The sequence below is a fragment of the Babylonia areolata genome, chromosome 4 (assembly GCF_041734735.1).
Source record: "Babylonia areolata isolate BAREFJ2019XMU chromosome 4, ASM4173473v1, whole genome shotgun sequence".
Lineage (NCBI taxonomy): Eukaryota > Metazoa > Mollusca > Gastropoda > Neogastropoda > Buccinidae > Babylonia > Babylonia areolata.
This window is the reverse complement of record NC_134879.1, coordinates 19,356,236-19,496,235: the sequence shown is the minus strand read 5'-3', so window position 1 is coordinate 19,496,235 and position 140,000 is coordinate 19,356,236. Positions and strand designations below refer to the sequence as shown.

Below are 140,000 nucleotides of genomic sequence, written 5' to 3'. Positions count from 1 at the left end.
TGCTTCATTTGTCTCCCCTGCCTCTGCCACCGCTGAAAAAAAAACAACACCCACACTCAATAAAACAGTAGAAGTCGTTGTAGTAGCGGTGGTAGCAATAGTGGTAGTAGCATCACAAGTGATGCAATTCCGAATAGCGAGGTAACAGAAAAGAAATATTCTTTTTTTTTTTTACAAAATAGGTATGCCTGAACACACACACACACATACACGCACACAGAGAGAGAGAGAGAGAGAGAGAGAGAGAGAGAGAAGACGTGGATACAGCGGCTGCAGTAAACAAAGGTAGGCAAAGCACACAGACCAAATCAATACGTTGGCGTTGATTGGCTCTGACATTTCATTCGACGCTTCGTCTCCCAAAGTCCTACTTAATACCCTGTAGACAATACATCTTGCCATGCTTTGAGTCGCCTCTCTTTTAGATAAAGGGCAGACCACAATTAGTGCTCATTTCCTTTCGAAATGGGCCATGCATGCACTATGAGCTGGTACCTTAAGCGTACATAGGCTACTACATGCAGACTATATTTTCGACAGCGAAAATACACGAAGCGTTGAAAATGATGTAATATTTGTATTTGTATTTGCATTTCTTTTTATCACAACAGATTTCTCTGTGTGAAATTCGGGCTGCTTTCCCCAGGGAGAGCGCGTCGCTATAATACAGCGCCACCCATTTTTTTGTATTTTTTCCTGCGTGCAGTTTTATTTGTTTTTCCTATCGAAGTAGCTTTTTTCTACAGAATTTTGCCAGGAACAACCCTTTTGTTGCCGTGGGTTCTTTTATGTGCGCTAAATGCATGCTGCACACGGGACCTCGGTTTATCGTCTCATCCCAATGACTAGCGTCCAGACTACCACTCAAGGTCTAGTGGAGGGGGAGAAAATATCGGCGGCTGAGCAGTGATTCGAACCAGCGCGCTCAGATTCTCTTGCTTCCTAGGCGGACGCGTTACCTCTAGGCCATCACTCCCATACCATGGTTTCTGTTTGAAGTGTATGAGGTATAACAGTAGCATGCAACAATATAGTGTAGCACACTGGAGTGGAATGCAGTTCAATCTAAACAAAAGTTGGCTTTGTATATGCAGGCTTGATCATGTTTTCTCAAATGTTCCGTAGAGTTTTGACAATAAATAACAGTGTCTTTCGTTTTCTTCCGAGTCTTTGCTTGATGTGCAAATCAGATTACTGTCAGTGATGTTGTGTATAACTGATGGACCGCTGGCGTTATATATTTACATGTCTTTCCATATTTTGTATCAAGTATGGTTTCAAGTCAGAGACATTGCGGAAATTCCCATAAAAAGTGTGATTCAATCTTTCACTATCTTGAATATGATCAGATCACTTCTCGCCTACAATCAATTAACCGTTAGCGAAAAACACAAAGACACATATAAATGCTGTCAACACTTTAGTTTATCCAGACAAATAAAATAAAAAACCCACACTCGAAAAAAGTGTAGTGTATATTAGTCGAGTACCCAAACTAATCTGCCTCTAGCATTTAGATCATACAGTAGAGAGACAGACAGACAGACAGACAAAGAGAGACAGCGAGACAGAGACAGAGAGACTCAGACTCAAATGATTTGTTCATTGAGGCCACAATCCCTTATAAAGAAAGGGTCACAACAAAATTTGCAAATGTCACCATAGCTGTTAATGACTAAGACAGACACACAGACAGACAGACAGAGCGAGCGCAAAGACAAAAACCTGCGTGCCTGAATCCCCAGGTTCGCGCTGAAAGTCCGACCCCTTGATTGCAGGGTTCGATCCTGCACACCCCCAATCACCACTTCAACCACCACCACCACTACCCACCCACCCCACTCCCAAACTCCCCCCCCCCCCCCACCCCCCCTTTCATTCCCACCCTCTCCTATTTCTGTCGCGCCTCTGTGGTGCATTGATTATTCGGTCGGAAAGCCGTTTCTCAAATTTTGGTATTGACGGTGTTGCGACTGGCATCAATACCCAAAGATTTTCCTGTCTTTCATTCTTTCTTTCTTTTTCTTATCGATGGGAGATCGTGTTTACCAATCCGTCTCTCTCTCTCTCTCTCTCTTTGTCTGTCTGTCTGTCTGTCTGTCTCTGTCTCTGTCTCTGTCTCTCTCTCTCTCTCTCTCTCTCTCTCTATCTATCTATCTATCTATCTATCTCCCGTTAATGTTTGCGGCTGATTTGTCTTTTTAGCGAGAGTTGTGCATATCCTTCCTGTATGCTCAACGCGTGACAGGTTGTTGTCAATTAGACGTGAGACGTTGTCCCGTCATGGGACAAAGCATGATGCTCCTCCCGGTACTCCACACCGCTCTGTGTCACACACACACACACACACACACACACACACACACACACACACACACACACACACACAATCCAAACAACAAACCAACCAACAAACAAACAAAATGCATGCACTGATAAGTGTTTATAAGATATGTGATATGTTTGTCCAAAAATAGCACCATCAGCTCCAGGGTGAAACAGCCTGAGTGCATTCACAGAAGTGACATCCGACGAAATGTAATAACAATAAGAACACACACACACACACACACACACACACACACACACACACACACACACACACACACACACAGATAGAGAGAGAGCAACTGAGTACATAGGCGCACTGTGAATAGCCGAATCAGGATCAGCAAATCAGAAATTGGCGAATCGGGATGACAGTGTGCTCATCATCAGCTTTACTGTTCAGCTTCTCGCTGCCAGCTTCTGACAGTGTCTGTCCGGCTGGCAGGCAGCAGGTGAGAGCAACAACCCTGACCAGCACTACACACCACGAAACCACTAACACGAGTTGTTCGTGTACTTCCGTGCTGCATTGATTTCGTCGGCCAGCCACTAATTTATCAAATCGATAATCTTCGTATATTTTCTGAATAATGAAAAGGGTACCTTTTTTTCTTAATACCTGGGTAGGCTACTTACTAATAGGGTGTGCTTAGCTGGGTTGTGCTCACCTATTTCTCTACCCCCTGCACGCATGGCTGCACACCAAACGGGGTGTGCTGATTGTGGGCATTAGTGCATGGAGGGTGGAGAGAGGGAAAGACACTTTAACCACTTTGGTGTTAGCTGGCTGGTGGACGTCCTTAGCTGAGGTCTGTGTTTTTATGCGTCAGTCCGCCCCGGTCCATTCTTCTTTCTTTCTGTGGGTGAGTGAGTGTGTGGGTGAGTGTGTGTGTGTGTGTGTGTGTGTGTGTGTGTGTGTGTGTGTGTGTGTGTGTGTGTGTGTGTGTGTGATATCTTTTGCATGTGTAAACACACGAAGGGAGGGTAAGCCACAACAGGTCCGCACGTTTGTTGATCTGAAAGAAAGAAAGAAAGAAAGAAGAACAAGATCCCAATATCCACCTAATAGGCGCAACATCCGGAACTTGAACCCGAGACTCCCCAAATAACCAAAAGAAGAAAAGAAGAGAGAAAAAAAAAAAGCCAAACGCTCTAACCACTCGTCTACAGCGCCCGTCGTTCCTGATGACATCAACAATGACAGCAGCAGCAGCAGTGTGATGTGATGATGGCTGCTGCTGCAGCAACTGCCGTGGCAACCGCCATCATGACAGACCTACGTTTTTGCTTTCTTTGTTTAACAGCTCTGTGCAGTCCTTCGCCACATCCTGCAAGGCTGGCAGTGGTAAGTATAGACTTCAGAAAATGTTAAGCGCCTCTTCGTAACAAAAGGTGTCGATTCACAAACTGTGTGTATGCTTTTGTTTGTTTCTTTTTTTGTGGGTTTTTGTTGTTGTTGTTGTTGTTGTTTTTATCTAGAGATTAAATTAGGCAGGCTGTGCAAGGTCTGTCACTGTCCTTTCATTGAACACACAACAAGGGCTGTTTCAGGCAACAGAGGCACTACGAACAGCTTGAAAAATCGATGTTTCGCCCTAATTAATTTTGTTTCAGCTATTCAGTGCTTTATAACGGTAGTTGTGGCTTTTTTATGTACACACACACACACACACACACACACACACACACACATATGTACATATATATATGTGCACATGTGCACACACACACACACACACACACACACACACACACACACACATATGTACATATATATATATATATGTACATATATACATATATGTAGAATGAAATTGCGTGTGTATTATAGCACCTATGAGGTTATGAGTGGTGCTCATTACAAGTTCCTTTGTGGTCCTTAAATGTTCGTGAACCCTATATAACAAATCGCGGCTGCTGGTGGGTTGTTTTTGTTTTTGTTTTTTGTTTGTTTTTTCTTTCTTTCTTTCTTTCTTTCCTTCTTTCTTTCTTCCACAACCCATTAATGATGCTAACCCCACCCACCCACCCACACACACACACACACCTCAACCCCCCACCCCCGCCCACAGGATCGATCCACAAAAACAAATCCCCCTCTCCAACTGTCTGACTGCGGGATCCAGATCCATCCAGACACCGTGCAGTAGTTGTTTGCGCATCGCATTGTCGTTCTCTCCTCCTTCATCAGGCTGAGTTCTACAGTCGTACGTGCCATAATCCGGCCCGGACCCCCCCGCGACAGAGGAACTAATGAGTACAGTGAGTGACGAGCTCTCTACGTCTGCCCTTCCCCTCCGGGCCTGGCCGCGTGGCTGGGTGATGTAAGACTGGAGGGAGGGACGGAGGGAGGGAGGGAGAATGCAATCGGGTTCTTCGGTAGTGACAGGATTCTAGGTGGGGAGGTGGAGGGGGGGGGGCGTGGGGGAACGGGTTACGTGGGGAAGGGGGAAGGAACCAGTCATTTTTGTTTGTAAGAAGAAGGAATAATGAGTCGCTCTGCTGGATATGATTGTATCAAAACAATGATAATTATCATGTTTTCCGGTCCGTGAGGTATATCACAAATACGGTTTTGACTTGTGCGTCTGTCCACGTCCACCCAGCATCTCTCTCTACCACACACACACACACACACACACACACACACGCACGCGCGCACACACACACACACACACACACACACACACACACACACACGCATACACACACACACGCGCGCGCGCGCGCGCGCGCACGCACAAAAGAAGAAAAATAAAAAATCGGTACGGACTCTGCAGACAGTAACAACAACAACAACAACAGCAAAAGTTAAACACAAAACATAAAAAGTACACGGAATATAACAGTCACATATACACGCGCGCGCGCACATACGCACACATACGCACCAGTTTACGCACGCATGCATTCACGGGCTGATATACACTAATACTCTGAGCTCTTTTCTCTGTTCATACATTTTCAGAGAGCAAACGAAAAATGTTATTGTGTAGAAGCTCTCACTAGAAACTCAAACAAAACATAGCGTACAAGAATTGTTTATAATTGTTCCATTAGATATTTTTGGTGAGCGACGATAGCGCGGCTTTGACAATTAGGGGTTGGGGACATTCGGCACTGGATACTACACCGACATGAAGGCCAAACCCCACCGACCACAGCAGGAAACCGCCTCGATCAATCATCACGCGGTAGACACAGCAACAGAGAACAGTTGGTTGTTATTGTCGTCGTTGTTTCCCGTTGTTTTTGTACATTGAGTGTTAGCTTATTTATCGTATTTTCTGCTGTGGCTGCCTTCCGACAAGACTAGGATTTGACATGGCTGTAAACCAGATGCCTTCACGTTTACCTGAAGGGGACTGAGGTTGACATGTAGTGCTATTCCGTGAGGGTCTGGGTTCGAATCCCGCTCTCGCCCATTCTCCCAAGTGTGACTGGAAAATCGAACTGAGTGTCTAGTCGTTCGGACGAGACGATAAATCGAAGTCCCGTGTGCAGCACGCACTTGGCGCACTGAAAAAAAAAAAAACAACAACATGGCAACGAGAGTGTTGTCCTCTGGCAAAATTCTGTAGAAGAAATCCACTCTGATAGGTAGACAAGCAAATATGCATGCACTCAAGGCCTGACTAAGCGCATTGGGTTATGCTGCTGGTCAGGCATCTGCCCAGCAGATGTGGTGTAGCGTATATGGATTTGTCCGAATGCATCGACGCCTCCTTGAGAAACTGAAAACGAAACTGCTTTTTCAATCTGGGTTTGAAGGGGGCGTGAAAACGTGCGGATTGACAATGTGGTTCCACCTAAACAGAGTGCTTGCAGTATGACAGAAGGCAAAATATCCCCACAATCCACTACTTGGTGAAGTTATTATCAGCAGTGTTCATGGTATGTAACTATGCACTGGTGACAAAAACAAGCAAGGAAACTCCACCACCAAGTAGAATAGTGAAAACATAAATAAACCAGACGGGTCTCTCCTTTCTTTCTATAGTGTAGTGACCTGAGACGGATCACACTGAAAAGCACCTAGATTTTGGTAATTTACATTTGTTCTCCATACAGATAGCTACATCCAGTGGGATGCTGCCGAAGCAAACACCGATGTTTTCATTGCGCTGACAACCTCAGCGAGCAGGGAAATCCCGCTCTCAAAACGGAATATGTACAAAACAACGGGTTGCATCCGCAGACTACTCGACCTCTACGTCATGACACAGAGCTATGGACCAAGACAAACAGAGCCCCTGGGCCATCTTTCTGTACGGGAAAGAGATGGAATATTTGTCTGTGGTTTGCTTTTTTTTCGGTGAGACCGAAAAACACATTGCACATTTATAAAACGGGCGTGGAATCGCCTTATATAATATATTGTAAGGAAATAAGCACAGGTAAACAGCCCTTGGACTGGCAAAAAGGTGCTTCTAAAAAATACAAAAAAAGGTAAAATGAGAAATGGGGACTTGATAACGGAAATGTCAGCCCCTTCCATGGCAACATCTAAAAACCTCTGTTTTAGCTGACGTGATGGAAGTTTCCTGTTTGGAGGAAATTCGTTAACCGTTTCATTATGTGCAGCACCCGCCACTCCACCCCATACCCACACTGCAACTGACCTACATTGTCCCTGACTGACAAAGAGGTTACCGTTTACAATTCAGTGGCATTCCCATTCTCGAAGGGTGGAAAATCACAGTCCAGTAACCTATCCAAGCCGCCAGGAAGGGCGATATTAGAATCAGGCAAAAACTTTCTTTTAAAAGAAAAAAAAAGAAATGTATCCCCTCCCAACAAAAAAAAACGTAAGTAAAATTCTCCAATGCAAAATAAATGATTAAATCTTATGTTTAGGGATATGATCTAGAAGGACTCATGGAATGTTAAGATATGTGCTTACTCTGCCTCTGTAACGTTCTCCAAGTTAATCATTAATTTTGTTGACTTTTTATTTTTCAAATCAGTGGACTATTTTTCTACGCTGCTACATGCTTTCCCGACTTCCTGCGCTGCGAGGAAATTACTCCGCAAACACAATTTCCTTATTGTCCCCCCAGCAGTCTGTTAATTGAACCAATTATGTGCTGTGCTGCCGCGTGTACTCAGTTCCCTGCCTCACTCACTCGTTCCAGCTGAACTGGGAAAATGCCAACCCAACCCCCCACACCTCTCTCTCTCTCTCTCTCTCTCTCTCTCTCTCATTTTTTTAAGGGGGGAGATGCCCAATGGGTTTGAACAAATACAGGTGCAGGTAAACAACCAGTCTTACAACCGGGTTGATATGTTAAAAAAATAAATAAATAAATAACAGGAGAAAGGAAGCCGTGGGTTTAGAAATAACCAGTCAAGATTTACACGTGAAACGCATCAGCAAAATGAAGGACTTAGCTCTGTATTTGATTTTCATTGCTACAGTATCTGGATGACATGACGTTTGGCGCAATGGATACTGCGATTCATTATGTTGCTCGCGCTGTGCTGCATTGCCTTTTGATGTGGAACGCTGCTGTGTGTGTGTGTGTGTGTGTGTGTGTGTGTGTGTGTGTGTGTGTGTAACCGTTTGTTTGGTAGTTTGTTTTTGCGTTGCACTGCAATGTGTGTATCACAGTGTGGGCTACTAAACGTGTGCTGTGCTGTACCGTAATGTGTTCTGCTTCGTTGCATCGCACTTCATGGAACTGATTTGTATGGAATCGTATTGTAATCATATCCTATCCTCTCCTAACGTATTGCATCGTCCAAGTTGCGATGTAGATCCTACTTTGTGCTGTTTGATCAAACGCCCCCTCACCCCCACCACACACACACACACACACACACACACACACACACACACACACACACACACACACACACACACACATCGTCTTTTCTGTGGCAGAATTGATGTATATGTTGTTAGCGACACGGTGGAAAAATAATGGTCAATTAAAATCATATTAACGATGATAATGATAACAACATTAATATAAATTGACGCTCATACCTTTCAGGCAAGGAGCTCGTGTCGTTTACAGTAGAGCTATGCATACATTAACATACATGCATCTAGTACACCAAACAGAAATAATCGTGCACACACACACACACACACACACACACACACACACACACACACACACACACAAACAAACACACACACGCACGCACGCAAGCACGCACGCAAACCCGCCCACGCACACGCACACACACACCCAATCCCATTGCCGTTGTATCTCCAGAGAGGTCTGATGATAAGATCATCACATCAAGTTCATCGCGCTTCCGAAACCCGCGGGAATAGGGAACAGCGCATGTTCTGATATGGATCGATATACATTGAGGTTGCTGTTCATTCTAGCAAGTGATCCATCGGTGTTTTTCGTTCATTCGTTCGTTTGTTCGTTTGTTCGATCCTTCATTCAAACATTCATTCATTCATTCATTTATTCATTCATTTATCCTTTCTTTTTTCTCGTTCGTTTACTCTTTCGTTGGGTTGTTTGTTTGTTTGTTTTCGATCGTTCGGCCTTTCATTTATTCGTTCGTTCATTTATTCAATCATACTTTCCTTTTTTTTCGTTCGTTCACTCTTCCGTTCGTTTGTTTGTTGTTGTTTGTTTTCGATCGTTCAGCCTTTCGTTTATTCATTCATTTATTCATTCATTCACCCATTGCTTTGTATTCGTTCATTTATTCCAATTGCTTTCCGTCCAACCGACAGCAGGGGCCTTTAAATGGAAAAAAATTCGGTAAACTGCAACCTACATCAGTGGGCCCGCAGCAAGGCTGGCGATGAAGTCCGTGCTGATGTGACAATCCCTGTGGAAATTGTGTCATGTAACTGAGAGTGGATCCAACGCCTTTATTTTCTTCTTTGCAAAAAAATATGAGCAATAAAATATTTCTGGATTTACAGTTTTGGGGGTGCGGTGGGTAATCTTGCTGGTTACTACCCATACATACATACATACATATGAGATGTATGTATAATATCTGTATATATTGCATACATAATCATATTCTTTTTTTTTCTTTTTTTTGTTTTGTTTTGTTTTAATTCTAACCTTCAAGCCGTTGTTGTTTGTGTTGTTGTTGATGATGATGATGATGGTGGTGGTGGTGGTGGTGGCTTTTCAGTTTTGACATGGTGGTGTCTTGACGTTTCTTTCGCAATTTAGTCATACCGGTTATACGTATGGAGAGAGAGACAGACAGACAGAAGCAGAAAGAGAATAAGAGACAGACAGAGACAGAAAAGAGACACAGAGAGAGAGACAGACAGAGAGACAGACACACAGACACAGACACAGAAAGAGACAGAGAGTGACATAGACGGAGAAAGAGACAGACAGATAGAAGTTCATCGTGTCTTGGACAAATGCAGGTTGGATATATATTCGTTTCGATATATATTCCCTCAGACATAGATTCCAATTGACATATATCCCTCAGACATATAGTCCTAAAGACATACTCCCTCGGACGTATAGTCCAATAGACATCTGCTATATTCCCATAGACATATATTCCCTTGGACACGCAGTTCCCTGGACAAACATTCCCTCGAACGCATCCGTGGAGCACACAGTTCATTTTAATAAATGAACCTGATTTGTGTATTTGAAATGTCCACGCGTAGGTCATATGTACACAACGCCACCAACACACAAACACACAGAGACAAAAACAACAAGAAAATAATCAATTGTCTGCATAGCATGCACGCATGCACGCACGCACGCACGCACGCAAGCACGCACTTTGCTCTTTAAAAAAAAAAAAGTAATGAAAACAGCAAATCCCCGCGTGGATTTATCTGATTGCTTAATTCCCTGCAGTGCCCCATGACGTTATTTCATAAAGAACTAAAAACAGAGACATGTTTCGTTTTATCTAATCAAGGTAAACCAACAATGTACAGACTTGTTTCGACAGCAGTTAATCACTCGAAGAAAAGACCGTCCGTATATTTCAGGGTCTTTGTTTAAGTCACAGCCTGAAGCAAAATCTATTGTATCCAAATGCTTCAAAAGAATTCAATATAAAAAATATAAATATTATTTAAAAAAAATAAATAAAATAAAACAAAAAAACGAAACACCGCAATGTCAACATTAACAGTCTGGTGAAACAAAAAGAACAATTTGACGAGGACAGTACGAGTATTTGTTGTACCGGTTAGAGGAGGGGACGGGATGGGTGGGGGTGGGGGTTGGGGAGGGCCTTTGTTTACTGGTATTGTGACTGGCAGGTACAGAGTAGGTATACCTGTGTGCACAGAAGCACGTGGTACAATATGGTGCTGTAAACACAATCAGATGATTGATATAATTGCACGTGTGATTAATAGGTCATCCGAGTGCACATAACCGCAGTCCAAGGTTTATTGGTCGCAGAACACACACACACACACACACACACACACACACACACACACACACACACACACACTTAACTTAACAGAGAAGGGGACTGGAACAGATGGGCAGACAGACAGAAACGAGACTCAGACGAAGACAGACAGACAGACAGACACAGCACAGCACAGCACAGCACAACACAAGGCAGAAAAAAGCAGCACAGAGGGAAATCCAATTATTCAAAGTGAGCTTTTGTCAGCAGGAAAATGTTTTCCACTCATCGTGCTTCATTTTTATCGTCCGTCATTTTTATAAACCCCTTCATTTAAACCGTCCTCCGGCATGGCGCTGACAGACGGAACACATGAGCAATTTGCAGCGGATACAAAACAACGTGAAAAAGAAATCATCCTCAACAACAACAACAACAACAGCAGCAGCAGTGTCAGAAGTCGTAAGAAAACATTCGTTACAGCCCCCCACCCCACCCCCCCACACCCCCACCCCGCCCCCTCCTCCCCTCCTATCAACAGCTATGCAGTCGGCAATAAAAAAAATCCTGACGACTGTGTTGTATCATTGTAATAAATGTTGACACTGCATTGAACGTTATGGTACGCTCGCTCTCTCTCTCTCTCTCTCTCTCTCCCTCTCTCTCTCTCTCTCTCTCTCTCTCAATCTTGAGCTCTTCGGCTGAATGCAAACAAAACATGGTTTACTGGAAAAAGAATGACAGTTCGTGTCAAAAGTGTCTCCAGAATTTTGACAATCATATACATTTTGTTTTCCATTCCAATGAATATTGTGATATTCAAAATGGTTGTAAATTAGTTTCATATCCGAGTGCAACTAGACATTCTCTAGTATTTGTATTTGTATTTCTTTTATCACAACAGATTTTTCTGTGTGAAATTCGGGCTGCTCTCCCTAGGAAGAGCGCGTCACTATACTACAGCGCCACCCATTTTTGGTATTTTTTCCTGCATGCAGTTTTATTTGTTTTTCCTATCGAAGTGGATTTTCCTTCAGAATTTTGCCAGGAACAACCCTTTTGTTGCCGTGGGTTCTTTTACGTGCTCTAAGTGCATGCTGCACACGGGACCTCGATTTATCGTCTCATCCGAATGACTAGCGCCCAGACCACCACTCAAGGTGTAGTGGAGGGCGAGAAAATATCGGCGGCTGAGCTGTGATTCGAACCAGCGCGCTCAGATTCTCTCGCTTCCTAGGCGGACGCGTTATCTCTAGACCATCACTCCACTGTAATAGCTGTCCTCACACCTGAAAATGAAGACATGATAAGGTCACTCGCTAAATATACTGCTGGGGCATATGATATCAGAAACCTCTCGATACTGTCAGCTTCACAGAAGTATGATCAACATGTCCGCATTGATTAATGTCAGTCAACCAATAAATACACACGAGTAGTCTCTTCCTTGTCTTTAGTTTCTCCAGTTTTAGAGTCATGCATGCGTGTGAATGACTGGTGCGAAAGCGCTTTGATTTGTCTCTGCACAAGATTCAGCGCTATAATAAATACCATTATTATTATTATCATTATTAAATACATATTAATGGAGATGTGCGTGAAGGTTTACGTACTTGCGTGTATGAATGTTGGCTTGTTATTCCCCCTTATTCTTGTCTTTTCATTTTTGACTCACTTGTGTAAACAAAGTGAGTCTATGTTTTAACCCGGTGTTCGGTTGTGTGTGTGTGTGTGTGTGTGTGTGTGTGTGTGTGTGTGTGTGTGTGTGTGTGTGTGTGTGTGTGTGTGTGTGTGTGTCCGTGGTAAACTTTAACATTGACATTTTCTCTGCAACTACATTGTCAGTTGACACCAAATTTGGCATAAAAATAGGAAAAATTCAGTTCTTTCCAGTCATCTTGTTTAAAACAATACTGCACCTCTGGGATGGGCACAAAAAAATAAAGAATGAAGCCTAATTATATGCAAACTGCATTTACTGTTATATTTATATTTTTTGTATTCTCTAAACTTGGCACTTTGATCTGATATTCTGACCCAACAGCTAGAGCAGTCATTATTATCATTTTGTGTTCAAACAGGAACTTCTTCTGCTAAGCATGGAAGTTTTATTTATTTTGCAAACGTTTTGGTGCAGTTGGTAAGAAAGGGAAATTACTCTATAATGCTAGTGGAGTTAATTTGCTTTAAACTGATCTTTCTCATCTTAAACATTACATTTTGAAATTATACTCAATATATAAAAAGCTTGGATTTTTTTTTTAAAGTGTATCACAAGTGAGTCTTGAAGGCCTTGCCTCTCTTGTGTTACTTGCATTTGATGACTTATTCTCTTGGCATTAAATGTGTAAAAACAATAACAAAACCTATTTCCCAGTAAAATCTCTATCACACACAAACACGCACGCGCGCGCTCTGATCCTCCAAAAAATGACAATGATCATATATAAATACATATTTGTAGTATACGTACATACACACACACTTACATACACCCCCGAAAACGCAGTATGGTTGCCTACAAGGAGGGGATAAAAACGGTCATACACGTAAAAAGCCCACTCGTGTGCACACGAGTGAATGTGGGAGTTGTACATACATACATACATACATACATAAATACATATAATCATGCACGCATTCATACATAATGAAAACAGCTAAGACATGGGAACTACTCCCTCCGCTGAAATTTAAGCTTCGATCGAAAAAAAACAACCATAAAGAAACGTGGAGGACTAACATCGCGGTAGATGACAGACAGGTAGACAGACAACTGACCAACTGACTGGCCGACCGACCGACCGACCGACAGACAGACAGACAAAGCGAACCCTGTACCCTCTCTCACACAGAGAGGTGCGTGATCAACTGAGCACCGTGTACAAAGGAATCCCATCGCGGCCTCTCATTGTTCCGTCTCCGCTGTGCCCTCCGCTGTCCCAACAGTCGTTGATACACAAACACTCCAGAGTATTATCTCCATGACTGCTTCACTGACATAGCTGTACTCTTTCAATGACGGTCAGGTCGATTTGTTTTCCACCTCTGTGTATCACAACTGTAATGGGACAGGGGGGAGGAGGGGGGGGGGGGAGATGTGAGAGGGACGGGGGAAGCAACTAAATATTAATCTCCAGTTGTAAGTAAATTGTTTGTGTTACAGAGAGGTTGTTTTTTGTTGTTGTTGTTGTTGTTGTTGTTGTTTTTAACCTGTGTATCATACCTGATTCCTGTGTATCTAGAAGCTTTGATGTGATACGGGGAGTGGAGGGGGGCCCGGGGGGGGGGGGGTAAAATTTTTGTATTTTTGTATTTCTTTTTATCACAACAGATTTCTCTGTGTGAAATTCGGGCTGCTCTCCCCAGGAGGAGCGCGTCGCTATACTACAGCGCCACCCATTTCGATCTACTCACAGACTGAGAATTTTTCTCTCAACGAATGAAGAACGGGATGTAAAAGAGCGTTCTCTCTCTCTCTCTCTCTCTCTCTCTCTCTCCCTCCTTCCCTCCCTCCCTCCCCCCTCTGTATGTGTGTGTGTGTGTGTGTGTGCGCGAGAGAGAGAGAGAGAGAGAGAGAGAGAGTCAATGAGAACCTGAAACAGCTCATGAACCACACGCACTAAAAGCTCAAACGGATATGATCAGGGCACACAATCGATCTTCAACTGATTGTGTTTCTGTCCAGCACCACTGCCTTGCTCCAGGCTAGGTGTGTGGTTTAGACAGTGTGACTGACAACCTAGTCCTGTAAAAAAAAATAATAATAATAAAAAATAAAAATAAAAAAAAACCTTTGTGATATGATACAGAAACCACACAAATTTTGTGACCCTGTCTTTGTCCATGAGCTTTTTTTTCTTTTTCTTTTTAACAGATCACCAGTGCCCTCCCCCTTACACTTCACGTCGTTTACATGTCCATTGTTGTGTTCACTTCTGATGGTTAATGGTTAGAGTTACAACAGTCTATTCACGGCCATCGGGGTATTGAACTCATATCCATCGTGTCCACAGCTCGGCATAGGGAGGCAGGGCCTAGTCCTCTCCATTATAAACCTTCCCCATCTGCCAGGTCAGTTATCCATCCACTTGGTGTGGGGTGAGGAAAATCAGAATGGAGTGCCTTTCCCAAGGACATAACACCATGCCGGAACAGGGCCTCCAACTCCTATCACTTTACTGGACGTGAAAGAAAAGCTTGCTGTCCACGACCCCACCCCCCCCCCCCACCCCCAGAAAAAGGTTTTTGCAGAGTGCTGTGATATGTAATGGTTGGGCGATTGTGTGTGTGTGTGTGTGTGTGTGTGTGTGTGTGTGTGTGTGTGTGTGTGTGTGTCTTTAAGGGGGATAACTGACACTGCGCTGAGCACAGCGCTGAACTGGTCCAGCTGCTCTGCCCTGCAGCCAGACGAAACCGAAAAGCTGACAGCATCTATAGAATGAATTCCCTCCAGGATATGTCCTGTTTCTATCTGTCCACCTACTACCCCTCCACCCACGGTCCCTCCACCCCCACCCACCCCCACACATACTCCTCCCCCCCCCCTCCCCACCCCACACACACACACACTTAGCAGAGAAAGAGAGAGAGAGAAACAGGCAGAGAGAGAGAGACAGACACAGAGAGACATGCTGAGAGACAGACAATTTCAGTTTTTTAAGGAGGCGTCATTGTGTTCGGACAAATCCACATAGACAGATAGATAGACAGATATATACGATACACCACACCTGCTAGACAGATGCCTGACCAGCAGCCAAACCCAACGCGCTCAGTAACGCCCTTAGTGCGTCCATTTCCATCAGTGTCCCTATCAGAGTGGATTTCTGCTACAGAATTCTGCCAGAGGACAGCACTTCTGTTGCCATGGATTCTGTTTCAGTGAGCCAGGTGCATACTGCACACGGAACCTAAGTTTGTTTGAGTGACCTGCCCATGGATAACGTCAAGCAGCAGGAACAAACAGCTCTGCCATAAAATAATATCTTTTATCTGTTATTGTTTTCTTTTTATTATCATGAGATTCGTTTCCCCATTCATCTGTTTTTTGGTGACGTGAAATCGGAGTTTTTGTGATCGGAGAGAGTGCTACAAGGTCCATTTGTGCGTCGACCTGTGTTCGTGGCTGTACTTCAGCCATTGTACCGGCGGCCTCTTTAGAAGCGGTGCTCTTCTACCAGAATATTACACGCCACGATTAACACGAAGCCGAAATCAGTATTTACTTTGTTCTTTGTGTGTTAACCTTTTCTTTTTTCTTCTTCTTTTTTCCCCAAACCCTTTTGGGTTTGTTATCGCAATTTTTTTTTTTTACCTGAATATGATTTAGAGGGGTTTTTTGTTGTTTGTTTGTTTGTTTGTTTTGTTTTTCTTCCAAATTTCACCCACATTTTTACCCTCATTTGCCCAGTTTCCCCCAACCCTCCATTCATCCACATCTCCCACCCCTTCTAACCGATAATACTCAGATGTATTCATAAATACTTTAACAAAATGTCTTCCATCACCGATATGTGTGACGGGACATTAAACAAAAAATCCCATTCCATTGTTTCATCCGAATGACTGGGCGCGCAGCTTGACTTTCCAGTCAGAAGCGGTAGAAAGGGTGACCGTGTTTCGAACCCGGACCCTCACAGACACTGTATTGGCAGATGAGCGTCTTAACCATTCTGCCACCTTCCTGCTGAGACAGACAGACAGACAGGCACAGAGAGGCAAACAGAGAAGAGACAGAGAGGGAGGAAGAGACCACACGGACAGAGAGACTGTTAGAGGCACAAAATAAATTGTAAAATAGCGAGGGGTGATGGTTGGAAACCTTAAGACAGGCCAGACTTGCTGTGTTGTTAAGACATTCTTCATTGTTGGTCTTCATTCATCAAGCTAAAACATCAAGTGTGTGGTCCTGTGGACTGTGGAGCGCCTTGACTGCCTCATGCGTCCAATGACCCGAGAACGTTTAGTTATTTTCGGATTTAGCCTGACGTCGACACCCCACCTCTGCTGATGTGTTCGACGGGCATAACCATCCCTGGGAACTGGGGGAAGTGAACCTGTCCAACACTACATTGACACCATCAGGGGTGATATTCAAGAGACCATCGTACCTGCGGGTAAACTGTAGATTTACCCGCAGGTACACCTGTACCCTCAGGTATGGTGGTCTCTTGAAATACCACCCCAGAAGGACAACACGTAAACATGGGCAGCGAAAATGCCAAGGTTTATGTTGAGGGGTCTGTGATTCGAACAATGGACGCGGCGCGTGCACCGACAGAGATACCCAGGTACCCACAGCGAGGCCTTTCCAATATCGTCTTCTTTGCGTCTTCTTCGCATCTGTTTTCTATCGTCCACCTGCCTGTCCGTGTGGCTGGCTGTGTCTTCCTCTCGGACTCGTTGCCCTTTACACTGTCAAGAGCCTACCTCAATCTTTGTCTGTTTCCCCAAGAAACATTAGTGTTATCTTCTGATGAGTGTGTTTCTTATTCTGTTGTTGTTGTTTTGTTGTGTTGTTCGTGTTGTTTATGCTTTTATCATTTCGTATTATGTAGTGCTGATCCCACTTAGGGCAATGACTGGGTCTAAAAAACATACGAGTGCTTACGTATCATTCTCGAAAATAATGATTTTTTTTTTTTTTGGTCTTGTCTAGTCTTATTTCTCTATATGGTCTTTTATAGCCATCGTTTGTGTACCAGATTTCTTTTAAAAGCTGGGAGTGGTGATTTAAATGGAATGGTTAGCGCCTCCAGTATGGCTAGATTAGTGTGTCAAAATAAGGAAAGTACTTGAGTGTTTCTTTGATTGCAGATTGCAGTTATGTTTTGATGGTTGTGCGGGGTTAGTTCCGTGGCGCAAAACTCTCTGGTACCCCCTCGACTTTCAGCAAACTTGACAGGCTTTTAAAGTGTTTCTGGTCCGATACACTGAAGAAAGCCTACTTTTGTGTTGCGTCATGCTCCATTTTGTTTTGCTTTGCTTCTCTGTCTCTCTCTCTGTCTCTCTCTCTCTCTGTTTCTCTCTCTCTCTCTCTGATACACTAAAGAAAGCCTACTTTTGTGTTATGTCATGCTCCACTTTGTTTTGCTTTGCCTCTGTGTCTCTGTGTATGTGTGTGTGTGTGTGTGTGTGTGTATGTGTGTGTGTGTGTATGTGCGTGCGTGTGTGTGTGTGTGTGTGTGCGTGTGTGTGTGTTCTGCTTTCATCTGAATGGTCGGGCTTAATCTGGCTACATGTTTAATGTAAAGTGGTTTGCTTTTTGCTTGACTTGATTTTGTTTTAGCTGGCTTGGCACGACTGTGTTCGATTTAGCATGACTTTTTTTTCACTTGTATTGTGTTGTGTTGTGTTGTGTTGTGTTGCATTGTATTGTATTGCTTTTTGTTACAACAGATTTCTCTGTGTGAAATTCTGTTGTTGGTGGTTTTTGTTTTGTTTTTCTTTTTTTCAGTCCAGAAGTGTATTTGTTTTACTATCAAAAGCGGATTTTTTTTTTCCTTCGGAATCTTACCAGGGATTACCGTTTTGTTGCCGTGGGTGTTGTTCTAACGCGCGTGCTGCACACGGGACCTCGCTGTTTCAACTCTTCCGAATGACTAGCACCCAGCCCCACACTCAGGGTCTAGTGGAGTATCAGTATCAACATCAGTATCAGTAGCTCAAGGAGGCGTCACTGCGTTTGGTCAATTCCATATACGCTACACCACATCTGCCAAGCAGATGCCTGACCAGCAGCGTAACGCAACGCGCTTAGTCATCAGGCCGTCTGTTGAAATGTTCTGTTGTTGGTTTTCTTTTTCTTTTCCTTTTTTTTTCTTTCAGAATAACATATGGAGACAGACTGACATAAACACAGAGAGACAGACAGACAGACAGACATAGAGAAAGAGTCAAACTGACAAAGAGAGACAAGGAGAAAAAAATATACAACAGAAAAATGAAGAAAAAGAATCCCGAATAACCTGACGCGATATTTTAGGTATATCAATTTAATGCCAGCCACTTGTTTTACTCCTCCATCACCACACCCCTACCCCCCCTCCCCCTCTCTCTCTCTCTCTCTCTCTCTCTCTCTCTCTCAAAACACACAAGCGCGCGCATGTGCACAGGTACCTACAAATGCACACACACGAACACACACACACACACACATATATATATATACATATATATATATATATATATATATATATATATATATACCACACCCACACCCACCCACGACCTCACCCCACGCCCCCAACCCCACCCGAACACACACTTAATTAAGATACAGAGCGAACAACCACGTTTACATAAAATCCCGACATCAACAACAAAAGTAACGCTGAAAAAAAAGATACATATATACTTCAATGGGGTCGTCACTATACTTACAAAGCCCACCCCCCACCCCTCACACCCCCTTCCCCTCACACCCCCTTCCCCCCGCGCCCCCACCCCTCACCCCACACCCCACACCCCACACACACACACACGCACACACACACACATACCCTCCCATCCCCCCAAAACGGAGTATAACTGCCTACATGGCGGGGGGTAAGAACAGTCATACACGTAAAAGCCCACTATCTATCTATCTATCTATCTATCTATCTATATATATATATATATATACACGAGTGAACGTAGGAGTCGCAGGCCAAAAACGAAGAAAAAAAAGCTACTTACCAAGTGTAATGTGATACGTTCCTGTGACACGGAGAGGCAGGAGAGACCCCACCAGCAGAACAATCACCGCTGCACACCGTTTCCCGGACCAGCCAGTCATCGTTGTGTTGTCCATTGCTGTCATCCACATCATTCTGACAACAGCGCCTCTACCCCTGCCTTCCCCCCAATGTCAACCCGTAAGCCCGCAGTCAGCCTCGCCAAATGTTACGTCCCGCTGGATGAAGGTGAATCCTGAAATCCCCTCATCAGAAGAGAAAAGCATTCCTCAACAAACGAGACTACCGCCTTGGAGTGTGATCAATGATACACAAGCACAACCAGGACTTTCCGCACGGGCCACGTCACTACCACCAGCCAATGATGTAGTGTACTAACTCGTTCCCACTCTGGTAAATAAAAGGCACAAGGCTTTGAGCCAGTCATGTTTTTGTTGTTGTTGTCGTTGTTTGCGTTGTAACCCGTCCAGCTGCCGTAGCGTGTTCTGCTGTTAGTTAAAACTGAATCAGTGAAGCTTGTCCGCATTAACTTCCACACAGGTAGATAAAAGGTCCACAGTACAAGCCAGTGATGCTAGCGATTACTACTCAAAGGCCCCTTCTCAGCCACAATGAAAAACACAAGAATGAATCCAAATATTCTGTTGTTGTTGTTGTTTTTTGTTGTTGTTGTTTTTCTCTAGAAGGTTCAGTGTGGAGGCTGACCATTGCTGGCTCAGAACAGCAGTCTCTGATTCTCGAGACAAAATCAGAAAACGGTACTCGTTTGGTGCAGGGTTGATCCAATAAGTTGATTTTTTTGTCTTTCGGCTTTTTTTTTTCTTCACAGTCAGAATAATAAAGCGCACTATGCAGCACTACGTCTCACTGAAATCACTTTTTGTAAAAGTATGAAATGAGTAACGAAAGGACTGAATAATAAGATAAATAAATCACCGCTGCCGTACTGCACTGTGTTTGCGTGTGTTAGGTTGCTCTGGCTTTAATTTCAACTTTCCACGCGTCCGCAGCTGAACGGGCAAGCACGCCGCAGGCTGTTCTCTTTCACCACCACAGCCCGCAGTTCAACACACTCACGAAAAGTCACTTCTTTTCTTCTGTTTTTTTTTTGTTTTGTTTTTTTACAATAACAAGTAAATCTCGTCTGAAAAAAAAGAAATAGAACATGGGGTTGTGATATAATGTAGCCTTGTACACACCGGGTTTGATCTATTAACTTTTCATCCCGAAAATTTGTCGCCAGGTCTGTCAGGGGCGAGAGGGAAAATCGATGGGAGGAATGGAATAGAGGTGTGGTATTGTCCCGTCGACCGTAGCAGCAGCCACGGTGGTGACGTTTGCCCGTGGAGGGAAGGATGCATAATGCATCGTGACAACTCGCCTGGGAAAGACAGGTCTGCAACACACAGCACCACATTACTCTTCATTATGCACACTTACTCTGTCCGCTTCAACTACAACTAACAGCAAGGTTGGTTCAATGTAAACCTACCGGACACTGTTGGTTGTGCAACCAGTCCCATCTTTAAGACGGAAAGGGGCTTTACAGTCTATTCAGGCATAAAGTGTACAAACCGGTTTGAACTAAACTGACTTGTGTTGAATTGAATGAACGTATCTGGACTGAAACAAATCGAAAATTTAACAGTGCACACCAACGCCCAATGAGAAAAGCAGTTTTCCACTGGTACGTACTGGGTGCACTTGTACCAAAATTCTATGCAGTTTCACCACCACGTAAACGACATGATGTTTTCTTGAGATTCCAAGAAGAAAGAAGTGTGGACATAAATAATAGTGACGTGGCACTGCGAAAACAAGGTGGCAGTTTCCTTAGTTTCATTTGACAGTCTTCCAGTTGTTTAGGTGGCCGCCATGGCCGAATCGGTTAGGCGCTGGACTTCCGATCCAGTGTTCACCAGTGATCAGGGTTCGAGGCCCCCGTTTTGGCAGGTGTGAAGATGTACCTGACTTAGGTTGGGGAAGCTCAAAACGGCGGAAGGAGAGGATTGAGACCCACCTTCCTTTGCGGAACTCTAGACACAGAGGATATGAACTCTACAGGACCTGTTGTTGTTGTTTTTTTTAAACTGTGTTGTATTGCTTTATACACATTGAAGAAGTGAGTTGCTTAGTTGACAGTTTGTTTGGGGTCGTATTTTGTTGTTGTTGTTGTTGTTTGGTTTTTTTGTATGCTTTTTAATGTATATAAATGTATGTATTATTTTTATTTGTTAATGTTCGGGTTGGATTTGTTATCCTTTGTGAAAACTTTATGTAACTGTCAGTGTTAGAGGCATTTCCACGGTTTATGTGGATGACTCCGTTTGTGCCTTAGGGGACCGTTTGTCACATGAGTGCATCCTCGTTGTGTGGTAAAAGAAGAATATGAATATACCCTCAGTTCGTGCATATTCACGGAATTACGAAATTATAGACAGGAAACGGAAAGAACGAAAGAAAGGGGGGAAGAAAGAATAAATGAATGAGGAATGGATTGGTGAATGATTCAATGAAAGATGTGATTAATCAATAAATTAATGAATGAACGAAAAAAGGGAAGAAAATCAGAAGAGGATGGTCCAGCTTTTGTTGTTGATGTTACTTTGTTATTGTCGTCTTTGTTTTATTCTTTGTTTGCTTGTTTTCTGTCGGTTTCTTGTTTGTTTGTTTTTGTTGTTTGTTTTTGGTGTGGTTTTTTTGTTGTTGTTTGTTTGTTTGTTGTTCTTGTTGGTTTTGGGGGGTTTTGGTGTTTTTTGGTTGTTGTTTGTTTGTTTTTGTTGTTGGTTTTTGTTTTTGTTTTTTTTGGGGGGGTTGTTGTTGTTTGTTTATTAGGTGTTTTTTGGTTGTTGTTTGTTTTGTTGTTGGTTTTAGGGGGGGGGGGGTTGGTGTTTTTTGGTTGTTGTTTGTTTGTTTGTTTTTGTTCTTGGTTGTGTGTGTGTGTGTGTTGGTTGTTTGTTTGTTTTTGTTCTTGGTTTTTGTTTTTTGGTGATTTTTGGTTGTTGTTTGTTTGTTTCTCGGGGGCGGGGGTTACCAAAGTGGTCTTTTTTGTTCGTAAAATTTTTCGTTCGTCTGGTGTACTCGTGTAGGCTACGCACAGAATATCTACATTTCTGTCGAGGTTTCGATCTTTGTTGAAAATCACAAGGGCGGCACATGTCCTCACTGACAATGACAATAACAATCCCACCTTCTCGCCTTCCTGATGTCAGAAATCATGACACACCATTGACCATGGCACTTTCCAAACGAACATGATGATACAAATTACAATAATATTTTGTTGTCCCAAAAGAGAATTTGTTTGGCATGTCTGTTGATAACTATACGGGAAACTGAGGCCACGTTTCTTGATGAAAAGGTGACATATTAGAAAAGCATAGGCATTACCTCCACAGAGCAACAAAAAGTTTAATCATGCTGCCACGGTTCAATGGGAACATCCGTTCATAATACAATGTCCGCACAAATTTTAGGACCATTTTGGGAACTTGCACAGTAACTGCTTTTGTTTTTTTTCGTCTGTTTTGTTTTTGTTTTGTTTTTTTATTGTTTGGTTGTTTGTTTTGTTGTTGTTGTTGTCGTTTTGGGGGAGCATGGGAACAGGACGTTGATTTTTTTGGCAAACAGTGGTATATACAACCAGTGTAAGTGAGCACCACTTATCACCATAGGCTGTTTCTTGCATGAGCACTTCCTTTTTTTTCTTTTTTCTTTTTTTCTTTTTTTTTTACAATAAAAAACCCACAGCTATCAGTTTTTATGAAGCTGTCCTTAACTTTTTGTCTGTGTGAATCCTGTCAATAAACACACCCTTAACGTGCGCAGTATTGGATGACGATGAGTTATGAATGAAGCATTTAGATTGGAGTAATTAAAGAAGCAGTTAGCTTGAGTTAGCTAGTTTTGACCAAAAACAGCCGTGACTCTCTCTCTCTCTCTGTGTGCATTGACCAATGTCACGGTGACCCCAGATGACTCAGGCCAAATGAAGCGATCAGCAGCTGAGAAAAGCGCGCTGAGAAAGTGAGAACGGCACGCCTTTAGTTATTCTGTTTGTCGGTATCGCTTCTTAATTCTCTGCTGCTACTGACTGGTCTGTTTCGTGACAGCGTTAAATAATAAATGGTTTCATTATGGACAGTTTGGGAGTGAACGGATTGCTGGTGCAATAGAGAAAGAGACAGAGAAGGAATGGTGGTGTGGTGGTGCGGAGCGGTGAGAGGGTGGGAGAGAGACAGAAAGCTACGATTTGAACCACTGAATAACTGGTCTTGGCTCTTCAAAACCAGTTGCTGACCACATGAATATGCTGACTGAAAATGTATCATCAAAGAAATTACCATTTCTGTAATTATGATTTTTTTTTTTTTAAACAAGAAGCTTGTATGTGTTTGCGTGTGAGTGTGCCTCTGTGTGTGTGTGTGTGTGTGTGTGTGTGTGTGTGTGTGTGAGAGAGAGAGAGAGAGAGAGACAGTAATGACTGCTACGTATAAGTACATGTCTACGCTAACTCCCCTCTCTCTCTCTCTCTCTCTCTCTCTCTCTCTTCAGTTTTTTTAAACGCATTGAACACCAAAACCGTTTTAAGAACACACTGCAAGAGCAGACAAACAACACCTTACATAAAAGACTGCAAGCTGAATTATTTTGTAGTTCAATTAACCTGAAGGCCTGTTGTAGTTGCACAAGCTCATTCTTCTTCTTTCTTCTTCTTCTTCTTTCCGTTACACGACCAACATCGACTTGCCGATGATTCTGTCGTGGTTGATGCTTGCTGGGTATTTTCGTGTCTCCATAACCCACCGAACACTGACATGGATTACAGGATCTTTAACGTGCGTTTTGATTTTCCGCGTGCGTATACACACGAAGGGGGATCAGCACTAGCAGGTCTGCACATAATTATGTTGACCTGGGAGATCGGAAAAATCTCCACCCTTTACCCACCAGGCGCCGTTACCAAGATTCGAACCCGGGACCCTCAGATTGAAAGTCCTACGCTTATAACCACTCGGCTATTGCGCCCGTCAATGAAGATCAAACAGACAAGTACACAGAAACCTTAAAAAAGATCAATTGACACTGACGCTTGTGTGGTCATTCCATGGCAGCAGGAGGTTTAACATAAACAAGAGCGGCTGTGCCAAAATTATGTCCCGGAAAATATTTATCTAAAAAACGCAAACACAGAAAGAAAGAAAGACTTTAAACATCAATGATGGAAGGACGGGAAACCAAAAACAAAGAAAAAAATCCCCAAAAAATCTAGAGCAACAATTCCCACTATAGACGAACACAACAACACACAAAAACAAAACGTTTTTTGTTGTTGTTGTTGTATTTTTTGGGGGGGTACCCACTTTTTTTTCACAGTAAAGCCACAGCTCACCTGCAAACATCCCTTTTCGCCCACCTGATGTCAGCAATGCCGCCCCACTCTCATCCTTCCATCAACACTGAAACACAAGCTGGCCACTTCTGTCACCAGCCAGCGTTGTCCCCCAGTGTCCGTTGACAACAAAACAAAGTCATGTGAAAATTGACTCGCAATCAAGTAAGCTTGGACCCCCAGTCAACTGACAGCTGTCAACAACACAGCAAGTGACCGGTAAACACGTCAGCATAATGGTCACACCTTCCCACGTCTCGCCTGGGTCGCTATTCTCGGGTGCTCTGTGACCTTTGTGGACCACTGATGTGATTGTTGCCTGCTGAGTTTCTGAACAAACAGACAGAAGCTGGTGAAAGAAGTGGCCAGCTTGTGTTTCAGTAGATTGAGAGTCAGTCTTGACAGGGCTCTAAGTTTTCTTGTGTTGCTGTTGGTGGAGGCCTTGTGTTTTGTTGGCGGTGGTGGTGTCTGTTGGTTTGTTTTAAATGAATAAGTGGTCAATTGTTTAGGAGTCGTTTGTTAAAAAGCAGCCAGTTTGTCGATGGTCAATCATATGATTTTGTAGTTTCTTAAAAAGCGGTCAGCTGTATGGGAGTCACAGGAATTTGGTTTGCTAAGAAGTGACCAATCAGTTGGGCGAGCAATGTTTGTTGTTATTGTTTTCGAAAATCTCAGTTTGTTTAATGCGGTCAATTAATTAACAGAAGCCGTTTTTCAAAGAAATTTGTGTTCTGTTAGAAGTGCACCTTGCGTGTGTGAGAGGGAACCAACCAGTCTGGTTCTGCGTAGGCAGAGAGGGGAGTTTTGTCAGCCAGAGGGGACTTGGGGGATTCTGGCTGCTGCATTGTAGCACAAGCAGACCCCTCCAGTTTCTACTGATTGTTAGTCCCGCTGGTGGACCGTCCGAATCAATAATGTATTAGAACTGAGGGGAATCGATATGTACCTCCCCCCGCCCTCTCCCGGGGACGGGGCAGGGGATAGGTGTTGTGAGGAGAGAAGAGACGAAAATCATTGGCTCCACGTAACAACATCACACCCCTGTTCCAAAAAGGAAAATTTGCATGTGAATGTGAGGATGATTATCTCGTGGTGACAGTGTTGTTGCTCGCAATTACCAACCCATTGTCTCCTCACTCCATCTCCGATTTTCACACACACACACACACACACACACACACACACACTTCCACATTTCCATTAGTACTCAGCCTGGCTCGCTTATTTTTCATTTCCATGTTTCTGTCAGTCGTGCTGGCACAAATAATGGCAGATCAGACCTCATAACCTGTGCTTCATTATTCGGTGTTCATCCTTGCTGATCTCTCCTTCACACTGAGGTCAGTTTCGGAGCAATTGCGCCCACAGTGAATACGGCTAACCTTTTGATTCCAGCAGTTATTTCTATAAAAAAAAAAAAAAAAGTGTTTTGAATAATGACCAAAAAAACACACACAAAAATCAACAATCAAGAGCATGCTTTCCAATAAAGGTATGTCCAGAAAGGATAATGAATGGAGAAACCAGTCACAATCATCTTAATGTGACCAAGGTGATTTCCAACATGGGGAGGGCCAGTGGATTAGCGTCAACATTAATTTCTATGAAGAAATAAAAAGGGAGAAGATCAATTCATACAATACATTAAAAAAAAAAAAATCCTGATATAAAAATAAGGTGCGCAATAGGAATGCTTTCAAATGACAGCAATGTATTTGTAGTGACTAAATTCATGGAAAAGTACTTAAGTATGAACCGATGTTAATTCATTGGGAACAGAGACTGGGGCATCCAAAGGCAATATTGTGTGATTTCCTGGTGGGTCTTCGTCCACTGGATAATCGCGAAATATATTCATGAAATATGTCGTCTGCTAGGTAATGCTGAACTGCGTCTCGCCGTTCTGTATTCCATTTATTTGGCTAACTTATTTCGTTGCTTGGGTGTCAATGGATATCACTTAGACCTTACTATCTATCGACTTGGGCTTTTACGTGTATGACCGTTTCTACCCCGCCATGTAGGCAGCCATACTCCGTTTTCGAGAGGGGGGGGGTGCATGCTGGGTATATTCTTGTTTTCATGACCCACCGAACGCTGACATGGATTACATGATCTTTAACGCGCATATTTGATCTCCTGCTTGCATATACACACGAAGGGGGTTCAGGCACAAGCAGGTCTGCATATATGTTGACCTGGGAGATCGGAAAAAATCTCCACCTTTTAACCACCAGGCGCCAATACCAAGATTCGAACCCGGAACCCTCAGATTGAAAGTCCAACACTTTAACCATTCGGCTATTGCGCCCGTCGGCCTCTCTTTCTCTTCCGTTGGGAGTTCCAAGTCAGGGCCTGCCTGGTGCTATGTACCGATGATGATGTTCCTGGTCAGAGAAAAGGGGATGTGTCTTCCGGCTTTCATCACAAGAAGACAGAGGCTCTTCCTCTTCCAGGGTGAGGTTCCTGGGTCTTCTCTTGTTGTTCATGGGGATTCAGTTATGATAAGAAGAAGAAAAAGAAGAAGATGATGAAGAAGATGAAGAAGAATAGTAATCATCATCATCATCATCATCTAAGGTGTTAAACGCAGTAGCCCTTCCAAGACGTGGGCGCACCGTGTTATAAGTGTAAGCGAAGTAGGTACAATAGATAAATATAAAGATTATGTAATTCACCCTCAACACACACACACACACACACACACACACACACACACACACACACACACACACACACACACACGTTTCAAGTTTCAAGTTTTAATTATCCTTTCACTCCTATTGGAGTATGGAGGATTACTGCAAAATAATCTTTTCATGCCCAGAACAAACATTTCCAAATACACAACAATGTCACATAAAAGTTGAGAAAACACAAATGTCTTTTAACTCCAAAAGTATTTCTAGGCAACATTTGCAAATCTAATCATCTTACTTACAGCTAAAATGACTTTTTTGCCTCCTCTGAGCATATTACAAAAATCAAAAACCGATTTTAGAGACAAATATTTTTTTAGGAACATATCTATTTCGTAACTGATCATAATTGGGACATTCCATTATAAAATGAAACTCATCACCAATCACAGACATGTTACAAACCTTACAAAGCCGTAACTCTCGTGGAATGCCGTTGTGTCTCCCTGTTTCTATTTCCAGCTAATGATTACTACTTCGAAATCTGAAGAAACTGATAACGTAATTATCAGGCATTTGACATATATTTTCGATAAAACAAACATTTACTACTCGCCTCTAGAGCATGTCTCCATAGATTTTGAAAACTATCTCTCAAAGCAATGTTGACATTCTTGCAGAAAGATTCCCTCTCCAAGAATAATTGAGCATCCCAAACACAGTCATACCCTGCTTCTTTTAGAATTTGTCTGACACAACTCATCCATTTTGAAGAATAAATACCATTTCGATATAAGTCAAGTAATATCAAATATATTTTCCCAGATTATTTTTTTGTGTTTTATATCACTAAGCTGGTCCAAAATCGAACTAATCTCATTTTCACTAACACACTAATTGGATAAATACCAGTTTCTCCATAAACAGTTTGGGTCATAGTATTTCTGTTCAATTTGAACAAGCGTTTCAAAAAATTCACACACACACACACACACACACACACACACACACACACACACCAGAAATACAGGGTTATTACATTGACTCACATTGTTTACACAGGTTAGCCAAAAATTGAAGAAATAACAACAGCAGCAGCAACAACAACAACAACGACGACGACGACGACGACTACAACAACAATATTTTAGCCCAAAGCAAACCAGCTACTGCTGGATCATTGCCGCGACAGCTTCTGTGATGCCAAGTTGCGGAGCAGGGTGTTTGAGAGATTACGACAGTGCTTCTTACCTATGTACCAACAATCATCGTAACAAATCGACGTCAGTGTTGCCACTGGTTGCTGCCAATTTACTGTGTGTCTCTCAGTCTCTCATTCTCATATCAGCCAAGAAACCGTCCTATTCACTGTTTCACTGTGCAGTGGACCATGAAGACATAACAGGCTGCGAAACGAGTTTGACACAACACGGCATACGGTATTTAATTTTTCAGTAGTTCTGCACACACACACACACACACACACACACACACACACACACACCATACCCTTCTAGACATGATATCTAACCTGTTTCCCCAACTCACCGTTCAACTCCCCTCACTCTTCACCTGCATTTAATTAAACGAAAACATTCCAATGTGAAAATTAATACTTGACCAAAATGTCTTCAGTCACCACTGAGTATGAGCGACGGGACATTAGACAAAATTCCTCCTCCTCCTAAACACACACACACACACACACACACACACACACACACACACACACACTAACACTAACACACCTAACACACTAACTAAACCTACACACATACTTAAACACATTCACATCAAACACGAAAACGGGAAGGGAAGAGTACAACTGCAACAGAAACCTCTGGCGCCATTATAACACAAGAAAATAATTAATCAACCTCAACACACACAGCAATTTTCGCTTTTCCTCGATAACCACACGCACGCATGCAGGCACGCACGCACGCATCCACACACACACACTGGCACACACACACACCACCCCCTTCTGCTAGTTTCTCCCAGTCCTGTCTGTCTTTTCCACTTCCTTTCTCCACCCTTCCCCTACACTTTTGCCTTCTCCCTCTCTCTCTCTCTCTCTCTCTCTCTCTCAGGTGCGGTAGATGCTGGAGCGCTGGATTCTCGCCCGAGTTTCCCCGAGTTCGATCCCTGTCGCACCTGGTGGGAAAAGGGTGGACCTGTATCTGTTAAGTACATCGCTGTCGCCAAGATTATGGCATTATCGCGACGGGGGGGGGGGGGGGGGGGGAGGGGGGGATGCGCAGCTTAGCAGGTTCACTGTTGAGATGTTAATTTTTTTTTTTTTTTTTTAAGATCTCAGGAGTTGGTGCTCTATGTTTTCTCCCAGGAGTTTCCAGTCTCTTACTATGCTAACAAATATGACTGTTTGTATTGCTCTGTCTGACATCTGCTGACTTGGAATGTTCTTGTGTTGTTTCTTATGTGCTCAGAGATCGCACAGGTGGTATCGTGCTGATCGCCAGATGTTTGTGGCCCGATGTTCGTCATGGCCAGATGTTCCCATGTGGTCAAGATATGCACAGACCTGCTTGTGCCTGATACCCCATCGTATGTATGCCCACGCAGAAAATCAAATGCACACGTTAAAGATGCTGTGGTCCATGTCAGTTATTGTCTCGTTCGTCATTTATCAGATGGATTTCCCTGTCTCCTCGACGAAGGCGGCAGTACGTCGCAGGTCCTCCAGTCCTCCGTAGAGCTTCCGAGCCGCTGAGATTTGGGTCGGGCGTCCATGTCAGTGTTCTGTGGGTTTTGGCAACAAGAACATACCCAGTATGCAGACTCCCGTCCCGGCCGAAAAACGGAGTATGGCTGCCTTCATGGCGGAGTAAATATACAAAACGGTCATGCACGTAAAATGTAACGCGCGCTCTCCCTCTCTGTCTGTGGCTCTCTCTGTCTTTATGTCTGTCGGTCTCTTTAACTGAGCATTATATTAGCAATGTTCAAGTTGCATCTTATCTGACTGCATAATCAGTTTAATCAACTTTTGTTTTAATTTTACTTTGTCAATTTTATAATAAAAATAACAATAATAATAATAATAATAATAGTAATATATTGTCAGCTTTTTCTCCTTCATTGGGAATTTGGCAATCTGGTTAATTAGCATTAGCCTACTGTGGAATCTTGTGCTGTGTGAAATATTTGTTTAAGAATTTGTTTATTTAGTGATCAAACTTTGTTGTATTGTCGATGGACTGCCTTTTCTTTTTCGCCATTTTAATAGCAAAAATCTGATTGTAAAGTATTCTTGTATCTTGTATTTCTCTCCCCCCATGTTTCTGTCTTTCTGTTCTTCCCCGCCCCCAGCCCACACCCCCACCCCCTGGCCCCTCTCTCTCTCTCTCTCTCCCTCTCTCTCATTCCACATTTCTCCCACCATGTCCCTCTCTTTATCATCCTTCCTCCACCTCTCTCTCCCTTTACAATGTACATTCTGCCAATGAAATTGAAATTCACATTTTAGAAAGCAGTCTTCCTGTTCAAAATATTGTCTGGGTGTGATCAATGATCAATTACAAGCACATTTCATACTGATTTTCATTGCCATGCTCATAAAATAATGCTGGTGGGGTTTTTTTTTACAATAGATCTTTTAAAATCCAACATACCTGAAAAAAATCTGCTGACTTAATATGTGTATGTGTCTGAATCCATTTACATATACAGGGCCAATAGGTTTCTTTACTTTAAAAGTGTATATTTTTCATGATGCATTTCTTCATAATACATGAAATGTTACTATTGTATACATGTGCATGGATATGTATCCATTTGAATGTGTCCAAATGTCCTGTCTGTATTTCAATAACACTATTTTTTGTTGATTACCTTTATTTCATTTTTCCCTGCCACCCAAGAGCTGGATATAAAAAAATAAAAAGCATATATGCATTCTTATGCCAATCCTCTCAGGGAAAAAAAAAAAAAAAAAAAAAAACCTGTTCCCCCACCCTCCACTATGTTTGCCCTGGACCTGCTACTGGGTGTACATTTGTCTTGTAGCTCTGCACACAGAGTGTTCATGCACCTCCACAGAAAATATAAAAGAAGAAACCGAGGATCTTGCGGGTTACTGGTACACGTCAACAAACCAAAGCAAACCAACCATCGCCTAACTGAATATCTGCCTTTCGATTCTTGTAACTATTTCCTAAAGCCATTTTTTGTTTGTTTTGAAAACAAAGGATGGAAGTTTCACAGGCTGTTCCCGATCTGGATCGTGTCACTGCATTTGTTCAACGTTGGGTTTTTTTGGAAACTGTGGTAGTTTGAACAGAAAATATCAGCACACATGCACATATATACATATGCACACATTTTGGCATGTCTGCAAATATGCATGTGCACAGACACAGACACACACACACACATGCACACACAGACAGGCAGAAAGTCATATGGCAGTGAAAACTGATTGTTGCACAGAAATACATACTGTTGGACACCTGCATACACACATTACACACATACATGCATGCACACACAGACAGTCACACATACACTTAGTATTTAAGACTGCTGCATTCATTCATTCACACACACACACACACACACACACACACATGCACGCACACACGCACACACGCACATGCACACACACACACACACACACAAACCAAATACATGAATATACAGTGTTTTATATTGTGCACAATGGTATCCTAAAAAAAACTACAAAAGTAGGAACATATGAAAACAAGTAGGATGTGACATTCCATACAGTGTGATGGTCAAAGAATTTAACACACATCATCTCCATCATCATCACAAACTGTTTGTCAGATTCCTTTTGAACTGTACTATCACCTCACGTATACACAATTCAGGAGATCATTTGAGATACCACCAAATAAATAACTGAAACATATGAAATGCTCCAAACACTGGAATGTCCGGATATTCAACACATTATCAAAAAGAAAAAGCTTCAACAGGCAAAGTTGTCCCTTGACTCATGCTCATCACAGTGAAAAAACTTTAAAAGGTACCACCAAACATAAACTACAAACTGAGCAGGAATAATTCAATTCTCTTTTTCATTATTCCTACAATATTGCTTTCATAATTCCATACATCCCCTCTGGATGTTACGAAATCCACACAGATTTCATATATATCACATTCCAATCATCTAGCTATGAGAAGGAAATCAATAATGGCAGAATAAAACATAATCAACTGGTTGTATTCATGATCATTACTGTTAAACATTGCAGTTTATAAACATGGTATGGTTACACATACATCCTACGGATGCCCATTATTATTTATTTATTTATGTATGTACGCTTATAGTTGACTTCATCAAGTTTTTGCGCCTTATACATATCATTAGTAGTGGTAGTAGTTATTTTTTATGTATTTATCTATTATTTATTCACCCCTTTTTTTCTCTTTTTTTCTTTTTTTCTCAAGGCCTGACTAAGCGCGTTGGGTTACGCTGCTGGTCAGGCATCTGCTTGGCAGATGTGGTGTAGCGTATATGGATTTGTCTGAACGCAGTGACGCCTCCTTGAGCTACTGAAACTGAAACTGTCCGTTTGTCTATGCCAAACTTAACGTCACTGAAACACACATTCTGCCTATATACATGCATGTTCAAAATACAGTGTAGACAGGATAACCAGATTATGATTCATTTTGCACTCCTTTTTTGTTCTACACCTTTGTGGGGCACTCACAGGAAATTTTAAATGTCTTTCATGTTTGCAAATGTAATCACTTTTAAAATGTCCAAAACATGTATATAACCTCTGAACAACTGAACCTGCAAAATGTCTTCCACACAGTTTGATCACAATCACTGGTTCATTGGAAGTCAAACTTATAATTTGAAATCCACAACCAAAATGACTGCGTCAGAAACAATAATACTGCAGTAAGAAATCGGGCTGCTCTGTCTTAACACAAATTCACATTTACAAAGAAATTCCTGAGATCAGCTACAACCCATTTGAATGTAATCAGCACAATTTTGGTTAAACAAAACAGTACATTTTCAAATGATCATAGTTATATAAAATAATAAAATAAAAAACACCAACAGAAACAAAAACAGCATCAATAACAACACATACAATATTTACATATAAACTGTAAACACACAAGCAGATATGAATGATCCAATGCTAACAATAAACCAAAAATACAAAAATGGTTGAGGACAATGGATTAACAAGAATGTTATCTTAATTAACTTTAAACACGGACTAATGTTCATTTGCCTTAAGTTCTTGTCCCCATCTTTTTGACATAATTTCAGTTTGGTGGATGGCACACTGGGTTCTAGACATAGAACTAGACCATGTTGTCCAAAACATCCACTGTTAGCAGAGTTGCCACAGACAGCAGCACAATTCTCACAGCCTCACTACAGAAACGATACATGTTTATTTCTCTGTGTGTGTGTGTGTGTGTGTGTGCATGCCTCCTCTTCCATCATGACCATGTCTGAAACTGTCATTATCTTCAGACATATATATCAAATTTGTTTGTTTTTTATCTGGTTACTGTCTCAAATATGTATGTTTATAAATATATATATATATATATATATATATATATATATATATATACATATATATATACATGAACTTATGGTACTACACACACCCCTGCATGTGCATGCACACGCGCACATACACACGCACACACACACACACACACAAATGTATATGGTGAATAACCTGAAAGGCAAAGTACTGTTAGGATAAAAGAAAGGAAAAATAGCACCAGTTGGTAGACTTAGAATGAAAATATATGCTTTAAACAAGACATGATAATGTAAATTCATTAATATGAAATAAATCAAAATAAATGGGGCATACTTGTGAACAAATCAGATTTGTCTTTAGTTCTTGTTATGTAAAGTTTTCTTGCCCGATCCATAATAAGTTGCTTTTTTGGGCATATGAATAGTTTGCATTTTTCATTAAGCAGGTCAAATTACACGGTTGTCATTTTCTCAACAGCTAAAAAATAATCTATCTCTCTCTCTCCTATTTGGCTGGATGATTTGTCAAGTGAGGGTCAACTCCCTTCTCTGTTTATTATATATCTATGACGATTTTTGGTTCTTAATTCAAGGGGGGGATGGGGGGGGGGTTCTGATATAACAAACTCATGTAGTGTGCCTTGATCTTCACTGTTTCAATGGAAGATGCAGTATCTCAGTTTTAAAACTGTAATTATTCTCTGAGTTGCCCCATTCTGTCTTTCTGGCTCTTTCATTACCACATTCCCTACCTTGCTTTGCAATTGTCGTCGAGTATTAACTGACATTTCAGATGACTTTCAATGGAGAAAGGCATGGCAGTGAAAATACCAGTGGTGAAAAAAAAACACTAAAAATATGAAAGCTTGATCAAGGCAACAGGCACAACTTGGCAAGTGAATCCAATGAAATAGGTAAGTACTAATTTGCTTGTTTTTAAAAAACGCACTGTCCTTAGCTTTCCTGTGGATATTGTGCTATTAACCTTAATGGTGATTGTTACTTCTGACTGATTCTGTCAACAAATTTTGACTGATGGAAAAAAGGCAGGGGAGGGGGAGGGGAGTGTTTGTTTTTTTTAAACATGTAGAAAATAACCATGACAAGGTCAGTTGCCTATCCACTGTATCGAGTTGTTTTTCTTCTTTTTATCATCCATCCAAAAGCAATGGAACGCAGGTTCGTTAATCGTTATTATCATTAACTTAATCTGTCAAAGATGCCTAGGCTGCTGGAAGATGGTGGTAAAATGAACTGAAACTAATGAGAAGAAGAAATGTGAAAAGATCGCTGATCCACCTCATGTATTAGCTAATAACTATCTCCTTTTCATCAAAGGCCATTCAGATCTTGAATTATGAGCTTATTCATGAAACAACTGACAGTTTCAGCTGTTGTGGGAGATAAAGCTCCTTTTCAAAGTAAATAAAATGGACAGGGTTTCAGCTAAAATGATATTCAGGCACACAACTTAGGCTTATGATGCTGTGTACTTCACATCAACCTGTCCAGTTTAATGGAACATACAGAGGAACAAATCCAAAATAGACTTACTTAAAAAAATAAAATGGGGGTGTTATTCCTGAATCTCTTCAAACTTACTCTTAAAAAATGGGGGTGTGGGATATTTCTGGACCTCTTCCTTTGAACCATTCATTTTCTTGTGTGCAAACTGAAGGAAGTTATCAAATATCATGTCCAAATGTTATGTACCCTTGTCTTCCTTCGGATTTTGATTGGTTAGAAATGGGTCGAGTTCCACATTTCTTGAAAATGACATGAATGGTAATAATTTGGAAAGGAGAAGCAAGGTCTGGTGAAGTTTCACTTATTACAACAGAATATGGGACAACAAATAGCAGTAGTGTGTGAAAACACCCACACAAACTGACAAAAATCATTTGCAGAATGAATACACAAAACACTCTTTGCTATGGGCACCACTGTCAGCGAGGATGGAAAATCGCCAACTACAGTTAGGTGGTGAATGCATTTCCAAGAAGTACATTCGACTGTCTGGATCTTCATCGGTCACCTGCATGAACGAACCTCCCTTCTTCAGCACCCTTTCTGCTTCTTTCAGCATCATTCTGGCACGGTCAGCTCCATTCACAGGGTCTTTCAGAAGGGCATCCATTGTCCCTTTATCAGTCACAACATGGAAACGTTCAGACAGATAGGGGAGACGAGAGACACAGGCGCATACACCAAAAGCATAACTGCTCGGATGACCCGCTGGCGTTGACCCGAGATTCTTCAGCTGGAAATCTACAGCTTCAGGAACATAATCCAGACAGTGAATGGCTATAGGGAAAGGTGTCCACTCGTAAAAATACAGCGGAAGTGCTGATTTCCCACACCCCAAGTCCAGGACATTCACTGGCAGCACTCTCTGGAACATGTGTTTGGAGTTTTCATGGAAGTTCCTTTTGGACGCCAAGTTGAGAAGGGTGTAGCAGACAAAACTGGAAACAGCTTCCTCTGACACGAACCAGTCAAAAGAGGATTCCTGATCTTGGTACTTGCTCTTCCAGTACTGCCGTTCACTCAGCTTTTCAAGTGTTTTGTCTGTAAGAGGAGAAACAACACACGCACACACACACACACACACACACACACACACACAAATCAGTCAACTTGCTGAACAATACAGAAGTTGATTAAATGCTTTTTATTGCATCTTCCATGAAACAAAGTCTCCTATCACTCTTTTTCTTTTATAAAGCTCTCTCTCTCTCTCTCTCTCTCTCTCTCTCTCTCATACACACACACACACACACACACACACACACACACACACACACACACAGACAAATGATAAAGAGTGGAGTGATGGCCTAGAGGTAACGTGTCCGTCCAGGAAGCGAGAGAATCTTGAGTGCACTGGTTTGAATCACAGCTCAGCCGCTGATATTTTCTCCCCCTCCACTAGACCTTCAGTGGTGGTCTAGACACTAGTCATTCAGATGAGGCAATAAACTGAGGTCCCGTGTGCAGCATGCATTTGCACACATAAAAGAACCTACAGCAACAAAAGCGTTGTTCCTGGCAAAATTCTATAGAAAAATCCACTTCAATAGGAAAAACAAATGAAACTGCACTCAGGAAAAAATACAAAAAAATTGGTGGCGCCATAGTGTAGCGACGCGCTCTCCCTGGGGAGAGCAACCCAAATTTCACACAGAGAAATATGTTGTGATAAAAATAAATACAAATAAATTGACACATAAATACTAACACTGGGAGTCTAACAGACAGCACCTTCATGACTACCAACAATAACAATACCAACAACTGAGAAAAGCAACTGACCCAGCTCAATTCATTTTCTTAAACACCTGAAATTATTACAGCAGCAACTGAACCAAAAAAAAAACTAAGGAGACAGCAACTGAGCCAGAGGAAAAGAACAGATTATCAAATCAAGAAGCAACATTTTGGTAATCAGTTGGCTGCAGAACTAGAAAGGCTGGATTTAAAAGTGCAAACATGTCACACAAAACAGTTGTGGAGAGTCCCTCTGTAACGTCATAATAAGTATCCTTAGAAAAACACTCTGGTCAGACCTAGAGATAAGAGATCCTACCAAATGTTACAAGGAAAACTGATAAGAGTGTGGCCATGAACAGGTCTTGAACTTGAACTGGTTGTTGAATTCAGTGAAGCCTATATACCGTCAAACTCTCTCTCTCTCTCTCTCTCTCTCTCTCTCTCTCTCTCTCCTTTGTCAGACAGTGCAGGCAGAACATTATGAAACCTCTGTGGAGTCTGCACAGACAAGTGATAAAAAGTAATAAAACTGACTCTGAAAATCTTTATCAATAACTATGTCTGATAACAAAACTATTGATAATTTTATATTCTTCCACTAAAAAAACAAAACTTATAAAATCACAGATACTAAAACTCTATATTAAAAAAGCACATCTGGTTTTATTCCTCCAGCACTACAAAAATTAATAAATGTGTAATACTCACTGTGATTTTCATAAGAGTACAGTGCCAATTCCTAGGATCACTCTTTTCAAATCTATTAATATAGTCTGTCTTACTCTGGGTGTTACTTGCGGAATGAAATTCTATCCTGTCCTGAACACTTTTCAGTTTTCAGTTTCAAGGAAGCGTCAAAGCGTGATCAAAATACAAAACACACTGAGTCGAGTTTCATTAACACATAGATTTAAATTTACATGATACATTAGTATCCATCAAAATGACATTATCAGATGATTATGCTTGTGTACTGTCACCGATAATCACGTCACAAAGATTGTTCAGGGGCGGTACCAACAAATTCCAAACACAAAGTGTCAGTAATGTCAAAATAACTTACCTTGACTTGAAACAGTTTGACAATTATGAGCCCAATTTTTCTGTACAGGTGGAAGGCGTTTCAGCGGCCCAAGGGCAAAACTCAACCGCAAAAATGAAACCTTCCTCGGCATGAAGGTTGCCATCGCGGCATGCCGTGCGTTGGACTGAAGCAATCCGAGTAACCTCCCTTAAAAGATGGAATCTTCCCACTGAAATACCGTTGAACATAACTCAGTTTCACAAATTGCAAATATCACTCACACGCACTCACACACACACAGAGTTTCAGTTTCTCAAGGAAGTGTCACAGCGTTTGGACAAAGCCATGCACCACATCTGCCAGGCAGATGCCTGACAGCAGCACAACCCAACGCGCTTGTCAGGCCTTGAGTGCATATATATAAATATGTATACATATATATATATGTGTGTGTGTGTGTGTGTGTACCTATTAGAGTGGATTTTATTTTACACAATTTTGCCAGGGACAACCATCTCGTTGCCATGAGTTCTTTTTCAGTTCGCCAAGTGCGTGCTGCGGCACACGGGCCCGGGACCTCGGTTTATCGTCTCATCCGAAAGACTACAGGCGCTCAGTTTGATTTTCCAGTCAAACTTGGGAGAAAGGGCTACACACACACACACACACACACACACACACACACACACTCAAAATGAATCTCAGAAGACAATGTCCTGGAACCATCGACCCTCGCATGGATACAGAAGATTACATTAAACTGAGAATTGTCTGTGCTTTTTCTTGTTTGTTTAATATATTATAGAATAGAATAGAATGTGTCTTTATTACCAACCAATTAAGTGTACCAGGGTTACAAGGAATATTGGGGGGTGGGGAGGGGGGGGGGTAGTACATAAAAAGGACTGTGGACACTACGGATGACGATAAAGGTACAAACATAAATCGAAAGTAAAAAACAGATACAGTAGAATTTAGGATACATATCATTCTTATTATAATCATTATTATTATCACTGAATATCAGTATCATCAATGCCAAAAATACGTTATATCAATGATTCTAAACATGTGGTGTTTTTTATGCTCTTCAAATAAAGACTATGAAGTAGAAAACACCAACAAATCTTGAGGTCTCTCAGTTCTGCCACTGTTTCTTTTAACACATGCATTGCAAGACCACTTCATTAAAATGCTTCACGGTCTACAGCATATAAAGGTATAACTGTCTGAATGAATTTATATTGCATGTCTGCAAAATTTCGACCACTTGGGTTCATATTCAAACGAGTAGTGCAACACAGCGACTCCCTTGCAGATCTGTGCAAAAAGCCTGTCGGGCAAGCACTTTGCACTCTCGCGAGAAAGCACGTGATGATCCATGCAAGCTGTTCAACACAAATAGACCTGTCACACTCAAGTGTCTGATAATGAAAGTAATTTTAGATTACATAAACGGTACCGCTGACTGACAGTTGTCAACATGGGACTGTGCAAGTGCCCTAAACGTAAAGTGACAAATCTGTTTTGCTTCGAGCACAGGGTCAACGTGTGTGAACATTGCCTTGTTACCGATCACGGAAAGGTTGGTACTGTTTGTACACGTAACACGAAGACGAAGAAAGACTGCCGAAAAAGCAAAAATATAAAGAGATATTGGCATCATTGATCTCCGGAGAAAATTTGAATGGAGAATATGCGGTTGGAATCATAAAGGGTTAAACTTTCTCATTTGAGTTTGACCATTTCAAACATGATTTGAAATAAATAGTTTAATAAAAACAATAAAGAATGATCAACAAACCTTCATGGAACTGACGAAGGAAACAGACAGCCAGTGCATGTTATTATGGTACGTCTATATGTACCATATGTATGGGATATACAGATATCTGTGGGTGTCTTTAAGGGAAGTATGGATGGATGGGTGGTGTGGATGGTTTATGTTTTCTTTGTTTCACGTTGTATCGTATTATTAATGGGGACATTTTGCACATCCAGATCCAAACGAACAAGGTCTATTGAAAACACTGACTGCAGTCAGTGCTGATGGGAAATGAATTAAGAGTTAATTACAATTAAGATTATTTATACAGCAAAAAACAAGAGACATCCTGTAATAAACTTAAGACAACAAACAGTCCAGCAGTACATTTTGAGTCTGGCATGTTCAGCAGGTGGACAGCTGACCAGTTAAAAAATGCAAGTTACATTATTTTTAAACAGTGACTCATTTCAGTCAAAAAGTTTCAAAAAGATTTGGTGAGTACATTGTATGAATCATTTTGGTGGAAATGAATGCATTGTTTATTGAGAGACAACCTGTAATAAACTTAAGACCATAAACAGTCCAGCAGTACATTTTGAGTCTGGCATGTTCAGTAGGGTGGACAGCTGACCAGTTAAAAAATGCAAGTTACATTATATTTGAACAGTGACACATTACAGTCCAGGAGTTTAAAACAGATTTGGTGAACATGCTGTATGAATCATTTTGGTGGAAATGAATACATTGTTTATCGCTGATGTTTGTTTCATAACAGCTGAATGCAGTTTTTTGCTTAATTTCAATCATCATATAATGATAAATTGTAATGCCATAAATCATATTCAGAGAGAGAGAAAAATGCTCCCTTACATTGGGCTTGGCTGTAAGCAGCATGATTTGAACTTTTTTTTATGTTTGATCTATATTTCTACACTTTTCACCTTAATCAGTTAATGCCATTTCATATAAATCATAAGCATCAAATTTTCTATGCAAGGCAATAAATGTTTTGAAAGATTGACACTTCATCTTGTAAAGAACCCTGAGTGATTCTTACCCAGGACGATTATATTGTGTTCCTTGGTGGCTGAATTGAAAGCTGGAAGAAAGAACAGGAAGACTGGGGATGTCAGATCAAGGACCTGTGCACACAGTGATATCCTGGAAATGTAGACATCCTGAACTGAGCTATTTGAGTGACATTGGTTGGCGCTGCTTGTGTCAATATATAAATATGACATGGTGTGCTGTTATAGAATGTTAAATTTGAATACTAGTAACAGAAATGACTGACATTTTAAACAGTCTTTTTGTGTCTTTTTCTCTTTTCCTTCTACTCAGTCTCACAACTAGTATTTTGTTGTCTTGATATTTCTTTTGTGAATCTGTTGGAAAAGCACTGGTGATTTTCTGACATCTGTCAGCTTCATCCCTGCACTTTTCAAGCACAAATTTTGTAGAATGGTGCAAAAAAATAACACTTTCATTTTGTAATGTTCAATGAATGGGATAATTTGCCACTGGCGTTATCAGCACAATAGAACTTACAGAATATAAGGCCAGCCCACTTATTGTGCAGTGATGTGTCCGTGTAGTTAATGTTAACACAGAAAACAGTCCTCTTGGTTAATATTTAGAAAAAAAGTTATTGATGGGTATCAGGGAAAAGTTTGGCACAGACAGATCCTCTAGCAACAACATTACTCTGCTTTTTTGGGTATGCATATGGAATGTTTATTTTTCCTTGACCCATTGAACACTGATGTGGATTATAAGATTCTCATGGTGCATATTTGATCTGTATGTGTATAGAAATGAAGGGGATTTAGGTACAGGCAGGTCCACACATATGTGAATCAGGGAGGTCAGAAAACAAATTTTGCACCCTTCATCCACTAGTAGTTGTAGTATAACTTTCAGTTCACATCTTTTCAAGTAAGTGTAAATCTGTAAATAATCTATCTACCAGGTGCAGATATCAGGATCAAAGCCAGGACCCTCATGTTGAATTTCTAACTGATCATTCAGCTTTTGTGCATGTCACTTTGTTCTTTATTGTCCTCAGATCTGCTCATAAAGTTGTACTTCAGGGTTTTCTAACATTGGCAAGTACTGTATCAGTTAAACTTTGACATTTTTCAGTGCATTGTGAAATCATATCTGCTGTGGCTTCAAGACAGTGACTACCTGCCCATCTGCAGTCTGTGCAATCGTTCTTTGTCAGACGAAGGGTGTGGAGAGTGCATACGACTTACATGTTATGGTCAGTGTTTGGTTTCTTTTTCATTTTGTTTTTGTAAGGGAACATAAAGAGAGAATGGGTGTTGTGTGGTTGGTTGTGTTGGGTTTGTCTTTGGTCAGTTCTGCTGTTTTCATTCATGTATCATACATTGTATGCTTTTGGAGTCTATGTTTTTACAAATGTGTATGTGTGTCTGTTTATATGTTTATAAATATGTCTGTCTGTCTATCTGTCTGTCTGTGTACTGTTTGTCTGTCTGTGCACTAAGTTTGGAGTAGTTTAACTCACATCCATGTCCATTTTGACTTCCTCTTTTTTTTTCAGATGTGTTCCACTGGCTTTGTCTCCACAACCATTGTCAGCAGCTGCCATCTACCACAGCACCTGCTGGTTATACCTGTCCGTCCTGCAACACCTGCATCTTTCCTCCTGTCAAGCTTGTCACACCTGTGGCACTTGCTGTCAGACGTCAGTTACAGCAAGTGAACTGGGCTAGGGCTGGTCTTGGTCTGCCACTGGTCAGTTATTTGGCAGTGTTGTTCCCATTCACTCGTTAAACCCACCTGCTGCTCATTTTCTTCTGCGTTTATTGGGTGAAAGTAAAGGTTCGCTCATATACTGTACTAGTCAGCTTTTATGTATATCACCATTTTCACCCTGCTATGAAAGCAACTATACTCCATTTTCAGGGGTAAGCTGTTTTGAATGTTCTGGTTTCCATAATCCAATGAGCACTGACATTGATTACAGGATCTGTAATTGTGTATATGATCTTCTGCAATGCTGGGTGATGTAGTCCACTGCAAGTTATGCGCAGTACTTTCTCACTCTCTTTCTCTGTCTCCTGTCATTATCTTTGTCTCTCTCTTTCTATTTATTGACTCTCCATTTTCCACATGCATTTAAACGAAGGGAGTTTAGGCACTAGCAGGTGTGCACATCTATTGACCAGGGAGATCAGAAATTTTTCCACCTATAACCCACCAGGAACTGTAGGATTCAAACACGGGACCCTCAGAGTGGAGGTCCACCACTTAGCCACTCAGCTGTTATCCCCGATCCTGTGTTTTGTGTTATATTTCTTATATGTTCCATGTAATTCAACCAGAAACGCCGCTTTGAGTACGCTTTCCACTGTCTGAACCAAATTTGAAGTGTGGAATTTGGGTAACTTCTTTAAAACTACAAAAGCAATCATGCAAGTATTACAGATTGGTGTGGCAGAAATCAGAATTGATTTTGTTTTTAAACACATCTGTGTATACACTGTGCGTGAAAGTTTATTCCAGCATTAATCTGATAACTCATATCTATGTCTCTGTGTCTGTTCCCATGGCTGTTTCTGTGTCTGTGTGTTCACGTCTCTGTGTGTGCATTTGAGAGTGAGAAAGAGAGAAAATGAGAGAGAGAGAATGTGATCATGACATCAAACTGGAAACCACAATATGTTCTTTCAGATTGATGAAGATCAGTTACCGCCACCACCTGCTCGGCTGGAAAGTCACACCCGCTCAGACAGAGCCAGTGCTGGAAGCAGTGAGACAGGGCTAAACACTCAGGATTCTGTCCCTTTGCCAGCCAGCACGACGATGAACACAGTTGTTGGATTTCACAGCATCTTCAGCTCAGATGATGCAAATTCAGCCAGGCAGTTTTCAAGTGAGTGGTTGACGTTTTTAGGTTTTTGTTTTTTGGAGGACATGGGATAGGGTGTTCTTTTTATGTCTTTCCTTTCTTTTGTGGATGTGGGGGGGCAGAGGGGGGTTCCCTGGCCCAAACAATACAGTGAGGTACCCACATGCAGCTTGCTCTGAACATACATTAAAGAATCCATGGAAACAAACATCTTACAACAATACAAGTGAAATTGTGCGAAACAATTTATTGACAATGACACATATAAAGAAATACACACACACACACACACACACACACACACACATACACACACAGGGCAAAAAAGATGGTCATGTCATAGAAGGCCATAAAAAGATGCATTTTCCATGGAAGAAATGTATACAGTGATGTTTGTCTTTTACAAGATATTACCTTTTATGTGGTGAAAACCTCTGTACCATATTCTGTGTTAAATATTAAATGTTACCAGTACATGAATGTAACATATGCTTTTTGTGGTTTTGTTTTTTTCCATTGAAAAAAAAAATGTAGGTCCAAGAAAATGGTTTGATTCTACCAAAGACGATGGCCTATTTACACAGCGCTCTGACCATGATGAGAATAAATACAGACGGCGACCAGCGCTCCAGTGGCTTGCAGACTGGTTCAGGTCAGTAAACAAATTATGTTCAGCATTGTATCACACAAGTATTCTAAAATTATGGTAATATACAAGTGCAGTACAAGAATTTAGGTAGTGTTTCATATAGATTGTGATGCTTAAGACACTTCAGTTTGATTAACCCTAAAAAGCAAAAAATTCCTTGGGAAGGATACACATATACAAATGGTTATGCACGTGATGCTGGCATGCTCGTTATAAACATTTTAAGTGTTCCTCTTGACTAGCAGATGAAATATCTTACTTATGACATAATGCACCAAAATAGTGGGTTAAAAAAAATGGATGTTTGCAATCCTTTCATAGTTTCATTATTCACTTTGAACCTTAACCTGCTGTGAGTAATACTGTTGAATTGATAAGATGTTTGATAACAGCAGAAAATTTAAAATCAGTCTCAAGACTTTTTTTTTTTTGCCAAGCTATGTTACGGGCCCTGTGCGTGCACACACCTGCACTGTAGGCAAGGGGCAGTGCCGGTGCAAGGGAAGTAACTGCGGCGGTCACCGGTAAGGGAGCCGAAGCAGGAGTTACCTCCCTTGGATCAGAAATTCGTGACAAGGGGAGGGGTGCACACATATGGGCAAGCGTGTCCCCTAGTGGTCCACCTTCCTTCCTGAACGTGGGGAGGGCATCACTACGCGCCATGGTCGCCAATGGATCCAAGACGGTCGAGGCATGCCGCGTAGGGGATCGTGATCCGATGTCACGGCCGCCACCACAGACACATCGCACATAGGGCCCAGTCTAGCATGCGGATCCAGAGCAAATGTATGGTGTTGTTTCCCCATAGGGTTTGTGCTATAATCCCTTGTTGAGACTGTGGGCATGGGGAAAGGGATAGAGGAGGTCGACTCAGGCACTGCCGACTGGCAGAGCCGATAAATCACGGATCGCGTCGAGTCCGTTCGCAGTTCGAAATTAATAACATCAATGGTACCACTGACCTGTGTTTGGGGTAACAAACCTGTAGAAGTCGCCAGAGGAGGCCTAGGGGGTAGTGGGGGTCTGGAGTCGACCGGAGGTAGCGGAGGAAGTGGAGTTGGCGTTGTTGAGAGAGGCAGAGGTAGAGGGGCCCAGAGTGATCGCGAATCGATTGCGATCGTGCCTTAATTTTAGCCTGATCTCCCAATCGAGCCACATAATTTTGCGACCTGTTTGAAGACATAATTGGACACAAAACAGAAACGCCAAAGAATCAATAGACAGATAGAAAATGCGAAAAAAAACTTAGCCGTATGAAGTGCACAGGAACAGGTGTCGAGATGGCTGCCGTCAAAAGAGGGCGCTAGCCAAGGCGACAAAGGGGAGGTTACCTACTTCCGGGAGGTTATCAGCCGTAGTACTTTTGTTTTCTCCGCATAGGCGGATAGTAGTTTGCACAGGACAGGAATGTCAGACCCCTGCTGGAGTCTGAACTAGTTGGGTCACAGTAGGTATGTTATTTAAATGTAATTTTAGATAGAAAATTTCCTTTATTATGATTATATCTGGCAAACAAAGATAAAGAAAGAAATTGTTTGTCCATTTAAAGATGATGGAAAAGCTGATTTTATCCCAGAAGGTAACAAAGTTACAAAGTTGGCTCAGTGAACTTACCACTTTGCTGTGTCATAAAATTCCTCCTCTGAGTTTGGTGGTGGTGGTGTTTTTTTTTGTTTTCAGATCAAGTGTTCCTGAGAAAAGAAGAGGCGAGAGGTCTGCCAAGAGACGGACATCAATGTTTCTCATCATTTGCCTTCTGAGTTTTATCACTCTAATTATCATCTTTTCTCAGCTGGGTCAGCATGCAGCTGATGATGACCCCTTCCTGGACCCCATGAACAATCCAAACATCAAGGTGGAGCAGAAACTTGTGAAGCTGCAATAACCCAAAGATCTTTTTATTTTGTTTGTTGTCATTTTGTATAAAAGGAAAAGGAGTAAGGAAGTGGTCGCAGTCTACTTTTTCAGGGTATGTGTGATTGCTTGTGCAGTGTCAATTAAGTTTTATTATCTCTATAAAAGAAACTGACGTGTGGTCATGTAGCTCATGTTCACAATACAAACATAAAATCTGCATTGAAGAGGTAGCAGACATGACCACAGTATTGTTACAAGTGCAGTGCCACCTGTGTGTGTGAGTGTATGTGTGTGTGTGTGCGTGCACGCATGTGTGTGGGTGTGTGTGTGTGGTTGTGGTGCTGGTGATGATCTAAGGAGGGACCAACTTCCTTCAAAACGTTCTCTCTCTCTCTCTCTCTTTCTCTCTCTCTCTCTCTATCTCTCCCTCTCTCTCTCTCTCTCTGTCTTAGTGTGTGTGTGTGTGTGTCTCTCTTCCTCTCTCTTGCTTTCCAAATAAGATTCATAGTTGGCATCAGACCACTGTGGATGTACTTCTGTTTCAAAAAGAAATTCAAGAGTTCACAATCAAAAATAATCTCATATTTATGCCTATATGAGATCTTACAATCAAACATTATATATGGTTGGTTTGTTTTTTTTCTTTTTTAACCAGTGACTGTGCCTTCATGCATACAATGGTAGGAATGTTAGGAATGTACATTTTTGAAGTATTGGGAATCAAGCCTCAGTCACCTCATATTTTTGTTTATTTTAAATTATTGGATGTTAGACTGTTTCTATCAAAGAGATGGATATTTGTGAGATAATATGGCACTTTACTATTGATGGAACATGGCTCATCTGACATTTTTGTCACTTCTTTGCGTGTAAGGCAGCAGAGAAAATTGTCCTGTAAGAAGTGTCAGGCACTGTAAATCTGTTTGTGCAGACCTGTGTGTGAAGAAACCATCTGACACTATTGCTACACATTGGGTATGATATATATATGTGTGTGTGATCGCATTGAAAAGTCTCATGACATCTCCAGTCTTCCTGCACATGTTCAACAGATCTGCCCAAAAACAAACTATGTAAATAAATGATGTACAAACTGTATAGTCTGGTCATATGGAGGAGAATAAAATTTATCTCTTGGAGCATTTAAAATACCTGTGGCTTTGAAAATAATCTTCTTATTCATAAGCCTTATGAAAGATGTGGCTTTAAACACAAAATGATCTCATTCAGAAATAATCTCATTTGTAAGCTTTACGAATGACATGACATTCATTAGGACCCTTTTCAAGAGAGGGTAGTACCACAGAACTTTTTTCACTGGATTGGTTGCTTTCCATTGTATGAATAATTCTCTCCTCTTCATTTTATTGTTTATTTTGTGTGTTGTTTTATGAAATTACAGCTGTTTAAATTGCCTTAGAAATTATTCATTTTAACTGTACAATATATATATATATATGTGTGTGTGCATGAAACATTGGGTGTAAAAGAAGTGTATTGAATATCATTTGTAGAAGTGTGTTTATGAAATAAAGAAGTACAAAAAGCTAATTGTTGTGAAGAAAAATAATGATAGCAGTCACAAATACACACATATAAACACACAAGCAATTTTGCATTCACTCACGCATACACGCACACATGCATGCATGCATGCATGCATGTAAACATATTAATGTCTGTGTATTAAAGGGTCATTGGAAAGATTGATAATGATATGTGATATGGTTTACATTTTGTCAAGACGATACAGGCAGCATTGCCAACCCTGACATATTCTAGTATCAGAGAAATTTAAAAGATCTTATTTTTCAGAATTGTCATGTTCAGTGTCTTTTGTGAAAGACTTGTGTAACATGTGCCATTAAAATCTTATCACTGCCTTAAGTTCTTGTAACGTGGATCTGTAGTATGTTTATGTGTGCAAGTAAGTGCCTTTTGTCTTGACTGGTTTGTAAGTGTGTGTGTGTGTGTGTGAGACAGTGGGGAGAAAGAGATATTAGGACAGATCATAAAGATGATGATTGTCTGATTCATTTAATGATAAGAAGCCACGTGTTGTTCATCCACCACAAGAACAAAGATCCTGTTGGTGGAGGTGAGGAAAAATATCTTGTTTAAGGCAAATGAATGGACCATTGAGCAGAAACACAAGCATCTGAAACAAATAACAAAAAATTCACAAAGAACAAGTAATCATCACTACCAAAAGAAAACAGAAACTATGGGGAGCAGAGATGAGATTTAAAAAAAATCTTGACCACCTTAGATCGAGAGAGCTTTAATTTGTCAAAATATAAAATAATGCATGCACTCAAAGATACATAAACATTTCTTGGCTAATAATACAGATTTAATATGTTTTGGGTAAAAACACATGGTTCCCAACTGAACATCCATGTCCTTCCATTGAAAAAAACGAAGTGGACCTGAAATAATGAATTGTCCCAAAGTTCCATTTGCTTTCCTCTTAACACACCCACCCCTAAAAAAAAAAAAAAGCAATTTCCATTCCTCAGTTACATCTTTTACCTCTTTCAAATACAGTTTAATACACAAAAATTTCCAGGTGTCAAAGTGTGCAGACAATGCACAAATGCTTCACCACATCTACTGCGATAGTCGGATTTTCAGAATCTGAAATCAGACGCAAAAGGTATTACATATTCCAGGGGATTTCTGTTGATATTAAAAAGAAATCTGTAAGAGCGCTGTATTACCTGTAGAGGTGCAATCTTCTCACTGAAAATAATTCACATTGAGACATAAGAAAGGTGTCAGAATGGTTTAGACACTTATCTGCTAATACAGTATTCATGAGGATCTGTTCCCAAGTTCGACAGGAAATCAAACTGAGCATCTTGTCATTCAGATAAGACAATTACCCATGTGCAGCACATACTATGCACACAGAAAAAGAACCCATGGCAACATAACTGTTGTCCTCTGGCAAAATTCTGTAGAAGAAAACCACTCTGATACAGTGCACAAATATATGTATGCACTCGAGGCCTGACTAAACATGTTGGGTTATGCTGCTGGTCAGGGATCCGCCTAGCAGATGTGGTGTAGCGTCTCCTGAAACTTAAACTGATGTTGAAAAATTAACAGAGTTGATGCTTGACCTTCACCTAAACCCAGGCCTTGAGAGCCTACCCTAGGTTTGTGTAAAACATTGACATAAAATGGAATAAGTTAGCAATGTGAATGTATAAGTAAATCCATCAAAATGTAAACATGAATTTTTCAGGAATACAGAGAAAAGGTTTTATTTTAGGTATGTCCCACACGTTCTTTCTCTTTCTTTTTTCTTTTTACAGTTCGGTGCTGTAGATTATATCTTTCCGGCCCAACCACGAAAAACAATCAAAAACATGACACCAAAGATCACAGCTGTTGTTTGACTCGCTTGTGTAAGCAAAGTGAGTCTGTTTTAACCCGGTGTTCTGTTGTCTCTGTGTGTGTGTCTGTGTGTCCGTGGTAAACTTTAACATTGACATTTTCTCTGCAAATACTTTGTCAGTTGACACCAAATTAGGCATAAAAATAGGAAAAATTCAGTTCTTTCCAGTCATCTTGTTTAAAACAATATTGCACCTCTGGGATGGGCACAAAAAAATAAATAATGAAGCCTAATTATATGCAAACTGCATTTACTGTTATATTTATATTTTTTGTATTCTCTAAACTTGGCACTTTGATCTGATATTCGACCCAACAACAAGAGCAGTCATTATTATCATTTTTTGTTCAAACAGGAACTTCTTTTGCTTTGCATGGAAGTTTTATTTATTTTGCAATCGTTTTGGTGCAGATAGTAAAAAAGGGAAATTACTCTGTAATTATGCTAGGGGACTTAATTTGCTTTAAACTGATCTTTCTCACCTTAAACATTACATTTTGAAATTATACTCAATACATAAAAAGCTTGTGTGTTTTACTCTCAGCCACAAGTGAGTCTTGAAGGCCTTGCCTCTCTTGTTTCTTCTTCTTCTTGGGCGGGGATTGTGGGGGGCCAAGGGGGAGGGGGTGTGTGTGGGGGGACTTTTGTTTGAAATAATATACAAAAAAGACAGGTTTTCATCTCATTTATCTTTATCAAGTTAAGGCAGAAGTTTCCGCTGGAAGAAAAGCAATAAACACTATGGAAAGCAACATGTTCGTGGCCATGTAAATTTACAGATTTATGTTCAGCTCCTTGGTTGAACAGGAAAACGTCAGCTTAGTTTCATTATCTACTCTTCCAAACTCTTTTGTCACACGAAAATAAAAACCGTACCTAAAATGCGAAAATGGCAGACGGTTTGTCTCTGGTGCTTTGGAGTCTCGCAGAGTACTTCAATTATTTTTCCGTCACGCTCATTATCCTTTGCTCTGGTTTGATGACAGCGTTCATCATACGGTGAGCAAATTATTCAGCAAGAGTGGCGTGGCGTCATAATGGTTGTCGTTGTGGTGGACACACACAACATAACACCACCATTTCTTATTTCATTATCGTGAAACGTGTCTGGGTTATTACAGTACATTGCAAATCATTTTCATGATTATAGAATATGCAGCATCGAGGCCCACGAAATTATGGAAATATAATGGGACGGCAAATTGCAAATTATCCCTATGTTGATGTGATTTACTTATCATTTGCGAGACGCAGCATAAAAGCGTTGATAGAATTGGTTGTAACTATGTAAGTATAAAAAAAATAAAAAGTAATAATGTTTGTTTTCACAACTTTTTGTTTGTACTTTAATGTTTTTGTACACGAGTATATGTCAGAAAAGTAATCTGAAAATAGTGTGACTGAAGGAAAAAATAATAAAACTTTTTTTCTTTTCTTTTTTTTTAACACTGCTTGATTTTATTATGATATGCTTGTGTTTAAAGTTTGAACTTTTGGCCTTTCTTTTAACTCATCTGTATACCAGGACTAACATTGTTCCATGTTCAACCAAGGTATACAGTACCATGTAAACAACTAGTAAAATAAAGCACATGTATCGGAAAACATTTTCTGTGGTGTTCAACATCAGCATAGTTACTGAGTTGGCAGCTGGACTCAATAGATTGCAAAAGTGAAATATTGTATGTGAACAAGTGGAGATTAATGACATGATATAGTTCTTGCTTTGAAGCCAAGTTGTTCATTGGGAAACCGGGATGTTGGTTGCACTGTTAAAATGAAATCAGCCATCTAGTTGCAACCCCAAAACTAACCATACAAGAAACAGTTTGCCTTGTGCTCCATACAGCTTCAACTTTTCCAAGTGGCATAAAAGCAATTTAGCCAATTTAGTGTGTTTGTGACATAAACATTGAAAAAGTTTATTCTGGTTTAATGTATATATACCAGTACTTGTCAGTGCAAACCTGGGATAATGCTTTGTAGCAGAACTCTGTGTAAATCCTGCATTTTTTATAACAATTAGCATGCACTCATTAATTCATTTCAGCAATGAATCCTGTTCTCGTATTTTAAATCATGACCCTGAAGTGATTATAGGGTGGAAGGGTGCAGGATGAGGGTGGAAAGTGCCTATTCACTTAGAGTATTTGACTGGGATCAGTACCCAAATATTTCGCTGCACCTTTGAATAGGCAGTTTCATGACTGGTCCAGCTGATTTATGTTCCATTACATCTAGAAGTTACTGCTTTATGAATGAGTGTCACCAGAGTTGGCACTCACACATGCACAGAAACAGACCTGAGTGCATGTACACACACACACACACACACACACACACACACACACACATACACTCTGTGTGTGTGTGTGTGTGAAAACACAAGTTAAATTGAAAACACACACACACACACACACACACACACACACACACTTGCACTGAAAACAATAATATATGCTTGCATGCACACCATTACACCATTCAAGATCTATAAAAGGTGCATACTTGTTTTTATTGTTTGTTGTTGTTTTTTCAGTTTATATGTGTCTGTCTGTAGACTTGTATGATATAACCAATTCAGTTATGCACCATGCACCTACATTTTTTTGGAGGGGTTGGGGGGAGGCTAGGGGGGGTTCTGTTTTTGATTGCAGAAAAGCCTTCCAAATGCCTTTTTAAACATAATTTTGATCCAGCTTCAAGGGTGGCATGACCACTTGACACTCACCCACCCCCCAACAAGGCTCTACTATTTTACCCTGCCTGAACCCCATCTTTTCAGCTGTTTGATTTTTGCCAGTTACACCCATGTGGATTTGTTCTTATGAACACACAGGGTGTTTTTTATCCATTGTCAGATAGCAGTTGATATGTTTTTTAAGGCATGTTTATAGTCAGCTGGATGATGTAAGGCGCTTTGAGCAGTATTGGTGCTGGATATTGTGCCATAGAAAAACTGTGTATTATTATTATTATTATTTAATCTCATGTCATTGATGCTGAACTTTGCAACTCTGACAGGCATCTGGCTTTGTTGATTTTAACTTAAAGTGAAGGATTAGCATCAGTGTGTTCATCAGTTTTAAACCTGCTGCATTTCACAGGCTGAATGGAGATCACTGGGGCCGCTATCACAATGGAGCCAGTCAAGGAGAATCATCATTGGCCTTCCAGAGAGATGTGACATCATTCAGTAACCCATTCTTTCTCAAGCTGTCATCTGCTACAGTTTCCAGTCTTGCAAGTATGTGCCATATCACACTGGCTGCCATGGCATTTACACTGATGTACAGTTCTACAAGGCTAAAGTTTTTATCACTTTAAATCATAAATGACGACTGAAATTATATGTACATGTATTAACTCATTTGTGTTTGTGTGTTTGTATGATTTTATTCATGTGTGCATGCAGACATATTTTAATTAGTACATTACAGATGTTATTCTTATTCATATTTATTTCAGTGTATGTGCCTCTGTGTGTGTGTGTGCACATGCGCGACTCAGATCAACTTCCAAATATTTAAACATATATTACATAATGCATACTAATTGAGATACAGATGTACACATTATATACAAATACACATGACCTGCATGAAATGTCAAACAATATCTGAATCAGTAAATTAGAACAGTACCATTCTTGCATTTTTTTTCCTTCTTCCAGATGGAGTGTGGGTGGAGTTGTCCTGTTTGGAGCCATGTGAGGTGCATGTGTACTGGGGAGCTGTCATAAGTCCTATGCATGCAGCCATGCTGAAAATGGGAACAGATTTTCTGGAGGACATGCGCACTGAAGCCCTGTGGAGTAAAGACTGTTTAGCCACAGAAAGGCATAGGTATAGATTTACTTTGTATTTTCCATTACATCTAGAAGTTAGTGCTGGGATTGAGAGTGGATGGCTGCTTTCATTGTGAGATATTTTGGTCATTTAGTTATGTATTCAGCCTATACATTATATGAACTTCATTACTTGTTCATTTTCTTTTTTTCTGTTACGGGAAGAAAAAAATTCACATTGCGAATTTTGTCTTCAAAGCCACAGGCATAATAACCAAGTGGTCAGAGCGGTGGCCTCCAGTTTGAAGATACATAGTTCCATGGTTCAAATCCCACCACCACTTTGTGGTTGAAGCCAGTCCAGATTGATATTTTTAGAGTCTCTTTGAATATATAATATGTAAAAACAAATGTTTGCCTGATCATGTGGTTTGTCAGTCAAGGGAGCATATCAAAATTTGACAAGATTTTGTAGTCTTTGAGACTAGTTGTATCTCTTTGATATATCCAGTAATAGAAAAATCTGATACGCATGTTACAAGTCATTGAGAATCATAGGATGCTAAGTCAGAAGAGTATACACATGCACACACACATGCATGCACATGCACACATGCAAACATACACAAAGGCAAATTGCGTATGACTAAGTATTTATAACAAAATTTTGCTGTTTTCTAGGCTGCTGAAAATTTTTAGTACTGACCTGCGTGTCAAGAAAGTGATTCCAACACACAGCTCTTTTTTTCTTCTTTTTTTGTCAGAGATATTTTGCTGATACCATTATAGGTTTTCCCCAAATTTCTTCCAGTTATAGTCTTCCACTTTTTATGCAATTGATACAGCATGGGTTTGTTGACAGACTGCATACAAAAGGAAAGCATTCCCTACATTTGAGAGTTCCAAAGGAAATGGATGCTGACAAACTGGGCCCTCCACCTCGACAGAGGTACCCTTGTGTGGTGGTTATGGCAACCATAGACAGTTCCAGTACTGCTGAACACACAAATGTGGTAGGTTTGGGTTATCATTTGTCATCTCGTAGGGTCTGATGTTTGCATATATATCTCTTTGAACAGTCTTTGGAGTTTGTTGATATGTGTAAAGGGAAGGTGACTGGACAGGTTAACCCCATGGCATAATGGAATTGACAGCTATGCATTAATCCCAACATTACCACTTAAGTATTGTAGCTGATAAACAGTGAAATGTGTGCTGTGTTCAGTTGGCTGTGGTGTAGACAGCTGATAAACAATGAAATGTGTGCTGTGTTCAGGTGGCTGTGGTGTAGGAAGCTGATAAACAATGAAGTGTGTCCTGTGTTCAGGTGGCTATGGTGTAGGTAGCTGATAAACAATGAAATGTGTGCTGTGTTCAGGTGGCTGTGGTGTAGGTAGCTGATAAACAATGAAATGTGTGCTGTGTTCAGGTGGCTATGGTGTAGGTAGCTGATAAACAATGTGTGTTGTGTTCAGGTGGCTATGGTGTAAGTAATAATAATAATAATGGATACTTATATAGCACACTATCCAGAAATCTGCTCTAAGTGCTTTACAAAAAAACGCTTTTGATAACATAAAACATTATATCTATGTTACATACACACACCAAAATGTGACCCCACACACACACGCACGCACGCACGCACTGCATACATACATTTTAACATACATGTGTATCTAACAGCTACCCTAACACATACGCACACATAGGCAGGCACAAACTTACATAAACACACGCACACACAATACACAATACACATTCATATACATGCATGTAGTTATGTACACATACATATGTATACACACATAGTCAAGCACACCTAACGAAAAGGAAGTGGACCTGCCACAGTTGAACTTATTGCTGAGGGAAAAGGTGAGTTTTGAGACGAGATTTAAAAGATGCGAGGGAATCAGAATGACGGAGGTTATCAGGGAGCTTGTTCCACGTCTTTGGCGATTGAAAAGAAAACGATCTGTGTCCATAGGTTTTACTTCTGACGTGAGGTATCCTGAGAAGTCGAGTATCAGAGGAAGAACGGAGCTGGCGAGACGGGGTATCGATATGGATGAGTTCAGAAAGATACTTGGGGCCAGATCCGTTGACTGCAGAAAAGGTCAGAGTGGATAGCTTATAGTCTATTCGATCAGAAACAGACAACCAGTGGAGAGACTGAAGGAGAGGAGAAACATGGTCAAATTTAGAAGCTCTGCAAATGAGTCTGGCAGCATCATTCTGAATTCGTTGGAGTCTGTCTAACAGGTATTTGGGAAGGCCGGCCAAAAGAGAGTTGCAGTAATCCGATCTTGAGAGAACCAGAGAGCATACAAGTGTCTTGGTTGCATCGGTTGAGAGTGGCGGATAGAGCTGATTCTACGCAGTTCCAAATAGGCAACTTTACAGATATTCGAAATGTGCTGTTGGAAGGAAAGAGACTGGTCCAGGATTACACCAAGACTGCGAACAGAGGGAGAAAGTGAAACAGGTGTGCTATTGATCAGAACAGAGTCAGGAAAGGAAGGATGTTGACGAAACTTCTTTGGACAGGTTATCATAAATTCAGTCTTATCATCATTTAATTGCAGCTTGTTGAGAGTCATCCAGTCCTTTAGGCCAGCAATGCACTCCTGTGTTTGAGTCACCAGTGCATCAAATTCAGCTATGGAAGCCGACTGATAAAGTTGTGTGTCATCAGCAAAGCTCTCATGCAACATCGCATGATGACTGATGACATCCGACACAGGAGCCGCATACAGCACGAAAAGAACAGGACCTAGGACGGACCCTTGAGGGACACCATATTTCAAGGCAGATACTCTAGAGTATGTACCATTTACACACACTTTCTGTGTACGATCTGACAGGTAAGACGTGATCCATGCTAGTGCAGTGTCACGAATACCAAAGGAAGTTTTAAGTCTGTTCAAGAGGATAGAGTGGTCGATAGTGTCAAAAGCTGCTGACAAATCTAAGAGAGCGAGAACAGATATCTTATCCTCATCAAATCCCGAAAGCAAATCATTCACTATTCTAAGAAGGGCTGTTTCGCAACTATGACCACGTCTATAAGCTGACTGGTGGGAATTAAGTAAACCATTCTGCTCCAGATGAGCTAAGAGCTGAGACAATATGATCTTTTCTAGCAGTTTTGATAAAAATGACAGATTAGAGACAGGTAGCTGATAAACAATGTGTGTTGTGTTCAGGTGGCTGTGGTGTAGGTAGCTGATAAACAATGAAATGTGTGCTGTGTTCAGATAGCTGTGGTGTAGACAGCTGATAAACAATGTGTGTTGTGTTCAGGTGGCTATGGTGTAGATAGCTGATAAACAGTGAAATGTGTGCTGTGTTCAGGTGGCTATGGTGTAGGTAGCTGATAAACAATGAAATGTGTGCTGTGTTCAGGTGGCTGTGGTGTAGGTAGCTGATAAACAATGAAATGTGTGCTGTGTTCAGGTGGCTATGGTGTAGATAGCTGATAAACAATGAAATGTGTGCTGTGTTCAGGTAGCTGTGGTGTAGGTAGCTAATAAACAATGTGTGTTGTGTTCAGGTGGCTATGGTGTAGATAGCTGATAAACCGTGAAATGTGTGCTGTGTTCAGGTGGCTGTGGTGTAGACAGCTGATAAACAATGTGTGTTGTGTTCAGGTGGCTATGGTGCAGATAGCTGATAAACAATGAAATGTGTGCTGTGTTCAGGTGGCTGTGGTGTGAAAAGCTGATAAACAATGAAATGTGTGCTGTGTTCAGGTGGCGGTGATGTGAACAGCTGATAAACAATGAAATGTGTGCTGTGTTCAGGTGGCGGTGATGTGAACAGCTGATAAAAAAAAATGAAATGTGTGCTGTGTTCAGGTGGCTGTGGTGTGAAAAGCTGATAAACAATGAAATGTGTGCTGTGTTCAGGTGGCTGTGGTGTGAAAAGCTGATAAACAATGAAATGTGTGATGTGTTCAGGTGGCGGTGGTGTGAAAAGCTGATAAACAATGAAATGTGTGATGTGTTCAGGTGGCGGTGGTGAGCGTGCTACACCTGAAGGATGGTCAGTGTGCCATGGAGACCCACCTCATTGCACAGTACGCTAAGATGGCTGGCCTTGCCGTCTACAACCTCCAGGTTAGTAAGTCATTGTCTGTTGGTCCAGTAGTATAGCACAAGTTTCTGAAAGGTCACCTCTTCCATTTTGCCAACTATCTTAATGATTAATGTGTTTATTGAACTTCTGCTGTGTGCATTTCTGTGTGTGTGTGTGCTGCTAGTTTGTGAATGGTATGTCGTACTTGAATGCATATATACATGCATTACTTTTTCTTGCAAGTGCCACAAGCTTCATGTCTGGTGGGTATGTACATCAGTCAGCAGTAGTGTTTGTATTTGGTTTTTTTGGGTTTTTTTAATTAACTGAAGCTGGTTTCATGTGTATCGTATTGTATCCTTGAATAGTTGAAGAATGATAAAAAGAAAGACGGTTGACAGAAAATAAGTCTTTTCTCTGATGCAAAATGTCATAATGACACTATTATTTTTCTAACATCTGCTGTTACTCACATTATAATGATTTTTACTTTGTTTGCATTTTCAGCCATTGTTCTTTGCCTCAGAGTTGGATGAGGATGGTGATGCAGCAAACTCTCAACTTAATGACAGCAGCACAAACTCGCAGCCAGCAGAAGACAACAGTGAGATGTACGGCACACAGGCTGCTGACATGGCCCAACACTTGTCCGGACAACGTGCACACACACCCGGGAGGGATGGAGACAGATGGAGATCGGATGTCTTGAACAGTCCCTCTGGAGACTGTGCTCAAGAGATCAGTGATGATCATTCGCAGGAACAAGCGGCAACTGTAGACTGTGGCAATAGAGAATTTGACAACAATGGCGCTGCTTTCCAGAGACAAGACTCGGCATGGGAGAGCACTCTTCCTGAGTGTATTGTCTGCCAAAGTCGGCCGCTGAATTGCGCTCTCCTGCCCTGTCGTCACACATGTGTTTGCCGGGTGTGTTTCCACAAATTGGATCGGTGTCCCATGTGTCGCAGTTACATTGAATCCTACTTCACTCTCTGTGATGATGATGATTATGGTGATATTGGGATAAGCTCCTCACAAGAGGAACCTGTCCCATTAGACTTGCACAGTAGGTTTGAACGGTTCAACCAGAGATTAAACAACTTGTTGGGTTTTGAGTAGTTGTAACCATTTCAAGTCATCATATGCTTTAATTTATTATGAGTATGCTTTGATTTAGGAGAATGCTGTTTTATATACATACATAGAGAGAGATTGTTTTAGATTGTATTTATTTGTATCGTAATCACCAGACGTGTCTCTTGATTCTAGTGACAGAAAATTGGATAGAAAAAGGTATATATTGATACACAACTGTATTTCATGAGTTATTTCACATATGCATTTGAGCCATTCTCCTGAGTCTCCTACACCAATGTGTAGAATTACTCCACCAAAATGAAATGAACAAAAAATTTTCCATATAATTGAAAGCATTTGCTTTGGTGATTTTAAAAACAAAATTTTTGTTGTGGTTTAGATCTCTTAGTCTTACGGAGATCGTCTATGTGGACAAAACTAACATCAAACCAGAACTAAAGTTAAACATGTTAAGGGGGTTCATTTCATTTTATCCTTTTCACAGTCCTGGAAAATGGAGTGTGATTGCCATGAAAGTTGAGTTAATATGCCATATACGTGAAAATTGAAAAAAAAAAAAATGTTCGTCCCTGTATGTTTTACGCAATCACTATCAGCAGCTTTACTATATTACAGGGACACTAAACTACATTTATGCATGGAAGACAACTATTAATTCTGTCACTTTCCTTTTTTCACTGTGATATTACCTGTTATGATTTACAGTATAATTGAGATTTTTTTCTTGAGATTTCTTGTGTGTGTGGTTTTGTTTTTCATTTCTTTTACCAATCACTAGTATATGTTTCTGGCATAGTTTCATCACACAGTACATTCTTACACTTATATTATGAAGCTGGTGGGGAAAATGCTAAAAAGAAGAAAAGAGAGAATTACCCCTTGTGTCTTTTTTATTTCATGACTGTTGCTGTTCAGAGATGATAAACCTGATAAAAGTGGAATTGTTTGTTACAGAAAAGAGCTTGTGATATCTGCAGTGACAAAGTTTTATTCGAAATTAGCAGATGTTTTGTTTGTTTTTTGTGTGTGTGTGTTTGTTTTGGTTTTTTTGTTTTTTTGTGTTTTTTTTTTTTTGCGGATTGTTCTTATTTGAGGGCATATGTATATATCTGAAACTGTGTGAAAACGACAGCATGTGTGTGTGTGTATGGCTGTGTGTGTGTGTGTAGTTATCCAGAGTTTGAGTGCTAGTATGTTTGTTTCAATTGATAAAACATCTGTGCAGTACAAAATTCTACTTAAGATTGTTCAGACTTATTCAGTGATCGGAAAGAGACTGAAGACAGTGCAACTTCAGTCAAGCCTATTTGACTTGTGACTACACAGAGTGACACTGTCTCTGCGTGTGTGTGTTTGTATGTCTTTGGTAAACTCTTAGATTAGCATTTTTTCATCAGCTGCTAGTATTGGAGAAACTGAACTGAGCAGGGTGGTACACACCAGAAAAACTTTTCTAGCCATTACCATTATGAAGGCACTGTTCCTGGGTGAAAGTCATAAATCTTGATAGATTGATGTTTCAGCAATTATTATATTATTTGAGAAGTAATATTCTCTCAGAAACAGGTGTAAATTATGCCTTCTGATTTCTATACTTGTAAACAAATCATATCAAGGTAAGATGATATAAAACCTACTGGGAATTGATTCTGCCAGATAAGGCAGTTTAAAGAGAAGTAATGCCTTCAGAATGATAGTGCATAAGATTGTGATGTAACTGACCAAAACAGAAAGAAAAAAAAATCAGACATCACTGTGATAAAGTTTGATCTCACCCTCTACCATGTTTTCTTTCTGTTATTGCTTTGAAGTTCAAGATATCATACTGCAAAATCTGTCATAGCATGCTCAGAAAGCAAATGAGAACAGCTGCAATATCAATAAAATATTCACCTAGCTAAAAGACAGTGTAACTTTTTTTTTTCTTTTTTCTTTTTTTTTTCTTTTTTTCTTCTTTTTTTTTTTTTTTGTCAAGCATAGGCATAATTATTTTCCAGCGCATGTATTCTTCCATTATCCTGTCATCAGTCACAAAAATGAATATCATTTAATTGAGCTTTTCCTCTCCAGAAATGCAGGGGTATATTCATTATTGTTGATAATTTCTTCTCATATGGGAAATCTCATTGTAAACGTTTTTGGAAACACATGCAAGACATGAAAGCTTTGCTTTTCTTGTTAACATTTGTTTTAAGATAAGTAGATGAAGAGATATAGTAACTGATTTTTAAAGTTCAATAGATGAAGGTGCATATCTGCTCTCAGACCACTCTGCATTTGGAAGATGTTATTTTAATGCACAGAAGTGGTGGTTATGTGACTGAAGGAGTTTGAGGATAATGTGTTGATGATGAGTAGTAGTTATGGCTGTGTAACTTTTAAGTTATTGTTAAAGGAGAAACAGGTTGACAAGAATGTGATATAGAAAATGGAAATGACTGTGTTTAAAAAGAAGGAAACCGGTTGTAAGTTCAGTGAGGATAATCATGATTTCCTGTGTTCCCCCATGAAACCATTTGATGTGGATATAGTCACCCATTTGTTATTTCTATTACTGAACTAAAACTGCTTTGATACATGCACACTGTGCTCAAAAACAAAAAGAAAGCTGTCCTAAGCAAACAAAAAAGCATTTTTGTACAGTGCTGTTAGGGTGTATGCATCTGCGCACATGTGCATGCTTTCAAAAACATTACTGTCAATCAGTTTTGTCAGCTGCTTTTGGAGAACATTTGCTTACAGTTTGTCTGGTGTGTTCTGTGTGTGTTTACATGCATGTGTGATTCTGCATGTGCGTGTTCGTATGTTGTATGTGCATACATGATTGAGAACATTTTCTTACAATAGCAAGATTTTGACCATTCTTCTTGCACCTTTTAAGACAATGTCATTGACATACCTGTCTCTGTCTGCAATAAAGTGAAGCCACTGCTTCATTGCAAATCAAAATGAAAAACATTGAAAAGAAGTTTCAGTGGTCTTACTCATGTTCTCTGCTTCCTCTCTCTCTCTCTCACACACACACACACACACACACACACACACACACCAAAATTTAAAGTGACTTTATTTCTCTACTACACTGACCACATTTCAAAGGAAAAAAGTAACAAAGCAATGTCTTGAGCAGTCATGACATAAAAACAGATGTCAAAAGAGATACTGTTAAAGGATAAACTTTTTTTTTAAATTACAGTGGTATCTGCATGGAGAAAATATACAAAAAGTTGTATAATCTGCAAAACGTAAGTAAATCATTCTCAAGTGTTCATTCTTATTGTCATTATTTTTTGCTGAGAGTGTTGGTGCTTATTAAAATTAAATTTGTCTCCCTTCATGTCTGTCAGTAAGTCTTAAACAAGTCTGTAAATGTAATGGGTATATGCTAAGTTCCATTCTGAAAACAGCAATGCCATATTTCTGAGTTAAAAACAAAAATAAATAAAGAGCAAACTTCTCTTTCAATTTTGACACTGTATATGGTCACCTTCGTAGTCAGTTGCATTGGCATAAAAAAATAAGAGGCAAAGAGTCCTCATGCTCAAAGCCCTGGGATTTGGACAGCAAGGTGGAATACATCATACATTATGCTTCACCACCAAGGTTCAAATACTCCTTCCACAAAAGTCTTGATAAAATGGGGGGGGGGTTGTTGTTGTTTTTTTTGTTGTTGTTTTTTTGGCATAGTCTGCTCATGATCTTCTGATTTTCTTTTTGGTTGGGAGAGTTTGAGAAACAGTTTAATATATGTTTTATTTTTGTGAAAAGATCAAATGCAGAAGAAACAAAATGTGCTCAGAAAAGCAAGGATTCACTGATTCTGCAGTATGCTTTGTGTGCTTTTCCATACTATCCTAGTACAGAGAAACAAAATTGTTGTGATCAACACTGAAACAAAATCGAACACATCATATCAACGTCTATGGCCACAGTGCATAACAACTTAAATCTGGACGGACTTGAAACATATGCCACCACAAAAGAAAAACATTATTGTGCACATGCAAGAAAAAAAGTTGAAAATAATAAAGGTAGCAAAATAGTTACAACCTGAGAAGAATCTGAGAGAGAAATAATATGAGGTTATGGGCGGTGCTGGTATGACAACATACCACGAAGGAAAAAAGGCAGTGATAGTTATGTGGACATTGTGCAAACTGTTCTTTCACAGGAAGCTGCCTTCAACAATGACACCTGATAGTGCCCACAGCTGTACGGCTTACTGTAATGTGAAATAGGTCTGAAATAGTTTACTGAACTATTCATCATTTGTGATGATAAAACAGTTACAAAATCTTTATCCTTCAAACTCAGAAAACATATTCATGAATTATCTGAGACTCAAACTGTGAAATCTTTACCACCTTACAGTTTTGTTAAATCATGTAATGATCAACATTTGATAACACACTCATACAACTGTTTTCAGGTGTTGATTTCAATGCAGACTTTGTCAGGTACAGATTACAATGTTCCAATTATTGGGTACAGTCCTGAATTTTAGGTGAGCAAGAAAAAAAAAGGGGGGAGGGGTGGGGGGTTAATGTAAAAGGCACTTCTAACATTAAAGAGCCATTTTTATAAGAAAAGAAATGCCCCACATCTTTTGATGAGTGTTCTGATCAATTCTACATTGCAAGTTTCCAAAATGAACTGGCTTCATATTCAGAAAGTTGCTGAGCTTTGACTGGGACTTTTTTTTTTCTTTTTTTTTTCACAAGCAGGAGCCGTCTGAGAGAAGGGCATAACATCTAACTTAACTTAACCCTGAAGTCCATAACACAACAGGTATTTCAACACTGGTCAAACAATGGTTCACAGCTGGCCACCATGTCATAAGTGGCTAGCATAAAATAACCAGCCGGATTGTAAAACTCGCCTCTCTCTCTTCTCCAAAAGGATCAGACTGCAACATTTAGAATGTTTGTTTAAATCTTAAACTAGTCAGAATATATTTTTTTCCAAAAAGTATATAACATTAGGTATATGCTGACCAAGACCATGTAAGTGAATAAAAACTTGTTTTCTACAAAAGCAACCACTGTACATTAATTTGCAGTTTCACTGGATCTATTTCTATTGTGTAGGTCAAGTTCAGTAAAAATAAAGGGTTTTTTTTATATTTTTCAATAACAACATATGAGAAAAGAAACAGCTAAAAAATATGTTTTAAGTACAGTCAAGAATATGTTGTGATCAGTTAAATCTTCTGTGTATCTTTGTCACACTGAACTAAAAGCAATGCTCTGAAAACAAGAAACAGGCATTCAAAACATGAAAATAAAAATAAACATTCTCAAAAATGTACATAAATATCAAAACGTCAGTATAACAAGCCTGTACTGTAACAGATTTGAATTACTTGACAGGCAGTCCACAAAACAGGAAAATATCCCAACAATGGGCACTGAGGAGTAATGTCACAGGATGACAAAATATGACAGGAATGCAAAACTGTCACCAGGTCAAAGACATTAAAGGAATATATACCTTTATGTATCACAGCACAAAAAATCACCTGTACAAAAATCATCTGGGAGGTGAGTTAGGGGTGGGGGAGAACAAACAGAACCATGAAAGACCAGGTGTCTTATGCAGATTTAACGTGGCAACAATAAAGATTTTATAACGCATGGCAAAAATACAAATGGTGCCACTCAAATGGGACCAAATGAAGTTTACCTCTGTCAGTATGTACAACAAAAATTCTTCCAGGATAACCCAACAACAAAGAGAAAACTTAATCCAGCAAATACATAGTGGAAACAAATGCAGTGCATATTTTGGGTGCTGAAACTCCATGACATCCGGATGAACTAACTTTTCATCCACAAATGTTGAGCATATTTTAGGTGCTGAAACTTACACACCTGGATGATATCACTTTGGGTCCACTAATAAGGCGAAAGTGTACTGACCAAAAAACCTGGCACAAAATATCAAACATAAAATCATATTTCACCATTTAATTTTTGTGTTTGCTTTCTGTTCAGTATTCTTCCTGTTTTTGGTACCTTCAGAATGCACTGTTGCAGACCAGAGAGTTGATGGCTGTTAACTCCAACAGATGTTGTTTTTTTGGGGGGGAGTCGGGGGAGGGGGGGTGGTTGTTGTTTCTGTTTACATACATATCTGTGCAATGTTTACAACGTACAAGCATGCATCTATGTACAAGCATGTGTATGCATGTACCTTCTTTTGTGTCAGTATATGCTTCTTACAATGTGTATGTACAAGCATGTATCTATGTACATGTATGTGTATGTGTGTAGTTTTCAGTGTGTAAGTACACGTGTTTCAACCACAAATATGTGTATGCATATGGCTGGGATCTGGGGGGTGTAGGCGGTTTTTAGGAAAAGATAAGATTCTCTTATGAATGTGTCTTCCCATGAGAGACTTCCGCTCACATTGCAATACATTTTCTTACTACTCCTCTGTAATGGAACAATCATAAATGAAATGTTAACTGGCTATGGTTATCTTTTTTTGCATACAAGAAAGGACCATGTGCAGCAATACATTACATATTACGATATTTGTTCACAAAGAACCTTGTGCATTAAAGTGACTCAGGTCTGATCAAATGTGTACACTTCATAAACAATCTTGTCAGCAAATAATAACATGATAAAAACAGAATGATCTGGACGGATCTGAACCTGTACAGATGAGTTGGACGGATGTGAATCTATACATGGATATGCTGTCTCAAAGCTTTACTTTTTGCACCGTCCCCACCCCTCTGCCCTAGGCTGGCACTGTGTAATATGTACACACACACACACACACACACACACACACACACACATGCTGTTTCATCATATGCTGCACTGTCAGACTAAAGCAGCTATCAAATTTTTTTTTCTGGAGACCTTGTCAACTTGATTTAAAAAACAAAATGCATTTGTATATCCTGCAAGAAAATAAAAAAAGAACTGAACAATGTGTTATTAAAAGTGACAAGGAGTACTTGGGAACCATCTCCCATGTCCATCTCCCTCTGTGTTTCTTTGAAACATGTGTAACATCAAGTATGTCCTCCACAAGTATGCCATCCAAATGCTGTGTTGCTGTGTGTGTGTGTGTGTGTGTGTGTGTGTGTGTTTTCTGTTTTATCTAGTTCTCATTCTTTTGTTGGTATTTATGACCCAGAAAACTCCCTAGGTCAACATACACAGCCACACCAAGGACTGTTTTGTCATGGCCTATGGTTCATCTCTTTGGACAAGTCTGTAAAATTCTGATATGTTTGTTGACAAAATTCTGCGGGCACTTCACATTAGCGAACATGACAAAGTTCTGAACAAATTTCTGTCAGTTCCAGCAATTGTGGAGAAAAAAAATTAAAGAAATTCCTGTTTGACAAACAAACTGGTTTCAATGAAACAATACCACTGCGAAAACAAGACACAGAAATACATGACAAGGGAAACATACATTATACGACTGATCTGAAAAGCTGAGCATGTGATTTAAAACCATGAAACAGATTTTCTTGAAAATGCAAGCACATAAGAATTATTCAGTTCCTAAAAAATCACTGAAAGTTACTCTCTCTCTATCCCCACTTTGAGTTGTTTCAGCCATTGCCTCAACCAAAATTAACTTCAGTTCTTCCTGTTCATCCAGTCTTGTCACAGTGACATGGGTGTGCTGTATGAGTACAAGATTGAAATTATTACTCACCACCATTTTCTATTACAAATGCAGATTTCAACCCCCCGAAAAATCAATACAATTCTTTGTTAAGCGTTTTAGATCAACAGGTTCATCAAGACTGCTTCTGCGCACATACAACTTCCAATAGCTTACCTGACAAACATGAATTGTTTTTTTTTCAAACAACACTGGTGTGTGGGACACTGGTCATGTTCTACAAGATCACCAGTGTTGCTACAGAAGCCTGCAAATGTGTGTACGGATGTAAAAAAACAAACACTAGAATTTATCCTACTAATTGGAAAAAGAAGAAATACCAGACACAATGTCAGACTGGTCCCCCACACAGACTGAAAAGAAAAAAAAAGAAATACCAGAGACAATATCCACTCGGTGAAAACAAACCCGTCAGTGCTACAAGACTTCCTGCAGTATGTTCATGTGGCGTGCGGTCAGACTGGGTTCAGATCCAGCCCTGTCCAGCAAGCCTTGGCCCATGTGGTGGTGGAGGGTGGAGGCCAGAGCAGCCATGGCTGATCGCAGCTCTCCAGACCCGGCCCCTCCACCCACCCCGGGCAGGGCCAGCAGGTGCCAGAGAAGGGGCAGCACGTGCAGCACGATCTGTTTGGACTTCCTCTCATATACTCTGTCTGTCAGATCTGAAAGTGGAGAGAGAAACAAATCTATCATACACCCTGTCTGTCAGATCTGAAAGTGGAGAGAGAAACAAATCTATCATACACCCTGTCTGTCAGATCTGAAAGGAGACACAAACCTCTGATACACCCTGTTTGTCAGATCTGAAAGGAGACACAAACCTCTCATACTCTCTTGCCGTCAGATCTGAAAGGACAGAAACAAACCTCTCATACACCCTGTCTGTCATTTTGTTACTATGTGAGATTACCATCCCAAAACCAACAATAATCACATTTACAAATAAACAGTTTTACTCTCAAATATTTCTATCATATTTGCCCAGTATGTTGAGCATGTGTGCATGCAAAAAAGCATGTGTGAGTGCATGTGTATATGCAGGTGCATTTGTGTGTGTGTGTGTGTGTGTGTGTGTGTGTGTCTGTGTGTGCAACTGTGTATATGTCTGTGTTTTTCTCTGTGTGTGTGTGTGTGCATGCATGTGTGCATGCGAACAGTGGCTGTTTCACGAATTGTTTCGGGCTTGATTTGACTTTGTTGTATTTTTGTTATATGTCGTATGTAACCAACTCCGATGATAAAGGAATTATTTTTAATAAAAATAAGGGGGACTTCCGACGATTTCTCACACATTATGAGATATCGTGGGGACGGCCCCCATGATTTCTCGCAATTGAGAGAAAACGTGGGAGGGGAACGACTACAATTTCTCACGATCCCACAATTTCTCACAAAGTAAGAAAAATCGTGGGAGAAATCGTGCGATTGCGAGAAATTGTGGGCTTACACACCTTTTACTTGTCCTGCTTGTAATCTGTACACATGTAACACACAGACCTCACTGCTACTTAAATATCTCTAAGATATGAACCAATACAGTGATGGTGAAACTGGAGTGACAGACTCACAGGCGACTTTGAGCACCATTTCCGCCTTGCTCTGCCCTGTGGCATGCTGAGCCTGGTTGGAGAATGGCTGGATCAGCACTGTGTGGTCTGCAATACCCAATGACACGTATGTCAGGCACTCGTATGCCAGTACTTGTGATGTGTTCATTACATGACATTCAAATCTATATGTCACTAAAACAAATACACACACATGCATGCAAGTACACACACACACACACACACACACACACACACACACACACACACACACACAGTTTCTCAAGGAGGCATCACTGTGGTCAGACAAATCCATATAAGCTACACATCTGCTGTGCAGATGCCTGACAGCAGCATAACCCAACATGCTAGTCAGACCTAGACAGCATGTATGTGTATTTGTGTACCTATCTGAGTGGATTTTTTCTACAGAATTTTGCCAGAGGACAACACTTTTGTTGCCATGGGTTCTTTTTAGTGCACCAAGTGTGTGCTGCACATGGGTCCTCAGTTTATCATCTCGTCTGAATGACTTGATGCTCAGTTTGATATTCCAGTCAAACTTGGCAGATGAGCGTCTTATCCATTCTTCCAACTTTCTCCTTAACACACACACAGAAAATATTTCTCCTGACACTTATCTAATTGCTCAAGATAACTGTCAACGGCTGCTCTGGTATCTCCCCATCCCCACCCTCATCCTAAACATAAACACACACACACACACACACACACACACAAAAAAAATCACAGATAGCTGTCAACATCTACTGCGGTATCTCCTCTTTTCCGCTCTCCTGTATCTCCTCTTTTCCGCTCTCCTCCTAAAGACTCCACTCACAGAGAGAAAATGCCTCCCTTGATATATACCTAGGTGTTCCAGATAGCAGTCAACTTTTCCTTTCCTCCCAAACACACACACACACACACACACACACACACACACACACACACAGAGAAAAAAAGCCTCTTCCAATACTCACTGACCGAACTATTCCAGACAGCTGTCAACATCTACTCTGTTATCTCCTCATCCTAAAAGACTCCACTCACACAGAGAAAAAGCCTCCTCCTTCCCACACCCCCACCTCAGTGCTCCAGGTAGGTGTCAACTTTTCCTTTCCTCCTAAACACACACACACACACACACACAAACAGAAAAAATGCCTCTTCCAGTACCCACTAAACTATTCCAGAGAGCTGTCAGCATCTACTCGTTAGCTCCTTATCCTAAAGACTCCACACACACACACAGAACACCCCCCCCCCCACCCCACCCCCCCAACCCCCAACTCCCTTCCCAACCCCTCACCCAAGTGCTCCAGGTAGCTGTCCAGAATAAGGTTTGCGGTGTGGCTGATCTGGCGGTTCTTGGAGGCCAGGTTCGGCACAATGGCAGTGACTGCCATGGAGATGACGGACTGCAGGGCCTCCTTCAGCAGGGGCACCCCCTGCTGCATCACCTTCAGGGCGTGCAGGTTCACCTTGCTGTTTGGGTCCTGCAGTCTGGGCAGGAACTTGTCAAAGATCTGAAGTACAAAACACAACACACGCACCTCTTCATTGGAAGTGTGAACTGGAGCGCAGATGTAAACGCTTTTGCATTGTTTGTTTGTGAGTATAAACAAAATGAGTGGACTGCAGATGTAAATGAGTGAGTATTAAACAAAATGAGTGGACTGCAGATGTAAATGAGTGAGCATTAAACAAAATGAGTGGACTGCAGATGTAAATGAGTGAGTATTAAACAAAATGAGTGGAATGCAGATGTAAATGCTTTTGTATTGTTTGTTTGTGAGTGTGAACAAAATGAGTGGAAGGCATGCTCTCTCTTGAACTGTATGTTTGTGAGTGTAAACAAAATGAATGGAACGCAAGTGCAAGTTCTCTTGTTCCATTTGTTTGTGAGTGTCAGCAAAATAAGTGGAACAAAATAAAAGAAACATCAAAGTTTCAATCCAGATCAGTAAATTTTACATCAAATCAAAAATAGCTGATAAATACTCATTTTTTTAAGAAGAAAATAAAAAAATTTTAAGCAATGAAGGAATAGCCTGTTCACACATCATTCTCACCTTCTGTATGTGGGATACTGTATGTAAGGTTTGTGTCACACAGCATTTAAACATTTATGTTTAATTGTATTCATATTTGATGACTCTGATTCTCATATATTGTTTTTAGGTCAACATACACCACAAATGAATTTCTCCTATCACTCTATGTTCTGTTTTCCCTTACCTTGACAATATGCAGGGACAGAGTGTCAGGTCTCTCAATGCACATGTCCTGGAAAGCGCTGACTGCATCGTACCTGACCCGCCACTCACTGGACGACAGCTGGTTGATCATTGTCTTGATCTCATCCATGGTGGCCTCGTCTGTCCGGGTCGGCTTTCGTCGCACTGGAGGGGTGTTGCTGAGCCCATCAACACTGCTGAGACAGATCAGTATAGACAAATCAACACATGGTTTTGCTGGATCTGACTGAATAAGTTATCCAAAACCAACAAATAAGCAACTGCGCCTGTGTTTTCATTAAGTTTTATCCACACTAAGACATGCATGCATGCTTATGCATGTGTACACAAACGCATGCATGTGTGCATGAACATACAAACACATATACTTTGTGCATTACCACACAATTATACCCATGGCCTATAGCTTTGTCATGTGAAGCTAGAACTTCTGACCAACATTATACCGTTGAAATCACTCACTGACACATAACTATGGAAGATAAGTGTCATCCTATCTTTCATTATTCTTCTCTGGCACTGCACTTATCATATTGGCTGCAGACCTGAATTTTTTCATGAAAACATTTTAAAAAGATGATAATAACAAAGTGAAAGGGATACACAGAGATTATGTTGCAGTCATAGCAAGAGCAATGCAGTTCAACCATATGCTACTATGTTACACATTACCCATTTCCATCTATCATCATGTACAACCTTTCTCATCAGAAACTGAAATGTTCTCATCGAGAGTTAACAAAGACACAAAAGGAATATCATTGTGGCAACATGGTGAAGTGGTTAGCATTGCAGACTGGCGATTGGGAGGATGGGGGTTTGAGCCTAAATAAAGAGCTGTTCTATTTTCAGCCCATGGCCACTCCTTCCAAGAATCTGAGTGTGCTATGTGCCGAGATGGGAGGACTGGGGCCACACAGTCGAGGGTCATCCACTTCACAGATGCACCTTCTGGAGTTTTGCTCAGATTTGTTGATCAACACTTCAGGTGTCTCTATCTCTAAGCCTGGTTGGCACCAAGAAAAGTAATGAAAGTAGAGCCTTGTCAACTGGTCCAAATCCTAAACGGGACCCCCAGCCCCAGCACCACCCCTCAAACAGCATCTTCATTACTCCCACCATCATTTCATCATCATCATAGAAATACAGAAAACAGAATGTCCCAAATCTTGGGGGCAGAAGAAGAAGGGGGAAAAATGTGGTGGCATGAAAGCAGTTGCAGACAGAGGATGGGTGATGAGGACTACCTGTTGGCAGACCCCCCTCGCAGGGAGGACCCGACCCGACTGCCCTGTCCTGACCGCCGGGACCGTGCTGACGCTGTTTCATTGGGCTTGTCCGCCAGACCCTGGGTCATGGTCACAACACGTCACTGCATGTCACTTCAGGGTGAAATACTGCATCAGTGTCATGCTGTGTGTGTGTGTGTGTGTGTGTGTGTGTGTGTGTGTGTGTGTCTGTCTGTCTGTCTGGCTGTCCATGTGTGTGTGTGTGTGTGTGTGTGTGTGTGTGTGTGACAGAAGCAGACAGAGATGAGAAAGAGAGAGCCAGACAGACAGATGGACAGACACACAGAGAAGAGCGAGTCAAACAGATAGACAGACAACAGGAAAAGACAGACAGACACATAGATTAAAGAACACTGGACAAATCTTCATAACACTACATTTGAAGATTATACCATTGTAAGAAGTGCTTTAACTCTCTCCATACGAACGGCGAAAGAGAAGACGTTAACAGCGTTTCACCCCAATTACCACCATCAAATTATTGCAAGCGGAAGGCTCTTATACTGAAGAGGTGAATGTTGACGAAGAAAACCACAATTCTGACGACGGAAGCTAAAGGCTGGGTCACTGAGACACCCACTGGACATCCGAGGGGTCTGTGTAGAGGAGAAGAGAGGACTGGCCGTACTGAGTGAGTTAATCATTACTTTCTTCATGATATTCTGAGGCATTCTTACAGATTAGTTTGATATGCTTTGAATGTGCATATGCATTCTGAGAATGAGCAGGGTCATGGGGTCACATCACTGACAGAGAGAAGAGCACACATTACTTCTATGTTGTATTTGAATATGAGTGTTGTTGACAACTCATTTATTAGATGTTTTTTTGTGCTTATGTCTGTTTGATCATCTGTTTGTAATCCACCATGCTCCAAGACAGACTGAAAGGAAATCAAAAACTGAAATCTTGAAGTCTGGTCTGCTGCAGAGACAGGACCCTCCCACTGGTGATAGAACTAACTCACTGATCCCTGTGCCCGAACATTACTCCATTGCTGTGACATCGACATTTGTCTCATTTAACAGTTCTCACGTTCCTGCACATGCATGAACAGCTAAGAAAGAGAACTGACTTCCACATTATTTTCAGGTGTGTCCACAAGTAATTTTGAGGAAAAAAGGAAATTTTCTTCCTGAAATTACGTTTAAGTAACATACTTACCGTGACCCACTAGTGCAGGGGTCTGATTCCTGTCCTGTGCAAACTACTACCCGCCTATGCGGAGAAAGCGAAAGTAGCTACGGCCAATAACCTACCAAAGTAGGTTACCTCCCCTGTGCATCCCTGACTAGCGCCCTCTTTTTCCAGCAGCCATCTTGACTCCTGATTCTGTGCTCTTCATACAACTAAGTTTTTTCGTATTTCTGTCTGTCTATCAATTCTTTGGCACTCATGTTTTGGCCAGTCGAGCTAAAATTATGGCACAATCTCAATCGTAAGGGCCCTCTACCTCGGGTTCTCTCAACAATAGGTACAGTATTTGGGGCAGAAATTAAGCCTTGCATCATTAATAAGCCTTGATTATAAAAATCTCTCAATACAATTATGGGGGCTCTGACTTTCCCCCATTTCCAGTGGGCCCTTTCTGTTGGTTTCTTTTCTCCTGCATCAATATAGCATGAAAACCTGCCAAGCTGTAAACTCCCCAGGGTTGAATGCGTTAAATGGAGAACAAAGTGCTGAGCTTTCTGCCCTCACCACTCACACTTTCCACAGCCCTGTCTTTGTTGCTGCTCAACACTCAAGACTTGACATGTTATAATCAGAGGTCAGGAAGTTAACTATAATCATCTTTGCATGAGAAGGGTACAGGGGTGGATTCACCACTGTCTTATTCACTTACAAAAGCAAACAGCTGTCCATTATACTGAGAATTGTGTGCTGCATACCTAACGGAAGTGAAGTAATTCATTGTCTTACCTTAAAAACTGCTTAAATGTGACATACATGCACAGTCCTCACTCACTGTGAGTGGATAAGATATACGATGACTTTACCTGCTTTTTTCCCCTTGCTTTTCTTCTGTTGTTCTTTTCACATTTTTCTTCAACCAACCGAAGTTTCACTCCATACAGTTTTCCTCTACAATGAAAACAAATTTCTGTCTCACAACCTTGAAGACTGACCTTATTCTTCAGGTTTTCCACCACATCCTGAATGTTGCGAAGAGTGTTGGCCGGAAGATACTTGGTCAGCATGCGGTCAAAGTCTGGGTGAGACATCAACTGGAACAGGATCTTCCGTCCATAATACCTGAAAACAGTACAGAGCACAGTCTCATGACTCCATACAGTACTGAAATGTGGTGGTTAAAACATCTCTCTTATTGTCATTTTCTACTTCATTCAGTTCTGTGACAGTCCCAGGTAGAATGAGTCATGTACTGTCAGTTCAACGGTACAACTGAACTCAAGTGGACTGAACTAAGTTACAAGTTTCAAGGAGGCAAGAACGCACGCAGACTGATCCATATATTTCACACCATCACCACCACATCTGGTTTTGTTGGGTTTTTTTAATGTTTTAAATTTAAAAGTGGAGGTGTGGGGGATGAGTGGGGTGTGGGGGGAGCAGATGCCTGACTTATCCAGAGACCCGTAGCATCTTCTCCCCCTCCCCCACCCAATACATAGGTATGGCATCTGCTTCTTTCCTTCCTTCCTTCATTTCTTTTTTTTTTAATTTTAAAAGCAGATGTGCTGTAGCATACATGGAGCAGTCCTCACACTTTCACATCTCCTTGAAAGTGAAAGTGGAAGTGAAACTGCACACAGCTGACCTGGTTTCCGGGGACCCGTCGATGGCGAAGTGGGCAGCGGCAGGCAGGGCGCGGTCGGTGATGTCCTTGACCCCGCTCAGCACTTTGCCTGACCCCATGCGCTCCACCACACCCACCACAAACTGGGCCGTTGTGCGGCGCACCGCTGAGTTCTTGTGGCTGCACACAGCACACAGAAGAATCCACGTACAGATTTTTTTTTTCATTAATAAGGAAAGGAAAAAACATCAAAGTCTACTTACAGATTCAAAAAAATTAAAAGGAAATGAAAAAAATATCAGAGTCTACTTACATATTTTTAAAAAAATCAAAAGGAAATGAAAATACATCTGAATCCAATTAAAGATTTTTAAAAATTAAAAGGAAACGAAAAAACATCAGAACCCACTTATAGATCTAAAAAAAATAAAAGGAAACGGAAAAACACATCCGAACCCACTTACAGATCTAAAAAAATTAAAAGGAAACGAAAAAACATCAGAACCCACCAATAGATTTTTAGAAAACTAAAAGGAAATGAAAAAAAAAACATCAGAATTAACCCACAACAACAACAAAAGGAAACACAGCACTCACGTGGCGCCCCCTGCAATGAGGGCGAGCAGCGCCTGCTTTGCCGTCACCCCTTCCACCATGCCCGACAGGGAGCGCTCTACATCGTCACGGATGAAGTTGTTGCTCTCTCCCGCCTTGGCCAGCAAGGCTCGAGTCGCAATGTCCACGTCCTGGAAGAGGGTGCAGGGGAGGAGAGGAGGAGGGGGGTGGAGGGGGCGGGGGGCAGGGGAAGGGTGTGGAGGTGAAAGAGGCGGGAAAGAAAGGCACGAGTTATAAAACTTTCCCTCTCATTGTCTTCAGTGACCAGTACTGTACGCGTGATGATGGGACATTAACCAGAACTCCTTCCTTCTGTTAACCCACCTACAGAGGGCGCACCCGTTTTGTGAAGTTTACATCAAGATTGTTGCTCTTTTTTCTTTTTCTTTTTTTCTTCTACTTCTTCTTTCAATATTACTTTTATTTTGGAACAACATGAAAAGGTACAGAATACACAATACTTTATTATCTCAAGAAGAGAAATTCATATGTGGTGTAAAACTACAAATCAACTTAATAATAAAAAAATAATAAAAAAAACTAAAGGAAGGTGTTTGTATGTGCATGTATTTGGGTGTGTGTGAGTATGTATGGGTGAGTGCATTTGCATGTATATAAGTGTTCATGTGTGTGTGTGTGTGTGTGTGTGTGCGCGCGCGCGCGCACGCGCGCATGAGTGTGTGTGTGTTTGTGTTTGTGTATTTGTGTGGCTGTGAGTGCATGTATCTTGCAACACATGTATAAATGATATCTGTATTCATGTATAACAAATGAACAAAGGATAATGATACTGGGTAACCTGCCTCTGCCATAGGAAAAGGATAAAATACAATCAGCTGAATCAGCCGTGAAATGCACATGTACACAAGTATACACATGTACACATAAGAACGACCATAAACAGGCAAACAAATGTTTACCTGACAAAACATATACATCATCTCGGCCAGTATGCACATGCAAATACCTGATATTTCTGTATACTCACTGGATCCATGGCTCTCTTCAGGCTGACAAACATGTCCCCAAGACACACAATGGCCAGACGTGACACTTGAGATCTGAGGTTCTTTACCTGTTGTGATTAAAAAAGGAAACCATAAACCATAAGTATTGCACCCACAAACCGTTGTTACTTACTTTTTATATCTAAGCTTCTCCTAGATCTTTATGCCCGAATGCTGATTCTAAGGTGCTGACAGTTCCCCAAAGAAGCAAAAAAATTCCAAGGTCAGCACACTTTCCCCTATCTTGGCCCAGAGGTGTGGAACAAGCTGCCTTTTTCAGTCTGTTACATGGATACCTCAGTTCAGTTAAAAAAAACAGTCTCTTAAAAAAAACAAAAACACCACCACTATATTCTGTCTAACATCTTCCTGACTGGTAACCTTCCTAGGCTTCAGCTTGCCATGTGTGACCAGATGTGTTTCTTTGCATGTTTGTGTGTGTATGGTGTACTTGATGCAAGTATATGTTTCTGAATATATAACTTTTTACTGGAAATGCCATGAGTTCATTGCCTGGGAGGTGTGAGTGTCAATCAGCGCTATTATTAAATGTAATGATCTGTCCTTCAACAAAAATCACCATTTTAACATAACACTGCTGATCTATTCTGTGTAACAATCATCAACAAACCGCATTTTTAAAAAGTAAAAAACCATCCACATTATGACGCATGCAGCATCCTAATCATGACATTATTTGGTAGATTTGGTGTTATTGTATCACAAATTGAAATTACATAATCAATCATGCCATGAGAATGTGAAACAGATATGCCTACTTTCAGTGATAAAAGGTAATTGTACACAAAGGCCAAAACAGAATATGCGGAATTTTTTTATTCTTAACAACGGAAAGAAAACAAAATGGAGCGGACCTCTTTGACGACCAACAGGATTGTGGAATGAAGCACAGGGGGAGCACTGAAAGTCTCTGGGTGGAACTGCACAATGCGTCGAATCATGTTCAGACCCTCTGTCTTTGTCTCCCTGCACAACAAACAGCACATCACCACTTGTTACAGGACTACTTTCTTTTGTTAACAATGACGATGTTGACCAAAAAAAAACAAAAAAACCAACATCTGGGATCATCATTTACACTGACATTTTTTTAAATTTCAGATATGAAATGAGTACTACTCATACACCGCTACCTTGAACAAACATTAACTATTATCATACTTGACACAAGCTGTATAAATCCGCATTTTCATCTGAGGTCAAAACGATGCAAAGTGCTGCTTCTGCTGCTACCACCAGCATCTTTATACATTGGTCAGAGGATGGGCCTTGTCTTCTTTTTTTTTTTTTTAATGAAATCACAGCATTAACTAAAAAGACATGAAAAACATCACCATGTCAATTTACCATTCTCTTCAAGTCACTCATCTGTTTGGTTAGTGAAAAGCCACATACAATTCAGTAATCACAGCTGATAGCTGACCACCCTCTACACCATGCTCTACTCACCAGTCATCAATAATCACAGCTGATAGCTGACCACCCTCTACACCATGCTCTACTCACCAGTCATCAATAATCACAGCTGATAGCTGACCACCCTCTACACCATGCTCTACTCACCAGTCACCAATAATCACAGCTGACAGCTGACCACCCTCTACACCATGTTCTACTCACCAGTCACCAATAATCACAGCTGACAGCTGACCACCCTCTACACCATGCTCTACCCACCAGTCATCGATAATCACAGCTGATAGCTGACCACCCTCTACACCATGTTCTACTCACCAGTCACCAATAATCACAGCTGACAGCTGACCACCCTCTACACCATGTTCTACCCACCAGTCATCAATAATCACAGCTGATAGCTGACCACCCTCTACACCATGCTCTACTCACCAGTCATCAATAATCACAGCTGATAGCTGACCACCCTCTACACCATGCTCTACTCACCAGTCACCAATAATCACAGCTGACAGCTGACCACCCTCTACACCATGTTCTACTCACCAGTCACCAATAATCACAGCTGACAGCTGACCACCCTCTACACCATGTTCTACCCACCAGTCATCGATAATCACAGCTGATAGCTGACCACCCTCTACATCATGTTCTACTCACCAGTCACCAATAATCACAGCTGATAGCTGACCACCCTCTACACCATGTTCTACCCACCAGTCATCGATAATCACAGCTGATAGCTGACCACCCTCTACACCATGTTCTACTCACCAGTCATCAATAATCACAGCTGATAGCTGACCACCCTCTACACCATGTTCTACTCACCAGTCATCAATAATCACAGCTGATAGCTGACCACCCTCTACACCATGCTCTACCCACCAGTCATCGTTCTCCAACTTTTTCTGGGCAGCCCGGAGAGCAGCCTCTGGGTCAGAGAAAGGCTTCCACTCCTCCAACGGAGAGTCAGTCTCTGGGGGTCTCTCTGCACCTGGAGACTGGCTGGACCATGGATCACCAGCTCTGCCACAACATGACACACACTGCCAGTCACCTCAGTCAGGGAACAACATCACACACACTGCCAGTCACCTCAGTCAGGGAACAACATCACACACACTGCCAGTCACCTCAGTCAGGGAACAACATCACACACACTCCCAGTCACCTCAATCAGGGAACAACATGACACACACTGCCAGTCACCTCAGTCAGGGAACAACATCACACACACTGCCAGTCACCTCAGTCAGGGAACAACATCACACACACTGCCAGTCACCTCAGTCAGGGAACAACATCACACACACTGCCAGTCACCTCAGTCAGGGAACAACATCACACACACTGCCAGTCACCTCAGTCAGGGAACAACATCACACACACTGCCAGTCACCTCAGTCAGGGAACAACATCACACACACTGCCAGTCACCTCAGTCAGTGAACAACATCACACACACTGCCAGTCACCTCAGTCAGGGAACAACATCACACACACTGCCAGTCACCTCAGTCAGGGAACAACATCACACACACTGCCAGTCACCTCAGTCAGGGAACAACATCACACACACTGCCAGTTACCTCAGTCAGGGAAAGACAGAGCTGCATGACATGGGGAAAGATACAGCTGTGTGACAAGGGAAAGATACAGCTGTGTGACAAGGGAAGGATACAGCTGAGCTGTGTGACAAGATACAGCTGAGCTGTGTGACAAGGGAAGGATACAGCTGTGTGACAAGCTGTGTGACAAGGGAAGGATAGAGCTGTGTGACAAGGAAAGATAGAGCTGAGCTGTGTGACAAGGGAAGGATACAGCTGTGTGACAAGCTGTGTGACAAGGGAAAGATACAGCTGTGTGACAAGGGAAGGATACAGCTGTGTGACAAGGGAAAGATACAGCTGAGCTGTGTGACAAGGGAAGGATACAGCTGAGCTGTGTGACAAGGGAAAGATACAGCTGTGTGACAAGGGAAGGATACAGCTGTGTGACAAGGGAAGGATACAGCTGTGTGACAAGGGAAGGATACAGCTGTGTGACAAGGGAAGGATACAGCTGAGCTGTGTGACAAGGGAAGGTTACAGCTGTGTGACAAGGGAAGGTTACAGCTGTGTGACAAGGGAAGGATACAGCTGTGTGACAAGGGAAGGAAGGATACAGCTGTGTGACAAAAACAGCTGGGAAGGATACAGCTGAGCTGTGTGACAAGGGAAGGTTACAGCTGTGTGACAAGGGAAGGATACAGCTGAGCTGTGTGACAAGGGAAGGATACAGCTGTGTGACAAGGGAAAGATACAGCTGTGTGACAAGGGAAAGATACAGCTGAGCTGTGTGACAAGGGAAGGATACAGCTGTGTGACAAGGGAAAGATACAGCTGAGCTGTGTGACAAGGGAAGGATACAGCTGTGTGACAAGGGAAAGACAGAGCTGTGTTCTGTGACAAGGGAAGGATACAGCTGTGTGACAAGGGAAGGATACAGCTGTGTGACAAGGGAAGGATACATCTGCAAGACAAGGGAAAGATACAGCTGTGTGACAAGCTGTGTGACGAGGGAAATACAGAGCTGTGTGACAAAGGAAAGATAGAGCTGTGTGACGAGTGAAATACAGAGCTGTGTGACAAGAGAAAGATAGAGCTGTGTGACGAGGGAAATACAGAGCTGTGTGACAAAGGAAAGATAGAGCTGTGTGACGAGGGAAATACAGAGCTGTGTGACAAGAGAAAGATAGAGCTGTGTGACGAGGGAAATACAGAGCTGTGTGACAAGAGAAAGATAGAGTTGTGTGACGAGGGAAATACAGAGCTGTGTGACAAAGGAAAGATAGAGTTGTGTGACGAGGGAAATACAGAGCTGTGTGACAAGAGAAAGAAAGAGCTGCATGACAAGGGAAAGACACAGCTCAACGATAATCTATCTCCCTGATTCCCTATAAATCAATCTATGTTGCTTATGGCCTAGCTGACAACAAAGGGGCAATATCAAGGCTGCTTACATGTCAGTTCTTAAAGTAAAAAAGAAACCAAAATAATGTTAAATGGTAAATAGCATTAAAAAGACCACTTCATCCACATCTCATTCAGTATACATAAAAGTTAAAATTAAGTCCAAAATATTCATTTCCTACTTGAACTCAAAAACACTATCTATAGGATTCCATCCAGCACCCATATTTCAAATGTTGAAAAAAAGTTGCCATACTTTATCTATTTCTGACATTGTCCTTTCACTGCCACTGAATCAAGCCAAATTACCTGTGTCTATGACACATATCACAGATACATTTGTCTCTTTTTCTCAAACTATGTTTTCAAAACAAAATATTTATATTTCTGATAATCTCTTATAGTACTCTCTGGGCTACAGACCAAGCTTCATGTGTTAGTGCACAGACTAAAGATTTCACAACAAATATGTCCTCCTTCAAATTTTTTTGTCCAGAGCCATAACCAGTCTTGTAAACAAAATTCTTTTTTAAACAATGAATAAGTAAATAAATAGTACACCTCTCTTCACCTCCTTCTTTGGTGTGGGTGTCTCTTTCTTTCTTTGTTCTTTACTGCATGGGCAGTTAACAAGTCACTCCATCCATCATTCTGAATGTGTTTCCAGACATTAGTCTTTTTCAAAATACACCATGCACTGATTTCTGCTGATGCCACTGATAATTCTGTCTGCACCGAACAAACAGAACAGTATTCTTTCTGCACCAAACAAACACCACAGTATTCTTTCTGCACCAAACAAACAACACAGTATTCTTTCTGCAACAACACAGTATTCTTTCTGCACCGAACAAACAACACAGTATTCTTTCTGCACCAAACAAACAACACAGTATTCTTTCCGCACCAAACAAACAACACAGTATTCTTTCTGCAACACAGTATTCTTTCTGCACCAAACAAACTTCTTTCTGCACCAAACAAACAACACAGTATACTTTCTGTGCCAAACAAACAACACATTATTCTTTCTGCAACAACACAGTATTCTTTCTGCACCAAACAAACAACACAGTATTCTTTCTGCACCAAACAAACAACACAGTATTCTTTCTGCACCAAACAAACAACACAGTATACTTTCTGTGCCAAACAAACAACACAGTATTCTTTCTGCAACAACACAGTACTCTGTCTGCACCAAACATACAACACAGTATTCTTTCTGCACCAAACAAACAACACAGTACTCTGTCTGCACCAAACATACAATACAGTACTCAGTCTGCACCAAACATACAATACAGTACTCTGTCTGCACCAAACATACAACACAGTACTCAGTCTGCACCAAACATACAATACAGTACTCTGTCTGCACCAAACATACAACACAGTACTCAGTCTGCACCAAACATACAATACAGTACTCTGTCTGCACCAAACATACAACACAGTACTCAGTCTGCACCAAACATACAACACAGTACTCAGTCTGCACCAAACATACAACACAGTACTCAGTCTGCACCAAACATACAACACAGTACTCAGTCTGCACCAAACAAACAACACAGTATTCTTTCTGCACCAAACAAACAACACAGTATTCTTTCTGCACCAAACAAACAACACAGTATTCTTCCTGCAACAACACAGTATTCTTTCCGCACCAAACAAACAACACAGTATTCTTTCTGCACCAAACAAACAACACAGTATTCTTTCTGCACCAAACAAACAACACAGTATTCTTCCTGCAACAACACAGTATTCTTTCCACACCAAACAAACAACACAGTATTCTTTCCGCACCAAACAAACAACACAGTATTCTTTCCGCACCAAACAAACAACACAGTATTCTTTCTGCAACACAGTATTCTTTCTGCACCAAACAAACTTCTTTCTGCACCAAACAAACGACACAGTATACTTTCTGTGCCAAACAAACAACACATTATTCTTTCTGCAACAACACAGTATTCTTTCTGCACCAAACAAACAACACAGTATTCTTTCTGCACCAAACAAACAACACAGTATTCTTTCTGCACCAAACAAACAACACAGTATTCTTTCTGCACCAAACAAACAACACAGTATTCTTTCTGCACCAAACAAACAACACAGTATTCTTTCTGCAACAACACAGTACTCTGCACCAAACATACAACACAGTACTCTGTCTGCACCAAACATACAACACAGTACTCAGTCTGCACCAAACATACAACACAGTATTCTTTCTGCACCAAACAAATAGGACAGTATTCTTTCTGCACCAAACAAACAACACAGTATTCTTCCTGCACCAAACAAACAACACAGTATTCTTCCTGCACCAAACAAACAACACAGTATTCTTTCTGCACCAAACAAACACCACAGTATTCTTTCTGCACCAAACAAACAACACAGTATTCTTCCTGCACCAAACAAACAACACAGTATTCTTCCTGCACCAAACTGCACCAAACAAACAACACAGCATTCTTCCTGCACCAAACAAACAACACAGTATTCTTCCTGCACCAAACAAACACCACAGTATTCTTTCTGCACCAAACAAACACCACAGTATTCTTTCTGCACCAAACAAACAACACAGTATTCTTTCTGCACCAAGCAAACAACACAGTATTCTTTCTGCACCAAACAAACAACACAGTATTCTTTCTGCACCAAACAAACAACACAGTATTCTTTCTGCACCAAACAAACAACACAGTATTCTTTCTGCAACAACACAGTACTCTGCACCAAACATACAACACAGTATTCTTTCTGCACCAAACATACAACACAGTACTCTGTCTGCACCAAACATACAATACAGTACTCAGTCTGCACCAAACATACAATACAGTACTCTGTCTGCACCAAACATACAACACAGTACTCAGTCTGCACCAAACATACAATACAGTACTCTGTCTGCACCAAACATACAACACAGTACTCAGTCTGCACCAAACATACAATACAGTACTCTGTCTGCACCAAACATACAACACAGTACTCAGTCTGCACCAAACATACAACACAGTACTCAGTCTGCACCAAACATACAACACAGTACTCAGTCTGCACCAAACATACAACACAGTACTCAGTCTGCACCAAACAAACAACACAGTATTCTTTCTGCACCAAACAAACAACACAGTATTCTTTCTGCACCAAACAAACAACACAGTATTCTTCCTGCAACAACACAGTATTCTTTCCGCACCAAACAAACAACACAGTATTCTTTCTGCACCAAACAAACAACACAGTATTCTTTCTGCACCAAACAAACAACACAGTATTCTTCCTGCAACAACACAGTATTCTTTCCACACCAAACAAACAACACAGTATTCTTTCCGCACCAAACAAACAACACAGTATTCTTTCCGCACCAAACAAACAACACAGTATTCTTTCTGCAACACAGTATTCTTTCTGCACCAAACAAACTTCTTTCTGCACCAAACAAACGACACAGTATACTTTCTGTGCCAAACAAACAACACATTATTCTTTCTGCAACAACACAGTATTCTTTCTGCACCAAACAAACAACACAGTATTCTTTCTGCACCAAACAAACAACACAGTATTCTTTCTGCACCAAACAAACAACACAGTATTCTTTCTGCACCAAACAAACAACACAGTATTCTTTCTGCACCAAACAAACAACACAGTATTCTTTCTGCAACAACACAGTACTCTGCACCAAACATACAACACAGTACTCTGTCTGCACCAAACATACAACACAGTACTCAGTCTGCACCAAACATACAACACAGTATTCTTTCTGCACCAAACAAATAGGACAGTATTCTTTCTGCACCAAACAAACAACACAGTATTCTTCCTGCACCAAACAAACAACACAGTATTCTTCCTGCACCAAACAAACAACACAGTATTCTTTCTGCACCAAACAAACACCACAGTATTCTTTCTGCACCAAACAAACAACACAGTATTCTTCCTGCACCAAGCAAACAACACAGTATTCTTTCTGCACCAAACTGCACCAAACAAACAACACAGTATTCTTCCTGCACCAAACAAACAACACAGTATTCTTTCTGCACCAAACAAACACCACAGTATTCTTTCTGCACCAAACAAACAACACAGTATTCTTTCTGCACCAAACAAACACCACAGTATTCTTTCTGCACCAAACAAACACCACAGTATTCTTTCTGCACCAAACAAACAACACAGTATTCTTTCTGCACCAAACTGCACCAAACAAACACCACAGTATTCTTTCTGCACCAAACAAACAACACAGTATTCTTCCTGCACCAAACAAACAACACAGTATTCTTTCTGCACCAAACAAACAACACAGTATTCTTTCTGCACCAAACAAACAGAACAGTGTGACTCACGGTTTGATGTTTTTTCTGGGCAAGACTGCAGGAGCAGCCGGCTTCAGAGAGGTCGTTGTCTTGACTGTCTTCAGACTGGATGGACTGGAAGAGTTTGACACTCCTGAGGACAAAGTTGAAAATTCCAGACATACACTCAATTTGCGGGAAATGGAGCAAAATCTGAAAGCCACACAGCTCACACTGAATGCCTAAAGATTTTTCAAGAAAAAAGGACTTTCGTATTGTTTCTATTCAGCTTATAACAGAAGTGAAGCCTCTTACAGCAGGAAAAAAAAAGAGACTTAAAGACTCGTGTGTGATAACAACTTAAGTGACCACAGGAATTATGGAATAAAAAAAAACACTAGACCTTATCTCTTTTGTACCTACAAGCTTTTCATATGTCATGCTGTGACTGTACCTGTAATATCTGACCTTGAGTTTCAGAAGGGATCATGCTGTCATCATCGCTAGTCACTATACCAAGACTGATAAAAATTAGATGAAAGATGTAAACTCTATTGAGCTTTTTTTCGTTTTGCCAAATCATGACCTTGGCTTTTGACATGTCACCCTGCTAATCTTGTCATTACAATGGGGATGATTTGAAAGGTCTCAAAACATACCTACCATCCTGTGAAGTTTGATTCCTAAACTACTTATGCTTACTATTAAAGCTTCTCCACCAATACAAACAACACTCATACCAGAAAAAAAACATCTTTTTAGAAACCATCATGCAAAAATGTTTCTCATACATGACAGAGAATCCGAAAAGCACAAGCCTGCTGCAGTTGACACCCATTTCATTTTGAAAAAAAAAAAAAACCTAAATAAATAACACTGCAGAAAACAACACTTTTATGGATGCAACAGAATCAGTACCTTCAGACAGACTCCCATTGCTGCCCAGCTGTTTCAGTTTCTGCTGTTGCTGGTCCTGCAGCAATCTGTCTTCCTTTCCTTGTCGTTGTTCGTTGTCTTGCTTCCGATCAAGGTGAGCCTGCTCCTCTTGTTCTTTCTTCATTCGTTGTTTCTTGATGAAGGAATGCTGGAATGAGGATGATTTGGTCAGGCCAGCTGCGTCCTGGGAAGACAAGAGAAATAGTTTTGACATGTGATTAACAGAAGTGATCAAAGGGACATTACTAACAAGAAGTCAGAGTAAGCTTTTAAACTTTCCTACAAGTCATTTGTAACTACCACAACAAAATGATCTTGGTGATTCTCTCTTCGTCTACTTATTACCTGGAATCCCCAGTAAGTACACCCTGCTTAAACACAGACACATGCATTGGCTCAGTCATGTAGCAAGAATAGACAATGGCCAGATCTCAAGAATCTCCTTTACAGAGGTCTGGTACTGGGGACACATTTCACAGGCAAATCCCAACTGCATTTCAAAGACATCTGCAAGAGAGTTCTGAGGGCCTTTAATGTCGACCTGAACACGGAGAAGCAGCAGCCTCAGAATGACTGGCTTGAAGGAAGACAGTACAGAAAGGCCTCTCCATGTTTGAAGAACTGCTTACCCAGTGTTCCCCTGCAAAAGACTGAGGAGAAAGGCCCAAAGTGTCATGGACAGACCAGTATCAGACTTCATCTTTGTGCAGTGTGGGAGGGACTGTCACTCCTGTACTGGCCTGTCCAGCCACACCCTATGTTGTGTAAATCATTATCCACAGCACAACTCCATAATCCTCTGAAACTGACGAATGCCTGTCATCACCTGACAAGAATCTAATATATAATAAAGGTGAAAGAGTAAGACCCCAACCAGAACATGTGCTAGAATGCCTCTAAATGGATCTGACCCTCAACTCACAGATCTATTGATTCTTAATGCCTACAAATGGACCTGACCCTCAACTCAGAGATCTACTGATCCTTAATGCCTATAAATGGATCTGACCCTCAACTCACAGATCTGCTGATCCTTAATGCCTACAAATGGACCTGACCCTCAACTCAAGATCTACTGATCCTTAATGCCTATAAATGGATCTGACCCTCAACTCAGAGATCTACTGATCCTTAATGCCTATAAATGGATCTGACCCTCAACTCAGAGATCTACTGATCCTTAATGCCTACAAATGGACCTGACCCTCAACTCACAGATCTACTGATTCTTCATGCCTACAAATATTATTCTTATTCTTGTTGCTTATAGTCCAGCCGACCACACAGGGCTATATCAGGTCTGTCAAACCATACAAATGCTCAACTGTGTCAACACAAAACTGTCACATCTACAAACACTAAGACAAGCCCACAAAACAGTTCACGACACAGTATCCCAACCACTTAGCTCCTTATGGCAAATAAGACTAGGCCATGCTGAGGACGCCTGCCATTCCGCTTAATTTATCATCCCGAGATTACAAAAAATCGTAAAAAAGGAAAAAAACCAATACTTCAAAGCCAAACAAAAATACATAAAAAGGCTATATAGGCAAATAATACTGCAGAATGGGTAGCTAGTGCCCATCCCAGTGTTTACATCTCACTACCTAATCGTCAGAGCAAAACAGCACCGATAGTACATTATAGACTGCGGAAAAGAGAAAAAAGTGTCACGGCTTGCTGGAAAAAAGAAAGGGGGATGGACTGGGAAGGCAGAAAAAGGAGACATCAGTGAAGATAGAAAAAAGGCAGAAACAAAGAGAGTGACAGAAAGGAGAAAATTTCTAGCACAGAACTTCCAGAAGGCATGGATGCTATTTATACTGAAAGACCCCCAGCATCCCCACAGTGGGATGCCTACAAATGGACCTGACCCTCAACTCACAGATCTACTGATCCTTAATGCCTACAAATGGATCTGACCCTCAACTCACAGATCTACTGATCCTTAATGCCTACAAATGGACCTGACCCTCAACTCACAGATCTACTGATTCTTAATGCCTACAAATGGACCTGACCCTCAACTCACAGATCTACTGATCCTTAATGCCTACAAATGGACCTGACCCTCAACTCACAGATCTACTGATTCTTAATGCCTACAAATGGACCTGACCCTCAACTCACAGATCTACTGATCCTTAATGCCTACAAATGGATCTGACCCTCAACTCACAGATCTACTGATCCTTAATGCCTACAAATGGATCTGACCCTCAACTCACAGATCTACTGATTCTTAATGCCTACAAATGGACCTGACCTTCAACTCACAGATCTACTGATCCTTAATGCTTACAAATGGATCTGACCCTCAACTCACAGATCTACTGATCCTTAATGCTTACAAATGGACCTGACCCTCAACTCACAGATCTACTGATCCTTAATGCCTACAAATGGATCTGACCCTCAACTCACAGATCTACTGATCCTTAATGCCTACAAATAGATCTGACCCTCAACTCAAAGATCTGCCTTCAAATGGATGTTACCCTCAACTCACAGATCTGCTGATTCTTTTCTCAACTCTGTCTGGCCAGGCCTGGTTGCTTGTTCCTAAGTCAGAAAATAATTGACTCAGCACCATCCTCAGTGATTGTATAATCTGTGACACAAACCTGACTGTGTGACACAAACCTGACTGAAAAACAAAGACCTTCTTCAGCCTCCACAAACAAGCCAGATTCCTCTGCAATGGATGCATTCAAAAAACAAAGATAGAATTCATTTCAAAGGACTAAAAAATTTCAATAAAAAAAACACTGACAAAGACACTAAATTATGTGGAATTTTTAATCTGTACATTGAAAAAGAAAAAAAAGGTAAAAAGAAAAGGAAAGACTGATTCAAATCAAAGTTTACGCTGATCAAATATCTAATTCTTTTAAACTGAAAAATTGTTGTCCAGTTTTAACTGACAACATGTGTGACTTCTATATATAACACTGACTTGTGCACATACAACATCATTATAAACATTTATTGTCAGATCTACTTTGTACTCTCTCCCTCTCTCTCTTTGTGTATGTGTGTGTCTCTCTCTCCACCCCTCACTCTATCTCGTTCCATCAAAGATAGACATTTTTTGTTATCACCTGAACTCATAAAGTTCACAAGACAAAGCAACACACACACACACACACACACACACACACTTTGGACACGCAACTTGCAGCAACATGAAAACTGCAGTGTTTCATGTACAATGGGCGCACAGTGTGTGTCCTGGAGATTCAGATAAAACATTTTCCTATCTCTCACTGTTCAATCAACCGCTACAATCTGGTCCCCACATAACAATCTGGTCCCCACATAAACGACAATGTCACAGCTTCAGAAAGCCAAACATGACATCAGAGAAATCACCATGGAGACAGCTGCCCTTTATTTGGTCTGTGGGTTGGCTGGAACTGTATCAGGTGACAATATACTGTCACAAGCAATCCGTGACCAACAGATTCCATTGACACTGTCCATCTGATCAATAAAGCCACACAATTCAGCACAACACGACGCTGGAGGAAGCGGGTTAAAAGGACTCCCAAACTGTGTTTTCCAGTTGCCATGGTGACCAGAGCACATTCAAAGCATCTGGCACGAAGCCACGAAAGAAAAAAAAAAGTTTTGTGTTTGTTTTCTACCCACTACAATGAGCTGGATGTTCACCTCTACTCTGTTTCTGTTTCAGTTTCGGTTTCAGTTTCTCAAGGAGACATTACAGTGTTCAGACAAATCCATGCATGCTTTACCACATCTGCTAGGCAGATGCCTGACAGCAGCATAACCAAACACACTAGTGAGGTCTTGAGCATATGCATATATATTTGTGGATTTCTTCCACAGAACTTTGCCAGAGGACAACACTTTTGTTCTTATGGTTATTTTTCAGTTCAGCAACTGTACACAAGACCTCTGTTTACTGTCTAATCCGAATGACCTGGGAGAAAGGGCAAGAGCAGGATTTGAACCCAGACCAGACGGGCGCAATAGCCGAATGGTTAAAGCGTTGGACTGTCAATCTGAGGGTCCCGGGTTCGAATCACAGTGACGGCGCCTGGTGGGTAAAGGGTGGAGATTTTTACGATCTCCCAGGTCAACATATGTGCAGACCTGCTAGTGCCTGAACCCCCTTCGTGTGTATATGCAAGCAGAAGATCAAATACGCACGTTAAAGATCCTGTAATCCATGTCAGCGTTCGGTGGGTTATGGAAACAAAAACATACCCAGCATGCACACCCCCGAAAACGGAGTATGGCTGCCTACATGGCGGGGTAAAAACGGTCATACACGTAAAAGCCCACTCGTGTGCATACGAGTGAACGCAGAAGAAGAAGAAGAAGAACCCAGCCCCTCATGGACAAGGTATCCACAGGTAAACGTCTTAACATTTCTGCCACCTTCCTCCTCAACTCTCCACACTGATCAAGTGAAAAGTGACATACAAACAGACCAGAAACACATCAGTGAAAAGTTTGTTTTCTGAGACAGATCAAAGCTGTTTCTTGCCCAGCCAGTTAAAATAGCTGTTTCTTGCCACTCTTGGTGCCCTGCATCTATACTGTGCTAAATGCAAGCTGTACATAGGACTTCAGTTTATCATCTCATCCAAAAATTTGCCCAACAGACCAAATTCCGGAGAAGAAAGACGAGAAATTCTGTCTATTGTAGTGAACAGAATCCCTGAGACCTTTTGCTTCTGAGTTAGGTCTTCTATTCACTGAGCCAACACTCCACTTGCTTACCAGCTTGCTCACTTGCTTGTTTGTCTCCTTGCTTGGTTGTTTAGTTAATTCATTCCAGAATCAGAATCAAAATATCACATTATTGTCTCAGAGAAATTAAAAGCAGTGAAGTCTGTGATACATACACATTACAAACAGAACAGTAACAGATGGCATCCAACATATTCACACACACACACACACACACACACACACACACAAGCACAAGCACAACATGTTGGACAAACAGAACACTAAGTTCAACAACATTATGGCATCTACACTCACATCTCCACTTTCGTCCTCTGTGGCACTGGAGTCCACCTCAGCACTGGCAAGGCTTGCAGTGCCACGCACCCCCATCCCCAGCACGCCTGACAAACCTGTGGACCTGGCGGGTGGATCTTTCTCTGCCAACCACTGCTGCTCAGAACTGCCTGCTGTGACACACACAACATGCCAGGGAAAACAATGGTCAGTGCTAACACCACTGACTGAAATAAAACCATGTTACTACATATAGTCCAGCTGACCGTGAGGGGGCCATTTTATAGGGTTGAAACCACTGACCGTTCAACATTCCAAAATTGGTGCCGTAGATCATTTCAGAGTATACAAACACACTTTTTTATTTGCAATTCAGAGTAGCCAGTTGTAGGTTAAATTAAATATATTAGCTTAAAGAAGTAACGAAAAAAAATTAAACAGACATCCAAATATGCATTATATAGCAAACCAGTAGTTACGCGAGTGATGGGTAGACTGTTGGGATGGAGAGGAAGGGTGTTCATTTTGAAAAGTTTGTTACTTATATGTTCCTTCTTTATCATATCATAAAAGCACTAATGGATTTGGGGTTGTGTGTGTGTGTGTGTGTGTGTATGTGTGTGTGTGTGTGTGTGTGTGTCTGTGTGTGTGTGTGTGTGTGTGTGTGTGTGTGTGTCTGTGTCTGTGTGTGCCTGTGTCTGTGTGTAAAAGCAATAATAGATTTTCACCATTACCAAACACTACACACATACATACACATCGTATACACACGTCACACACACACACACGCACACACACACACATACACACGTCACACACACACAAATACACACACACACACACACACACACACACACACACACACACACACACACACACACACACACACAAAACAACAAAAAACAAACAAAAAAACGCCACAAGACAATTCAAACCATACATGCTAACGAACACACAACACAGTATTACCTTTGCTGTTCCTGCGCCTGTCACGAGCATCACCATGGGTTTGCTGCTGTACAGGCTGCATCCCATAATATGCAGATGAGTTTTCATCCCCGTAGCCCCTCCCCACCACCTGAACGTCTGAGCTGCGGTTCTCACGGAAAGTGACACCACTGTTGGGGCTGAATTCCAGATGGACAGTGCTTCTGTTCTCGTTAATGTCCAGGCTGTCACCGGTGCTTTTGTGTGAGGAGAAGGTCTGGTGGGATGGCTTCTGCTTGGTGTCTGCTGCTGCACTAGTCTCTGGCTTTTTGCTGGAGAGAGAGAGGTTTTGTCATTTTTATGGCATATTCTATTCTGTTGCTGCGCTAGTCTCTGTCTTTTTGCTGGAGAGAGAGAGAGGTTTTGTCGTTTTTATGGCATATTCTATTCTGTTACTGCACCAGTCTCTGTCTTTTTGCTGGAGAGAGAGGGGTTTTGTCGTTTTTATGGCATATTCTATTCTGTTGCTGCGCTACTCTCTGTCTTTTTGCTGGAGAGAGAAAGGTTTTGTCATTTTTATGGCATATTTCATACTTTTTATATCACTACTTTGTGCTTTTTATATAGCACTTTGTACTGTTTATATCACATGATTTTATCGTATTTTGCACTTTTTACATAACATTTGGTTTGTTGTTTGTTTTAGCCCATAGGGCTGAGACCAGTTCTCAGGTGAGACTGGACACTCACAACTGTGGTTACCATCATCTACTTTGCAGGTATAACATTTTGCTTGTTTTTTAGTGGCAGAATCAGGAAACAATTTGAAGCCTTGATGACAATTTCTTCTTTTTTCAAGAAAATATTTTTATTTCTATTTTTGTTATGCATACACACAAAACAAACCACTGAAAAAAAATAAACACAGTAAGTGAGCTCTTGATGACATCTTTTTATCAGATTATATTAGGGTTTCTTCTTCTGCATTCATGGGCTGCAACTCCCATGTTCACCTGTTTGTACAAGTGGGCTTTAACATGTATAACAACGTTTACCCTGTCATGTAGGCAGCCACACACCATTGATTCTGGGACTGTGCATGCGTGGGTATGTTTTAGTTTCCATAACTCACCAAATGAGGACATGGATTACAGGATCTTTAACATGCATCTTTGATCTTCTGCATTCAAATACACACAGGTTCAGGGGGTTCAGGCACTAACGGGTCTGCTGGGATAATCTCAATCCTTAACCAATGACTCTGGGGATCAAAAGACAGGAAACTCAGGCAAGAACCCAGTATCAGTATCAGTATCAAAAGCTCAAGGAGGTGTCACTGTGTTCGATCAAATCCATATACAGTACACCACATCTGCCAAGCAGATGCTTTACCAGAAGCATAACCCAACGCGCTTAGTCAGGCCTTGAGAAAAAAAAAAAATTTAAATAAATAAAAATAAATAAATAAGAATTATAATAATAACAGTAAATGAAAATAAAATAAAAAGACAATAATGATGATAAATAAGCAAATAAGTGTAAAAACATGCAGACACGCATTCACACATACACACACACACATGCATAACAGATATGCAACAAACACGCAGTTTCACAGATATGAAAGCACAAGCAAATACATATAAACATACACAAGCCCCAACACTCACACACACACACATTACCATGCGCCCCACCCCCCTCCTCCACACACTCATTTCTAGACTACATATCGCAGCTTCCACGGCACACACACAAACACACACGCGCACACACGCTTACTTGTACAAGCACACACACACATACACCCATATCCCCCACCCCCAACCCCACACACATATATAAAAATATATATATGCAAACCTCTATGTTCCAATATTCCGTTGCTCCCACAGTACAGACACACATACCTCATCCTCTACACACACACACACACACACACACACACATGCACAGAGCTCTCCTGACACTTGTGTACACTTACACCCTCGCGCACACACAGACACACACAGATACACACGCACAGAGGCTGCCACTGATTGGCCGCAAGAGGCAAGAATCCAGAGCTCTAACAGTTTGGCCACAACACCCATTGCTACTGGGGTTTGCCATCAACACCCACATGACATGCCATGACCTGGCTGACATGGATAACCAGGAAAAGCAGGGGGTGGGGGGGGGCAACCAATCTGTCACCACCAGCTTGACACCACATCTGGGTGTGCAGTGAAAGTACCAGTTTTCATGTTCAGTGTCTGGGATTTGAACCCATAAGCCTCTGAACACAAGCTTGGTGCTCTACCAACTGAGCTAACCAGGCACCCACTTTCAGGGATTCTTTTTTTTTTCTTTTTCTTTTTTTTTGTACAGTCTTTGCACACTTTCCTTGAGAAAAAATGTTTTTTGTTCTACAGTCTCAATTGATTCAAAGCCATCTTCCAGGTTTTCCTTGTGACCTGTTTTTTTTTTCCTTCTGTTTAAACTGATTCAGAACCATCTTACCTTTTTGCTGGTGACACTGTGGAAGATATGCCTGTGATGAAGGTAGCTTTCCCTTGCACTTGATGAGAATTTCCCTGAGCATTCCCCTGCCTGTCAAGGTCATCAAAGAGTTGCTGTCCTCTGTTCTTGGCACTGCTCCGGACCGCACGCAGGGAACCAGTCTGTCACAGGGATCACAGGAGAAAGACATCATTTTTGGCAACAGTCACAACAGAATGACAAAAAGGGGAGAACGAGTGAGAGACAATGAGTGAGAAAGACAGAATGAGATAGAGGGAGAGGAGGGGGGGGGGAAGAGAGACACAAGGAGTGATGAGAGAGGGAAAGGCTAGAGAGAAACGCACAGACACAGTGAGTGAGAGAGTGAGAGCGAGAGAGAGAGAAATTCAAGATTCAAGATTCCACATGGTTTATTCATAAAGAGGCCAAAGCCCCTTATGAAGGGGCATGTGAACATAGTATTATGAAAACACCATGACACCACATACATGGCATTATAACAACAGTTACAAACGTAGACTAGCCTGCGCTTAAAAACAGGCTGCAGAAAAGCAATATTTTCATGACATGGTGGTTTCTCGGAATTTGAAAGCTTTGCACAGATATAAAGAAAGGTTTCTAACAATTTCAGAGGAGGTTAAAGACTTCAATATGTTCATTTTCAAACGGATTTCGTTTATAATATTTAGGCTTAATAAATGTTTCTTGAATGAGAGAGAGAGAGAGAGAAATTGTACTAAACTATCACTGTTGAAAACTGTTAATAACTTATAAACATTCAAATATTCAAAACTGTAATATAACCTATCACTTCTCAAAACTAAAGATAATATATCAAAAGACTACCACTGTTCCAAACTGTCAATACTCTACAGACATCAACAAACCAAGAAGCAAGTGAAGATTTATCACTGTTCAAAAACGGTATGCAACCGACGATCTTGAGGAGGAGAACTGATTTCACACTGACTCACCCTGCTAGGAGTGCTGTGGGAGGAAGCGGAATAGGCGCTGTCCACTTCGTCTTCATTGTGCACAGCATCTCCGGCCTGTGCTGCTGAGGGCATGATGGGGGGGACTTTGGTGCTGCCCCTGTGATTGCCTGGCCCTCCTCGCCCCACAGCCGCTCGGTGAGGGACCGGGGATTCCCCCACATCTGCATGGCAACGATACCATTTTTTTCATACACGACTACCCCCACAGCTGCACAGCAACTGAACCATTTGTTTGTATGGGAATTCCCCCACATCTACACAGCAACAATACCAGGTTTTTTTTACATGGGAATTCCCCCACATCTACACAGCAATAATACCAGGTTTTTTTTACATGGGAATTCCCCCACATCTGCAAGGCAACAATACCAGTTTTTTTACGTGAGAATTCCCCCACATCTACACAGCAACAATACCAGTTTTTTTACATGGGAATTCCCCCACATCTACACAGCAACAATACCAGTTTTTTTACATGGGAATTCCCCCACATCTGCGCGGCAACAATACCAGTTTTTTACGTGAGAATTCCCCCACATCTGCACAGCAACAATACCAGTTTTTTTTACATGGGAATTCCCCCACATCTGCACAGCAACTGTACCATTTGTTTACACAGGAATTCCCTCATATATACACAGCTTTTTTTTTCTCTTTTTTTTTTTACATGGTTTTCCCCCATATCTGCACAGCAACAATACCAGTTTTTGACATGGGAATTCCCCCACATCTGCACTGTCAACAATACTATTATTTTACATGGAACTTCACCCACATCTGCACATCAGTAATACCAATTATTTACATAGGAATTTTCCTCAAAACCTGCAAGGTAGTACTTCCAGCTTTTTTTCCCAACATCTGCTTAGCAACAATACCTTTTGATGACCATAACGCAATGCTTATTTCAACTTCAGCCCTTGCATGTTATAATTTGGTATGTCCAATACATGGTTAAAATCTGTTCATGATGGGGAAAAGGAATGAATTAGAATAAAGTCAGATATAAAAAATAAAAAAAAATTTTTAACACACAAAAAACCCTCATGTTCACATGAACAACCCAATAAGGGAAACAGGGCAGGGCAGAATCCAGAAGGCAGGGACTGACAGAGGAGGTAGGTGAGCAAATGATTACACAACATGGGAGCAATTTTGATGATCATCATTATGTCATGGCCTCAACATCAACTTCAGCTGCAGGTGCAAACATGGCTGCGGAAGCAAAAATGATGAACCCATCAATACTCAACATCTTATCATTTCGATGTGCACCTTTGAATATGCTGTGCCTTTAAAAACTATCAAGATCAGATTTTCTATTAACAAAAAAAAATTCAAATGATGGATATACCTTCACATGAACACGCACGCACGCATGCAAACATGCACACACACACACAAACACACCCACTCATTGCAAAAACAAACAAAAATCGATATGGGCACAGGTTAAAAGACCAAAACGAAACAAAAGTTTCAAAATTCTGGAAATACCAGTGCTGCCAGTTATGTCTATTTACCCAACAATCCCATATCTCCCCATGAACTAAAAAAAAAATTTTTTTTTTTTAAACAAGAAGATTCACTTTCCACAGGCCACTGCTTAGGATGCAATCAATAACAGAGATTCTCCAACATGCAAAAAAAAACCAAAAAAAACACAGCATGAAAGCCATTGTCCTGCTCCAATAAACACAAACAGAAAAGGCTCAGACACTTTTAACGTTTCCCAACTCTTGTCTGCATCCCAAAACAGTGCTTCCATTGTTGAATGGGAGGGAACAATCATGACTGCTGCATACCCAGTGCTACATGAAACAAAGAAAGAGCGAAAGAGGAGGGAATGGGTAGGTGGGGGGGGGGAACGGTGGATGAGGTCCGAAGGAGGCTGGAAGAAGAGGGGAGGTGGTGACAGGAGCAGGATGGAGGAAGGGAGTGTAAAATACCTGTGCGCGCGCGCGTGTGTGTCTGTGTGTGTCTATGTCTGTGTCTCTGTGTGTGTGCATGAGTGTGGATGTTTGGATGTATGTGTATCTGAGTGTCTGTGACTCTGTGTGTGTGTGTGTGTTTTGAAAATGAAAGCTTCCCTGTTCAAAATTTCCTTTTCTGGGTCTTTCCTCTTTCTGCCTCCTCTCTCTTCCTCCTCCTCCTCATTTTCCTTCTTCTTCTTCTTCTTTTTTTGTGTGTGTATGTGTGTGTGTGCACAAACACGTGCACGTGTGTGTGTGTGTGTGTGTGCTGGTGTCTATGTGTGTCTGTGTTTCCGTCTGTCTGTGAGTGTATCTGTGTATGCTGGGCATGGAGTAAAGGGGGTGAGTGCATATACAAACTAATGTGCATACACATGCTAGCACGCAGCATGTGACAGATAAGCAACAACAAAAAAACCAAAACAAAAAAAAACAACAACTAATCAAAAAGATATAGAAATACATACAAAAAGGAAGGAGAGGAAGAAGGCGACAGGATAGTAGGAGACAGAATAAGAGAAGGAGGAATAAGGACAAGTGAGAGATAGTGTGAAAGAAGCAATACCTTGTCTTTGAGCATCACCAGTTGGTCTGGCAGGCTTAACTGTGTCAGAAAAAAGATTAATGTGCACGTTAATGTTCACTCACACTGGTTAGGCAAACAAAACTATGATTGTGTTTCATGCACTATCGAGACTGAAGGAAAAAAAAATTCCATGATAATCTCTTCACAATAATAAAACATTAGGTATATGATGCATAACAAAAAAATTATACATGTCAAAAGAAAGAAAACCTCTTCTCTGTATTCATTCATATTATGTGGATGATGCCAAATGAAGAATATAGAAACAGAACAGAAACTCTTCTCTGTAATAAATAACATCACAATGAGGCAAATATTATAAAATTTTAAAAAAAAAATAAAAAAAAAAATCCAAAAGCCTGAATTTTGCTGTTTGAAGAAGTCATACTGATTACTGAGAGAAATTTAGAAAAACTCTTTTTAAAGATTCTTTTATCTGTCCCATCATCTAAATCATTTCAGTGGCATTTCCACCATGTCACTCAATATGAGACCCCCATACATAGCCACACCCTGGTCTGTCTGCCACAGTGAACTACGAATGTTAGGTTGCCAGGAGGGCACACACCAGAAGAGTCCCTGCACTGCTGCTGAGTCATAATTAAGTCTCACATGTCTGAATAAATCCTGTTGCCAAGTCACCTGAGATGGCTATGTGGAAAAACAGCTAAATATGGTCCATTTCTAAAAGGTCCAAAACCAACAGGTAATTCTAAACATTGCCTTCAGTAGAATTGTTTCTCAATGCAGCTTTCCACTTTTCAATCTATCATCTGTAACACCTGGAAACCACCATTCTTCTTCATTCCACACTGATACTGTGTGTATGTGTGTGTGTGTGTGTGTGTGTGTGTGTGTGTGTGTGTGTGTGTGTGTGTGTGTGTGTGTAAAATAATAAAATCAGCAAAGAATGTTGTTGTTTTTTAAAAAAAGGTCACAAAAATTCTACTTCATCTAAAGAAGTGATACAATCTGCAATGTGCTTTTGTGTATTCTGAATTTAGGTGATAGCACATCCCCAAAAGAAAATAGAACAAACTGGCTGAATGCAAAATGTCTGTTCCTATCAAAATGTTGTATTCCTATCGAATTGATTTCTTTCATTGTAGATTTGTTTGGATTGAGCAAATAAAACTCCAGTATTTATGCAGTCACGACATTGTGTTTAGCTTCAGAACAGCACACTGCATTATTGATCAGTGATCATTCAGCAATCAATATGCTTTGATGCCTTGTAACTGTCAACCCATTTTGACATTGCAGCTCATCTCAAACCATGTTCAAGTTAAAAAATAATAATAATAATTTAAGGGCCACCAGACCAATAATTTTGACATAACCAAAATGAGCCAGGTTTTTTTTTATTTGTTTATATAATCATTTATCAGGAATAACAATTTTATTGCTGGATGATACGAAAGAACAGGAATTTTACTGCTGTGCAACTGGGAGCCATAAAAGAACAAAATTCAATGTCAATGACCAACTCATATGAAATGAACAAATAAAATGTTAATAACACTAAATTTTGTGGGGGGGGGGGGTTCATTTATCTTTTTTTCACTGTATAATCTTTATAATTATTTGTACTGAGTCTTTGATGTTCCTATGTTCAATGCAAGCAAACTATATATATATATATATATATATATATATATATATATATATATATATATATATATATATATATATATATATATATATATATAACCTGATGGGTTTAATACCTGAACTGACAACTGCTATTCCTCTATGCATTTTTCATTATTCATAAAAAAAAAATTAAAAAACTTGTTTTTTACAGATAGCAAATCATTTCTGTACAGTTGCAACAGGGACCACAAAGGCTGTTAACAATCACATTAGGCTGATGACGTGCGGGGGAACGCCTGTGATGCAAAAAACCCAGCTTCAGTAACAGTCATTGATCTCTGCAGGATTAATAGCCAGCCAAACCAGGCAGGTGAGAATGGACCCAGGATGGTTTCCTACGGCTCAATAAATATCACAGCAGTGTATTCACCTGTTTGAATCGTTGGCCGCTGTGTTTGTTGTGTAAATGCACGTCTGTTATAGCAGAGTGCTGTCAAGCAAGACAGGTTTTTCGCGATAGTTTCACGGTGAGGTGTGTATCTATGTATGTGTGTATGAGTATCAGAGTGGGGGTGTGGGGGTGTGGCGTGTGTGTGTGTGTGTGTGTGTATCCATGTAACAGAAAGACTAACACACACACACACACACACACACACACACACACACACGCACACACACACACACACACACACACAAATGACAAAGAACATTGAAACTGCACAAACACTGAAAGAAAACAACAAAAATGTGCACGCACTGTTTGCAAAGTCAGCTGTGCCATTAACAAACCAGAAACAAACAAAAACTAAACAAAACCAAAAACAACAAACCAGTTAGCTTTTTTTTTCAAGGTAAGGCCATCTCAACATAAATCATTTCAAGCCAAAAAAAAAAAAAAAAAAGAAAGAAAAAAAAAGAAAATAAAAGAATAAATCTGACAACATTGGAGTCAGGCAAGGTGAAAACACTGTCAAAACAAACCAGTCAGGTGAGTTTAATTTCCACACACGCATCATACGCCTTGCTGACTCCTTCCTGGCTCTTGAATGTGTTAAAGGCAAATTAATTTAACATGCATGAGTTCTGAGGGGAACGGCACATACCTGAGATAGGATCCAGCACTGGGCGAGGGGTCCGCTGCTCTGGTCTCGTGTATCCATTGTCTTTATCTGTCACACACACACACACACACACACACACACACACACACACATATATATATATATATGCATGTGTGCATGTGTTTGTGAGAGAGAGAGAGTGAGAGCGAGAGAGAGAGAGGAAGAAAGAGAGAGAGAGAGAGAGAGAGTGTGTGTGTGTGTGTGTGTGTGTGTGTGTGTGTGTGTGTGTGTGTGTGTGTGTGCATGTGTGTGTTGCATATGGAGCAAGAATTTTACAATCTTCATCCTGTGTAATATACTAACAAGCGTTAAACTTTATCCTAAAGGTTGCAGTTAACTGTTATAGAGGTGTGCATGCAAAAAAAACCAAACTAGTCTGTCCACTGTTGTTAAAAATTTTTAACAGAAAATTTCAGATCATTTCAGCTTTATTTGTTTGACTTTTTCTTAAAAATCAATTTAATCAATACTAAATAAACTTCAAATATATATATGTATGTATCAGAAACAAAGTTTTTATAATCAATATTCATAAGAAACAAACAGCTTACACTTGATCACAGCAGAAGCATTCCTGGAAGAGCAATGGCCCATTCCTCAAACCTATCTTTATCAAACTTGCACACGCGTTAACTGTTTTTGCAAAGCAAGCCACAGGCTGACAGTGTGAAACAACTCAAGTATACATCCCTGTCACCTGACCTATATAGCTTTTTTTTCCCCTCCTTTTCACACACAGAGTGAGACAAGAAGTCAAAACTGGAACATATTTTGCCACAGCTCTCTGTAACCAAGGAAACAAAAGTGGTTCATCTAACTGCCACTGGAGATGTTTTGGCAATCAAGACAGCATGATACTAGGATGTGTACAAGGGTAAGCACGCATTGTTTTGCATGCTAATGGATGAAAACAAAGCAGTTTGCAAATGTTAAAATATTTACAAAATATATATTAAAAAAGAAAGAAAGACACAGGGAGCCTGCACATGCACATGCACACACAGACAGACACACACTCCAAACAGACACACAGACACAGACACTTATAGACGCGCGCATGCAAACACACACACACACACACACACACACACACCACACACCACACAAATACACACACACACTGAGTAAATTAGGACTGTGATAGGTAAGTGGAAATGTCTTAAGTGTAGAATTTTCTTTCCTACATTATTTTTAATTGGAAGAGTATCACCACATCTAGTAACATGAGTGCATACTCCCCACACGCACTGATCAGATGACAAACGGAACCCCCAGATCACCAGGAAAGAAGTATGATAGAATTTGAAACTTTTTAGCCAACTACCACAGCAAAGTGGGTAATGTTGCAGACTGCCAAAAGGAAGAATGCAAGTTCAACCCTGTCAGACGACAGGCACAAGTGATTAAAGCGTTTGACTTTCCATCTGAGAGTCCCCGAGTTCAAATCCTGGTCACGGCACCTGGTGGGTGAAGGGTGGAGATTTTTCTGATCTCCCAGGTCAACAGATGTGCAGACCTGCTATTGCCTGAACCCCCTTCATATGTATACGCATGCATAAGATCAAATATGCACATTTAATATCCATTAATCCATGTCAGCATTCGGTGGGTTAAGGAAACAAAAACATACTCAGCATGCACACCCCCTCCCCAACCTCAGAATATAACTGCCTACATGACGGGGGTAAAAACAGTCATACATGTAAAAGCCCATTCTTGCATACAAGTGAAAATGAAAATGTGGGAGTCACAGCCCACAAAGAAAGAGGAAGAACTTTATCTGACATATTGTGGGACTGAAAACGGAATGGGAAGCCCAGAGTGGCATAAGGCAATGCGCAACTTTCAGATTAAAAAACTCACATGGTCATACTGCCCGGGGACATGCAGGTGTTAAGGGAAATGAGCGACCTGACAGACTTGCTGGTAACGCAACAACAACGAGCGGCCTACATCTAGGAAAATCGGAAATCCTCAGAAAAGTCAAAGAATATCAAAAAGAACAGGTACAAGGCCATCACACCATCGATCGCCTCAAAGAAATAAAAGCAGAGAGAGGGAGCGGCCGTAAGTCTAGCATGAAAGGTAGAACACATTGCTTTGCAAATCAAACAAATATCATTTCCAAACCAACATTGCGCAAATTTCTTCAAAACGGAACAGAGTCTCTGTGGGCTTTTCCAAATACAACAGACTGAGCAACACACTAGACGCCACATTCTTGGCATCAGAGATTTTTTCCCATCCCTCCTGCGGCCAATCAGTGGCAGCCTCTGTGCGTGTGTGTATGTGTGTGTTTGTGTGTATGTGTGGGTCTGTGTGTTTGTGCATGCGCGAGAGTGTAAGTGTACACAAGTGTCAGGAGAGTTCTGTGCATGTGTGTATGTGTGTGTGTGTGTGTGCAGGGGGCGGGGGGAAAGGGGGGTAGAGGATGAGGTATGTGTGTGTATGCATGCCTACACTGTGGGAGCAACAGAATATTGGAACGTGTGTGGGGTTGGGGGTGGAGGATATGGGCATATGTGTGGGTGCTTGTACAAGCAAGTGTTCATCTGTGTCTGTGTGTGTGTGTGTGTGTGTGTGTGCCGTGGAAGCTGCGATACGTAGCCTAGAAATGAGTGTGTGGAGGAGGGGGGTAGAGGAGGTGCAGGGTAATGTGTGTGTGTGTGTGTGTGTGTGTGTGTGTTGAGGCTCATGTACGTTTATGTGTATTTGACTGCTTTCATATCTGTGAAACTGCATGTTTGGTGCATATCTGTTATGCATATGTGGGTGTATGTGTGAATATGTGTCTCCATGTTTTACATTTATTTGCTTATTTATCATCATTGTTGTCTTTTTATTATTATTATTATTATTACTACTACTACTACTACTTTTTTATATATTTTTTTAAAATTTATTTATGTATGCTTATAGTTGACTTTATCACGTTTTTGCGCCTTTTACATATTATTAGTAGTGGTAGTAGTTTTTTTTTTTTTTATGTATTTATCTATTATTTATTCACCCTTTTTTTCTTTTTTTTTCTCAAGGCCTGACTAAGCGCATTGGCTTACGCTGCTGGTCAGGCATCTGCTTGGCAGATGTGGTGTAGCGTATATGGATTTGTCCGAACGCAGTGATGCCTCCTTGAGCTACTGAAACTGAAACTGAAACTCAGCCTGTGGCTGGATCATACCCAGAAGTGAATGCATGAGGGTTCAAATGGAAAGACAGATCACACAGTCAAGTGTCATCCATTTTACATGTGTTGCTTTGAGAGTGCTTCTCAAATTTCCTGATCAACAAGACAGGTGTCTGTATCTCTCAGGCCTGGTTCTGTGGGATTAATTATGTAAAAGAAGCACACCGTACAGCCTTGTCACATGATTCTGACTCTAAAAATGGATCACCATGGCATCCTCCTCTCCTCCTCCATCAATTAAAAAAAAAAATGTTTTGAGTTCCCCTCCATTTTTATGTCTGTGAGTCTGGCAGATTCATGGGGCACTGTTGATGGGGGATGTGGTGGCAGTATCCACTCCAGGAAAGGTATCCACCTTGTCTTGCTCTACGACTGAGCAAAAACTGTTGTCAGTATGGGGAAGAGTTGGTGGTGTTCTGATGAATGCTGAATCAGAACAGGCACCACTGAACACCACCAAAGCCACTGCAGTGCAGGGTCTCTTCGGGTGAATGGCGTTCTAGTGACCCAATACCGATAGCCAGCTCCCTGTGGACTGTGGCTGGACAAGCCAGGGTGTGGCTGTACATGGAGAATTATTCAGGACAAGTGAAGGTTATGCCACTGAAACAGCATGGAATATAGGAAAGCAACAAACCAACAAGTGAACAGAATTTGAAGCATTTTCTTGTCCTTCACAATGGTCAATGAGAATCCAGATAACAGAAGCTACAGATATCCCGTGTGATTTAAGACAATATGACAAGACTGCACTTTTTTCATGGTAATTAAGTTCCATGTTTTGAGAGATACAAACCACTGCAGTCCATGTCAGAAAACTTGAAAAACACTCAATATCTTTATGTATGAAATGAAAGACACACAAATGTGTTGCCTCTCTTCCCACCAGAGTGTGCAACACATTGTTGAGCCAGTTGTGCCCCCAAAACAATATACTGATATGTTCGAGTATGTGATGAGATTACAATCAACAATATCCAGTTTTCGGACTGTTGTGTTAATCACTGCACCAAAGCAGTTGATACTCCATAATAATATAAAAGGAACTTATATATAATTTTATCACAATTCATGCAATGAAATGCTCAAAATGTTTTAGATCCCAATTTCATACTTTAAAGAAGAAAAGAAAAATCAACATAATCAAATGAAGCAAAGGTAATTACCTGCTCGTGAGCAGCCCACACCCATTAGACACAGAATAGTCATAACCACATCATCCAAAAGAAACTCAACTTGTGTCACACAAACTATTGAGCACAATGTTCCTTCTGGCCATCCAGTTGTTACTTGACCACAAACAATGTAAACACCACTGGTGTCCTGCACCAGTCATAGCACATCCACGAAATGTTATTACCCAACAGGATTTTCTTTTTTCTCAAACACTACATACAAAACAAGGACTGGGAACATAGTTCTTGTTTCTGAGCACTTTTCCAAGGGTCACCACACAGACTTCATTCCTTTCTTTGGTGAGGTTATATACAGCACTGTCACACTGTCTAGATAAAAATCAATATCCTTTTGCACCATGAAGACAAATACAGCATTAAAACTACAGAACCACTGGGAGCAGACAGGAGCGTACGGTGCTGCACCGATCAGGCTTGCGTCCAACAATGGGAGGAGGGAAGCGGCTGTTTATCCTTTAAAAAACCATGCATATTGATCAGAGCAACTTCACACTGGTCCCACCACCACCACCACTGGCACCCTTCCTCTGCTTGTCTGCCCTCGGCTGCATGGGCCGTCATCCCAGGACGGACACACATCAATCAATAATCAATCTTCAACTCCATGTGGGACCCTGCCTTGTTTCCCAAACCAAGTCGTGTGGGTGGCTCAAGCCTGCCCTGTAGCCAACACCCAGTGCCAACATGAGAGTGGGTGATCTGTTGACATAGCCCCGTCTTTCCAACACCCTTACAGCACAGCTCAAGTGTCAGAATGGAGAGACTCTGAGAACTGAGAATGTTTATAGTAGTTCTTTTACGTCTCATGACGATGGTAAACACAAGTGTGTGCATGCACCCCTCTTCAATTCACTTAAAGATATAGTTGAACAAACAACCCCCCTGTGGTGTTGATCTGGTATCCACCTTGACAACACAATCACACTCACCGCAGCTGTTCTACTTTAGTTTACAGCTGAACAGGTTTTTTGGTTTTAATAGATTTCAGGTGAAGGATAAATAAAAGTGACAACAGGAATTATACACAACAGTTTTGTTGGTGATGTTTTGATCAAATTCAGTCACTGTAACTAAATGGGACCCAGTACTTTCTCTTGTGGTGAAACAGACACTCAGAGAAAATATGTTACTTATGTAACCTCTCTGATCTCTAACACACACACACACACACACACACACACACACACACACACACACACACACACCAGCCAGAAGACAATCACAGACTGTCAGACTGTTACATAAATCATTTTCTTTTCCCCTTTGGGAATGGCAGGAGGGGCGTGGGGGGAGGAGTGCTTTTATTTTTAAACTTCTCCTGTAACAATGAGAAGACTGAGGTAAGCTAGCAGCCATACTGCTATAAGGAAGTGTTTTTTCATCACACTTGACAAACAAATGTAAACATAACCTAAGCTACACAGGCACTTGAAGCCCAGTGAAACAGTTATATTGGCACCGCCTGGGGACCCTGAAAGTCACAAATAAGACTTGCATGGCATCACTTAATTTCCAGATCCCAGGCTGGAACAATGCTGAGATGTACATGAAATATGCAAAATCATGATATCAATCAAAAATTGAAAGAATAATCACTGTAATTTTGCAAAGGAAAAGGATGAATATTAACAGATTTTTTTTTCTCCTGTTACATAGACTCTTTTTATGCACTTATGAGTTTTAAAAAATCCAGACAAATCTAGAAGGGCAGGGTTACAAGAATAGAAAAAATATAGGAAATGTCACTAGAATAGAAAATAAAAAGTTAGTAAAGTGACAGAAATAAAATAAGATAAAAGTAATTCAAAGAAGTAAGTCACATTATGATGTATACATTCATTCCTCTTCAACTGGCATTTCAAAATCTCATGTAAACATAAAAATAACTGCAAGGGCAGAATAATTTGGATGATCTTGCCTCTCAACTTCTAACTCTTCTCAGAGTCCACAATAACAAAAACAACATTTTTTTTTAAACAGTGAGAAAATAATTGTGCTTACATTCTGTGCTCAGGCCCACTCACAGAGACACACAGGGTGAAAAGTTTAATATCACTCGAAGTGAAAAGACGCTAAAGTAAAGAAAGAAAGGGTGGAAGGAATAAGTACTGTGTGAATATTCCTATCTTTAAAAAAACTAAGACAAAAAACACACACACAAAAACACCCATTTGGGATACTCTATACCTTGCAAAAGGAAGGGAACAAAAAAACTAAGTAAAAAAAAAGCCAATCCAGTCGCTACTGCTGAAAGAACAACACCACAGAGGTGAAACTCATAACCATGGCAGCAAGGAAACCAAGCTCCTAACGCAATTCAGATAGAAGGCCCCTGGCCCGAGGAGTGATGCATGATTAATGACTGGGTAAATTGAAGGCATTTGAGCCATGGACAATCAATGGCTTCCCCCCCTGGAAGCGGTAATGGTGTCTCACTGTCGGGATGATAGGGTAAACAAAAGGGATGGTAACTGTAAACAATCAACCTCCCAAACTGTCACATACTGAGTGGTGGCTTCAGTCATGGTCTGATTGGCAGAGGGAGCTAATGGGGTTTTTTATGTGACCCTGATCAGACTGAAATGGGCTGAGATGTAAAAAATGTAAAAGATGTAAACATAATTATATAAATGAATGGGGAAAAAAATATTTAAAAAAAAAATATATATATACACACACACACACACACACACACACACACACACATATATATATAGGGAGGTTCACATTAAAATCAAAATCGCATACTCTCACCACCTTCTATCAGTGGTTCTCAGTGCATACACATACAATGATTCACACACAAGCATGTACACACACGTGAGAAAGAAAAAGCACAAAATGACAAAAAGAAAGAGAGACAGGGGGGGACACACAGAGAGGGAGAAATAGCAAGATGTAAAAGGGAATCAAAGTTACCTTTGAAGTCTGGCATGTCCCCATTTCCACTGAAAGCATTTGTGTGTAACCCGTTTCCAACTGGTCGTCGCCTGTGCTGGTAAATGCTATGAGGTCCTGAAGGTGTAACAAACATATAATTGTATCAGACATCATTGAATAAAATAATAATGAAAAAACAAGTCCTTACGTGTTGTGTATATGTGTATGTACACACACACACACACACACACACACACACACACACACACACACACATTCTGTCATTTAATGCCCATATCCATTTCTTTTCAAGGTTATTGTGAATGAATATAAGTGATACTTTCTTCATGATGCTTAAGTAGATGAAGGACCAGGGAATGTTGAAACAACAAACAACAAAACAGCCAATGAAACTGAAGCGACAGTGTGACAAGAGCACAATCTTAATTTGAGTGGTATCTCTGTACAGAACTACACATGAACATTTATTATACTGCCACGACATCTGAATTTCTCAAAAAGGTGGTGGAACTCCAGTCATGTACTGAACAACAAAATGATCCTGTCTTATTCAGTGGACCCCAACAATGGGCACAACAGCAGATTGGTTAAAATACTGGATTTTCAATCTGAGGGTGCGGGGATCAAATCCCAGTCATGGCAGCTGGTGGGTTAAGGGTGGAGATTTTCCTACTCTCCCAGGTTATCAGATGTATAGACCTGCTGGTGCCTGAACCCCTTTCATGTATATATCCACATGCAGATGATCATGTATGGCTGCCTACAATGCAGGGTAAAAAAACAGCCATACATGTAAAAGCCAACTCATATATCTATACAAATAAACATGGGAGTTGAAGCCCACAAATGCACAAGACGTTCAAATGGACCCCAACTGGTGTTGTTTTAAGGTTTAAGTATGTTCTCCCATTTCTTGTCCTTCTGTCTCAGTTCCTGATTAGCTGAGCTGAGTGCTTAGCTTGCATTCATACACACTGGTATTACAGCTGCTCGTCTGAATGTGCTGCAGTTCAGGTGGTGTCAGTGTCATTTCAGATCGGTCCCCTTCCTCCACGCTTTCCTAGGATGGTAATCCCCATCAGCCATAACTCCTAGGACAGGTGATGACTTGAAACCAAATGTAACTGACTAACCATCTCTCCCCCTCCATTTTTTTTTTTTTTTTTTTTTCAAATATCTATTTGTCTTAAAACAGAAATTTTGTGAAACCATTTCAAGAAAGATTGTTTACTCACACTTGTTTTCCTCCACAACTTGTTCAGGATATCAATCTCTGATTAAAGTTCAACATTACTATCTCAGGATAAAAGCATCTCTGTAAATCCAAGTAAAGGTGGTCATGCACCAACTCGTATGTTGGTGCTCCTTTACCTTGCAGATCTCCAGGCAGAAATTAGCTAGATGAATTATTTGCTTACCATAATGAGTTGTTGTTTTTTCTTTCAACACCCTATTTCTTTACTCTGTTTTCTTTGCATGTTTAGTATCACCCTTTGCTGCTAGATTTTGGAACTACTGGATAGCGACTTTCTACCATGGAGTTGAAAACATTCCTATCATATTGCCAGAGATGTCTCTCTGATAACCCTTTCAGTGCCAAGCATATTTCACACTTACTGACAACTATTTACCAAGGGATTTTTGGTCATGGATGGTAATAATAATTTCAAAAAGATATAGCATGCAAAATACTGTAAGAAAGTATACGATATATCATATATATTTGATTACCTTTTTGATACTTTTTTCAAAGGAAAATGAACACAATATCCAATTTCACATGAATAATGATTGAGCAATGGGAAAATTCCAACAAATATGCGGACAGATATTTTTGTTCTGGGGCACTTTTTTGCACACTGGAAGGGGATGGTTATTTCTGTCCTGGGGCACTTTTTTGCTAACATGAAGGGGATAGAAATTTCCGTCATGGGGCACATTTTTGCAAACATGAAGGGGATGAAATTTCCATCATGGGGCACATTTCTGCACACCTGAAGGGGATGAAATTTCCAGCATGGGGCACATTTTTGCAAACATGAAGGGGGTGAAATTTCCATCCTGACGTACTTTTTTGCACACTGGAAGGGGAGGGAAATTTCCATCATGGGGCACATTTTTGCACGCTGGAAGGGGAGGGAAATTTCCATCATGGGGCACATTTTTGCACGCTGGAAGGGAAGGGAAATTTCCATCATGGGGCACATTTTTGCACGCTGGAAGGGGAGGGAAAGTTCTCTCCTGAGGTACTTTTTTGCACACTTGAAGGGGACAGAAAGTTCTCTCCTGGGGCACTCAAGGGATTGATTCATTCAACCCTGCCCCCGAGCAATGCTCTGGCATCAAATTTTGTTTCATTTAAAGAGTTTCCACATTCCTACATGGGCAAAAACTGCAAAACAAAGGTATTTCCAGCTGTATCCACACATGTCACTTTCGAGGGGGGGAAAAACACAGTCAATTTCAGAATAAAATGTTCTGTGTTTTTCTGCATCAATGTGGCAGGGAAGCCTGCTGTGGCTGTAAACTCCCTGGATTGAATGAGTTAAGCATTAGGGTTAACTATCACAACCATTACTGTAATATGTGATGTGATTTCTACTGGAGCCAAACTCTTGTCATGTTTGACACAAAAAAGGAGAAAAACTATTGCCTCTCCATACCAGAATGTTTCTCAATAAAACTGTCATTGCAGGCTTATGTGCTTTTTTTCCCCACCTTCTCTCTGACCCATTTGAAATAAAAATGAAATGAAATAAAATAAAACATTCATTTTTTTAAATGTCAGGAGGTTTGTTGACGTGCCCTCATTTTCTCCCACTGTTCTGCTGTTCATGTATAGTGATAGCCTGTATAAACATCCTGCTTTGTGCTAAACTTGGTATGGTTGTACAATTCAGAATATGTGCGTGCGTGCACATTCTCTCTCTCTCTCTCTCTCTCTCTCTCTGTGTCAAGGCCTGACCAGCAAGTTGGGTTTATGTGAAGGTCAAGCATCTGCTCCTTTATTTCATTTATTTACTTTTTTTTTACAGCAGATGTGATGTAGCATATATTGATCAGTCCACAATCTTTGGAACCTCCCTGAAATCTCTCTCTCTCTCTCTCTTTCCTCTCCATATTCACACCAGTGAGAAAGAAATCACTTTCTTTCTTTCTTTTTTCCCCCCCTGGTTAGCAAAATCGATCCAGCAGATAGTGACATCTATGGCATTTTCAAAATCAATCAACTAGACAAAGACATCTATAGCATTTCCAAACAATAACATTTCACACAAACAATTTTTTGTTTCAGTTCCTTCACAATGTTCCATAACACCATCTGAAAGAGAGCAGTGTGACGTCTGTGTGGCACAAACACCTTCAACGCTGTGCTAATCCACCCCAAGCTGCATTGTTCCCTTGTGTGCCAGTGATCCACAGTCACAATGAACGTGGTTACTTCAAAGCCCACATCCTGGGTCAGCTTGGTGCTAATGAAAGGCAAACATTCTCCTTTCCTCCCTACATTAATGACAGTTCTGCCAGGCTTTTTATTGCTTGGTGAATCAATGAGTCAGCGCTGCCGTTTGGAACTCAAAATTTCCTATTTTGTATCAGTCACTAAAAGGCCAATGGAGGCCAGAGGGAAATGAAAAAGCTGAATTTGGTAGAAACCTGTCAGGGATATCACTCAGGAACACTCTTACATGACTTCTTAAGTTCTTTACAGAACTGTACACCAAGGCTTCTGAAAACAATCTCATATTCCATGGTGCACTTTGTCCTTTGGTATTTGCCATCCCATTTTCCATACCCACTTGGTGACATTACAGACCTCTCATGCCCTTAGCCCCACTTCTCAACACTTTCAAAGACTTCTCAGAGTGCATGACATCTACCAGCATGATTCTAGTCATCTCATTTGAGCCTTTAGCATACTTAATTTTGTGAAGGAAGCAGTCAGAGCAAAAATGAATAAATAGATAAGTAATAATAATAATAATAATAATGGTATTTATATAGCGCTGAATCTTGTGCAGAGACAAATCAAAGCGCTTTCGCACCAGTTATTCACACGCATGCATAACTCTAAAACTGTAGAAACTAAAGACAAGGAAGGGCAGGCAAGGGAGGCTATTTTGGGAAGAGGTGGGTTTTAAGGCAAGACTTGAAAGAGCTGAGAGTGGAGACTTGACGAAGCGGTAGAGGAAGATCATTCCAATCGCAAGGTCCAGAGACAGAGAAAGAACGGCGGCCAACAGTCGAGTGTTTGAATCAGAAGTAGATAAATAAAACTTTTAAAAAATAAATATCCCCCCAAAGCACATACATATAAATAACAAACTTTATGTCAAGTGAAACACGACTGCCCACCATGTACCATAAACAGAATGAATGGAGATTTAGCGACAGAAAGATTACAATCATCATTTCAAGATAAGTCAAACAAAAAAACAAACAAACAAAAACAAGTGTCATGTGTGAAACAACGGTGTTGATGATATGGATACTTCAATACCACCTATCCTCAGTAAGAGACCAAGATGTAAGCACTTTACAAACACATGAGTCATTTGCACAACAGGCTGCCTGCCCGGGCAGAGCCGACTGAGAAAGCTGCCTATGGGTGTTCATCATTTGTTTCCTATGTCATTCAGTCAGGCTTCAGTCACACACACACACATACACACACTCACATGGACATGTAGCCTTTTACATGTATGACTGTTTATTTTTTACCCCACCATATAGGCAGACATACTCCATTTTCAAATGTATGCATGCTGGGTATGTTCTGTTTCCATAATGCACACAGGATCTTTAACATGTGTATTTGATTTTCTGTATGCATATGCATATGAAGGGGATTCAGGCACTAGCAAGTCTGCACATATTATGCTAACCTGGGAGATAATAAAAATCGCCACCCTTAACCCACAAAGTACAGCAAAACCGGAGATTGAAGTCAGGAAACTCGGTGAGAATCCAGTGTTCTAACTGTATGTCCACCACACCCATCATATAATACAATGCAATACAATATCACTTTATCAATCTTTCATAAGGGAAATTTTTGTGTCTACTCAAACATGCATACATAAATGCATGCATAAGTACAAACAGACTTGTATATGTCATATATACACAACTAAGATTCCACTTTGACTTTTCTGCAGTATCTGTATCTATAAATACAAGCTTGCCTGATTGATTTCACAGAAATGGATCAATACCTGTTCCCTTCACTAAGCATAAATGGAACCAAAGCAACGGAAGGCTAACGCTCAATGTTTCCACCGGTAATGTGCTTAAAACTGCTCGACACAACCAATAACAATGCTACGTATTGTGAGTGAAAGGAAAAGACCCAGTCAAGCAGGGAAAAAGTAGTGTGACGCCACTGTCACATTGCCCAGTAAAAGCAGAGACATGTAGAATCAAAATTGATTATCTGCCCCAACGACTGCTACTGACAAATCAGTGTACCTTTCAGAATGCTACAATTTTCATTTCTGCTGTATTCAGACACAGCCAGTGGAAGGGGGTATGAAAGAGAAGGGTTAAGGAGGGAGAGAGGGAGGGAGACCTGTTCCATTCTTTTGAAAACAGTTTCAAAGAAGTTATACAGCTTAAAATAATGAAACAGTTCTCCATTTGTAATTAATATGGGTAGCACAAACAAAATGCAAAGCCTATTATTCATATAACTACCAAGTCAGAATGAGATGAACTATGAGATGCAATAGTCTGTCCTGAACAAACCAAAACAAAACAAAAAACAAAAACAAAAAAAAATCAATATATAACCCTAAGTGAAACATCCATCATGACAGTCTTCATGAAGTGGGCTGTAAACTGTTTTATTGTTTGACACTTGAACATGTTCACTATGTATCATGGATCCTACTCCCTTTGCAAAATGTAAACACAGATAACATAAGTGACACACCTCCAATGACTAGTTTCTTCTTTAAAGAATGTTGTTGTTTTTTAATGCAGAAGAAGAAGGAAAAGAAAAAAGTGAAAGAGGTGAATTCTTATCTATGAAATTTTATCTGTGTCTGTAAATCATAACACACTCCTCCACACATGGTATTCTGACCACTATAAAACAAAACAAACAAAAACTAAACAAACAAAAACATACAAGATATAGATAGATAGACAGACATACTGATACTGAGATAGACAGGTATACTGATATAAATTTCTCAAAACCCAGCAGTCTGACCAGGAAAAATGACAACACATCTTTCTAAACAAAGCATTTGGACACGGAACTCAACAACACACTTTTCTACACACACACAGTATTCTGACATGAAAATTCCACAACACATATTTCTACATAAAGCATTCTGATCAGAAAACCAAATCAAACATATTTGAGCAAAAAAAAAAAAAATATATATATATATATATAACCAGGAAATTAAACGACACATTTTTCTACACAAAACATTTTAACCAGAAATCTTAACAACAAATTTTCCAACACAAAACATTCTGACCCAAATTTGACAACACATATTTCTGCACACAGCATTCTGACCAGGAATCTAAACGCAACATTTCCTCTACGTCAAGCGGTCTTGACCAGGAAACACACACATTTGTCCAAAAACAGCATGACATTCTAACCAGAAATTAAGGCTATACGTTTTAACGTCACCAGTAAACTTGACTTTGTAAATACATTTCTCTACACACACTACTCTAATCACAAAACTTGGCTTGAACATATTTCTTTAAAGTAACTTTCTGAACAGGAAAATGAACTACCTTCACATTTTTCATGCATGGCGTTCTCACCAGGAAACTCATCGACACATTTCTCATTGCACCCCAACCAATAAAACAGTCAAGGTCAAATTTGCACCTGTTCCCCAAGAACTGTAAAGCATTAGCTATATGTTTGTTACCTGTTGATAGGTCTTCATCATTCTGGTGGCCCAGACTAGTCATTCTGCTCCTGCGCTTTGGATCTTTTCTCATGTCAGTGGTCCTGTTTTCTGCATTTCCCAACCATGTTGTCCGTGGTGTGGGGGGTGCTGTGGTCTTCTCCAAGAGGCACTGCAACACGTGGGGAATATATATCTTGTATTGTATTGTATTATATTTATTGTTTTGTGTTGTGTTGTATTACATTATATTGTACTGTACTGCATAACTTTTTGATATAACAGAGTTTGCTGCATGAAATTCAGGCTGCTCTTGCCCGCTTGTGTCTTTATTTTACTAACAAAGTGCATTTTTTCACACATTTTTGCCAAGGACAGCCTTTTTGTTGGCATGGGTTCTTTTATGTGGAATAAGTGCATGCTATAAATGGGACCTCAGTTTATTGTCTCATCTGAATGACTAGCACCCACACGATCAGCCAAGGTCTAATGGAGGGTGGAGTAAAAATCATGGTCTGTTTTTGGGACTCAAACCCAATGACACTTGCTTCCTAGTCGGTCGGGCACATTACCACAAGACCACTCCTTCACACACACACACACACACACACACACATGCGCAAGCGCGCACACACGCACACCCACACACACACACACACTATCCCCTACACATTCTTCTCCCCCTCTACCCCCTCTTTTTTTCCCCCATCTAATATCACTTAAAGTGGAAAGACATTAAACTAAACTTGAAGACTACTACTACTTCTACAATATACACACATACATATGATATATATACATATATATATCTTCATCTTAGTACTTGGTTAAGTACTCTTCCACTGCTATTTAATTTGTGTTGCAGAAAAGTGCAAGCTATATCACTGAAACATTTTTACAAAATCAGTGGTATAAAAGGTTCACTCAAAATATATTGCTCAGTGTTGGACCTGTCCATTAGTGTGTGTGTGTGTGTGTGTGTCAGTGAAACTGAAGGCTTGGGCTTAAAAAAAAAAAAAAAAAAAAAAAAAAAAGAAGAAGAAAGAAAGAAAAAGCTGAGACTTAGCCGGATTTCAGATGGTTGATTTTGGATTTGGTCAGAAGAAAGACAGGAGGGTGAGAAGAGACAGAGAAATCTCAATGAGACAGAGATTCCTAACAATCTTTATTTGAAGTATCAAAAATCAGTGAGCAAAGATGTAATGCAGCCTTTCTGATTTTTCCATAACAAGTTATTCCTGTCATCGATATCGTAATCATGTGTATGTGTGAGCACCTGAGTGAAGCACTGTCAATGATCTTTGAAAAAACTGACAGAAACTTCGTCTTGTGGTAAGAGAACAACCCAAAATGATTTTAATGGTATAAAAGCTTCCTGGCCAATTTTATATGGAAAAGCAACATCTACAGTCTTTTCTGTTTTCCCAAATTAAAACTGTTGATATTTCCCAAAGGAAACTTGACTCTTGATAATACTGAAGCTACCTTCTGTTCAAATTCCAATACAAGTAATATACATTTATTCATTATCAGTACTTATATTAACAATATAAGTATAGTAATCTGCACCATCTTGAAAAACAATTCTAGCAAGCGGAATATCAATCAATAAATCGATTTGTCATCATGTCACAGCAAGGGAAACAATTGACCTGCTGATTATATGTTTTCTTTACAAAATAAGGATGGAGTTGCTTCCCATTCATCTTGAGAATGTTTTCTTTGGCCTGATCGTTAGAAAAAATCACACACACACACACACACACACACACACACACACACACACAAACCAATCCATAAAAGCTATAACAAAAAATTATTTCAGTCAGGACCTAATTCTAAGGAAGTGTCAAAGCTGCTTTGGAATCATTAATGTTTTAGAATCACTAACTTGAGTGTGCGTGTGTGTGTGTGTGTGTGTGTGTGTGTGTGTGTGTGTTTCTGACTGTACAGTATATGCGTGTGCATTTTCATGAAAGTGGTGTGAGCTAAGGGCAAATAATTCATACACAAAAATGCAAATGATGGATGTACTTGATACACTATCATTATATTATCTGTATTATTTTGGTTGTTTCGCTGATTTTGCTTTTATAGACTTTATATTGAAATAACATTCTTTGAGATCTTTGTCCTGGAAACTTAAGTGAACAAAATTTATCATTCTATACAAGTACAGGTACATTATTACTAATAACGTCAGAAAAGGTGACTCAGTCCTAAAGTGGCGACCACCCTGGAGGCGCGGATTTGAACCTGCTGAGACCAGGAAAAAAATGAACAAAAAAAACCGCGGCAATACTAGGGCATCCAGGAGTCATAACCTGGCCCAGCCCCCTTCGAGTGTAAGGAGTTAAGGGCCAAAACACTTGACTGAGGGGGGCTTCTTCTCTGAAGACCTTGTACTGTCCAGCTCTCCCTAGAGTTTCTGATCACTACTATTGTTGTCATTCAAAATGTCCTTAGAAAAAGCTTTGAAAACAGAGTGGTAAAATATCCACAAATAACACAAATTCATTCTCCTAACTGGCACTTTAATCAAGCGCCTGCTTGAAAACCAGTCATTTAATTGCTATGTGCTTGATCCTGAAATTACACAGCTGTGAACATACCACACCTCTTCTAGAATCCTTCCACTGGCTGCCTATTCTGTCCAGGATTTCATGCAATGCAAACTCTCTTTAACTCTCTCCATACGAACGGCGAAAGAGACGACGTTAACTGCGTTTCACCCCAATTACCACCATCAAAATATTGCAAGCGAAAGGCTCTTATACTGAAGAGGTGAATGTTGACAAAGAATACCACAGTTCTGACGACGGAAGCTAAAGGTTGGGTCATTCAGACACCCACTGGACATCCGAGGGGTCTGTGTAGAGGAGAAGAGAGGACTGGCCGTACTGAGTGAGTTAAACAACTTTTCTGTCACTGGCCCTGAACATGATCTCTCTGACATTCTTCATCCCTAATCTACATTTTCCTTATGAAAATCATATCTTTTGTATTCAATCTGTCAAAGGAAAAGGAAAATCCATACATCAACATGCATACTCTTTCCTGTCAAGTCCAACCAACCTCATTTCCACAGCTTCTTTGAATGGAACTGATCTTTTTTTTCTCCCACATTTCCACTTCCAAATTGCTTTTCATCTGTTCTATATGTTGTGTGTGTGCATGTGTATGTGTGTGTGCGCGCACACATGTATATATATGCATGTGTACATGTCTGTCTGTTTTACATGAGTTGTGGGAACTGATTTATTTCATAGTTTCAACTTTTACAGTTTTTGTAACTTAGTTCTCTGAGCTCAACCTGAGAACAAAAAAGTTCATTACTAATATCTTCACCAGTAATAATAGAAGTAGTTATAGTATTATGTTCATGTATACACACTCAGGGAGGCACAAAGAGAGAGATGCAGTGCTGGGACACTTTTAGTTAGATTTTCAACCCAGCACTATGGCAAAATATTCTGCTAAATGATGGTGATCACTTTAGAAAAGAAAGAAATTAAGACATGGTTGTTGTTTTTTAAATAACATCTTTCATTACAACAAGAAAGTACACTTGATATTCTCTTAATTCCAACTTACATGGGGAGGGGCTGAGTTTGGTAGACCTTCATAGGCCTTCTTCCGTTCATCTCCATCTTCTTCCCAAGGCAACTTGCTGCGCCCACGTCCAGCACTCATGAATCTGCGTGGGGCTGGAGTGGGTGCACTGGAATCTGTCATTCCCGAAGTTGAGAATGAAGCCACTGATTCCACTTCCATTGTTTCAGAACGCACTGTGCGAGCTGTTCCACTTCCAACTGCTAAAACCCATTCAGTATCTGCATTTAGGCTAGCAGTGATGGATCGCTGGGTAGCAGACGATGGAACAGATGTAGCGTATTCCACCAAACCATCATGATTCAGTCGAGGAAGCTGTCTTCGTGCCAGCCGAGCCTGCACAGCAGCCATGAGTCCTTCACCATCAGAAGTTATTTCAACTTGATCAACTGCTTGCACTAATGGTAAGCGACCTGGACCTAAAGCTTGCGCCAACACTGCAAAGCATTCAAGTGCAGCATGTCGAACTGGCCGCTTGACATCTGTTAGACTTGGACCCACAACCATACAGATATTTGACAGATCAAAGTCATAACTTGGGAATGTTAACAAAGCAGCAATAATGAAGTTGACAGTTTCCAGTCTTACACGAGAATTTCGATGGGACAAATTGTCACACAAAACAGTAATCACAAGCTGCGGTGAACAAGACTGCATCATCTTCATCAAAACTTGCATGATGGACTGTCGGATCACAATCTTGTTGTCACCCATCCTCTTTGTCAACACAGTCGCAATGTTTTTCACATAGCCTTTCACACCTCTACCCAGTTGCTGTATTAGTGAGTACAGAATTTCAAGAGTAATTGTAATGATCTTGAAGTTTGAGTCATCTAACATCGAATTCAAGAAACTGATCAAAGGAACAATGTGTGGTATCAGTTTCTGGTTAACAGCATCTGGTGTTAATGAAATGATCACTTCTTTCAAATCTTCCACAGCTTGTGCTCGGGTCCTGAAATCTTTCTGATCATTGATGCGAGACATCACATCAGCTGGGATACAACCAAATTCCAAACCATCTGTGTACATGTCCTCTTTGTCAACTGTCTCTTGCCTAGTTTTTTCCTGTGCAGTGTATATCCCAACAAACCCATTCTCACTTTTTCCTGTAAGCTGTTGGTAGTACTTCCGTAGTGATGGAGAAAGTCGATGTATGTATGCATCAAACTGCTCTTCTCCCAAAAGATTTTCAATTGATTGTAAAGTAGTGAGTGAGATGTCCTTCAAATTGTCTTCTGTCGATGTGTCTAGCAGTTTTTTTGCAAGAGACTGGATGATCCCATACAGGTTTGCGTCAAGAAAATCTTTTGTAAGAAGCATAGGTAAGGCATTTATCATTTCTCGCCTGACTCTTGCATTTTCATTTTCTAGTCCAGTGTTTACAACTGCATGCAACAATGCTGGCAAGTCTTCGGTGTGCTTCATGTACCGGTGAAGACAACTTATTACAGCTTTCCTCAGCGTCACTTTGCTGTCCCCAATGTTTGAAATCAGTTTGCCCAGCACCAAAGACATACAGCGATCAAGATCATCCTGGAGACTCGGGATCAGCTCTTGAAGAAGTACGATACATTTTAATCGAATTTCCCAGTTCGAGTCAGACAGGGCTAGACCCAACCCTCTGAATATGGATTCATGATCTGAGTATGGCAGGCGACCACCATTTGTTTTCACTGTTATGACCAGCTGTTCTAGAATTTCTACTCTTTTCTTGAAACTCTTGTCGTTCAGCTGGTCAACGACGTCATTTTCTTCCATTTCCCAGACTCCAGAAGTCATGTCAAGTATGGTATCGTCATCATGCAAATCATGGAATTTAGGGACGTGGACTTTGCTCGCCATGAGATCCTCGGACAGTTAAAAAAGAACAACAATCAAAAGGCCTCGCCTCTGACTATTGACCACCTCATTTCATCTGCACTGTATGACCATGCTGCCTGCCTGACCATCTTGGAAGATCACGTCGACGAAGTTTGATCGCTTGCCGAAGGATCATGGCGGCTTCTCAATAACAACATTAGGCTACATTGTGGTCATCACGTGACTTCATGACAACAAAGTAGTGCAAGGGAGAAAACAATGTATCTGTCATTATTACAATGATCTGCCCCTGTGTCAGCGGTGCACTTTTTGTTTGTTTGCTTGTTTGTCAGCTTGTTTGTTTTTATTTGTTTTATTTCATTTCATTCGTGTTTTAGAGTTACTTGATTAAAATGTCGATGACAGAGCAAATAGTTTGAACTCTTTCGTTGTCTGGATCACAATATGGATCTGGATGTGTACGTTGCATGAGCCAATCTTGTCGCAATATGAACTGAAGTAAACAAAAGAAGTCCACAACATTCTTGTTCACCAGGTGATTTATGAAAAAGATTTTTTTTTTGGGGGGGGGGGGGTCGCCAACTCAGGTGTTCCCCAGGGCTTGTCCTCGGCCCCTGTCTCTTCCTTCGCTACATTAATGACCTCCCAAATACCTTCAAATCAAAGGCCAGATTATTTGCAGACGACAACATGTGCAAAAAAATAATCAAAAAGGAAGCTGACCAGCACACTCTCCAAGAAGACCAAGTTTCACTTTCCATCTGGGAGAAACACCTTGAGTGTTAGTAGAAAGAGAAAAAATTAAGATCGCACCAAACTACAAACTCCGTGGCCATCCGCTTGAAAACGTCAACACCACAAAATATGTTGGTGTGAACATCCAAGACGACCTACGCTGGGGGTCCACATCAACAAAGCCAACAAGACTTTAGGCTTTCTCTGGCATAACTTAAAGATAGAAAACAAGAAGACAAAGGAAACTGCGAACAAAGCCCATGTTCGACCTATCCTTGAGTATATGCTGCATCTGTGTGGGATCCCAATACAACCAGTGACATCCAGGCTATCGAAAACGTCCAGCAGCATGATGGGTCACAAACCGACATCGACAGACGTCTTGTGACAGATCCATCCTTAGCTCCCTCAGCTGGTACCCTCTACAAGTCAGATGGAAAACTGAAATATCGCCCGGAGATTTTCTACAAGTACCACCATGGTCTCATCTCCATCAACTCAGTCTACCTACCAACACCATCAGACAGCAGGTTGAGTTCCAGGAAAAAAACAACTCCTGCAACCATGGCATCCCAGCCTGCAGGACACAGTACAGACAGATGTCTTTCTCAGTTCCCCATACCATCCCAGAATGGAATACACTGCCCCAGGAGGTTGTCACAGCTGAGTCGCTGAACTGCTTATAGTCCAGACTCACCTCCTGCCTGTGACACAACAGAGTAGACTCACCACCACCCCCACACCCCACTACCCTCCAACACCTCTGTTTAGGTTCCCATCACCCCTCACGAGCCAGCAAGTCCACCCACCCCTACTTTTTTTTTCTTTTTTTCCCCCCACTGGTAAGTAGTGTCGTAGAAGGCTAGGGCTGTGCCGGTGTATTCCCGGTGACCACTACGGTAGCCGGATTGGCCTGGCTGGAGATCAGTGCAAGCACACCAGTGGACTGTGCCCCATCTCCCCTATCAATTAGCAGAACATCCCTCAGTAGCCCAGCTAAACTGTGCCCAACAGCAACCTCCCACAACATGACAATTTTCATCAGCATACTGGTGTTGGTCGTTTAGTAGAAGAAGAAGAAGAAGAAGAATCCCTGACCAGTGTTTTGAGTCTTCTTCTTCTTTCCATTACATGACCAACATCGTCTTGCCGATGACTCTGTCGTGGTTCATGCATGCTGGGTATTTCTGTGCATCCATAACCCACCGAACACTGACATGAGTTACCGGATCTTTAACGTGTGTATTTGATCTTCTGCGAACGTATACACACGAAGGGGGTTCAGGCACTAGCGAGGTCTGCACATATGTTGACCTGGTAGATCGGAAAAATCTCCACCATTTACCCACCAGGCGCCGTTACCGTGATTCGAACTCGGGACCCGCAGATTAAAAGTCCAACGCTAAATTCACTCGGCTATTGCACCCATCTGTGTGTATAACTTACATCTGTTGTTGTTTTTTTACTATCTTTTTAAACAGGTGTGATGTAGCATATGTTGATTTTTTTTTTAAATGTGTTGTTTATAAATCTAAATCTGCCTGTACCTTTCAAACAGCACTAAATCAAGTCTTCCCCTGGTTTTGTGTAGAAACTGAAGTTTGTGGGTGCCTGTGTAACCCATGCACATAATGTGATTATGTAAGTATGTTTAAAATATGCTGTTTTATTTATTGCTGTAACTGTTGATAATGCATGTATGTCACTGTGTACATCTCTATGCATTATTGGTTTCAGTTCATTGCTGTATGTGTGTATATTTGTATTTGTATTTCTTTTTATCACAACAGATTGCTCTGTGTGAAATTTGGGCTGCTCTCCCCAGGGAGAGCACATCGCTATACCACAGCGCTACCCCTTTTTTGTGTATTTTTTCATGTATGCAGTTTTATTTGTTATTCCTATCGAAGTGGATTTTTCTACAGAATTTTGCCAGGAACAACCCTTTTGTTGCCATGGGTTCTTTTACATGCGCTAAGTGCATGCTGCACACAGGACCTCGGCTTATCATCTCATCCGAATGACTAGCATCCAGACCACCACTCAAGGTCTAGTGGAGGGGGAGAAAATATCGGTGGCTGAGCCGTGATTTGAACCAGCACACTCAGATTCTTTGGCTTCCTAGGCGGACACATTACCTCCAGGCAATCACTCCACATCACTCCATATATGTATTTATGTATGTATATGTATCTATATATGTATATGTGTGTGTGTGTGTCACTATATATATGTGTGTGTGTGTGTTACACATATTCCTCAGGTTTGATGTCATAGTTTTGCATCTATGATGATTTGTTTTTATGTGATGTATAGGCAGACATGTTTTTCACACTTACCACCTCCTCTCCCTACCCCTCCTTTCCTTATTTCCCCCCTTTTCATATGCACTATTCCTATACAAAGAAGCTGATTATCTGCAGGGAAGACATCCGATCAGTGCTGGCACAAGTTAATTTTCCTCAGTTCCAAAATTAATCCTCAGTTCGAGTATACATTATGTACAAACTGGCCACATAGAGTAAGCACTCTTTTTCTTTCGTTCTCTTTAATTTATGCTGTTTGATATTTGTGAATATATTCATTTAATTCTTTCTTTCTTTTTAATCTATGCAGTTAGATTTGTGAATATATTTAATGTCAATGTTGCATCTCCAACTAGATGGTGCCAGACTGTGACAAAGAGCTCTCCCTTGTGAGAGCAGTCAGAATTTCTTATGAATATGTTGTGGCAAAGTGATATAGAAGTGCAATGGAACCGAGTTTACAGAAACATTGATTCAAAGTGTGTGGACAAAGCTATTACATGCATTTAAAGATGGGCATGTGTGACTGAACATCAAAGAAAGTGCCTTTAAAAAAAAGGGGGGGGGGGATGTGGGGGGGAGAAAGATTTGTTAATGCTGCTAATGAAATTGAAAACATCTGTGCATTGTTTTTAATTCATGAGAACTCATGCTATCAAACCAAGAGAAGGGGATGTCCAAAACATTTGACAAGGATTTCATGGTTTATCAGGTGAAGAACTACTTTATTTGTTAAAACTAGGAATGACTGAAAATCAAAATCTGTATTTTAATGCATGTCTAATTAGTTGCATCTCAAGTTCACAACTGCATGGACATTTTACAAACCTCACATTTTTCTTTTTCATATGTGAACAAATGCCTTGGGCAGTTTGGAATTACTGCATGAACATGAAAGCCAACAGATCAGCATTTTGCTGGACTGGGAGAGCATATTGCAGTTGAATTCCTTGATGAACGGATTGAAACAAACAATTTTTTTGTGTGGATGGCAAGTCCGCATAACATGCTGCCTTTTACACCAGCTGTTGTCAGAAAGTGAAGGTTTAAAGTCTTACACTATTTTCTATTATTTCAAGGCCAGTTAGTATCAGAGGTTTATAAATGTACATCAGATTCAGTCACTGAAACGTCAGCAAAAATGCATGTTGTGCAATAATGATATACTTCCCTTTATACTGATAAAGTTGTATTTACAGAACATAACTAAATTTTTATATTAATTTTGGGAACATCTATGTATGAAAGATAAAATATCAAGGGAGTGGGGGTGGTTGCTGGGTTGGGTTTTGGTTTCTTTGCGCAGAAACAGAGTCAACCACACACTGCTCTGTAGAACAACAAAACAAATCACAATTCCCTGTTCACGTTTATTTCCCGCAAATATTTCCTCAGTATTTGTTCCCCATGGCATATTTATTCACACTACAAAAGAGTCACCAGTACTGCACTGTTTTCAACAACAACAATTCATAGTAACAGAGAGATTTTATTTTCCTGTACTTGTTTATGATAGTTACTCCACTTGCACAATTCATCTTCACAAAATTCAAAGTCATGTCAATAACATTTTCTTCCTGGATTTCTGTATAAGTCATGATAAAAATTTCACTGAAATTATACACATCAAATAGTCAACTTTTTTTTCTTATATGACAAACAATAAACCTGATGGGGGGTGGGGGTGGGAATACACTGAGAAAATAATACAGTGAAAAACAAGTACCACAAAACAAACAAAAAACAAACAAACAAAAAACACAGACACACTCACACACAAACATGCACAAAATCATAAAACTTAAGCTATTATTTCTTTTTCAGTGACTAAAACTCCTCAAAGAGAAAATGAGAGACTGAAGCATGTTCATTTCATTTGATCTGTAATATTTACACCTAGCCACAAGATGGAAGTAACACAATTTTCGACCATGAATACCTCAAAAAGGATACTGATGTAACATTCTTTTCAAACCATCATCTGCACAATTTCAGTGGCATTACTCTCACACAACTCATTCCAAGTCCCCCATATACAGCCACACCCAGGTTCGTCTGTTGCAGTCTCGGTGCTGCCTGTCCATAGGGAATACTGTAAGGTCACTAGAAAGCCACACACCAGACTGCTGCAGAGTCACTTCAGTGATGTTTAGTGCCTGTTCTGATTCAAAATTCACAGGACACCACCTACTCACAACAATGATTGCCTAGTTGGGGAGCCAGACTGCATAAGCTTCCCCTCCAGAGTGGAGACTGCCAACATGTCCCTCCAATGACACTCCCCCATGAATCTGCTTACACCCAAGACCTTTACAGGAATTGGAGGGGTATTGAAAATGATGTCACTTTGAGAGTAAAACCACAGAATCTGGGCGGGGGGGGGGGGGGTGTTGTTGTTGTTTGGTTTGTTTGTTTTTTTCTTTTTTTCTGTATTGATGATGAGAAAGGATGACGATGCTGCCATTGAGGTCCATTACAATTTTGGACTATGTGACATGGCTGTACATGCCTGAGAGGTATAGACAACTGAAGTGTTGGTCAGGAAATTTGAGCAACATTTTCAAAGACGCATCCGTGAAGTGGGTGATACTTGACTATATCTCCCCAGTCATCCAGGTTCCCATCTGAGCCCCACAACACACCCACACACTTAACTCTGGGTGGGAATAGGCCACAGGCCAAAGGAACTCACCTCTGATGGAACTGGAACCCCCGTACTCCCAGTCTTCAGTCTGTAACACTAACCACTTCACCACGGCAGTTGGTAATACTGATATAACTTGGCTGTGTAAAGTGAAAATTCACAATGAAAGAAACAAAAGCCCCCAGCACACCACATCACACATGACATTGACAATACCAATGCAAAACAATTCTCCCACTGTTTAGTAAGGAGACATTTCATTTACCTGTCCCATTTGCATTAGTCCATGATCACATAAATTTCCATGCACCATAAAAGCAGAAGCAAACCAAAGTCAACACCCACTGAGATCATCACAATCTTAAATTCCCACAAATCCATTCACAAAAATAATTGTCATCAGAAACATGAAAATGGTGGGACTGAATGCTGAGCACATTTGAATTTATTCCAGTTTTGATTTCTACCTCTTTTACGAATTTCACTTTTCTACCTTATGAAACTATATCTTTTCACACTACCTTTTCACTTTCACTCCCTAATTTGAGCTGGCTGAAATTACTCTGAGACAGAGCTGACAATTATTACAACAGAATGTTATTAAATGTTTGTTTTGTTTCTTTCTTATTTTTTTTCTTATTGTTTTGCAGGGTCAAGAAACATCTTTCAGTTATAATAGCATTTTTAAACTTATTTGATTTTTTTAAATCTAAGCACAAAAACATGCTTCACACAGCCTAGGATTTTTTTGATTTTTTTTTTTTCCCTAAATGTCCTATCAGACTGATCTAAAGATGAGTACAACTTTATTTTCTGTTCAATCGGATAGATCTATGACTGCCTATAGTTATCCAGGTCAGCAGTACATGCCCTGCCTACACATATACACATACAGAATCAGGCATGCTTGCCTTTGTGTATGTATTGACATCTTACATCTTTCAAATTATTGACAGATTGGCAAGTACAGAACTGACACTGTTGAATTGGCAACAGCTTTCAACACCATGAATATGGCAACAGCTGCGACTTCAACACACCAACCCTTTGGCAACAACAGCGAAAATGTGTTGCACATATGTTAAATGGCGGGTGGCAAAGATGAATGATGTGACAGACTGTTCGAAACACTTGGTTAGATGGAAAGCAGTTTGTCAGACAATTCAGAGTGCAACAACACTCCACTAAATAATTCAACTGTACAATGCACAACTACACACAACCAAACAGAAATCTCAGGCACAAGGTGGGATGACCACAAAATTATTGAAATCAATAATTTCAAATTATGGTCTGACAGTGCCTGATAAGCAACTCTCTCTCCCTCTCTCTCTCTCACTCTTCAAACCCAGACACATCAATAAGTATGAATGAGTCACGCTGAAAACTGCATAATCACACATCATGAAATGACGTGTTCGCACGCATGGCTGCATGCAAACAAAGCCATAAAAAAAACTCCCCATAAGTGACATCAATTGCCAACAACGCATGCTGAAAAGCAAAATAACCCATCTTTATTCATGAGAACTGATCCACATTGAAGCAAAATAACATGTCTCTATTCATGAAAAGATATTCATTATTTTTTTCTCTTTTTTTAATTATAAAAATTCTATGCCACACCTCTGTTGTTTTTTTTAATCCTCTCTCACCATATCTGTCCCTTCATAACTGGTGCAGTGGAGCTGTCATAAGCAAACACAAAAACTGATTAGCTGAGCAAGTTGTGTAAATAACATGGAAATGCCAATATCTATAACTAAGTTATTCAATGTACAGGATTTTATAGAAGATTAACTGGTCAATTAATCCATTCACTTACCTTCAATATACTAGGATACAGAATTTGCACTATTATTATCATTGTTGCTTATGGGCCAGCCGACCACACAGGGCCAAATCAGGACTGCCCAACAATACAAATGTTCAACCATGTGAAACAAAAAACTGTCACATATATCATCCCCCCCCCCCAAAAAAAAAGTGCATAAAAAATACAAAACACAGATCATGACACATTATCCTAACCATTTAGCTCCTCAGGGCAAATAAGACCAAACTGTGCAGATGACATCAGCCATTCCGCTTAATTTATCATCCCCAGATTACAAAAAATCATTTTTTTTAAAAAGGGAAAAAAACAACCTTCATAGCCAAATAAAAAAAACATGAAAAGGCCATACAGGCAAATAACACTGCAGAATGGACAGTTAGTGCCCATGCCAGTGTTTACCATCTCACTACCTATTAGCCAGAGCAAAACAGCATAGACACTACATCACAGACTGCGGAAAATAGAAAAGTGTCAAAGCTTGCTTGAAAAAAGAGAGGGGAAGACAGAAAAAGAAGACAAGAGTGAAGGAAGATGAAGAGAGCAATAGAAACGAGAAAATTTCTAGCACAGAATTTCCAGATGGTGGGAATGTTATTCATTCTAAAAGACCCCTGGCATCAAACAGGGGAAATTTGCACTGAAGCCTTGTCCTACCATCTATCCATTTCTTGTCAGATAGTCATACTCTCACCCACACTGTGACACATGTCATTAACGAGGATGATAAATAAATAAATACAATGTATCAACTGATAAAATGAAAACAGAGTATCAAACATAATTGCCTGAGTATTTTATTAAAAGTAGCAGAAAGGATCTTTCTTCTTACAAGAATATGTTTCCAAAATAGATAAATGAACTCTTTGAGAATTTTGTTAAATGTAGTTGTAGAGAGATTCTTTTTTAAAAACCTTTTTCCAAAATAAATAAACTACTAAAAACTGAAAAACTAAAAATAAGAGGGAAAAGTAGTGATTTAACAGTATTCCATTGAGACAGTGCAGAAGATGGGGCAAAAACAAAACTGGGAAAAAAAAATCATTGTTATGAAATGAATTCAAGAAAAAAAAATCAATGAACGTTCTTTAAAAACTACACAGATGTTTTTACTTGAAAAAAAATATATAAAAAAAAGATAATTGCTCTTCTTCATTTTACCCCTTAGGGACATCACATCTATGTTATGATATAATCAGAAAAAGATTGGATTATGTTTCCCTGCCATGTCAAAAAAATTAAATGATCTGCTGAATCTGTTGCATTCATGCTCACAAGCTTTCTACTTAAACTTAAATCCAGCTCAAAGCCATAAACTTTAAATTATACAAGTAATACACCAGAGTAAAGGGCTGAAAAAGGGGGAAAAAATTATGGTTGACAAATGTACTTTCTTAATAAACAGATTGCCTCCATCAAAATATACAAGTGAGCATAATAACTTCTTTTTTTCTACAGTGTATTAGCAGACTGCTCCAATTCAAATGTCCAAAAGTGTATTAACTCTTTTTTTCTTCCTTTTTTAACATTGCCAGATTGCTTCCATCTGAATGTACAAATAAATGTACAACTGATCTCCACTCAACTCAAACATACTCAATCCTCATTCATCTTGATACAAAAACTCAAAGCTCAAAACTGAGCACACTCAAAAACAAACATTTCTGTCTCTGAAAAAAAGCCCTTCTGAAAAATGTGTGCTTTTAGAACTTTACATATGCACACTTACTTACAAATTTGAAATGTGCACTAAGTATGTAGCCTGCCTCAAAATGTTACACATATTGCAAATGTCATTGACAGTATTCAACAAATGTACCATAAAATCTAAAGAGACACATTTTAATGGACAATACAATATAAACATATGACCTAAACAACAACTATAAAAAAAAAAATAAAAAAAAACAAAAACAAAAAAACCCCACCAAAGACAGAAACAAAAATAATAAAACAAGAGAAAAGAGAACATTACTTCCCAAAAAATAAGCTGCCATATATTGAACTGTGATGAGGATAAGATACCATGACCAACAGATTTTAACAGAATTGTTTCTCTCTCTCTCTCTCTCTCTCTCTCTCTCTCTCTCTCTCTGTGAGCTTCTGTCTGTATAAGACTTTTTGGCTAAAGAAAAAATCATGTCTAAGTTGTTTTATGTATAAAACCAACTTTCCGTTTTGAAGTGTGTTTGTTTCTTGAGTACAGTATGTTCAAAGCAAAGTGAAACAGCCCATTTCTGATTTTTTACATACTTAGTGACTGGAGGAACAGATGTTACAGATCTGTAAGCAACCTCACAACAATCCCTTGCTTATTGATTCTGTGCATGTTTCTGACACACATGAAAATCATTTGCTTGTGTGTTTATCAATGTGTGCACATGGTTGCACGAAGAAAGGTTCATTACAGATTCATACTTATAATCATACAAAAGAAACATGCATGAAATGCAAAGTACTCATGTACATGTTGTTAAATTAAGAGAGCAAGGTGTAACATTGTTTGAGACAAGAAGGGGGGAATTATGGCCTTTGTATGTGTGGCATTACCCTGGACAGCTAAACACATCCATTCTTCTCTATCTCAGACATCTACATGCACTGTTTTTTTCATCCATGGGCTGATTTGTTCAATTTGTTAATTTCTATCAGTGCAGTTTTTAGTGTACAGACCATTGATACATAGAATACTTCTCAACAAACATTATTCCAAAAGTCTATCATCTTTATTCTTTGCATTAAATGTCCCAAAAAATCTCATTTGAGTGCAGAAACTTTTGCTGATCGATGGGCTTCACTTTTTTTTTTATAATCTCGTGGGTTGACAGGTATGGAAAAATTTAATTTGTGCTAAATGTAACCACACACACACAATGTTGCAACTCTGTAGATGTTGTTTTTTTTTTCTCAGATGATTGGTTAATAATAATTCTTTCTATAAGTAAGCAGCTCACAATGTTTTTTGGTTTTTTTTAATTAATAAGCCTTAGATCTTGTATTTGGTAAAGTTATAAATACTTTTCTTTTCTTTTTCTTTCTTTTTTTTTTACACTACTTAAAAATGTGACAGTAATGTAGCTTGCCAAATACTGAAATTCTAGTAAGTTAAAATTGTTTACTGGTAATTTATTTGAACATTTTCTTTACAAGCACTAAAAGTAGTAAAAACTGGAATGTGTTTGTGCAAAACCTGGAAAAAAGTATTCATCTAGCCATATGATTCGCATTAATATTTAGCAAAAACAATCTCACCAACCATAAACAGCAATAAACATATCAACAACATTGCAACCAAAATCCACAGAGCTATACAATGAGCAAAACACTGCCTTACACCCATTAAGACCTCAGTTGACAGTTCTGGATATCTTTTTTAAACATTCAAAGAAACAAACTTAAGGAATAATGAATAATCAGTCATGCACGTACACACATACACAATGGATATAAATTTCTGCTCAAAAGTAATATTCATAATAAATAAAACCAAATCTAATGAAGACCTCACATTACATACCACAAAAGATTCATCCTTTCCAGCTGGTCAAGAGTATTTTTTATTCAACAAATTATTCCATATGCAAATCTATACAGTTATCCAAAAACTATTACTGAAAAATATAGTTTGAACCAGTAAATGGAGTAATTTTGCCATCTTCTTCCTTTTCATTTTACCAAGTGGGTGGAGTATTTGCATCACTGTTGTTTTTTTTTGTTTTTTTCATCTAAAACTTATTAAACCTCTAGTAAAGTAAGAACTTGAGCATGCACCTGTGGTGTGAGATACCAGTAAACAACTTCTACTGGCTGAATTTTAAAGCCTGCAAGTTTTTCTGCACTCTGCAAAGAAAAATAAAATAGACATTCTTCACCCATAAAAAGTATGCATGCATGATTATATGCACATGCTCCCATATACACACTGAGACTTTAGCTCAATATAACCAAATTTACTTGGCCTCAAGTGTAACATGTTAACACACCACAAAATGTTATATTTATTTTTTTTAATAAAAAAATAATAAATTATATATACATGTTAAAGATTTTTTAGTAAAAAAAAAATGGAACTACACTTTTTTGAACTGATGTCATAAATGGGGGTCATTCTGAAACAGAAAACAAGGAGAGATCTTGGACCACCAACTTAATAATGGGATTCCGGGTCATTGCTGTTCAGACCAGAGACAGGGCACTAGCAAAACCTTGAATTACAATAGAAAATTCTCCAAATCAGAGCTTCTAGTAAATTAACATGGGAGAGAGTTTCCACTCTTTACTATTTGTTAATCATTTCATCTTCTGGCCTCATTGTTTGTTAATTTCCAGTTGAAAAACCACAGAGGCAACCATGTGTTTGTTCTGTATTGTCCATCTGTTCTGTGTGGATTGTTCAGGATTAAAGAGGTTATGCCAGTCTTGAATAAAAGCTAATTTGTGTTTGCACATTTCTTCTGTCTTTGCTGCTGTGTGCACGTGTTAAATGATCGGTATAAGGACAGGCCCGGCACTTCCTTTTTTTTTTGAGGAGGTGTCTGGATTTGTTCCAATGTACCTTTTACCTACCTGTGTGCTAGCTGAATCAGTAGCATAAGCAGCACTGACTTGATGTTGTGTACCTTGTTAAGGGAGATCGCACATTTAGCAACCCTTTGCATTGTATGGAGACTTATTTACTGATGAATATAGACAGACATTTAAGTTCATAAAGACCAGATTTTGTTTTGGAACATCTGATACAAATGCTCATGCTTGTTGGTACAAACATGGCACAGATTATGAATCAATAAGTCCTCTACGTAAAGAAATAACAGAAGATGAAATGCATTTTCTTTCTGTTGTCCATTCCTAGCATTTGTAAGAAACACACAGATTGCCCAAAAGTATACTAAAAACCCAAATGACAGTATTTGACACCAAAACATAGATTGCCCCAAAGTATACTAAAAAACCAAATGACAATAGATTTAGGGTATTGACATCATCTACAATTACCGATACGTTCCTGGATCTGTGTCTTTATTTGTATAAAGCGTTTAAATATGAGAAATTGTGCTGACATGATATGTTCTTGGAAAAAAACAACAACAAAAAAACCCTCAAATAATGATGACAAGACTGAAGATGTATGTACAAAGCCTTTCACAAGGGGCAAAGGCATTTGCCGAATAAACCACTTGTTATTGTTATCACTATAATGAAAAATAACAAAACCACAAAAAGGAGCATCAAATTATGTAAAACAAAACAAAAACAAAAAAATTATTTCCATAACTAACCATCTGATTCTTAATCTGAATCTGTCTGAGCATTCACTTTCTGGTGACTGATCTGGTCCACCTGTGTTCTGGTCCATCTCAAGACTACACCACTAGCAGTTTGTTGTTTCTGTTTCGTAACACAGCCTTCATACAATCTACACAATAAAATACAGAATGAGTGAGAAACTTTCATAAAGTGTATCTTTTCTTTTTCAGAAAACAAAAGCAAAAAAATATTGCAGCTTTAAGTCACTTTCTCCATTAAACACAAAGAAAATACCAAGTAAGATGCAGTGTTCCTACTTAGTTAAAGAAACTTGTCCAGCAGAACTGCTTAAGTGTAGAACCTTTAACTGGGGAAATTACACCAACTGAAACAAAACAGGGACACACACACACACACACACACACACACACACACACACACACTGTGCCTAATTGCAACCATATCATATTAGGTTTCTACTGTATTCGCAGTTCACATGATTAGATGAAAACCATAATTCTTGCTTTACCTGACAAAAACACTTATTTTTCTTTTCTTTTTTTTCTTTTTTTTTTAGATTCTGAATCTGCACTTTGCATACAAACACCCCATTCACAGTAAGCATCCTTTCTTGCTGAAAAAAAGGGTCAGTACACAAACCCACTTTCTTGACACATGTGAGCCAAAACTATGTACATGCACAGATAGAAAGGTGGATTCAATAAATGATGCTAGTATTCTTCAATAAAAGATGAGTTTATGAAACTGCAGCAAACACACTTGGTACAACAATCTTCTTTCCATCATGAAAGATATACAATTCTTAAGGCTTTTCAATCACTTTTATCCATGTCACATTATTCAGACTATGAAAAAGATTATTGGTTTAGCTGTTTGCTGATAACCAGATTTCATGATCTTGAAAGAACAGGAATGAGTTCAAATAATAAAATGGATTTGCTGTGTAGATTTACTAATGCAAACAAATGTGCTGGGGGTAAAAAAGTAAATACAAAATCAACTGCATGTCACAAATGCCCAATATTTTCTTTGTGTTTTCTTCCATGTTGAAACAAATTATTATCTAAAGTTAAGCAGATACAAAAATATACAACCTAACTGCATAAAGACATTCTATGATTTCATTTAATGTGCATCAATCCACCAAAATCTGAAATGTTATTTCAATACACCAAACAAAAGGAATACATACATGAATCAAAAAAGCTGCAGAACAGCTAATGAAAAGTATCACCAATGATATCTGCATCACTCAACAGAGTAACTCGAAAAACATGTGGACAAAAATATCATTAACTAATTCAAAGTCTGGATGCCTTTTAAGACTGTCAATTCTTCTTCTGTGTCACTTTTGACCATAATTTCTACACTTCTGACCCAAAACACATACAGACTGCTCACAGATGCAGTTTCTCTCTTCCCCTGCCCCAATCACCTCCACTTCCAAACTCAATACACACACACACACACACACACACACACACACACACACACACAGGGGCACACACATACACATTAATGTAAAATACAGATGACAGAATGTCTCAATACTGAAAATCACAGACAAAGAGAAGGAGGGCTTGGTTCATCATGTATCAATGACAATGTTGCCATTGAACACAACACTTGAATTGATAGCCTTGTTTCCATGATGTCCAGTTAAACGCTGATAGAATTTTCTCCATTTGTTGAAGACAATTCCTGGCCACTGGAACGCTGTACTGCGCCAGGGTTCTGCTCTTGTCCATGCAAGCAGCATCCCAAAAACTTGTAAATAAGGCAACAGGAAGATAAGCAACCACATTGCCAAGGGAATGTCTGTCAGGTGATGCCAGACTGACGATGTCACGAAGGCTCCATCTCCATAGTGATATGTGCGGACATGGTCCAGTGCCAGAGAATTAAAATGGTCATTGATCTCAAATATGTAGTAAACAAAGCTGAACGAAGCAGTCAGGTAAAGAATGACTGCCAACCATGCAATGCGCTGCCGGAACTTCATTGGTGAGATTCTGCTACACAGCTTGCATCCCCAGATCCTGATGTCAGGAAAGGCCTCTGAAACAACAGGCACAACAGAAATTAAATTTGCTGGCAGTTCAGGTTAGATCAATAGTCATTACTGTACTGACTGAATAGATTTTGCTTCATTCCCAGATCCTGGTGTTAAGAGAGACCTATGAAAAAATAGGCACAATAGAAATGTATGCTGGCAGTTCAATTTAGATTGATTGATTGTAATCATTGTAGTGATTATATTTTTCAATGGAAAAAAATGTCTCGGACAGGCTACTCAGTATTTGTCCACCCCCTCCTCACCCCTCACCCCACCCTACCCCTCAATCCATTCAATGGGGGGGAAAAAGGCAAAAATAACCTGTCTATAACTAAACATTAAATAAAAGCAATGTGAATTTTGAAACATTTTCAATGTATATTCATTTTACCCATTCAACCCTAGAAAGTTTACAGCTTCAGCAGGTTCCCCTGCCATACTGATGCAGAAGAAAAAAAACAAAGAAAATGTACTGAAACTGACTGGCTTTTCCTCCCAAATTGACAACTGGGATACCGCTACTGAGCTCGAAATATTGTAGAAGTTAGTTCCCCTTGTTTGCAGTTCATGCACATGTTGGAATATGTACACCATTTGAATGGAAGGAATTTTGATGCCAGGGCAGCACTTGGACACAGGGCTGTATGAGTTAACAAGTTTGCACAGAAAAAGTCATGAACTTTTATTTTTTCTCCTCCATACTTAAACCTCACACTTCAGACATTATTATGTCCTAAAAAAATAAGGAAAATTTTCTTGCAAGCATGTTAATACACAAAATACAAGCACAAAGAATGTAAGACATGCCTACACTCCCCCCCCCCCCCCCCCCGCTCCCACCCCCACACACACACACCATCCCCTTCACCTCCCCCACCCCCTCCCACTCAACAAATATAGACACAGCACACACACTTGCTAGGGCGCACACACACACACACACACACACACACACACACACACACACACATGTAGTTTGCAACCTAGTTTGCAACCCTAGCCCCATCAACACCCTGCACCCACCCAGCTTTCTTGTATACAATACTATCATACTGAATTACCACTTGAATCAAATACATACCACCTGAAATTCTGGTAAGTTCTAACAGAAAACATGCCAAAAACCACTAAAATGTACACCAAACAATACATGTGCATACATACTCATGGGCTCAACCACGTTTACTCATGCACCTAAACCATACCCACATTTCCTCAATGAGAAATTGAATGATGATTGTGTCTTCTGAAAACATGCCAGTGAACAAAAAATCATTGCTCCCTTCCTTTGCTGCAAGCAAGCCAGTCATATGAGGTAAAAGGAATGTGATCAGTGGAGATCAGACCTCCCCAACATCGGATTTAACCCTTCAGCTTTCCTTTCTCAGTTAGCCAATGCATGTCATGAATAATTCAAGCATATTTTTTCATACCTACATACACAAATACACACACTTACGTATATTATATATTTTGCTTGTCTAACATATATTGTGATAAGGCTGTTAAAGACACATTCATTGTGCAAATGCCAACAGTTGCAAACCTACTGTTTTATAAGACAGATGGAAGCGACCAAGTAAGTACTATTATTCTGGTTTAGAAGCACATGAAAAAAACTGTACTCTGTGTTACCAGTTCTAAAAGATTTTCACACACACACACATATACATATATGCAGTATTGACAAGAAAATTTAAACATGAACCCATACCCATGAACACTCCTAAAGATTGCAACTAAAGATGCATGCAAAAAGTAGATGGCACTTCATTGTGTAGTCTGAGTCTTCCCATGGGGCCGAAAACGCTACAATGGATTCAAATTCAAAACTGTCTCTCTAAGCACTTTTTGACCTTGCCAGAGGTTTACCATGAAGGATGTTGACAAAGAAACATCTGATTATGACTGGGACCACAGAAGAGATTGAAAATATATAAATGCATACACAGATAATGAAACAGACTTGTTATCCATAATAATTAATATGTTAACTCTCTTTCTGTCTTTATTTTAACTTGATGATGTTGTCTGTATTAAATGTCAGCCACATAATAAACCTTTAAAAAAAATGTATAGTTAGGTCTTGATTTTCATTCCTGATCCTGTTCGGATAGAACAAAAAGGCAATCTCAGGATCGGGATCTGTACGTCGCAGAGGCCAATATGGCCATCGTCGCAATCTCTCTCTCTCTCTCTCAGTCTCAGAGGTTTACAAATTAACTGATGTCCACTAAACGTTTACAGATGATGAAAAACAGCTTTTTGTCGAGGACTGTTAAGTGAACCTGAAAACCTTCTAACTTTCAGAGTGGGTTAGTGAGGAGGCGTGACTATAGTTCAACGAAAATGATAACACTTTTGATAAGTTGTGAAATTCTCTGCACAACATTGACGGAGCACTGATTTAAAAATTCGAATATTTTACCGACATTTCATCACAAATTTCACTGATGAATCGCGGGATAGCGACTAATATTCAGCTGCCTGTTGCATGGGTATCGACTGATGACAACCCCGTCTCACAAAGTCGACTTTCGTTCTCTTCGTCGGCCTGCAAAACCGACCTATTTTTTCTATTAATGAAACCTACGAATTTTTCTACCGCTACTTTGAGCACATCTAATACTCTAATACTGTCCCTAATCATAACACTAAAATAACCAAACCATGGACCGAAGAAATAAAATTCTCACATTCGTCAGTAAACACGTATGCTATCAGGTGCGCGCATCCATGATGACAGCAACGGACGCTCAAGTTTTTATTACTATACGCACGGAAGACGTTCATTTATGTCTTTGAACAAAGCCACATATGTGTTGTGTTGTATTGTGTTTACAGATGTAAACCCGGGAGGAAGGTGGCAGAATGGTTAAGACGCTCAGCTGCCAATACAGAGAGTCCGTGAGGGTGTGGGTTCGAATCCCGCTCTCGCCCTTTCTCCTAAGTTTGACTGGAAAATCAAACTGAGCGTCTAGTCTTTCGGATGAGACGATAAACCGAGGTCCCGTGTGCAGCACGCACTTGGCGCACTGAAAAAGAACCCATGGCAACGAGAGTGTTGTCCTCTGGCGAAATTACGTAAAATGAAATCCACTTTCATAGGTACACAAATATGTAAGCATGCACTCAAGGCCTGACTATGCGCGTTGGGTTATGCTGCTGGTCAGGCATCTGCTCAACAGATGTGGTGTAGCGTGTATGGATTTGTCCGAACGCAGTGACGCCTCCTTGAGAAAGTGAAACTGAAACTGAAAACTGTATTGTGTTGTGTTACTCTTTTGTCACAACAGATTTCTCTGTGAAATTCGGTCTGCCTTCTCCGAGATAGAGTGTCGAGGCGACATACAAAATGTGAACTTGATAGATAATTGAGGCATTCTTCTTCTTCTTCTTCTTCTTCTTCTTCTTCTTCCTTTATACGACCAACATCATTCTACTGATGATTCTGTCGTAGTTTGGGGAGATTGCCGAAGATTGCGCTGTTGTGAGGATTAAAAAATGAAAAAATAAAATTTAAAAAAATTTGGTGGCCTGGCCAGCCAGTGCATGTTCAGCGTGCACCGACATGATGCCAAGCCTCTGCAGCAGCCGTGAATGGGGAGGACAGGGGTAGTAAACGGTAACTGGGAAGCCCGGGGTGGCAGGAGGGGGAGGTGGGGGGGGGGTTGTGGGGAATGGTGGTCAGGAGGAGGGTAAGGGGGAGGGTTGGGGGTGATGGGGAGGGGGGAGTTGTTCCAGGTTCTAAAGATGGGAGGCCAGCCTGGACTTGAAGCAGTCCAGTGACTCAGCCGTCACAACTTCCTGAGGCAACTTGTTCCATTCTGGTATGGTCCTCGGGACTGAGAACATCATTTGGCCTGTACCGTGTAGTGCAGGTGGGGATGTCGTAGCTCAGGTCGTTGTTTGTCCTGGAGCTCAGCCTGCTGTCGGATGGTTTGGGCAGGTATGTGGAGTTAATGGAAATGAGACTGTGATGGAATTTGTAAAACATCTCCAAGCGGGCTTTCTTACGACGTTGTTGCAGGGAAGGCCAGTTGAGAGACTCAAGGATGGAGTCCACGCATGATGTTTGGCGGTGGCGATTTGAGACCCATCTTGCTGCTCTTCGCTGGATCTTCTCGAAGGCCTCAATCTCGTTTGCAGTGTAGGGATCCCAGAGAGTGGCTGTGTATTCAAGAAGCGGGCGGACAAGGGCTTTGTACACAGTTTCCTTGGCCTTCTTGTTGCCGATCTTGAGGTTGCGCCGGACGAATCCTAGGGTCTTGCTGGCTTTCTTTGTGATGGAGTCAATGCGAGGCATTGGTAGGCCTGTTCATCACTTTTGAGGTATTATCTTTTTTTTATATTGTTGTTGTTCTTGTTGTTCTTATAGGTAAAACAAACTTTTGATGGCATGCGTGGACCGTACCTATTGGTGGCATTCTGGATTATATAGCGTGGGTATAGTGGCACAGTGGGCATCAAATCTGGTCTTGAACGCTGAGACTGTTGGCGCCATTGCGACTACTGTTTTGCAAACTGCTCCAAATGTTAACAACTTGTATTGATAAGAAATAAAAGAGCTCCTCACGTTCAATCTCAGTGCAGTGTGACTGATTTGCTCAGCGGCTTGAGACTGTTCCCACTGACTTTAATCAGTCCCTTCTGCTGGAGTTGCACCCATTTTTTTTTCCTGTCTGCAAGTGTATTTGTTTTCCTATAAAAGTGAGGTTTTCTATGGAATTTGTCAGGGACAACCCCATTTTGACACGAGTTCTTCTACGTGCCCTAATTGCACTACTGATGATGCAGACTACACAAAGCACTTCTATTTATCGTCTCATCCGAATGATTACCGCCGTCCAGACCACCACTCTAGTGGAGAAAAATACTGGCGAGTGTGGGGATCGAACCAGTGTGTTCATATTTTCTCGCTTCCAAGGCGGGCGCATTACCACTGGGTCAACAATTCACATTGTCAAGATGTGCAATCATACGTCAGGCACGCTTGCAGAATTTCACATTTTTCACATTGTGCGCACATACTGACAATAATTGTAACGAACACACCCGCCAGAGATAGAAAAACATAGCAGTAGTCCAGTATTATCTACCAATTGTTCATGATCAAAAACGAAAAAGGACCCCCCCCCCCCCAAAAAAAAAAAAAAAAATCTATACATGGCAAAATATTTCAACAACCACCATCCATTCCCTGCTCAACAATTAAACAGATCAAACAAAGAAGAAACCTTAGTCAAACATTACCTCCAAATTCTGACTGTTTAGGGCAAAGTTCACCATGGACATTCTATATCTAGAAGTAGTAGTAGCAGGTTAGGGACAAA

The 140,000-nt window shown here is 40.5% G+C and overlaps 4 protein-coding genes across 7 annotated transcripts in view; 2 read left to right on the top strand and 2 right to left on the bottom strand.

Annotated features, from left to right (window-relative positions):
• LOC143281595 (uncharacterized) overlaps positions 1-20,311 on the bottom strand; it is a 62,200-nt gene extending 41,889 nt beyond the window's left edge. Inside the window, exons 1-2 of the mRNA XM_076586834.1 lie at positions 19,348-20,311; positions 1-32 (exon numbers count right to left, since the gene is read on the bottom strand). The exon at positions 1-32 is cut by the window's left edge and continues 106 nt beyond it. Of these exons, the coding sequence (XP_076442949.1) occupies positions 1-32; positions 19,348-19,480 (165 nt within the window). The 5' untranslated portion in view covers positions 19,481-20,311. The remainder of the gene's footprint in view (positions 33-19,347) is intronic.
• A 19,257-nt stretch (positions 20,312-39,568) lies between these two features.
• On the top strand, positions 39,569-48,229 carry LOC143280932 (zinc finger protein-like 1 homolog). 2 transcript variants are annotated; one of them, XM_076585719.1, is made up of 6 exons: positions 39,569-39,776; positions 42,102-42,222; positions 42,526-42,719; positions 43,659-43,860; positions 44,371-44,488; positions 46,166-48,229. In XM_076585719.1, exons 1-6 carry the CDS (start codon positions 39,675-39,677, stop codon positions 46,368-46,370), a joined length of 942 nt encoding a protein of 313 aa, XP_076441834.1. In that variant the 5' UTR covers positions 39,569-39,674; the 3' UTR covers positions 46,371-48,229. The 2 variants fall into 2 exon arrangements, with proteins under 2 accessions (XP_076441834.1, XP_076441836.1); XM_076585721.1 differs by lacking the exon at positions 39,569-39,776 and adding an exon at positions 39,809-40,043.
• Positions 48,230-50,610: 2,381 nt separating this feature from the next.
• LOC143280931 (cell growth regulator with RING finger domain protein 1-like) lies at positions 50,611-61,719 on the top strand. Its single transcript, XM_076585718.1, has 6 exons — positions 50,611-50,744; positions 52,853-52,992; positions 53,419-53,590; positions 54,395-54,545; positions 57,543-57,650; positions 58,117-61,719. Exons 1-6 carry the CDS (start codon positions 50,635-50,637, stop codon positions 58,726-58,728), a joined length of 1,293 nt encoding a protein of 430 aa, XP_076441833.1. The 5' UTR covers positions 50,611-50,634; the 3' UTR covers positions 58,729-61,719.
• Positions 61,720-64,790: 3,071 nt separating this feature from the next.
• LOC143280930 (TOG array regulator of axonemal microtubules protein 1-like) lies at positions 64,791-120,023 on the bottom strand. Of its 3 annotated transcripts, none has more exons than XM_076585715.1 (22): positions 117,983-120,023; positions 114,410-114,560; positions 107,523-107,618; positions 100,203-100,268; positions 97,486-97,524; positions 94,927-95,108; positions 93,953-94,113; positions 91,493-91,782; positions 90,545-90,696; positions 85,508-85,709; positions 84,641-84,743; positions 78,172-78,312; positions 76,722-76,833; positions 75,828-75,914; positions 74,822-74,970; positions 74,246-74,404; positions 73,593-73,719; positions 71,422-71,522; positions 70,155-70,350; positions 69,226-69,442; positions 67,935-68,021; positions 64,791-67,028 (listed from the first exon to the last, which is right to left on the bottom strand). In XM_076585715.1, the coding sequence occupies exons 1-22, from the start codon at positions 119,843-119,845 to the stop codon at positions 66,784-66,786; spliced, it is 4,926 nt and encodes a 1,641-aa protein (XP_076441830.1). In that variant the 5' UTR covers positions 119,846-120,023; the 3' UTR covers positions 64,791-66,783. The 3 variants fall into 3 exon arrangements, with proteins under 3 accessions (XP_076441830.1, XP_076441832.1, XP_076441831.1); XM_076585717.1 differs by having other exon boundaries at positions 70,155-70,347; XM_076585716.1 differs by having other exon boundaries at positions 90,545-90,693.
• Between the last annotated feature and the right edge of the window lie 19,977 nt (positions 120,024-140,000).

Excerpts from the sequence above, each read along its gene's own strand:
- LOC143280932 (XM_076585719.1), top strand. The coding sequence starts at position 39,675 with ATGGGACTGTGCAAGTGCCCTAAACGTAAAGTGACAAATCTGTTTTGC. Across the intron at positions 43,861-44,370 it reads TTCAGCCAGGCAGTTTTCAA|GTCCAAGAAAATGGTTTGAT; the intron begins GTGAGTGGTTGA and ends AAAAAAATGTAG. Across the intron at positions 44,489-46,165 it reads TGGCTTGCAGACTGGTTCAG|ATCAAGTGTTCCTGAGAAAA; the intron begins GTCAGTAAACAA and ends TTTTGTTTTCAG.
- LOC143280930 (XM_076585715.1), bottom strand. The coding sequence starts at position 119,845 with ATGGCGAGCAAAGTCCACGTCCCTAAATTCCATGATTTGCATGATGAC. Across the intron at positions 95,109-97,485 it reads TGGTGATGCTCAAAGACAAG|ATGTGGGGGAATCCCCGGTC; the intron begins GTATTGCTTCTT and ends GTTGCCATGCAG. Across the intron at positions 84,744-85,507 it reads CAATGGGAGTCTGTCTGAAG|GAGTGTCAAACTCTTCCAGT; the intron begins GTACTGATTCTG and ends CTTTGTCCTCAG.
- LOC143280931 (XM_076585718.1), top strand. The coding sequence starts at position 50,635 with ATGGCAGACGGTTTGTCTCTGGTGCTTTGGAGTCTCGCAGAGTACTTC. Across the intron at positions 50,745-52,852 it reads ATGACAGCGTTCATCATACG|GCTGAATGGAGATCACTGGG; the intron begins GTGAGCAAATTA and ends TGCATTTCACAG. Across the intron at positions 53,591-54,394 it reads TTAGCCACAGAAAGGCATAG|ACTGCATACAAAAGGAAAGC; the intron begins GTATAGATTTAC and ends GTTTGTTGACAG.